This window comes from Echeneis naucrates, chromosome 8 (genome assembly GCF_900963305.1).
Source record: "Echeneis naucrates chromosome 8, fEcheNa1.1, whole genome shotgun sequence".
Lineage (NCBI taxonomy): Eukaryota > Metazoa > Chordata > Actinopteri > Carangiformes > Echeneidae > Echeneis > Echeneis naucrates.
In genome coordinates this window covers 4634209-4776043 of record NC_042518.1, presented here as the reverse complement: position 1 = coordinate 4776043, position 141835 = coordinate 4634209, and the positions used below count along the sequence as shown (strand labels likewise).

The window sequence follows — 141835 nt, the reverse complement described above, 5'->3', positions numbered from 1 at the left end:
GATTTCACATGACAACTGGACTGTGGATCAGTTCCTAATGATCTTTTTGTTCAACTGCAGACTCTGCAACTGCACCAAAACTTTCTAAACTCCCACTTCACCCAGAGAAATATTCTCAGCCGAATAAAATAAAAGGTTTGATGCAACTAAACTGTTATAAATGAGAAACTATTAACTAACTAAACGAGCGTGCACGTGAATATTTCTGGTTTGTTTATCCCGGATTGTCAATAAATGGGAGAAATATTAAGTCATTGTTCCTAACTAATCCCCCCCCCCCTCTATATAAAATAAATAATAAAAACTTCAAAATATCAACCGGTATTAAAGGCTTCAAATTTTTTCTAAATTAAAGAGCAATTAAAATTGATTTATTGGACTGACATGAGCCATGAAAGGTCAAACTACACACACACACGCGCGCGCGCAGCGAGTTCAGGAGTAATTTTAAAATTATTACAAAATATTATGACCAAAATTCGATATTTGCTGCTGAGATTTATATAACAATATCTATCCTGCAATGAAGCACCAAACCAGCACCATCAATAAATAATAAACAAAGACATCAAGAGCCACACACAAGTGAAAACATGAAGGAATAAAATAAATATTTACCTGAACCCTTGATTCTATCAAGTCCAATCGGAGAGCCAGTGCTTCCCTCATGAACACGTCGGGATAGTGGCTCTCATTAAAAGCCTTTTCTAATTCTTCCAGCTGCCAACCAGTGAAATTTGTGCGAGTTCTTCGTCTCTTGCAACCAGGGCTATCTTTGTCTGGGTCCACAGAGTCTGACAGCAGGATGAAAATACATGTAAACAAAAAGGTACATTTTTATTTTTCCGTCCTCTGTTTTTTTTTTTAAATTATGACATTTTAACAGCAATAGAGAAAGATTTGATTGAAATGTGAGCTCAAAATTTTGGAAACTTTAGAGCTGAAAAGAAGAGAGGTAGGGGGGGTGGGGGTACATTTTTCTTGAAATCTTGCAGTCTATCACACAAATGTCGCCTTCAAGCTTCTATCAAACCTTCTCTGAATGAAGAAGAAAGCCTCGGATGTTAACACAAGCATTTCCCTGCTCTGGTGTTTATTGGCTGACAGGAACATTGCTTTTGCTCGGTTGCATCTCCAGCTCTCGGTGATCGAAATGAAGTGAGGAGGCGAAGATTGCTGTTGTGGATTGACCGTGCGTGAGGTTTGGCATGCCCTTTAAAGACAACACCGAGGGGATAACTTATACCGCAATATCCTGCCTTTGTTTCTGTCTGTTGTTGTTGTGTTGTTTTTTTTTTTTTTTTGTCTCTGTGCAACCAGCCAATCTTGATGAAGGGTTATTGTGCGGCACACAATGTGGCTTACCTGTCAGTTTGTACTGCTGATTATCTCCATTCATCCCGCAGCCCGAAGACAAGAGGGGGTTGGAATTACCCACTGAAGCCGTGCAGGAACCATTAAGTAATCCGTCTATTGAGAAAGGAACCGCGGACGCAGATTGAAGTTGATGCCCTGCTAATTCGTAAACGTGATGGTGGCTCAGATGGTACGGGAAGCCCACCATCCCGCCGAGAGAGCCTCCGAACTGGGCGTGAGGTGGATCCAGTATCCTGCTGTCCATCATCCCGCAGGCAAAAGGAAACGACGTCTGGAGGCCGGTGATGGAAATTTAAAAAGCATGCAGTGAGTGTGGCCAACGAGTAGGGGACATGATGTGAAGGGAGGGATGAGCTGTACTTTATCCACATGAACCTCCCAATAATTAGCCCAGGCTCTGGGAATATGAGACCCAATGAGAAGCGGTAATGGACTCTGACGTCAGAGACGCGCTCTGCAAACGCTCCCCGTATCGATTGCTAATTAAAGCTGACATCCGCCTCAATAAACAATATCAGAGCTGTCACAACAAGACAGGAGGGCTTTGATAAGAACTACATCGCAACTACACGGGGGACCCACCGGGAGGAAGGGCTCACTGAATCCGGCAAGGAAAGGCTGCAGGCGGATAGGTTAGGCCAGAGGCTTCCGGACTTTTTGTTCACAGGAGGACCTGGACATAATTTTAAACCAGATTAAACAGCAAAAAATTGGTAGATTTATCCAACAGGATCCCTTGGCTTTTATTATTAATGTTAACATTATTAGCCTTTTCTTATTTTTTGTATATTTGGAAATTGGCACATCTCTTGTGGAGCTGTCTTGGAAAAGTAAAATGGTATTATTGTTATTATTATTATTATTATTATTATTATATTTGAACTAATAATATATTGTTGAATTAAAATGTCTTTCCCCAGGGATGTCTATGCGACCCTCTGTGGACCAACCGACCCTTCCTTGTGCCTGAGCCCCACTTTGCAACCACAGTTCAGGTGACCCCCCCCCCCCCAGTCTCCTCCCCTTGCCATGTTAGTTATGGATCATGATTTAAATACATTAAAGCTTTACAATCAGACAGGTTCACGTGCAGGACGTAAAACAAATAGGAGGGCTGCTGAAATATGGCTGCGTTTGAGGGGGAGCTGAGGCTTCGCTGAAGGCACAAACCCGGAGTCAAACTATAATATTTTACTGTTACAAGGCGAAAGCTTCAGTTACGAGCGATGCTGGATTATGACCACAATATATGACCAAATAAAGAGAGGCTTCAGCTGATGTGGTGACTTGGACTTCACCAGAGCTGAGAATAAAATAGTAAAAAAAAATAAAAAAAATAAAAAAATACCATACTCATATGTTCATTACAGGCATTCACAGCATTTCCTGTCAGGAAACCAAATTGGAAAAGCTCTTCCACTTGTGCAACCCCATGCAGTCAATATGTGACACGCCTAAATCCTATCTGCTCATTAGGTTTTCAAATAATTAATTCCACTTTATTTATCCCAAGTCTGGCGCAGTCATAATGTTAATCAGAGTTGAAATTTCGCACCCCACTCACTCCCTGACCCTTGGCACCCGGATTGGCATGTTGTAATAACCTGAATCTCTCAACAGAAGCTGCGATAATTGTTACCCTATTAGCATGCAAATTGTTTAATTAATATTATTATGAGGAAGTATATAATCCGCTCGTCACTTGACCCTCAAGCCCAAATAACAACCCTTCTGTATTTCAATGTGTAGCCTTACATTTTAATGAACTCCTCAGAAATGATCTCGCCTATTTATCCATCTTCCTTTTTAGCAGCTCGCCTTTGAAGCTCACCACCCCATCCTCTCTGCATTTTGATTTTAATTCTAACGCACACGGACATTATCTTATAAAGCATTCCTCCCCATTCATTTTCTTTTTGAACGTTTAAAATGAAATAGTTGCTTTTCGTCAACACACACACACACACATATATATATATATCCTGTGATCTCTCTCTACATACACACACACACATATATATATATATATATATATATATATATGTGTGTGTGTGTGTGTGTGGGTGGGTGGGTGTGTGCAGGCTGTCCCCAGCTCGGGTGCGCATTCAGTGAAAAGCAGCCCTTGACACAGTCTCCAGAGACATTGCATTTAAATCCGTTTTTCTACAAGCGGGTGACATTGTCAGATTCTAGCTTTAATTAACCCGATAATAAGGCGAACAAGGCCAGCATTCAGTCGTGCTGTTGGCCTGCCTTGTTACCTTTTTTTTTTTTAAATAAATATCTAGCCCCTTTGGCAGCTGTTCAAAGGGGGAAAGTAATAATAAATATATACATTTATCTCTCACTGAGACTTCTGTGTCTAGTCTTTTGTTACAACAGGACACATCGTCTTTATTGCATTTATGTATTGTTGGTGTGAATCAATAAGAGCACAGGGTCTATAGACTTAATTGATTAACTTACCAACTGAAGAGGAAAATTCCAGGACAAATAAATGGCTGACAGATACACCTCAGTATATTTTATACTTTCAAACAATAAGTATGTTTTATAGCCATCACTTATATAAAAAAAAAAAAATAACACAGGGGAAGCAAAAGACCCTTTGAATATAAAGTACAATTCAGCATTAAAACAACTTGTCTTCTATTAAGCAAAATATTTATAGTTTATAGGCTGTTTCAAGGCTTTGTCAGATGTGACCTGTCACCTCAAGCACAGTCCAGGAGATAAAACAGCCTGTTCTCCTTTGACAGACACATACGTTTATCTAAGAGTGACAGAGATAGTAATATTATGATCAGCAGGACAGTGGGAAGCCTGGAGAGTGTATTATTTCAGCGATAGTATGACGTTTATATGTTAGAGCCACATGTGCTGTTGTTGTTTTCTCATGTTAAATGCTTCTTCTGTTCAACTAATCTTTATACCATGAAGTTGGAGGTCTTAAGTCCAGTAAATTGACCACAGTGATAAATGAAGCGGTGGCACTGAGAGCACAGGGGGAAGTCCCCAACCCCTACAACACAAACTCTACACTCTCACACCAATTTTCTTACTTCATTCACTGATTCTGAGTCAAGAAGTCCAAACATGCAACAGCCTGTTACCACAAAAACACTTTCCCTCACTTTTGCATGCATCCAAGTTACTTTTTGCAGCTAAGCAAGTAGAAATCAAACACTTAACACTTGCACTTTATCCTCTCCCTATCCCTAATGCCAACTTTTTGTGTAATTTGTCTGTTTGGCTGAGCATCATAAGAGGATTTTGCAGCTGCACACTCACCTGACTCCAGATAACCAGATAAGTGAAATTCATATTATGAGTGCCAACATAATATGGGTGTTGGAAGTGATACACCCCATCCCTAAAAAAAGACACAGACCTTATCAACATGCCCATCCAACACCGATGCCCACTTTAGCAGCACAGAATCAAATTCATTTTTAATTAGGCAGGCAAATTAATAGGCAGCAGTTTAGGAGTTTAATTACTCAATTAACTTCACGCACGTTAATTTTTAACTATCTAAATTAGGTTGCACATTATTCGATTTGATGATAATTAAAGAATTAAATCTAAATTAATTGTTTTGGATGATTTGGATGAACTAGATGCAATTCCAATTAAACAGTAGGGAAAAAAAAGAAGCTGGATGCCATTTTAAGCTCGCAAATCCTTTGATTCGATTTTAAGCAAGAAAACTCTGCCTGGAAATTTTCTTCTGATCCTACAAATTCTCTCTCCTTCTAATCCCACAATTAAAAGTTTCCTCCCATCTAATTATCTGTAATTGTGCCGCTGTCAAAGTAGAATGGAGAAGTGAAAGCGATTGATTTGGACTTTTAATTCAGTTCATTTCTGATAGAAGAGAAAGTAATTCCCTTCAAATTACCTCATTCAATCCTGACACCCTAATGCCCTTCAAAATCTTTTTTTTCCCACTCGCCAGCATTTATATATTAAAAATGAAGCTAGAATGACTAGTGCCTCCTAATAATAATAACCAAACTTCCATTAGAATAATAATTTCATTTCAATTAAAACTGACTTATCACCTTTGCTAAAACGTGCTTAATATGCCGAAAATTATCAATGCTTGAAGGAGCCCAAACTGGGGAGTCTAATTGTAATCAGCAAATCAGAGGTGCTTGTCGCTGCCGTGCCTTTGCAGAGAGGCAGTCTCGGAAATAGAACTAATTTACTCAACTCCCCCGGGAAATCCGCTCAACAGATTAACATTTTCAAAATATAGTAATGATATAATTTGAGAAATGGTGACGCCAATTTGTGAGGAGCCTTTGTGCAGAATAATTTGCATTTTTTTTTCCTCCCTTCGCCACCGCCTGCATTTTGCCCCCGTTAATTACAGCTCCGCAGATGAAGGGTGTGCTGTTGGACTCAGTGCTTATTATTCAACTTCAATCTAATAATTCAACTCTACAGGAATATATGGAGGAGGGGGAAAAAAAGTGTTAGCCTATCCAAATTTTAAGCCATCCTCCATATAATCCCAAATGGGTTTGGATGGGTAAGAATGTGAATAGGTGCATATATTATATAAATATAAATATATATATGTGACTGTCACCCTGGGTGTCTTGTTATTGTAGCTCATGTAGCTTCTACATGAGTGTGTCTTTGCATGTGTTTATGTGAAATAATGGGCTTGTTCGGTTTTAAGCACCAGGACTACATTAAACTCCCTCAACAACATCACAGCTTCCTTAGAGATAATAAACTCCCCTGCCCTCCCGGTCACCTTCTACCTAAGCAGGTAGAAAAGGTGCATCAAAACTGTGATGAATGCAGGCTACAATAAAGAGTTTCATATGATGCATAAACTTAGGAGGCTCCCAGCACATAAAGTTGACACATGGCCTTAGCTATTTATTATGAGCACGTTCTAACTAGTTGCTAGGCTTGTGTGGTTTATTTTGGCTGCAGCCAAATTGGAAGTGATGGCAGGATAACCAGCAAGTCCCTCGCTGTTTCTTCACATTGCAAGGAGCTGGTAGAGAGCGGTGACTGCGCTCTGCAGCCCGGCCATCTGCTGCTGTACCAAAAAAAAAAAAAAAAAAAAAGCCAAAAGAAAAAGAAAAACCCCAGAGATATTTCTGATACAACTGAACTGCAACACAACATGTTCAGACACAAAAAGACACAATGAAGCTTGCTGTCAACTTAAAATGCATGTTTTACTTGTATTGGTGCTTTTGTTCCTGTTTTGTCTTGAATGCATGGTCCACCTCCTGAATATCAAGTTCAGCTTACTTTAACTACAGTTAAAAAAAACAACAACAACAAAAAGCGCAAACACTCTGCATCTTACACATAAATACATATGTGAAAGGGCAAACAGACCTTCAGGCCTCCTTGACCCTGTACCAGGACCTCATCAAACCAAAATCTCTGAAGACCTTCTTCAGTATCAATAAAAAGACCTGTTGTGCCCTCTAGTGGCCATTTGCCTTCTTTGTGTATTCTATTTGGTCACAGTGTTGACAGACAAATGAACACAATAAACAGATGTGTACCAGGACCACTATCATGTGTCAGGGTGGTCAAATCTTTGGAATGGGCAAACAACATAAGTTTATGCTTTCTGTCTCTGAAACGTCAGATTTGCCATTTTTCTTGCCGTGACCTCTGACCTGTTTTACTGAACTTCCAATCTACTGATTCCTCCGCAATGACCAATTAAGTGCCACTATCATTACTGTAGTAATGATACTACATCATAGCATTACTATCATATAAATATTATGGTAAACACACTCATGCGCAGCACAGCGGCGTAGTGGTTAGCGCTGCCCCACACTAAAAAGGTTGTGGGTTCAGTTCCTGGCCTGGGGCCTTTCTGTGCAGAGTTTGCATGTTCTCTCTGTCCCTGCATGGGTTTTCCTCCATTTTTAGGTTAGTTCTGAGTGTGAGTGGTTGTTTGTGTCTGTGTGTCAGCCCTGTCCGTGACCTGTCCAGGGTTAGCCCTGCCCTCGCCCAGTGTGAACTAAGACTGGCTCCAGCAGCCCCCGTGACCTGGAAATGGATAAGTGGTTGAAAATGAATGATCATTGCCATTTTCCAATATTATAATACATGTTGAGTTTCCCTGTGGGAAGTAAGCCTTACATCTTTGGTATATAGGCTGCATTTCAAACACACCCTTCAGTGTTTTCAAGTGAAAATGACTGTGCATCTTATAGCTCAGCTGAAAAAAAAATAAATAAATGTATATTTAAAAAGTTAAAGGGATTTCCTTCTTTTTTTTCCCCCCTTTTAAATTACTACTCACCACTCAACCACACCACTGAGAGATTTCCTAATCATCTACTAAGACTTGATTATCTGAAATTGCTTCCTTAACAACAATTAAAGAAGAGGTCTGGATCTATAGCACATGAGGAGGGGGCCAGGTGTTCTCAGAGTGGTGCCATCTGGCTGCAGCGTTAGCAGCTTACGAGGCAGGTGTTGCAGAACAGGAGAGAAATTTATGCTCTCTGTAACAGCCTCTGTCAGCTCCTGATGATGCACCCTGCCATTACATTTAACATCTCAGAGGAAAAGTATGTTGTAGTTGTGCGATTTAAATCAGTTAGTTTATTGATCCCTTCTTAACGATTTGGTTCCTTAAGAGCAGAACAAGGACAGCAGTGACACATAGGAAATGTTACTATCCTTCAGAGATATCCGGTTTGATTCATTTAAGTTTATGAATACTTTTGTTATAATTATATCGCTAAACTCTGATGCTACAAGATATTATTTTAACTATGTCAGGTAAGTATTTTAACTGTGAACTAGTAGTGTTGCTTTTGTGTTTGAAAATGAATCTTTGTATATTTCTAAATTGAACCTATGACAGAAATTCATGCTTTATTTGTACTGTGTTTACTATTGCCACTACTTCTTTTGTGATCCTGGTGTATCCACTGTTTGTTTCTCAGCTCACTGAGCACTTTGTAGAAGATTCCTGCTGCCATCAACTGGTAAAAGCAGCAAAGACACCACTCAGCCTTTTGACATTAAACCACACGTTTCTCTGTTCTGAGAAATTACCATTTAAAGCCACTGGTTTGAAAAAGATTAGCTTGTGTGCCATCTAAAACAATGTTGAGGTCGTTTTCACCCCGTTACACTCACTCATCTGAGGGTCCAACTTAAATTCAAGAACATAATCTAAGACCTACTCTCAGTAAATTGTCAAAAGATTGGATGATTGGTCTTGAGTTTAAATAATTCATGTCAGACTGTGATGTTGGAATTATGTGGCTCTATCTCACTTTTTAATAAAATTGAGTTATGAACATTTTCATGAAAGCTGATTATTACTTTCAAAGACTCTTGGAGACATAAATATTTCAAAAGATGGAAAATATGTAACTATTTTTCTGGATGGTATGTCAAATCTTCAACGATCAGTTTATCAGAGCTGCTGTCGACCCACAAGAGAACCTTATATTTCCAGGCTTACAAGACTGAATTTATTATGACTGCTATTAAGACTAAATCAGACCTCAACTTAGTTTAAAATACTAGTGGGCATATCTGAACTAAACCTTGAGGCAAGATAAGATTATAAGATAAGATCTTATTAAAGGTTTTATTGATGGGAAATTCACATAAAGACGAGAATAAGACCAATTCAAAAGGAATAAATACGGAACTTCGGAAGTACTTTTAAAATTACGTAAATTAGTTCAAAAGCTGACAAAAGCTGTACATTTCACAATTCTCAAACCATATACATGACTTTGTTTAAGGAAATAAAATGTATAATGTGCAGATTCTACTATTGAAAAACTGTAGCTCTCACTGAGGGTGAACTGGGACTTATTAAGTAGCTGTGTGTAAGGTTTTTCCACAGCTGAACATCGATCAAGTGCCAATAGTGACTTGAAAAGCCATTGTCTTTATATTACAAGAGTTTGTGATTATTTTAAGCTGTGGTGTGATACTGTGGTGCCATAGAGATACGGAACAAATTCTGAGTGAAAGTCTTTTTTCAGAGACTGTGAGAAACGAAAATAACTATATAAAAATATCTGTTAAGATGGTCACAGTGTAATTCCTTCTCTAAATTAAAATGGTTACGGACTGCATCAAGTTTTATTATGATCACAACCTCGGTTTGCTTTGAGAGGTTGGTGCGATGAAACATTGAAATTAATTAAGATAATACTGAACCAAAGGGTTCCATGACAACTATGCCAGTTAAGTTCTGTTCTGCCTCAGCTAATCATTGGTATGACTCCCGACAACCCTGGCAGTGACAGAAACTGAAACCGTTCAAACTAAATATTTACTATTTTGTGAGTGTAAAGACTCACAGACTGACAAAAACTCAGTGGAAGTAGCAATGCCAAGGCCAGCGCATCCCACAGCTGGGACAGTATATTTCAGAAGTTTCAAATACATATAAAGCAACAGCAAAAAGAGCAAACTTCATAGTGGTAGCTGGCTATCTAATGTTAACAGCTCCAGACATCCAGAGTCAGAGGCATTTTTAACTCAACCATCGAAAAGCTGACATAAAGCACAAAGCAACATTTAGAAGGACATTTCTTCACCCTCTCATTGCATTATTCCAGCGATATTGTTGATACAAGATGGTGGAAAGAAGTATCTCCCACAGGACAACACCCACATGCTGCCGACCAAACAATTGAAAGAAATTTACCTCCACAAACAAACCAGCAGGAGCTCAGAAGCAGATATCAGTTTGGATTTTTACAAAGCAATAAACTCATGTCTTATCTCCATGGGGAAACTCAGGTAAACGTCTTCACACATGCCATGTCTCTAACTCCATATCATCATCCCCTAACATGTGGGAACACTGTTAAGTCACTGGCATCATGCCAAGATCAATCAAGAGAAATCAAGAGAAGTCTTGTGGAAATGCAAATGGTGCCTCACTATTTATATAGACCTGCAGAGCCACGAGTAAGAAATGCATATCAATACTATAAATGACCTGTGCACTTAAACTGGCAAAATTCCAAAACCACATTGATAGAAATTTGATTTTATGCTTACTTTAAGATAACGCGAAAGCAAGAGCAAAAACAGCTGAACAAATCAATGCTCACTTATATATTGCTTACAAATAAGTATTATTGAGCTTGTAAGATAAGTTAATTTCCATGAGAACTAAACATACTCAGTCCATTGATGAAGATGAAGTGAAGTGTCATTTTGGTGCCTTGCACTCAAGAGAAGTGCAGATGGGAGTCATTTGTTGGACACAAATGTCATTCAGTGATGAGATGACTGCAGTTTAAGGTTAGTACTCACCAGAAGGGCAGTATGTCTGGTTTGGTTTAGGTCAGCGATGGACTTCCACTGTAAACACGAGAGGGAAGAAAAAACTATTTTATCTGTGTCTGTGTGTGTGTGTGTATACAGTGTGCAAAGATTGAAACGTGATAAAGAGCATGTGTTGTTTAAATAGCCAACGAACACTTACTGTTGTTCTATTTCCAGAAACGCCAAAGACTCCTCTCGGATACATGGGGGAAAAAAAAACTGTCACTGAGAACTCGTTGTCCAATTTGTGTTTCCTGTCCAGGTGAGCCCTTGGCCGCCATCTTTGTTTTGACGCGAACACGACCGTTAAATTGGTCGACAAACTTAAAAAAAATAAAATAAATAAAACTGCCTTTGATAAAATTGACACTGACAAGAAGCACACGAATAAAAAGTGTGAAAAGTAATCGATATTGAAAACGTTGTGCTAATTTTAAACTTCGGGGTTATCTGAGGATTTTATAAGTTATTTCTCCTGACCACTGCGTGGCAGTGACGACTTCCCCAGGTCCTTTTTTTTTTTTTCTTCTTCTTCTTCTTCTTCTTCTTCTTCTTCTTCTTCTTCCTCTTCTTCTTCTGCAGTCTGTTTCCATCTTATTCTCGCATTACTGCTTCTCTGTGCTTCGGAGTGAGAATCAGAAAATAAACCTGTGGGTTTCCCCATAAAAGAGACTCACTCTTCACCGTTTACTCACATCCCGAAGCGAACTTATACATACTTATACTAAAATAAACAGCTAACATTATTTTAACCTATTTTTATTATTTATATCAAACCTCCAACACCTCAATAATATAAAATCCACGGATGATTTCGTGTAGCACACAGTACCTTGACCTGATCCTCTCCTGGATAATCCAACATTCAAATTCATTCTTTTGAATGTAAATTTGCTTACTGCTCACTGTCACTCATGATAACATTTTCAAAATAAGGCAATATCAGTGCTAAAAATTTAATATCCAGCAATAAGAATATAAAAAAACAGATGGAGGAGAAGTGACATATATGAGTCAGCGGTTTCGACCAACCTGGGGCCATTTTTTCAGCTTTGTTTACTGGATGTCGTAATTGTTGTTATTGCATGTGGATTTCCTTCATTTATGTATGACTCATAGATCTTCTCTCATCTCATGCTTCTTATCCGTCAGGGACAAAAAGCCATTCTGTCTCGAACACAGTACCTTCTTGCTGTGAAGTAATGAAAAGTGTTTTCATTTTCACCTTCAGGGGATAAATTAAGTGTGGGGGTGGCAAAGACATTTCACAGAAAACATTTTTAAAACTTAACTTTATTAAAGTTTTCCAACACATAAAGAAGAATACCAAAGAGTGAGGTGTTTGTTTGACAGGTGAAGATCTGGATCTTTCCAGACTTCACTTGTCCTTTCCACTTTTTTTAATTATTACTTTTTTATACTTGAACCACGCCTGCGGTGACGCGGCTCTTCCGGGTGTCGGCCTTACGTCACCGACGTGGGAGGGGCGTGCGTGACACATCAAAACTTGACGAGCAGCAGCTCATCCTGGCAGACAAACAGCCCGCAGTTGCTCAGGAAAAAAGCTAAAAAAAAAAGACACCGACAACAAAGTCCTAGATCGGTCTGGATGTTTCACGATAACGTCGTTGCGTCCGAATTTGATTTAAAAGAAAAAACGACTGAAAGGAAATCGGGATTTGGTGAGTAAACCAAACGAAACGTCGGATTCATCTTGCTAGCTTGAGTCAGCTAACAGCACATTTTGGCTAAACACACGCTTCAAAATAAAACCAGAATGTTGACTGTAGTTACTTTGGTTATTGTAGATGGGTCGGGTAAAGAAACACACGTTTATCTTCCTGTAACGAAGTCATGCTTCACACACAACGTAGTCATGGGCCTGTTGTTTAGCAACACACAAGCTGCCCGCTAGCGTTTGTGTAGTTGATAAACAATTTATGGCGATTTGAAAACAGCTTGTAATAACGATGTGACAAGAGAAATCATTTCTGTCATTTGTTGGGCAAGTTGTGTGGCCATCCATAAGGTCGTAACCATCCTGAACTGAAGTTATGTAACCAGACTAATTGTATAAATTAGCCTGGGCTAGCCTGACTAGCTGCAGCATCTATGTTTTCAGCGACTGAGACAAGAAACCCAAGAACAAGACATCTTCTTTCAGAATGAGCTTGTTTTGACATGACATGAGCGAAACAAACACAAGAATGACTTGGCTGATTCCGAAGCTAATATTAGCTAGGCTAGCTAGTGAACCCGCCCCTCCTCAGTGTTGACAGTCAGCACTTTGTGAGCTACATCTGTGAAATACTGAACACTTTCCTCCTCCTCTAGGTTGCTGAGGTTTTAAAACTGTCAGCTGCGGAGCTACTTCTGTGATGGAGTTCCCAGATTTAGGTGAACACTGCTCTGAGAAGAGCTGCAAACGTTTAGGTGAGTGCAGGTTGAAATAGATGACCACCCCACTGCTTTTTTTATCCGAAACCTAAAATCTTCTCTGATGTGACAGATTTTCTTCCTATGAAATGTGACGCCTGTCAGGAGATTTTCTGCAAGGACCACATCACATATGCAAATCACAAATGTACATCATCATACAAAAAGGTAAAAGTGTTTAATTTTATAAAGATATAAAATAAGTAAATGTGTCAAGATGCATGACGCCTTACTTATATATTTTCATACCTCATTGGATTTTGCTTATTATCAATCACATGATTGTTGTGCTTTGGCAAAATTCTGTGTAATTTAGGAACAGAATCTAACGACCATCTCTTGGTTTCAGTCTTAAAGTTAAGCATTATGGAAATGTGTTCAACCTTTCAAATCTTTAATGTCGTGCTTAAAACTAATGCTCAACACCGAATTTTAAAGGATGTCCAGGTTCCAGTGTGTCCTTTGTGCAACACTCCAATTCCCATCAAGAGAGGAGAAATGCCTGATATTAAAGTCGGTGAACACATTGATCGGGATTGCAAATCAGATCCGGCACAAAGAAAGAGAAAAGTATGACTTTAATATAAAATGAGTGGATTTACCTTTCTAAATAAAAAAAATTATAATTTTATTTATATATATATATAATTGAACCTTTTATTTTTCAGATTTTCACAAATAAATGTTCTAAAGGCGGCTGTAAGCAGAAGGAAATGATGCGAGTTACATGTGATCAGTGCCATTTAAATTACTGTCTCAAACACCGGCACCCACTAGACCACGATTGTAAGACTGATGGGAAACCTCTGTCCAAATCTGGGTGGGTACATTTACACTACACCTTTAAAATGTTGCTGTAATTTCAACTGGAATGTAATTGACTCACAAATATCTAATTAATTTTTATCTCAGACATGCTGCTGTGATCAGGAGCCAAGGTTCGTCTTCCACTTCTAGCTCCAGTTCATCTGCTTCAGGAAACTCTAGGCCTGTGTCTAACGGTGTAAGCAGAAGCCACAACAGTGGGTGAGCATTTCTATTCTGGAGATTTGTGGCTATTCTACGAACTTTAAAACAACAGTCCTTTCCTCCCCACTCATCCTATTTTCACCTCTCTTTCTCAGCACTACCCAGCGGATCCCTACTTCTTTATCAGCACAGAATGTAATACCACCCTCAGCATCATTTCAGGCAGGCTTGGTACGACTACGGCAAACACAACGCCCAATTTCTTTCTTTTTGTTTTTTTAATCATCTGCAGTGCAAGTTAAATGTAAACAAGAGTGTGCTGCTCATTACAGACGGAGGAGCAGGCTTTACAAAGGGCTCTGGAGATGTCTTTGGCCGAGTCAAGGCCGACAGTTCAGCCAGCTCTCAGGTGTGTAAAGTTCTCAACCTATATTGAGAAAAATATCCTATTATCAGCTTCACATTAGTCCTAAGCTGCTTGTCTGTGTGGGAGTGGGAGAATGTTTTTCCTCATTGACCTCTAGCTTAAAACTGTTGAAGATTAGCGTGTGACCAAAAGGGAAAAATATACACAGAAGGCCTTTTGTGTTTTCACAGCTATTGTCACATCATAAATAAAACAGGATTCACAGGTTTGGTTTTGCTTTTGAGTTTCCTCACTGAGGTACTTCTCTCTGTGTCTCAGCCCTCAGGAGCAGGAGGATCTGGCTCTCGCTCAGGCTCTTGCTGCCAGTGAAGAAGAATACAGACGCCAGCAGCAGAGACAACAGGTACCCGGAAAGCTTAGCCGTCAGTAGCATGCTAACAGGAGCACATGTAGGTACACTGTTGTCATGGAAACTCATCCTCATTGAACTTTCTTTACTGGCAGAAGATGAATTTGCCTTTTCATACAATTTTAATGACTATATGGAGTATGTGGAGGGAAATTAGGCTTTTTTTCTGACTTTGTTTTCTTCTTTGTTTAGGGGAGAGAGTCTAAACAGTCCAACTGCAGCCTTTCGTAATCACAGATCACCATTTAAACTTCAAGCTGTGCTAATTATCTAGTAGAAACTGCACATCTGGGATATCGATAACCAGGATCAATGATTGTCACATGAAGAAATCCTCTTGGAAGTTGCTGTGAAAGTCCTGCCTTTTACAATACAAAGCACATACTTTCCCAGCAGGGTCTGTCATTTTTACTAATGATTTGCTCTATACATATTTTTTATGCTGATTATGATGAATCCATTATATTACCATGTATGAAAATTGAATAAATTATTTCAAACACACCCTAAATTTTGTAAGTCTGCTCACTTGATTTATACGTGATCACACACAGAGACTTTCAAAGGAGAATTACATGGAGAAAAATGAGGAAGTCCATAATAATTTATCCTGCCTATACAGGAGGCTTTTGGTTTGTTTACAGGTAACTGCTCAGATTTCACAGATAATTTTAGGCAGATTTGGGCCTTTATTCAGTGAACTGCAGTATATGCGGGTGATGCCTGTGCAGCAGAATCTTTCTCACAAACACTTACCACAGAAAAAAATTGCTTGGCTTTATCTGGTTTATATCATCATGAACTGAGTATGTTTGACTATTTGATTCACTGGTTAAACAAATGTTAAAAATGATTCATAGATGAGTTGAGTGTGAAAGCCTTCTGCCCATCACGTCATTTTTACCGTTCTCTGTTCAATTCAGTGATTGCACAGCAGAGGGCAATAAAGCTTCATAGATATTTATACAGGATACACAATTACTTGACAGCAGTTGGTGAGGAAACAACTCAGCAATTAATTTATCATGTAAAAGCCGGCAAAATGCTTTTGCAGTACTGGTATTTTTACCATTCATGAGATGAACAGACATTGTCAAAGTCCACTGAACTGTCTGACAGGACCAGCGATGCCAGCACTTGGAGGGGAATGTGTTGTGGCATTAGCTGACTGGAGACATTTCCATAATATTTAATGATAAGTGGATGCTGCTGCTGGACGATCTCTTCCACCAGCTGCAAATGGCACATCTGCCTAATTACCTTTATCGGATGATTAGATGTGATCCGTCATGTCACACTCGTCAGAATATATCTAAATATTCATGCCTCATCACCTCATTGTTGAACAAAATGATGCACCAGATCTCAACAGTTGTAGCATCGTGCTGCATAAATTTACATGTTGATGAGGAAACAAATTAGTTCAATCCTCAGTGTTTGCATTGTCTGGTAATATATGAATGACTCAATAAATACAAATGTTGATGGATTTTACTACTGGGGGTTCATGATTTCGGAAAGTTTCTAATACATAAAAACAAAATATTGTTCACTGTGACCAAAACTAATATCAGTTTTTTTTTCTGCTTCACTAACATGGGAGTTTTCACCAGACCTGATGATACCTCATTATATTCTGCTGAAATACAGATATTTTAAACTATTATTATTGGTTTCATGGTTTCTGACTGCACTCTCTAAGGAGAACAGAAATTAAAATTAAATGGATAAAATGGATGCCAAGTATCTTTGTTTCCCTGATGAGGTTCTGTTATTCCTTTTGAATATGAAATTCACACTTATCAACAAGAAGATATCTGTTAAAACCCACTGAAAGATTCTGCTCATATTTAAACATATTTGTTCTTCTTTTGTTTCACATCAGTCCCAATTCAAATAGCATATTTTTTGCACCTCTCACATGCCTCCTGTTTCAAAGAGAAGCTGAATGTATCTGTGTTAAAAGGGTTGACAGAAACTGAGAAAGAAAAAAGTGACTGGGGGTAAAAGTCATTTCTTTCTGGCTATGTGTGGATGTTTAGAGCTAGAAGCTTCTCACTTCTGATGTCACTGTCTTGTCACTGAAGATTTTGATCCAGATCGTGATGAGATTAGTTGAGGCATGAGCTTGATGCACCTGGTCCCCTGTCGCACAGCACTCCTCCACTCCACAAGCCAAACCATGATGTTGTGGAGGGGGGGGGGGGGGCTTTGCGTCATTTGAATTTGTATCATGTTTCAGCCTTTCTGACTCTTTACTGTTGTGTGAATTGAGGTGAAATTGAGTATCTGGTTCTGAATAAAGCACAGTGATTCTCAGTGTGGGGAGAAATGATTCAGCTCTGCTGGCCATGAATCCATTGAAAGTCTTCACACTTTATAGTGAACGTAATACTGTATCACCCTGCGCTTGCAGTGTTTTGTTAGTACTGTCCTTCCCAAAATCTATCAATAATAAAAAAATGTTCTTCCTATAAATGGAAATCAAACTTGGCCTTTTGTGTATACCATACAACTTAATTTAAGAAAATTAATTTGGCACATTGAAACACTCACATGCATAAGCACACAACACAACAGGTGTGAAACAGCAAACAAGGAGCTCGAACATGTCTTCAATTTCTCAAGATCAAAAATGCCATTTCACAGCACAGCGAGAAAACTGGAGAGGAGGCTGCAGTGTTCTTTGACCGGAGATGTTTTTTGTCACAGCAAATGGCAAAGTTGTGAGGAGCAGAGTAACAGTAGCAGAAAGATGGTTCAGAGAACACTTTGGTCATTTTTACCTCCACAAGTACCCTTTTGAGGGATTTCTACAATCTTTATTGCTATGGTTACACAGAATATTTTGTGCGTCATTAATGTTGTGCCATTAATGCAAAGTGCTTTCAAGGAGAACTAGGTGATGAGTAAATGAGGAACGCCTCATCTCAGATTTGAATGCTTGAGTAACCTGACTGGTTCACCCGCAGTGCCTCAGCAGCTGCTTTGGTACTGATGGACCATATTTATTGCAAGCTTGCTTGAAATATTTGGTTAAATGTTACTTTTCCATTAGTCTGCAGGCAGCAAGCAGAGAAAAAAAATATTGGACAGTGTTTGACTAAAGAAATTTGAATGTTTTCTGCTCTTATTCTAAGAACCACAATTCCATTTGCATCTTTTGATATTATTATGTATGAAAGCTAAAGAGAAAAGTACGGTGGCCGACAAGGGCCAAACGCACTGCACCGGCCAAATGCATCTCAGTTAGAGAAAAGTGAAACTCAAAAACAAGTCTAAAAGAGGTACAAAAAGAGGAGCGTGCTGCAAACAAAGACAAATGCATCGTCACCAAACGCATTGCAAACAGAGAAACGACGCAAAACCAAGAAACCACCTGCAAACGGAAAACTCTGCAAACGGAAGTGCTTGGAACCTTGGTTTTTAGGATTACATCGTCTCTGTTTCTTTTTTGTACCTTGTTTAGACTTGTGTTTGAGTTCGCATGGTTTCTGTACTTGAAGATGTTTTTTCTAACTGAGACACATTCGGCCATTGCAGTGCATTTGGCCCTTGTCGGCCACCGTAGGAAAGCCTTTAATTAAAGTCATTATAACATGTGAATCGCTGAGCGTGCAAGAACTCAGTTGATTTTATTCTACGTAGTAAAAACATGAAAAAATGGGAGCTGAAATAAACCGTCCTTGAGACCAGTGAGAATTAATTTTTTTTATCGTTGATTGGATTGGTTTGGTTACAAATGGGTTAAAAGAGCGGCGGTTGACATCTGCAGTCATTCCTACACAATGCAGACTGAATTACACAAAAGTACAACCCACATAATTACAGTTTCGATTCATGCTGCAGTGAAGATAAAAGTAATTTGCATCCTACAATGCCACTGCTGGAAATAAATATGCAAGTGTCAGGCAGACCAGTCAAGCAACCATTTGAAAAACGGATAAGGGAGGGACAAAATTCTGGATATTATACAGCCAGTTTTCATTCACTGTAATCAGCACAACAATTCATTAAACCTGTTTCACTCTGACAGCACAAACAAACAAAACCAGGCTTCACATCTGTGGCCAAACACCAGAGCCAAGTGTTGGTGGCATTTTTATGAGCTCATGCTGACTTGTTAATTATGCTCATGTGAGCCCTGTGGGTTTGGCATAAATGTCAACTTCATCTGACTTTATGCTTCTGTCTGCCAAGGTGCCCTTGAGCAAGGCACCCACTCCGAGTTGCTCCAAGGTGCGGGGAGCAATAGCGGCGCCTTCACTCTGAAAAGAGGGTCGCCTCTTCGCATGTGGGGCCCTGTGTGTGTGTGTGTGTGGTTGTCTGGAGGCCTATACATATCTTTCTCAGAGTGTAAATGTAATTTCGATGTGTGTGCATTGATCTCAGTGTGTGTACAATGACAATGAAAAGCTTCTTGTTCTTCGTTCTGGAAGTTTTAGTATCTCCATGTCAGCGCAAACACAAACAGCACATTGACTTCAAAAGCAAAAACTGCTTATTATAAGCAACATTTCATCACCAAAAAGAAAAATTAATTCACTTTTATAGGTATAATGATGAACTTTTTTATTTTTGTGAAATATAGCAATGCTCAGCTATGTGTGTTTGGAAATTCATAAGAAATTGAGATTGTTCAGAGATAACATTTTAAGGATGTTTTTATAATGCTATTTTAAACTTGAGCCAACTTATCCATGGTGATTTAGTGATTTTTTTTTTTTTTCCTGCTTCAGGTTTGATCAATGAAGCTGTCGCTCTTTAGTACGTGACTCTTTGTTTCTGCTTGTAATTGTCTCTGCTTCTTATTTTCCCAGCACTAGATTCTTGAACAAGCCCGATGATGCAGGGGCGTCTGCTTTGACAGCGTGCCATAATCAATAAGAAGCCAGTCAAGGTCAGTTTGGCTCCGTCAGGAAGTGAGTTGCACATCAATTTACCATAATAGGAAAGCAAATTGATATATTTATTTTAATATGATTTAATACAATCTAATTTAAATCAATTTAAAATCTTTTATATACAAAAAGAAGTAGAAGAATGTTTGTTTGTTTGTTTGTTTTTTTTGTGAAAACAGGTTTACTTTTGCAGGAACATTAAGTACAGGATTCTTGCTGCATGCTTATAAACACCCACCTCTTTCCAATGACTGCACCGAGAACATTACTTGGAGCAAAAATACAAGAAGCTTTTCTTTCATGCAGGAATGAAGAGATCCTGTTTTCAGGAGAACAGCTGAGGCTGTGGCACATTGGGACAAACATTTCCTATATGTGTAAAGAATGTCACAAGAAGGTTTGCTAGATTTGTCTTTCACTCCTTAACTCATTCTTCTTTCTGATTCCAAGGGGAGACTCCAGAGTTGACAGTGGCAGCGTGATTTCTAAATAAAAAATGTAGTCGTGTGTTTCAGTAATATTTGCAATGTAAGAGCGAAGGTCAGTGTAAAGCCACGCTCCCTCAAATCAACTTTCCTCAGTTTGATCTCCTGTTTTCTGGCTGATCACACGCAAGCAGTAACTCGAAGATGGCACCCAGAGAGCCATCCATCTGTTGTTTTGACTGAGTTTTGTTTGAATTGGTGTTTCAGAGGAAAATGAATGTTTCCCTTTCCTGCCGATCAATTATATCGGTCAGCTGTTTGCTGAAGGGTTTCCCACGGAGCATCAGTATGACATTATGGATTGGAGTCTAAACAGACTCACTCCTACCTTTATTGACTACTGACTTGACCAACCACTTTTCTTAATAAAGGTCTTTTTGAAACAACACTGCCATGAAATCGTTGCTTTGGCGTCGTTGCGTCAAACTTTGTCGAGGTTGCACTTCAATATGAAGCTATATGGTCAAACAGTAGTTGTGTTTACAGAGGAAACAATGCCAAAATACTTTACTGTCTATCCACGTTGGCCATTGTTGCTCTGAGATTAGGCTTATTGTGGCATTTTTCCTGATTTCAAAGCCCAGTCAAACCTCCTTGGTCTAACATCACCAGGCAGCACCAAACAACCAGTTTTCACAGAGCGGAACAAGTCAAATTCTGATAAATTTAAATACTGCCAAATTCAGGCACTTTCAAAAGCTGCTTATTTCATTATTATTGTGATTATTACTGTGATTTGGTATTGTTGTCATTATTGCTATGCAGGCAAACTGGAGAAACAAGCCCAGTGGGTGCAAACCCCAAGACGAATTTGCTGTATTCTCGCCACGACCTCATCTGCATTGGTTTCTATGACGACCAGGGGATAATGATTCCCACTACATCGCCGGGACTCGGACTGACCCATGCAGGCAATTTGGAGTGGCATACTGACATATTTCCTGTCTGCAATCAAACCTTGCCGTCAAATCGTCTCATCACATGCCGCCCTGATTCACAGTCCCAGAGCACTGATGAGAGATTTGCTTCCATTCAAAGCTTATTTAAAAGTGCACAGAAAACAATTCTCTCAGAGGCAGATTTCCCAGAAAACATTAGTTCCACCATTTGTCATCATAACAAGACTCATAAAAAACAGAACAGGTTACTGCCTCTGTGTTGCTTCGAGCTAAATGGTAATATCAAAATGACAATAAAAAGGTAAGCCTATTAGACTAAATGATATTTTGACTTGAAGGTGGTGCTCGGATTCATACATAAATTAACCTTATTTAACCGTTCATCATTCTGTTCTAAGCTCAAACTCCACCGAAAAAACCTGTTGACTCAGTACAACAGGAGAGCTGCTGGCTATCCACTGCTTCCATTTGTTTGCTATATTGTGTTCTTGGGTGATACTTTTTTCTTTTTTTTTTAAATCAAATAAAGGATCCATAATAATCTTTCATCACTGAAGGTCATCGAATAGCACGCTAACCAAAGGATAATGAGATGGTTCCACAATTTAGGCTTTGTAACTTCTCCTTGCTAAAAAACAAAGAAACAGAAAAGCTACTTCACATGGATTGAATTAAATAAAGATATGTGAATACAATAAATTATGTGGTTAGATTTCATTGTTCTCTGCAGAGAGACATACATGAGGAGATTAATTGTCATCATTGGCTCAGTCTAATTCATAGGTGCTATTAAATATTATACCAAGGGTAAACCACTCAGATGTATGCTGGCATTGTTGAGGATAAATTAACAGTCAATGTGTCTCTTCTCTGGTGACTGGCTCCCTCACTCCCACGTGTGCTGGGCGTAATTGCTTGCCCTGCCATATGTGCATTACAATAATTGCTGTTTTCGCCCAACTGGTTGCTAAAAGTGAGACGGTTTAATTGAAAGATGCATAAAATGACGCTGTGACATATTATATAACTTTGCCAGTGATGTTTGTACATTTCCTCAGATCACTATAAGAAGGCATTTTATATTATATTTGTAGTAAATTGAACTTACGGGGACATTTACTGTGCGTTTGGCTTCACAACATTCACACAGTAACATGAAATGAGCTACATTATAAAACATCAAAAATTCTTCTGAATTATTTGGGCCGCTTGACAATTTCTAAAAAATCCCCTCTCCCCAAAGATTACACTTATGGCCGAAGAAATCTATACAAATTAGTTCAGCAGAACAACAGCAGAACCTCCCACGTTAATTATCGCACAGCTCTGCTAATCTATCTTGAGGCCCTTTTAAGGGGTCTTAATCTCCAGGTTGGAAACAGCTCCTTAATTGTTCATCAAATAGTTGAAGGGAAGCTGTGACAAACCTCTCACAACAGAATGTGCTCTGTTACTTTCGTGAGTTGCGGGGGCCAAAGTTGAGTATGTGATGCTGAACACGCCACCTCAGAGAGACCTTCAAGGTTTTTCACCCTGATTAGTCCTGTCCGTTAAAAACAGCATCGCACGCAGCATACAAATGAGTCACTCGCAACCTCAATGATTTTGACTGTTAAACGTCAACATTGGTTGCGTGTTCTTGCGCATCGGGAGAGGACCCATTGAGGTTTGTTCGACGTAATTTAGCTGGGAACATTACATTTTTCGAGAGGCCTTGCAATTTGAGATTAATGAGCCAATCAGTATTTTTGGCATACTTTCATCATGCGCAAGCAGCATCCTTCCATGCCACTGGGACAATGCATAATAACCCTAACCCCATAATAAATGGTAAAAAAAAATTTAAATTATTAAAACAGAAGCAGGGAGGGATGCTGCCTTGCCACAGGCTTTTAATTTTTTTGGTCTTAAAATTAAAAGCCGAAAAGTGCCTGTATATGATGAGAGTCTGGATTGATTTGTTTTATTATGGTATATCACTGGTGGCAAACAGTATCATTACCGCCGAGGCCTGAGTTGGCAGCAGAAGTAGATCTCATAGATACTGTTGCCCTCAAGCTACCTTTTAATAATGTACTAATTCACGGGATTTCTTTGAGGACTGTTAACGTCAACTCCCGGTGCTCTGGGTGCTAAAACAATCCCATGTTTTCACCGTGTTTTCAAAGTGATCCACCTCTGGTTGCCATGGAAATGTTCATGTGGAACAGCACACAGAGGAATTCCTGGATGTTAATTTGTGGCCAGAATCCATCATTGTCCAAACGACTCCGTTTCCTTTGTCGTCTGTTTTCTACAACCAGCCTCTCAGAATAAAAGGCTGTCCTGCGACGTGAGCAGCCAGTGAAGAACCAAGACCACGATAAATATCTAGAGATTTTGTTTTGGGGTTTGTGAATTTTAAAGTTACTCTCTCACTGTTGAAAAAGAAAGACAGCAGTTTAAGTCAGCTAATGTAAAGCGATGGATGTCGAAGCATGTTTGCCACAGATGGGTGCCCTGCTTTCTTTTTTTTTTTTGCCGTTGTCTGGTTTGTTGATGGATGAGGGGTAACAGCGGCGCAGACAACATGTCAGCGCTTGTGTTTGGGTACAAGCGAAGATAGAAACCTGTCAGAAAGAGGGGTCGCGATGTTGCATTCAGGTTTCAGGGCTGAAGCCGGCTCAGCCTCAGCAGGGAAAGCAGAGATGCCTGTTGACTTTTTTAACTCACTTCACTGGGAAAGGCAATGATGCCCGGGAGCTTGGGTGACTCACTCTAGTTCACAATTGGTGTTTTGAGTAAATCAGTGATATGTAACTCAGTCCTTTACCCGGCAGCTGGACATCATAGCAGAAGGGTATGGATCCCAGTCTGATGGATGGCGGTGGTAGGCTGGAGGCACTGGGAGCTACACAGCTACAGCCTCTGTATCGTTTTCAAAATATAAATGCAGTCATGGTTTCATTCAGTTGGGTCACGGACCTTAATAATTTTCCATGAAGAGGCTTTTTATTTAGCAGATGTGTTTGTCATGATTATGTGAATCATAGCCCTGAATGAGCAATCAGTGATAGTGGTTCTATCGGCCTGCGCTTTCTAGCATTAGTCATTCACGTCCCTTGTTTGTCCCCCACCACCTCAATTATTTGAATAACAAAAAGTCAGCTTGACCCTTTACTGATTTTCCATCATTTTAAATTACCCTCCAGTATGACATGACTCTGATTCTGTGGTTTATAGAGATGAAAAATCCAAGAGGACAACAAACGGAAAACAACGGACGGGACAATATCACAAATGCTGAAGATGTTGCTTCACTAACAAAACTACAGTCATTCATTATTTGATCTAAGTCTGTATTTTGGATTAAATGAGCCAAACTTCGGCAGTATGAGCTGCCTGTTGCTGTTTCTGACAGGAAACGAGCTTTGGATTTAAATCTACTTCAAACATTAAGCAGGGAAAGACTCTCATATGTGCATTTCACATCAAAACAGCTCAGTTGTTATATAACTCTAAAGCTCTGTGAATCAGCAGTCTGTGTCTGATGGCAAATAAAGACGCGCCTTGAACACAAGTTGTAATCCCCAAAGCAGTCACACTGCTGATGAAATTTATTCAGGGGAACATGAACGCATTAACTCTAAGTGAAAATGTGTAGGAATATGATTGAATTAGATTTGTCAGTTATCTGTAATGATATAGTCATTTGCCTTTTTTAGTTTTAAAAATCTCACACTGACTTCACCCACTAATTAACGCTCTAACAATTTAGCAATATTATTTTTCCTGTGACTCCCCCACCTGTTATTCAAGATGCCTTGCTCAAAATTCATGCAGATGGCCGTTGCCTGATCTGGGCTCTTTATTTGGAAATTCCATGTTTGGTCTGAGGTTATTTGACGGCATGCACTGATGGTGAATAGATTGTCAGGCTCCGCAGCCTCCCTCCATACCTCCGCTCTGCAATCCGTTTCTGCAGCGAGGTGTGAAAATTAAAGTGAATATGGAGGAGGAGGAGACCTCACTAGAAGGGGGAAAGAGGTGGGGGTTTAGGAGGAGGAGGAAAGAGTTAGATAGCAGCAACACGAGCAGATAGCGCAGCTCACTCCGGAGGAGCAGGGGCTTCAGCGGAAAAAAGAAGAGCATGAGTCTGCTGGGAGTGTCATTCCTCATCTGAGCATCTACCCGTCATCAGCCTGGTAGGTTTATCTCACTGCATCTGCCTGCTCTGCATGCTGATTCTGCAGCTTATGCAAGATTAGAAGTTACCTGAAAGGATTCTCACACAATGAGGGATTTCCCCCGTCATCGTTTGATTTCAGGATGCAGAAATGTTGCTGCAGCTTGGCTGATCTCTGAAGTTTGACTGTTAATCTCTATCCCGTCAGACATTTGACATTTTGTGTGTCACTCCAGCTGATTATTGATTAAAGATGCAGCGTGTTGCCTCATCTGTGTCAGTTTTAAGAACGACCTGCCAGACCTCCTTTAAAAATATTTTCCCAAAGACTCTTTGCATCATCTCCATCCCTCCCTCCTCCCTCCCTGTTTTCATTGCCCATTGTTTCGTCAATAAATAAAAACCGATAATGCCATCACATGTGTCACGTGTTCGAGCTCAGCTAAAGTCTGGAAATTCCACAACCTGTCAGCTCCTTTAGGTGAATCCCTGTTTTCTCTGATCGCCCCAGAGGACCCCTGCACATGCTCAGCACAGGCAGGGATCTTAGCCCTGATGCCCCCACTGCAGTCAGAGATTTAATATCAGCCCAGATTTGTCTTACTTGGTGGGAAGGAAAAAGGTGGGTGGGAGGAGGAGGAGGGAGGGAGGGGGGGGGTTCAGCCACATCATGAAAGAGTCAGGCATGAGAGCGAAGCAACAAGGACAAATCCTCTGCAGCAGCCAGCAGCCAATACTACAGTCCTGCCTTTTCATAAGAGCAGAATACATTCCCACGTCTATTATCTCCACTTTAGAGGGTCGCTTATTTGCCACTGAGCGTGATGAGGGCATCCTCTTCATTTTGCTCTTGACCACGATTCTGATTATGCAGCTGAATCTAAATAGCAGCTCTCTATTTTATACTCAAAGGATGTTGGAAGTGTAATACTCTTGAATTATTAATTTTAGAATGGTTAGTGCTGAGATTTGCGCAATAGAAACGTAAAAGATGGAGGATGACTTCAGATAATGCCACGGTGTGTCAGTATTTGTTATTTATAGCATTTTCCTTTTTTTTTTTAAAGGGAATTTCTGGGATTTCTTTATCTTTATTTTCTGGGGAGACAGCTGCCAGAAGAAAATCTAATCCTGTCAATCTACAAGTAGCTTTGTTGCTACCTGAGCTGCTCGGAGCTGCAATGCCATTTCAGATCATGAATTACAAGCACAGTCACAATTATCCTGCCATAGATATGATGTACTCATTAATCATGCCTTCTATGTAAAGCATTGCGCCAATCAGAAACCTTGATTCTAACCTTCAGGGGGAGTCCATGAAAAAAATGTGCATAAAATTGGAATGGTTGTAACTTCAGCTTGAATTGAGTGGTGCTATCAAATGCAGGCTGAATCTTTATGTGACTGGAATTTCCCACTGCAACACAAATTCTGTGCTGGAAATGATGACAACAGTGGATGATGATGACAAAGCCCCCAGATGGCAGTTCACCTGTGATCTGACCTCACTCTGATGTCAGGTGTGGAAAAAAAAGGAAGCTACAGAAGTTATTCAGGAGGATGGAGCGAAAATTGTTCTAAAATTAAAGAATGAATGAGTTTTTGGATTCCTCATTCTTCATTCTTCATCTTCTGAAGTGGAACATTTCTATGAATCTAAATGATCTTTAAAAGGGTGCTGCGGCTCCTTCAACGCGAGATCCCAGATCTGAACAAATTATGCAAATGGAATTCGAATTGAATGTTTGGAGACGTTGCCTTGCGTGGGTGTGTGTGTGTCCTCACGATGACTCATCAACGTCCCCCATCCAACCAATTTTTAATCTTACAGAACTCATTCATACATCAGGGCTTTGACGTCATTGGTGTGTTCACCAGCAAACACCGCTGGAGCGCGAAACTGCATCACGCCAGAAACCCTAATATCACACCGGCCATGCCCGGAAACTGTCACAAATGAAGCTCCTTCTCACTTTGAATGGATGTGTTATTTTGTTCTCAAAGAAAAGCTCCCCCCCTTGTCCCCAACTCTGAGATAGATTTTTCATTTTCACCCTGTGAGTCTGACAACATGACCCCCCCCCCCCCCCCCCAGACAGCTCTGAAATTTGGGCACATTGTTTTGGATTGTAGTTGAGAGAAGCCAAATCAGCTGCTGTGAGCATCTCGGTCCTCTTACCTAAAAACCTTCTGGTTCATATTTGGAGCCAATAAATAGTTGTAATATATTATATTGTGATGCCTTCACATTAAAAGTGATCCACTTTTCCTTTTGTGTAATAGAAAGCAGGACTTGTAAGAAGGGACGGCCACACAAAAATCTTCTGCTTAAACAACTGATTTATGAAATGAACCTCAACTCAGACAAACTGTGCTGTGATCAGCAGTCAGAGGTGAAATGGGGGTGTTGGATGTGATGTGAATGTAAACAACAGAAGTCAGAAAAAGGCCCAGGGCTGTCACATAATGGTAATCTTTCATTACAAACCAACTGCAGTGCAGCCTTTGTTGTGACAAAATACATAATATAATTATCAACACGTCTGCCAAAAACGGCTTCTCCCACTTCATTCTTGTTTCATTAGTATGCATGGCATGATTGGACGGGGATTAATTAGATGAGGAAATCTCTCAGTGCATGAAGCTCTATCAACATCTTTTCGCATGATTACAAAAAATCTTGTGAATAAACTTTCTTCTGCGTGAGCTCCTTTTGTCATCCAGTCAAAGCAGGACACCAGTGCCTGAGCAGTGTGTGTGGCGTTTGCGTCACACACAAGCTACGTTGAAACAGTCTGATGCTCAGGAGGCAGACTATAGTTTGCTGCATATATGTGTCTCTCTTCTCCATTTGCAGACTTGCAACATGTCTGATTTTGAGGATTTTAGCAGGCTTGACGCGGGGCAGGTAAACGTGTCTGAAAGCTACCAGCTGAACCCCACCAGCGTCATCGTGTCGGTGGTCTTCTCCCTCATCTTCCTGTTGGGCACCATTGGCAACAGCCTGGTGCTCGCCGTGCTGCTGCGGAGCGGGCAGGTCGGATACAACACGACCAACCTGTTCATACTCAACCTGAGCGTGGCCGACTTCTTCTTCATCATCTTCTGCGTCCCTTTCCAAGCCACCATCTACTCTCTGGAGGGATGGGTGTTCGGCTCCTTCATGTGCAAAGTGGTGCACTTCCTCATCAACCTCACCATGTACGCCAGCAGCTTCACACTCGCCACCGTCTCTGTAGACAGGTACGTATATTAGCATCTCCAGCTGCCTCATCTGGGACATTTAAAGCTGATTTAGAGTGACCAATAAATATTAGCTTTGCAAATTCTTTTCAAAATGAAGGGCACATTTTCCAAAAGCCCAAGGTTGCTACTGTTGGCTCTAAATATCATTTCAATAGGACATTTCTATTAGCAGCTCAGCTATTAAGTTGTTGTTGTGGGGTTTTTTTTATGTGGCAGCTTTACATGTCCTCACAGCTGAACTTGACATCTTCAAATTGCTTGTTTATTTTATTCAAGCAGTTCTAACAATCATAAATTAATGAGGTGAGTTCACTGTCAACAAAATCTTCAGATTTCTTCCACCAGCCAGATGGTCTTGATTCTTGTCCGCTTGTCAAAAACGTCCTTGGACAAGACACTAAATTGCTCCCTTTGCAACACTGCTGCGTAAGATGCGAACGTGAAGCACTGAACACGGCCAGTGATGTAAAGTGCTTTAAGTCGTGAATAAGAGGGAACAGAAGCTTGGAAATGCAGATCAGTCATTACTCACAGAAATGTCTAATTCACGCTCCTTGTTTTGTTTTGATTAATCTATTCCTCTACTCAAAAGAAACCCCTGAAATTAATATTCATGAAAATTCAGATTAATAACTGCCGTAATCATCTTTACTCTTTTGGTCTTCTTTATTTGCTCTTAATGTCTCTGCCATTTTTTTTTCCAGCTGTTGATCAATTGATATATTTTGCACACAATATTTTATGAGAATATATTTATATTGTGAAACAAAGCCTGATGCATGTGTCATCTGAGTTCAGCCCACAGATTATCGATCTAAAGGCATTAATTAAAACAATCATCACTAAAGAGAGAGAGGGAATAAAGAAGGTGTGTAATGAGTGAAGCGCCTGGCTCTCCTGCTGTTTTGTGCCATTAAAGATGTAATGTTATGCACACGCTGGTAGAAATATTATGGGGAACGAACATTAAGCTAAACAGCGCTGAACGAACGCACAGCTCACAGTGATGATCGACCATCGAGCAGCGCAGCAGGTTTCCTCACAGAAACTATTTTCGTATCAAAATGGCCGTCAAAGGCTTCAACAGCTTCACGCTTCATTTCCAAAGTATGGCGTCCATCTTCTCCAAAATGAAAAAAAAAAATAAAAAAAAAATCATCTACTATTGACAAATGTGAATATTAAAAAATAGAAGTGCAACCCTTTCACTTGAAAAGGTGATGCACAGACCTTTTTCAATATGGACTCCCCCTCCGTCATGCACTAGTTATGCGACCACATATCTTTAGTTTAAGCGCCCACACTGCAGTGACTCTATTTGCTGATGGGAATTATATTCACATCTTAACCAGCATGTATGCACACTAGTACTGAAGAGACGAGCAAATAAGTTTGATGATAACATGGTGTAGTCTTTCAGTCTGTTATGCCCCAGCCTTGGGCGACCTTGCGGGAGATGCACGGCACTCGACCAACGAGCCAAATATAAAGCAGACACTTCTAAAATCACACAGTTTGGATGTTAAGACGAAAAGCACAGGCAAGAGAAACACATGGGGCCTTAAAAATACTGAATCACAGACTTTCTTTTTTTTTTATGACCACCCCAAAACTGCGCATTATTGAATCAGAGACTTGTGTGACCTCACAGAGATCTGTAATTGAATATTTTATGAGACATTCACGCCCTCTCCCTGGTAGGAAAGTAAATCCATCACATGGGAGGCTTTAAGCCGTCATTATGGTGTTGGACGACACAGTCAGCTCAGTCAATATGGACAGAGTCAGGGTGCAGATGCCATCTGTGGCAGGCCCCACCTGTGTTTACACTTCAGAGGATTCAATAACGTCGCCAGACGTTTCCTCCTCAAAGTGGAAAAGAGCAGGAACATCTAAGTAAGAGGTAAAAGGATTTCTGCTGTTCACTTTGTGTGTGACAAGAACAGAAAAGCAACATCCTACGGTGACACATTCATCCAGGAATCCCCCACAGGACTGACATCTCTGTTTGGACTTTCAGAACACCACACACACACACACACACACACACACTATCCATTTTCGCTGTGACTCACAGTGTGTCCGCTGTGACTTCATGCCTAAGAAGTCTCCACTGTGAACATGGTCTTATATATATATATATATATATATAAAGGCAATTCTATATTGAGGAATTTAATTGAACTCGCAGTTTGAGAGTGCTTGAGATCTGGTGAGTAGAAGATAATGTATATGCATCATTATTACATAACGTTGTTTAACGTTATGTAATGAAGGAATGTATCTAAAAACTTTTTGAACCTGTGCTGCAAAAACTTAATATGTATAATAACACTGCAGTCAAGCAATCCAACATCAGCTTTGACAATGTAAATGGTTTCCTTTTTTATTTATTTTATTTTTAAAGCAAAACATCTTCTCGTACATGAAAAGTATCTATTTTGAGAGCCACCAAGCGTGGAGTACTTTTTTCATTTATCTGTTATTCCCCGAGCCACTGAACCTCCAGACGTGACAAGGAGCTTCAAGATATTTTCTTTTTTCTTTCCATTTCCTTTGAGTGCTAAATGTCTCTGGCCTCTTTTTCGTTTTTTTAAAAAAAAGGACCAATTTTCTCTGTTTCAAGAGAGCAGGCTGAAGTGTCAGGGAGGACATGGATTTGAAGCTTTACCCACAATCCCTGCCTTCGGCGAGAGAAGCAGAAACACTTTAAATACTCCCCATCCATCAGAGAAGACGCAGCAGATTGTAAAGTGGAAAATCCAGAGTGGAGTCATTTCTCCGTAAGGCGCTGTAAAAACATCAGGTTCTTCCTGCATCACAGCACGCCGTGCATGCTGGGAATTGTGCCTGTTCAGCACCATCAAAAGCAAAGCACAAGGAGCAGTCCGCTGCCCTCATGTAATCAAACTCGCTGAATCAAATGTCAGCATGTAGAGAAAGTGTAGTACGGAAATGTATCATGGACGTTAAACGGGTCTAATAATTTACAGAAAATGCAAGATGACGTGGATTTAGAAGAAAAAACAAAAAAACAGATTGAATAGATTGAAGGTTTTAGTTTAAAACGTGAAGGTGAAGCTGAAATATTGTTTTAATGATGACCTGGTGGAATATTTACATCCACTCGGCATGTCCGTCGTTGGTGAATAATATCTAAGGCCTATTTTATTTTATTTTATTTTATTTTTTGCCTTTCTAGGTACCTGGCTATTCGCTACCCGTTGCGCTCCAGAGAGCTGCGAACTCCTTGTAATGCCGTGGTAGCCATGGTGATCATCTGGGGCCTCTCCCTGGTCTTCGCAGGTCCGTATCTCAGCTACTACGACTTGATCGAGTACAACAGCACCGTGTGCATCCCCGGCTGGGAGGAGCAGAACCGGAAGGTGCTGGACACGTGCACCTTCCTGTTCGGCTACGTCATCCCCGTGCTGATCGTGAGCCTCTCCTACACCCGAACCATCAAGTACCTCTGGACCGCCGTCGACCCTCTGGACGGCATGTCAGAGTCCAAGAGGGCCAAGCGCAAAGTCACCAAAATGATCATCATCGTCACGGTGCTTTTCTGCATATGCTGGCTGCCATACCACGTGGTGATTCTGTGCTACCTGTACGGTCACTTCCCTTTCAATCAGACAACGTACGCCTTCAGGCTTCTCTCTCACTGCATGGCCTACGCCAACTCCTGCGTCAACCCCATCGTGTACGCTCTGGTGTCCAAGCACTTCCGCAAAGGCTTCAAGAAAGTGTTCAGCTGCATCCTCAGCAAAAAACGGAGAAATAAGGTGCATGTAGTTCACGTGGCCAACACCGTGCCCGGGTTTGAAGCTGGATCCACGGAGGTGTCACAGATGAACGAGGAGAACGTAAGACAGAATGAGTGCGAAATGATCAACAGGCCCGCCGTCGAGCCACGAGAAGCGACGGTGACACTGAATTTGCCCTTTCAGCAGCAGACTTGACGAATGATTCCACTTAGTACAGAAAACCTTTCGCAAGAGATGCTGCAGCACCTAATATGGAAACCTCTAATCACAATACTCACACTTTTGGTTTGCAAATTACTCGAGCACAGAAGATCAGACAGAATAGTTTCACCAGAGAGTGAGAATTCTTCAGTATTTCCTGTTCCCACCATTTGCCTTAACCGCTGCTTCGTTGAAGTTTTTGCGGCGACTGAGAGTCCACGCCCTTCAAGCACTTTCTCAGAGCAGCACAGAATGTGTCTCTTCGTGTTACAGTATATTTTTCCTTCCAAATAGTCCCAAAGATATAGAAAGTTTGGCAACCGTGCAGGGAACTAAACGTGTTCAACATTTGCTGTTTATTTGACCCCAGACAGGGTTTGATGCAGGTCGAAGGTGGCGCTTCAGTTTGTACCGAGGTCAGGAGCTCAGCCATTGAACGGGAACGCCGTGCACTGTGTTCAACAGAGGATTTAAAGATCTGTAGCTTCAGCCTCTCAACGTTACCTAGCTCTTTTTAAACGGGCTGCTTTTCTTTCAGGTGGTTTCTCTCAGTTCCTCTTTGTTTCTGTTTGTTCGCGATTTTGCATGCAGATGCTTCTCTGTCCTGTCAAGATATTACTGGTCCATTTGAAAAATATATATTTTAGCTCACAAACACTTTTAGCTAACATGAATTTAGTTTAAAAAAAAAGGTGCTTTTGTTCTTGTTAAAATAGTTATTAGGGGAAAAGCTTTTGGATCCCACTTAAAATTGAACATGTTTTCTTGCTTTACTTGTATTTTGCACTGATCGTGATGGCATGAGGATTCTCTTTGGTGTAAATTCTTATATATTGAATCTGTTTATCAATAAGCACTTGGAACATTTAGGAGTTATGTGTTATATCTAGGAAAATGTGTATTTTGTGAGAAAGCTGTGAAACGATTATGTTAATTCGCCGGGTAAATCGGTTCTCTCCCCCAACTGACAGTAGATCTCCAGTATCCTGCTCTCTCTCTGTTTTGCCGTAAGCTTGTGTCCTACCTCAGAGTTGAAAAAAAAAAGAAGAAGCATCTTCTTGCCTTTTAGTTGTACTCTCTTCTAACTGTATAAAATAGGTTTTCCTTCCTGAGACTCATTTCCAATCAGAGCATTTCCCATTTGCACGGACCGATCCCCTGGTGTTTGCCCTACTCTGTGCATCCTCGTATTTACTGAAGTGTTTTCCTGTTTGTTTTGTTTCATACGTAGATTTTAAAACTATTTATACATTTAGCTTTAAAATCTCTCTGTGTACAGTACACATATATATATATGTATAAATATAAATGTTCATCAAATGTTTTAGAACTGCATTACAAATGTAATACACACTTTCATGACCAAATAAAAATATTTTCTGCTCTAATGTTTTACTGGAGGTCAATCTGTCAGTCTTTCTGTGAAAAACTGATGACAAGAAAAAATATTATTCTGCATCCATGTTCTGCATCCATCTTTGTGTGTTTCTACACACCACTGTGCTCTGGCGTTGGTAAATGACACCTTAAGTGTCGACCGACTGAGGCTGACGGTTCTTTTTTATGATCACACATTCAGGAGTATGCTCCATATCCGGGCAGAATAGATTAGAGATCTTGGTTCATTAGACAGAGATGGCATTAATGATAACAACAGAGACGGATCACCGTGGGAGGTGAGTGCAGACCTGGCAGCATTACAGTTCACGCGGGGCTCAAAAGAAAGGCACTAAAGAATAAATTAAACTCGTTGGAGAAGGACAACTGAACTGGTTCATCGTTGTGTTTCTTGTTTCAACTGGATTTTTGTCGGGGGACAGAAATCGATGACCTCTCACACATATTTGCACCAATGTGGAGACTGGATTGCCCGACTAGAATAGATCAACACAGTTGTTGGTGGCTAGTTTCAGATTTTTTGAAAACACTGTTTCACTGCTGCAACCATCTTTTTATTTATTTATTTATTTTTTAGTCATACTTTCACATTATCCCCCCAGTATGAGCAGCCGGACGCCATGCACTGATATTTCGTTGTGATTTTTACTCAGCAGTTGATTTGGAATTCCACATGTAAAAAAAAAAACAACAACAACAACAAAAAACTCATTTATAGTCATGGTTCTTAAATTTTTTTGGATCTCAGATCTGTGAGCTGACACATTTGAGTGAGAAAAATATTCTACGTCTACACAGGAACACAGCTTTTACTAAAGCACACGTTACACTTATAAATGACTTCATTATATCCACAAAAGGGTGGTCAGAGCAGGCAATCCGTTTTGGAGAAGGTTAACGGCCTGCAGGCTGTAGCCACAGAAATAAGTCCTGTTGTGGTGGAAATGTGTCGTTATGTCATTTATAACCTCGGCCTGTGTTGGTTGCTCTGGAAACCACGCTGATATTTATCTTGGAGGTAACAAAGCCGTGAGTTAGTTCTTAATATCCATCCATTATCTGTACTGATTATCCACGCAGGGTTGGCCTGGATAACCTGGACAGGCCGCCATTCACGCTCACATCTACAGGTAGATAACAATTAGTCCTAATGTGCATTTCTTTGGACTGTTGGGGGGAGAAGCGCCAAGGCCTGGGATTCGAATCCAGAACTTTTATTGCTGTGAGGTAAGAGAACAGGCCACTGCTCCATCGCACCACTCCCTTTCCCTCATGTCCTACAGAAGCAAAGATTGTCTCGACCTCTGAAGTGAGCTTTAAGGATCATATTGTGCGGAGTGACTCAAAGACTGAAAGTCTGAGTAGCAGCAAGATCTTATCGAGCTCTTCAGGACCGGCTGATAATCTAACAAACTTCAGGAGGTGGAATGAGATTTCTTTGTAGTTCCATTCTAGCAATTTTGAGAGGTTTTGTGAGAAACTGAGCTGACCCCTCGAGCTAATAATCTGAGCTCATAAGTGTGAGAAACCTCCGCAGAAAGGAACTCAAAGACCTCTCAAAGAGTTACGAGCGACAAGTTTGTATTTTTGGAAATTCAGAAACATTTTTTTCTTTGTTTTTTATTTACGTAATGTTGAGGGAAATTTAAATGTTTGTTTAGTGTCACAAGGAACACAAGTGTTTGATGAATGTGTCCTTCTTCCTCACACCAGTCTTAAAATTAAAAGACATCTTAAATCAAAGGCAAATGGAGATGGATTTATAAAAATCTTTGAGTTAGTACGGTTTCTTCAGATGGTTCGTCTGAACGACATTTCATCATTTCAACACGTTAAAAATGAATAATGGCGGAAAATGCGTGAACGAATTTATTCACCTTCAACCTGCCTCAGGGTTTATGCGTTTGTTTATGAAATCTGATGATGTTGTTGGAGGAATTAAAACGGAAAACTGGCCCCACCATCGTCATCATCACCATCATCACCTTACCTTATTATTAACACAGCCCTTTGTGTGACAATTTCAACACATGGTACAACAGGGAAGTGAATAACACATGAGAATGTCTCTTACAGCTCAGTGGATCATCTTCTAAGCCTTTATTGTGGTTATGCTGTACACCAGCTTATCCACTGCAGGGCAAATGGCACACATTTCCTTTCTACCAAGCTGCTGGCTCAGGGATGAAGGTTAGAATCTCTGACTCTTATGATTCAAAGGAAGGAGTGTGTCAAACAAATGGGTGTTTACTGACAGGTCAGCAAACCGGAGAGATCTTATCGACAGCGACACAAAGAAACAGCAGGGAGCTGGAGACAATCGCACTCTGTTGCTGAGGAGTGCAAAAGAAGTGCGTCAGAAAAAAAAAAAAAAGGCAGTGGTGCTTTGCAGCTTCTTGGCACTCAGATGATGAATGAAAGCTTTTTAATTTAGCTTCAAGAAGCTGCAAAGGGGGAAAATATAAACAGGGGGTTGAAATTTTTCTGAGATGAGCCCAAACGTGAGTGAGCTATTAGGCGAAGAGCAGCAGTGTGACCTTATCTGCTCCAAACAGCCCGTTCTCAGTATGAAGTGTTGATTAGCTGGTGTGAGAGTCGAGGTAGAAGCAGCACAACTCCCGGCAGTCACCGCAGGAAGCTCACCTATCAGTACTTATTCCAAATCAATACGTTCACAGGCAGCGATGCAGAGCTGTGTCCGCAGATTTGTTCTCCCCACGTTTGATTCCAATTTGTAAGCAAGTTGAGCCACAGTTTTTTTTTTTTTTTTAATTTCATATGATCCTGACCTCTGTGGTGGGAAAATATTGTGTGTTAGTGTATCTATTGATAGAGCACCATCTTCAGTCTGCAGTGATACACTGCAGCTGTGATCAACTTCAAAAGAGATTTAACTTTTTTTTTTATGAATAAATACAGAAATGCCTTGACATATTGTCCCATGAGGACTTGCGCGCGCGCACACACACACACAACGCAAGCGCTGATTTATTGCATGTATTTATTGTCCAGGTACCTTTAAACGGTAACCATGCTAAGTTAGTGAACAGAAACAGGCTCAGGCTGCTGAATGTGCTGCTGGTTGGCAACAATTTCTATTGTACATATTTACATAGAAAAAGGTGACAATCATTGAAGAACAACAATAATAAAAGAAGCCTAAACGAAGGGGAAAAAAAAAACAAACACACATATATATATATGTATATAAAGCTAGTCCCTGACATTTATGTCCCCACATCTGTCAAACGGCAGACATCATTAGCATAGTAATAAAGGCACTCTGATGTTTATATACATTTCAATGATTTTAAATAAAGGAAAAGTTCACTTTTGGGGCTTTCACAGTAAAAATCATAACAGATTTTATACTATATTTCAATAAAAGTAAACAAGGAATATAATATAGAAGTTTTTAACTTGATCATGTGCTCAAAAATAAAGTCAATCCAACAACAGAACATCAAGCAAATGCTCTTAATTTAGTAAACCGTTTACAGTTAAAAGGAATCTCAACAAATAACATCTCAAAATAAAAATTAAAAAATAATAAAGAATTACAGACAAATCTTTAAAAAAAGAAAATATTTCACTGGTTACTACGCAACAGCACATACAACACAGCACTCCGGACTGAAGGGCCATTCATTTCTGCCTATTATCCCGTAACAAAAACAGGCTTTTACTGGAGAACATGATGAGCTACTGTCACCTACAATAAAGGGTGGCCTTGATTTTTAATATCATGCTGCACCAGTGCTTTTAGTTTCATTTTACGTGCACCTCCAATATTAAAGTGACTTTTGAATATGAAATTTAGGAGCTAGGAAATTTAAATTGGCTGTGACATGTTTATTCATATAACAATAAAATGTGAGCTTCATTAAGTGACCCCGAATTATCCAAAAAAAAAAAAAACAAAAAAAAAACTACAGACATACACATCTTATACGTGCCACAAAAAGGAGTGTGAAAGGGCCATTCAAATCTGTACCTACCATCTTTCTTGTTCTTTTTCTTTGGTGTAACGTGATCTATCAAAAGCAGATCATTTGCACGAAACAATTCATTGCAGCCAGGCACGATGTGAAGCTGTGATAAGCTGCTGAAGGCTACAGATGCCTCTCTGAACTGATCCATCAACTGAACGGGGATTAAAGTGTGGTGTTAAGTTTTGGGGGAAATAGACGAAACAAAAGCTGACACACACCCACACGCACTTACTTTCAAAATTAGCATTGGCACCGTCCGTTTTAAAGGTTAAATTAATCATCTTCCTTTATAGAAGATGATGGACGGATGAACAGACGTGTTCGTGTAGCAGATGTTTCTTTAAATAGGATGCTTTTGTTGAAGTTGTATGCAAATGTATAGGCAGATGAAAGATTGTGTTGATTTTTCAAGCTTAACACAGTAAATACATCCCATGCAAAAAATAGACATTCAAAAATCATCAGGATATATTAATGGTTACTTTTTTTTTTTTTTTTTTTTTTGCTTAGAAACTGAAGAAATAAAAACAGCAGAGAGCGCAGCTCTATCCTCATCTGTGTAAAGCTCATCACTGCTGATATGACCCTTTCACTTGCACTGCGGGATGTTTGCCATTGGCAACTACACAACCCCAGAGAAGCCCATTTATATTTAATGTTGCCACCGAGGTTTGAGGAGTGCGAGTGTCATGAAGCAAAAGTTAATGAAGCGTATTGACCTTCGATTGTCTTTTTCACTTCAAATCAACACAAATATCTGCATCCAACTGCATCTGTAGCTTCAAATTCTTTTGAATACGGTAACTAATTATATAACATTCATTTCAAATCTAGATTGTGGATATGCAAAACAACTGAAATTGCGTGGTTTCCAGTTATTTGTTATTTTTGTTTCTTTGTGCTACAATATCATCACAAAAGACAATATGAGGTCTACTTGGGTATTCACCGGGTGTTATTCCAAGGCCGTTAACTTTCAGCTTCAGCTGGGCTGCATAAAAACAGTGCACATAAACACAGTCATCTGCTACATTTATAATGCAGTTCACACCAAATAACCCAAAAAACGTAATTAAATAAAATACGTTGTGCAACATGCAGAAATGCAAATTGGTAAAAACAGCCTTGTAATAAAGGTTGTGGTTACGTTTCAGATTGCATTATACTTTAAAAGGTTGTATTTTTGAATGTCTGTGTTAGAAGGTATTCCAAAATACCCCCCCCCAAAAAAAATAATCTCAAGACGCTGTGCTGTTGTGCTGGACTGCGACAGTCTGAACAGGGGTTTCTATTTTTCTGGTCACTTAGTGTTTGGTGCTTCAGCTGAAGGTCAGCTGAAGGTCAGACGTGGTCAGTGATACAGAACACAAAGTGCAGCCTGACTCAATGCCACAAAATGAAGGAATTAAGTGTTCGACAAGCGTCAATGACAGAGTCTAGACAACTCATACAACATAATGAAAAACAAACAAACACAAAAACTAAATCAGCCCTATAGAGGATTTTCGTTGTCGTCAATTGGGGCGACACTCGACGAGCATTTTAAATACTTAAATAGATATAAAATTCTGTAATCTTTTAACACAAACTGTACACATCTGGTACCAATACATATAAAAATTACAAGTGCGATTACTTTAGAAAGGACAGCCTCTGATACAGCATATCAAAAATATGTAGCTTTAGTAGCACTTTATCTAATAAACTTTACATTTCTACATTTCACTCCAAAGGTGTGATTTAGGTCTTTTTATTTAGTTCCTTTTCGTTGCAGTGGTGTTACCCCCCCAAAAAATAAAATAAAATAAAATAAAATAAAAGCCAGAAATCAGCTGCTGTGATCTCAGCTTCACACTGGAGTCTCTTTTATTTGTATCACTCTCTTCTCGTCGTCGTCTTCATCCTAAATCACTTTCTCATTACCACCCGAAAGCTCCCCGGCCCGTCACCTGCTCTCCAATCGCTTCCTCCTCCACGTCCACTTCAATCAATTTTTTCAACTTTTCCAATAATCTTTTCCTCAAAGATGGGCAAGACGGCGTCATCTTCACGTACCTCCTCGAACACCACCCCGCAGTCGAACTCGTCGCTTACCTTCTTGAAATAATACCTGAAAAGGTCGAAGAACAAAGTGATCTTCACCTTCGCTTGGTTCCAGCTGGGAGGTTTGAAGATTTCACATTCATGTTGCATTTTGTAATCAGCATATAAAGCTATAATTCATCATTTCTTCAGAGTGCATCTACTCAAATCTGTTCACATTGTGACTTTGTTTTTAGGTTCTGGTTCAATGAACACCGAGATATTTAGAAAATATTTTATATTAATGATTGTCCATCCAAAAGAACAATGCCATCAGAGACTGAATAACCAGTGGCTAGCTGTCTAATAGTATGCCGAATGTGCTGCTGAATAGGCACATTGTCACATATTTGCTTTTTGACAACTGATCGTCTGCCATAGTTTGTTTGTGCGTTGCGAGCACCTGCAGTTATCATTCTGCTGTGGTTAAAAAAAAAAACAAAAACAATTTACCATCCCTGTCTGTGACTGTCTGTGAGCCTCCATCAGTTTATTAAGCGTGAAGCAGCTCTTGAAATATAAACCTCAACAGAAATCAATTCATGCCATAAAGTCTTACCTATAATTTCCTTTCTTCGTGAGCAGCTCTTTGAACTGGCCCAATGTGACGACCCTCCCTTTGACCGACGTCCTGTACGGTATCTGCTCTTCACAGAAATAATACGCCACCACAGTGTTGTCACACGGTTGCTTTTTACTGGCTTTGTACCTGGATTTGGTAAAAAAAAAAAAGACACAAAACTATTTATCAAATCTGAAACTTTTACATTATTAATATCCAAAGTTTGGCCAAATATGTTTTACATATATATTGAATATAGAGATTTTATAAGACAGACTTATACAGGCAAGTTCTCTAAAGGGAACTGCAGTTACATGCAGCTCACATTTAGTAACTTAATGACAGGGATGCAGTGAAAAAGGGAATGGGTGGACGAAGGGTCAAAATGCATGGAATGAGGAGAAATGTTATTAAGAACAAGGATTAATGTCACCAAGAGTTTATGGTAACATTTGAACCGAGTAGATAACTTGTAAATTTTATGTTTGACAAAACAAAACAGAACAGACATCTTACTTTCTGAATGATGTCTACGTAACCTTGCAGTCAATGCGGAGATCAAACCGTTGGCGGTCAAATCATTAAAACCAGCAGAAATAATCAATTTAGGTCCTTCTGCCCACAGTTCCCTTATAAATAGCGCATCACTGTATTTGTTGTGTTTTGTCTGATGCTGAGCTCTCAGGCCACCGTACCAATCAGACCTGGAATGGTTGGGGCTTGTCTGAGTATTAAAAGACAGCTGAGTGATGTCAGCGGATGTCTGTCAGTCAACATATCACACAGCGTTACATCCATCTGTCCTCCAAGTTAAAGATGGAAACATGGAGGAGGCCAAAGGGAGTATACCGTTTTTACAGCAGGGTTCGAGTTATTCCGGGAGCTTTAGACTAATGTAGCACTTGAAATAAAATGGCTTTGTTCCTTCTTACTCAAGTTTCTAATGTTGTTGTAGATGAAAGGTGTTTTAAACTCTGCAGCGGCTGTGGCACACTTCTCGCTGAGGCAATTAGGTTACTTAAAAACTCTCCCTAAGCGCCCAATTATGGCAATTTGCTAAAAAAAAAATACTATTACTCAGCAGAGGCAAAACTGAAGACGCTCACATCCCACCCATCAGCAGTAAGCGTCCATAATCTCACAGTGATATTATCCATAAAACAGTCTTCTTTAAATTTGTGTGCTTTTAAGTTTTCTGCAGGATCAAAGTGACAGTTGTTTGTATGTACTCAGGTAAACCACAACACATCTCTCTCTATTGACCACTTGAAGTATTTTTCACTACAAACCACATTCACATTCATCCAGCGTCCTTTCTACTGTGCGTACACACAGAGATCAATGTTATATAAACCATATTCACACAGCAAACATTTCTTTCTGACTTCAAGCAGAGCCTTCAGTCTGGAGCGTATCTGAATAAAGAAATCGATAAAATATTCACAATATTGAAAGCAAGAAAGTCCCAAAGAAAGAAACATTAACGTTTTATAGCTTCATGATCAATCTTCCTGAGTGACTCACTAACATGACAGGGGAACAGGTACATCACTGAGGATCACTGTATCCCTTGTTGTGAAGTAAATGAGGATTATTCTATTAATTTCTGATAGTGGACACTGTCAGGGCACAGGTATAAAACCAAGCCTTCCTAAAGGATCAGAGGTAAGTGGCCAAGTTCAGGTCCTGAAGGGGCTCCTGGCTTGTTGTGCAGATTCGTCAGTTTCTAATGTTTCTTCAGTTTGCACAGGAAAATGGTGGACATTGCAGGCACCTCTGATGTTTAGCATCTAGCCCATGGACATGTTGAAGCGCTGTGTTGAACCACTCTCCTTCTGATTAATTAACTCACCTATCCTTCAATCTTCTCTGAAGGGCTATTCCTCGACACTACAAAAAACCTGATGTGGATCTGCATTTCTAGGTTGCTTTGCTTTAGCAATATTTGTGCAAAACCTTTCCATGTTACACTACTAAACAAATCCATGTCCCTTCATCTTATCCAAATTCCAGTACAGCCATTTCTCCTTTGAGTCTGGACACTGGAAATACTAAAAGCTTCAGACAATCTTCATGATTTGAGCACTGAAGGACTCGAAGTCCAGTGCTGACAGACTTTTGACGAGAGGCTTTGGCCAGTGGCAGAGCCGTGCGAGCAGCCTTTCATCTGTCTCGTACGCTGTTCCACTCCATTTGTTGAGTACCCATCTGAAATGGCAGCCAAACATCACAGAGAACTGAGTTTCTGACAAAAAAATAAAACCTCAGCTCGCACAAGGGGACAGAAAATAAAAATGTACACTTCTAACTGCCTCTGTGATTCTCACTCTGGGAAATAACAAGCGAGAGATATAGTACGTTTTCTACCATCAAGTTGGATGCTTGTTATTTATACTGTTTATACCATGGTCATTCAAAATTGCCTTTCCTCAGTTGCCGTGTGTGTTGGAACCATAGAAGAGTTTCTTTCATGAAGTAACTATAATGCAGGTGTGATAGTGATGATGGAACCAAACAAAGTAACACAACTTTGGTTGTTTTCCTTTTTTTTTCCCTGAAATCTAAGTTATTGACAGCTCAATGCTCTCTACTGGCACAACATACAACAGCTGCCATCTTCAGCTGATGTGTTGTTGCTGGTTGAGTCGCATTTTTGTTTAAAAGATCTCTGGAAAGAGTAGGCAAGATGCTACATCCGAACTTCTTAGTTATTTCTGCACATCTATTTTAGCAGTTCTACAGGCAGACGTAGTTCTGGGGGACTAAACTACAGATGATGAGGGTGGAGGGTGGGTGGGTGGTGGTGAGGTCTGACCTATGGGGGCATTTGGAGATAGTGGGAGATTACTGGTAAGATACAATGGACATACTCGGGCTCGGAGAGCTCGCTGTCAGAAACGGCGGGCACCACGCTGAGTGGAGGGAACAGTGCTGGCCTGACTGCGGTGCGACCCCTCTGGATCACCTCCATCACATACCTGAAGGACCGAACAACCCCAGCAGTTAGACACAGACCAGCACTAAGGAGCAAAGGCTAGAGGGAAAAAAAGGGGGAGGTGGGGGGGCTTCTTCTGTTGTTTAAAAACTGTATAGATGGCTGGACAGATAAATGGAGACCATGAGACTGTCTACATACCTTTGCTTGGGGTGCAAAGATCCAGACTTGATCTTCTCCTCTTCAAGTCGCCGACAAACCTCCTCCAGCTGGATGAGGGGGCTGGGAGCTGGGTTGGGGGGCATGGTGGGATCCTGGATGAACGGGTGCGATGGCTGCACGTTGTTCCGCAGGTGGGAACCGACGCAGGGGAACACTGGGCCTGATCGCTCCACAGAGCTAAGACGGGAGCCCTCGTGGCCTGTGGTCCTCTTGGACCCTGAGGTACTCCTAAAATATAGAGTTTTTAATTGAAGCTTTTGATGTACAAACTAACTAAAGTGCTGAAATTGAAGAGGAATGTGCAAGGAAACCATTAACTGCTATCACTGACCCATACGGGCTCTTCTTATGTTGAATCATTTCTTTCTGTCCCTCCATCAGCCACAAAAGAATCTTCTGTTTTTTCTCCATCTCGTCTGCAGGCCCCGGCATGTCATAAGGCCGCAGATCCTCACCTTTCTTGTACAGCCTTTTACACTGTGCGCCACCTTTGCTGCTGTGCAACAGAAGAAAGCTGTTTAGAAGAAAAGGGCATTTTGGGTGTATTAATGCCATAACACTGTTTTCTTACCTATACCCTGCGTGCTCCATGGGGTTGGATCCCATGCCATCAGTGTAGCTGCGACACTTTGACCCATAGTGGCCCGTCTCCACGCCCCACGGAAAGCTGCCGTGCACACGCATGGCTGCCTCTGCCTCCACCTGCTCTTTGGGCTTCCCGATGTTTGTGTGGTGAATGTGATGTACGTGCTTGTGGTGGTACAGGTGGCCGGTCTCTCCCTTGGGACCGTGTCTGGATGTGTGTTTGCCCGGGCCTGATGACAGCGGCATTCCAAGTCCGATCCCTTTGCCTGCTGGGAAACTGTCTGGCGAGCGCAATTTGGGAGAATGGCGCCCTGTCCGTGGTGACTGACAGCCAGGAGTCTTCATAACCCTTTGGACGTGGTCGTCCAGGATGCTCTCTGGGTTCTCCTCATGTGCATCTCTAAGGAAAGGACCACTGTAGGTGATGTCAGCATAGCGGGGGTTGTAATTCTGTGGATAGGCACCAGGGGGGAACCTGTGACCGCCTACTGACGCGGCTGTGGGCATGATGACATCCTCGCCATCCTCTTCCTTTAATAAAGAAAACACACACCATGAAACCACCCTGAAAAATAAACCAACTTAGAGACATACACAAACACAGTTGCAATTTATTACCAAAGAAAGGTGACAAAAAATTTTTTGTTTTGTTTTGTGTAGTGCTCAATTCAGCCGGCAGATGGCAGATTTTCACCAAACACCAACATGTGTCCTCTCATCCTTACTGCAGAGGTTTGGAGACAAACCAACAATACATCAATCTGTTCCATTCAGGGCAGCATGCAAGCACACATCCTGTTTTTTTTTTTTTTTTAAACATTATTTTACATTGGCCAATAAAATGTCAGCTCAGAGAGAATCTGCCTGAGGGGAGGGCAGCGGCTGCTGTGGGCATTCACAGTACGTTTGATAAGCAGGCCTGGGAGATATCACAGGACAGGCAGTGATGAAATAAAGCAGTGGATGGAGAAATTCTGCTTTGTTATGTTGGCCAGGGTAGGATTTACCTGAAAAATTGTGATGAAATGAAATTGGATAGCAAATATTTTAGCCTAAGATGAATAATTTAAGTTTTACAGCTGGAGAAGTGAGCGCCATACGGCCGAGCTTTTTATCTGTTGTGTAAAGTTAGAAACATTTTGGCTCAGGGAGACAGAAGAAGGGAGAACAAAGAGGTGTAGTGGAGAGACAACAGTAGGTAGAGGTATCACTTTTTGTCTGGCCAGCTTATGCCCAAACTTTTCATGTCAGTGACGTTAATAATTTAATAAACCTTCACTTGTGAACTGTGCCAAAGAAGCAGAGTTTGTTATTGCCCCGTGCTCTCCATCCATTTGCTATAACCAGATCAAATGCAGCAGAGAGGGATTCTCAGCCTGTTCCTACGTACTCTGAGCTTGCCTCTTCCTGCTGCTTTCTTAAAACTCAAGCAAAGCTCTAAAAGACGCCGCACACAGCCCAAAAAACATTTTTTTTGGCATGTTTTCAATAATGATGTGCCATTGTGTCTCTGCACCAGATCCAGATATCAGCATTAGCTTGGCCCACTGGAAGTTATTCACAGAACTGTGACATCTTTATTTGAGCACAGTTTTTCCCAGTGGCTCCCTCTTTTTCTTTTCTGAAAACAACAACCCAAAAATAAATAAATAAATAAATAAATAAAAAAAAACGACTAAACATTTGCAGATATTTGAAGCGTTATAATTTAGCTTCAGTGCATCCGGAGGATTCACTGATGATATACAAGCTCTTAAAAAATGGAAATCCTGCTCCCATGATTTTTCATTCATTAATTTATGTGAGTAGCAATCTGCTGCTCTTGTATGAACTATCCATTTTGGAGCTGAACTACAGGGCCCCTCGTTCCAAAGAATTACGTTTGGTGAAGCTATCATTGGTGTCAGAAACAGTTACTCATTTATTTATCATCTTTTGCTCACACCAATAAAAAGATAACACCAATCTTTACCCAGATGGTGGATTTTTATGCTGAAGAAGTTGCCCCTGGATTTTAATCCATTAATTTTAATAGCACAGGTATTATTATTAAAAAGCTGAGCCTTTCATCAGTGTCCGTTTCCCAGATGCACAGTTATCACTTGACGAAGGCTGTCACTTCAAGTGTGCCTCCAGGTTTAGCAAAGCAAAGCTCTAACTGTGTGATGGCAACTTCTCTCCTTTCAGGGGCCAAACTGCATAAATTGTCTGCCTTGAGACTCAATACTTGGCTTCATGTACTGAAGGAAATTTCATTTGTTGTTGCAGCAACCATTTCATCACCGTTCAAGTGACATCAAACAGGCGCCGCATTGTTCCAGGCTTACAAGTAAGCGAGTGTGCAGGTGCTCCGTCCGACTGATCGACAACGCCAGATCGCTGACAGGCCAAGGACGGCGTCTTCCAAATGATTGATGTGTTTTTACTCCCCACTCAAATGGCTGGCCTCATTAATTTCATTAAGGCCAGACGGATTTAAGTCTCTTTTGTTGCTCAAATCTTTAAACTCAGCGGCCAGGCACACATCATGCTTTCTGGCTGGCTTTCTCCGATTCAACTACCTACAGTTAGAATTCAGCGATTTGTTTTGAGAAAAGAAAAAAAAAAAAGTTAAAATGTGAATAATTCAAGAATGATGTTTGAAAATCAGATGATCGCAGTTCGTGATAACTCGTCAGCAACAGTTTTAATGATCCCTTCATTGTTTTGGTTGTTTTCCAGGCAAAATGCTTCACATTGAATATGATGAATGTGACGCTGCCACCATGGGCTTTGGGAAATTAGAGCATTTTTACAACCTTCCACTGTTTTATTGACAGTATAATTGATTGCCTAGAAATAAAACTGCTTCTAATTTACGAATTCACATTTTAATTTTCTTGGAACGCCGGGACACTAATATTACTCAGTTGGTGCCACCAAACCGAACTGAATTGATAACTTTAGGCAGTAAAATATTTGCCTCCTTGTTCCCTACAGCCAGTGCCAGTCCTGTATCCACACGCTAACCCAAATGAACAAAACAAGAGCCCTGGTTGTGCTTCAAGCAGTTCGACACCGGTGTAGAAAACACAGCCAACATACCAGTCGGACTCTCTTCAGCCGCTCCTCTAGCTGCTCCTGAGTCTCTCTCTCCTTCAGTACGCCCTCCAGTCTACTGATCAGCTCTGCAGCAAACCTCTCTGGCTCCACATGAATGTCCTTTGGAATCCGGTTTGTGCGCTGGGGGAAGAAATGTCATACTGTCATACAGTGTGTTTTCACTCCCCGGCTCTATTAGAGTCGATGCCATATCTGCAGTTTTACCACCCTGACTCTTTGTAGCCTGTCATTTGTGTACTTTCTGTGGATTTTAAAAATGAGTTTGGAGCTTAACCTCCCATGACAGGCACAAGATAACTACTACAGAAACCACTTACAGATTATTATGACAACAAGTTTTTCTTTTTGATTACCATCAAACGTTTGTATATTTCTAACAATGGGAAAAAGCTCTGAAACAGACATAATAAGATGAAACAAAATTAAAAATTATATGGCCGGCCCCTACTCCTAGCTTAGTCGGACTGGATCAGGGAAAGTGCAACGCCCCACTCACATAACACACCTGCTACTGGGAGAGAGCAGGGATAATAATTACACACTGTAAAGTCCAGAAGAAGCAGCAGAGCATGAACAGGAGGGACAACTAAGCTGCCGTGCCATGGCCGTGAAGATATCAAATGGCAAAGCATGCACAACAAGCGTGTGCGCACACACACACACACACACACACAGGGAGCTTGAAGTAACCCAGAATGAACCTGGGAATGACTACAAAACCTTTTTTCTATAAAGCTTTTGTACAGGAATCATTCTGTTCCAAGCTTTTTGTTTCCATTTAGGCAGCTGATCAATGTGAGTCATGATGATTAATAAATTGTTTCCACAGTACATTCATCAGATGTGGGTGTCTACAGCAAAAAGAATTCAATCTAGATTTGACACTGGCACCTTTTGTTCTGAAGATGGGAGGATAATAAATGAAGTGCCATTTTAAATAACACACATAATCTCATTACTAAGAGCATGAGTGACATTTATTTCCTCTCCTGGTAGCACGAGTTGCTGCGCTGCAATTGTGACAATTCAAAGCCTCGATTTGGAGCCCATTTATGATTTTTAAAAAGGGTTGAAAACAAAATGGCATTTTAAAAAACATCAGTCTCCTCATTGCAACTGAAGTTCGGTCATGATTAATTTGTTGGGGCAGGCAAACATGAAAGTTATGCTTTGGGGATTTGTATTCCACTATACAGCCAATTCATGCATCCTAATAGGATGCTACGTGTGGAGTTTTAATTTGACTCTTTACTCGGCGGCCTAATTAGGGCCGGGGTTTTCCTACCAGGAGACAGCCTAAGCTGCAAAGGGAGGCATCAAGCTGTCACAGGGGAGGATTCATGTCTGGTAGGCTTCAGCACACAGAGCTTATGAGAGCATCAAGCTGCATTTAGACAGCCTTCTCTTTCACCATCAGCTATTCTTATACTCCATCACAGACCCAGCGACAGAGCAGAGCTTAAATATGCACATCTCCAATGGTGGAAGCAGAGAAAAATAAGGCAGAGACAGACAGTTGAAGAGCGAGAGGTGTAGAGGCAGAAAGTGCGAGGAGAAGGGAAATAACCCATGAATAACTCACTGGAATAAGAGGTAGAGGCACTCGCCCATTTGCTTTGGCACTTTCGTGCATCTCCCGCCGGTGCTGTCTGCGGTGTCTGTGGGTTGGTACCCCATCTCTAGAGTTAACAACAAAGGCATTTTCATAAAACATCCTCATGAATAAACAACATAGACAGCTTTGAAATTGAAAGCTTTTCACAGCTTTTTTTTTTCTAAAACTGAACACCTAACAAGTTTTGATTGCTCAGAAAAGGACAGGTATTCCCACGGGCTTATTGTGTCCCTCCTACACCACAAGTGGTCTGGCATATGCATGTTAACATGTCCACAAATCTGTAATTCCATGTAGTATTGGCCATGCTGGGTTTTTCACTCTCCTGTGCTGGAAGCTTTGGACCAAATTAGTTGACAGACTCTAATCCATTCAGCTTCCAACACATTGTTCTGTCCAGTTGTGCAAAGAATTCTACAGTAGCATCCCCTGCACCATTAAAACAGCCCCCGCCCCCACCTCCTGCAACCATCAAATCTTTTTTTGCCAGAACAAGCCCGGTTTCATGCCTGGTTTCAACTGGAAAACAAGTCCTGCTTCCAGTGATCCCAAATGGCATGATATGTTGCCTTTTCTTTCATGCTTATGGACCAACAAAGTTGTCTTTGAAATAGAAAAACATGTGCTTTGTTCACCACAAATTAAGCCCTGGGACGATAAAGAATCATTATGAAAACATCTCAAATGTGTTCTTCTTTCATTTTTTTCAGAAGAGGGCAGCAGGTTAGGATTTCCATATGAATGCAATCTACAAGGCATGGATTAATGTCTGCTACAAGGTCTTCAGGATCCCTAATTAGCAGTAGAGATCAATTCCAACAGATTTTACTGGTATGGCTAATGAGCAGATGGGACTTTAGATACAGCTCCTGTTGTTAAATTTGAGCACAGGGTAAATGGGCAAGAAGGGCAATTTTGAAGCAAATTAAACTTTCATTTCTGGAAAAGCAAACGTAAATGCCGTGCCTTCCTTTGAATAACTGGCAACAGTTTGTGAAAAAACAAACTCTTCCTGCTTTTCATTTTTGATGATAGAGTCCAGCCAAAGTTGCAGCCTAATAAAAAAACCCCTTTATAATCTTATGTTATAATTTAATGCATGCAAGGGGGTTATTTATCTTAGGGAAGATTCTATGATTGATGGTGAAGTAAGAGTGATGGCGTCCATTATGTCTCCATTTCTGAAGCAGCAGCCTCGAGGGATGATGTTATGAACATAGAGAGATAATTAAAGATATCTCAAACTCCATAAGTCATCAGTTACCCCAAGAAGAAGAAGAATAGGTAGGAGAGTGATGTGTGAATCCATTATTGGTTCAATAATCATAAACAAGGCAACATGACTATATCTGAGGAAGTTCTGAGTCTCTGACCACCCAGTTACATGTTTGTGACCACCCAAGCTCTGATCTTATCAGCCCCGTCATCCGAAGGATCAGCTACTGGAAGAGCCGCCTGAGTGTCAAGGCCAGTAAGATGTAGTGCAGAAGCTGCGGTGTCGAGACCTTGGGTCTGGCACTGACCCTGAGAGCAAGAGCAAATTCCCTGACAGCATATGTGTGAATGTGCGTGCAGGGGGGTGGGAATACGTACACGCTGCTGTCGGTGATAGAAACTGTGTCTGCGTCACTTGACATGCTCTGCTGCTCGCTGTCGTTGGCACTGGTGGCAGGAGCGATGGCATAGCCGGTGTTGACATAGTAGGGGTTGATGAGCTCCCGACATGGTGCATGTCTGGAAAAAAAAAAAAGAGAGGATATACAGGAAATGATATAATTTGAAATTAAAACCCATTAACTTTGTCTATTAAACTAGCTTGAACATGTTTGTTAAACAAATTTACTGTGAGTATTGTACTTAAGTACAGTTTTTGTGGGTCTTTTGTTCATTATTCATGTGGTTACAGCAGTAACATGACCAATGCTAATATTTTGACGAAGCTACTTTCACTTGTAAAAGTACAAGTACAATCTGTACTTTTACTCAAGTAGTGAAGTTGTGTACTCTGTCCACCTCTTGTTAAGACACAACAAAGCTCTGAAATATGAACATTAAGCGTTGGCTCATCTGTGCAGAAGTAAAATGCTTGTAAAGAAACTTTAAGGCTCATCACTGTAATAGAAGACAAACTATTTTGTTCCCCATTTAACAGGCAAAGGTCTGATTGTCATTTTTTCCACGTGACAATACATAGTGTAAAAAAATCTTTTTTTTTTTTTTTTAAATCGTATCCCAAAGTGCTGTCTTCAAATGTATTCTCATTTATGACCAACAACAGAATAAAATCTTCCCATTGTCTTCCATCATCATCAGTCGCTTGAATGCTGTGTGAATTACACTTACGCATGCTTCGTCGTAAGCATGCCTTCGAAATCAACAATATTTTTGGCTGATAAGAGTGTGCAGATCTTGGCTGCCAATATATTGGAGCAATTTAGATAAGTATGTAATGAATTTCCCCTGAAATTCCTGCAGCTGGTCACCCTCTCTGACTACAAGAACGTTTGTTCAGTGAAGTGAAGCAGAACTACCAGGCTCATCCTGATGCATATCCTCCAGAGAACAGGCACAGAGTTATGGGCAAACTTCATTTGACACCATTTATAATTCAGTCACTGACTTTGCTGAACACATTTCTTATAGGGCTTTCCACACATGAATTATAGATGTTAGGCATCATCATCTTTTTTTTTTTTTTCTCCTTGATTCAAATTGGAATTCCCTGAAGCATTTATCCCGAGCGTTCTCCCTGTTAGGAATGCAGAAGCACACAGTTCAAAATGAAACCTTTGTGACCGACTGATTTTCATGAGCATTAGCATGCAACAACAAGGAATAATTTCTGTGGAAGGTCAGCGAAGAGTCGGGCTGAATAGAACGAACAACAACAACAACAAAAAAAAAAAGTCTGAGGGAAAACGGTTTTTGACATTTTGGTTGTCTGGCGGAAATTCTGGTAATGAGAAAAGGAAGTGACAAGGGAACCAATGAAAACTTGGTGATAACCAGAAATGAATGACAACAGCAGCTCAGTAGTCGTACAATTATTGGACCTCAATGGAAAACATTTTTTCAGATCATCTTTCTATAGTAACACTGACTGATTAAGGGAGTTAAGCTTAAGAAATCCCAGGCTCTACAGATATTCTCCATTCATTGCTTTTTGTAAAGTAATTAGGGCAGAATAGCAGTTTGAATCTGTTTGCATGGCACATGCTTCAGTGGAAGGTTGAAACGAAATGAAAACAACAGAGAGGATTTACTTTCTCTGTGTTGTTAGTAAAGATATTTAATAAAGCAGGACACTGTCTTAGCAGGTTTTCTCTTCAGATGACTAACTCAGACAATTCAGAAAAGGCTTTAATTTCTTCACTTGATTTGACCTCAGACTGCTAAAGCCTCGTATTTTAATGGACTAAATCCATAAAGTGGGTTTTGCCCCCGATCACTTCTAATGGAAACAAAAGGAACCAATAACCGATTTCACATTCACATGGACACCAGATTTTAGTATTAAGACACAATCAACCTACATTAAACGGAAGCTTATTCTTTCAGGGTGCATCTAATGTATACAACATGTTGGATGCGTTTCAGCTGCTCAGCTTACAATATAAAGGGTCTTGTGTACAAAATGTCACTGGGTTTTTATAAAGCATACATTTCATCATCAGTGTTGTCCTCAGCTGCCTGCCATGTAGTCACATCTTCCTTCATGATATTATCTTCTCCCCTCTCCCTCCACACCACCTGTCTCTCTTCAAGAGAATCTCTGTTGTTTATTTTTCTCAAACTAAAGCCTCAACTCCAGGCGCAACACAATCAATGAACATGGTGTGCCTCACCAAACTGAGGCAAGCCATTATATTTATATATAATTAATACTTTCAGTTGCAACACAATTGTTCATCTATACCATTTATCCACGTTGGTTACAGCTTCAGTCTAACATGCAGACCTAGAGCAACAACAAACCTCATTACAAGGAGTTGAAGTCGTGCCTTTGAAGTATGCATTGCACTTGAATGAGAACAAAACAGACACGTCCACAAATCCTCCTAAACATTGATGAATGATAGGTCATTCTCTTTCAAGTCATTTGATCTTTTACTTTATTTTATTTCTTTATTTTTGATGATCAGAAAGACTGGTTTATGTCTTTTGTTGCCTTTCTCCATAGAGATCAGAATCAACGAATGTAAAATTTTGCTTCATAAAAACCCAAAGGCTGAGACTCGGGAGCTGTTTAAAAATGAAGGATTTCTATCTATAATTCCAGCAAAATGTCTGATTGCTGAAATAACCGGGAGAAAATAAACTCAAAACAGTTGAAACACCTGTGGTGATTATTGGTCACAACTTTTTTTTTTTTTTTCCTCTTTTCCTCATATGCTTTTCTGAAGATTTCAAGCAAATATCAAATGAAAACAAAACTGGCTTTCGTTCAGTCATCCATGTCTGTACTAAGACGTGTTTGACCCTGGAGAGCATAATGAAAGACAAGACCTAAGAGAAAGCCAGGCAGGTTCCTGGTCCCACTGCAGGTCTTCTTCTGTGGTAGTACTTGAACACATTTCTCTGTTTCTCTATTTGTGTGAATGCATGTTTGTCCTCCTGTCCTACAGTTCCAGAGGTCAAATAATGGACCAACAATTTTTCCTTACATAGACATTAATGGTCAAAAATTACCATTAACGTCTAAAAAAAAACGTGACGGCTAAAATGTTATTTTTGAATGTTTTTCAGTACTGGCACCTTGAAATCCACAAGTGTCCATGTAGCCTCATTCATATAGAGCCAGCTCTGTAAGTTTAAGTTTAAAGTGCTCTAACTTAAGCGGCACTGAGCAGTTCATTTTGACTGCATGTGATCTTTCCTTCCCGTAAGCCACTTTTCATTAACATTAATTATTGCTATCCAGTAACATCATTACAGTCCCTTATGTCGGGGAGTCACGAGAAAGTATGAGTAGTCCTAATTGCATTTGTTCTTCCTGTCATTCTAACAGCTGCTGTGTAGCAGAAAAAAAAATGCAAATGCACCATAACATCAGCAATAGCTAACTAGAAAATTCAGCGGCACATTACCCCCCTCCAGCAGGTCTCAGCTCAATATTGCTGGCAAAAACTATTATTATATTTGGATCTGCCATGACATTAAGGAAAAATAGCGAGTCTTGCACGCTAAAAGAAAGATGATGTGTTTCTACAAACCTCCCTCGCTCACGCGGGTGTTACTAATCACATTAATTAGATACGAAGGGCAGTGTGACATGGAGGCAGCAGGTTCAGGAGCAGCACTACAAACTCAAGCTCTTTTGAGGTTTTCTCGGCGGCCCAATACGGTTCGCCCCCCAGGAGCTGCTGGTGGCGACCGAAAAAATGTCGTTGACCCTTTAAGTTTCTTTCTTATGTTGCTATCATCTATGAATGTGTTTTTGTCACCAGATTATTCTTGGTGACAAACCCTGTGTTGATACTCAATCACACATTTCAAAAACACATGGGCAGTGCTGTTAAACATCACTTTATATGAGATAAAATTACTTTAGGAAAAACCATAAAGGGCAGATTAAAGCCAGGTTTGCTCAACTGATTCACTAATTATTAACATCAACATGACCAAGACTTTCTATTTGAGTTGCAGCTTCATGACCTTTAATATACATTTAACAAGATTACATAAAATATATTAAATACTGAACTTAAGTAGGTGTTAATTCTTCTCAACATGCCTCACTGAGATATTCAAAGCTATTAAAAGGTCCCTGATAGCATTGCTGAATCAGCTGAGAACGAATGAATACAGGCGGTAAGAGTGATGTTGATATTCTGGACGATTCCAAGACATGAACGCACTATACTTCTGACAACGTCAGACTAAATTATTTTCAAATCCTGCCTCAGAGTGAACAACAGGAGCACGTTTGACCCAAATGACTTCCCGTTTCAATTAATCTGCAGAGTCGAGTGAGCGAAGGGGGTATATTGTAAATTATGCAAAGCACCAACATTACGTTAAAACCAGCTGTGGTACCTGTCAACGTGTTGACATTCCAACATCAGTGCTCACCACGTCATTATGAGATTATTACCACATTATTATACAAGCACCAAGACGTTTGGCCACGCCAACAGGTTTGAAAGAAGCAAACCTCCATTCAGACCTGTAAAGTCTCACCACTGGATGCAGGGCTGATCCAGTCACAGTGAGAAAAATCCAACTACAGACAATCAAAGATTTGCCACTATTGGAGTTCCTGCTACACCACACACACATTTTGCCACACTGACGCACAGACTGGATAACCACGATGGTAGATCAACTGGATCTGTGAGAATCCCAAAGAGCAGACGATTCAGAGGAAGAAGAGTCGAGGAGGAGGAGAGATGCTGGTCATTCAGCTTAGTAGCTGCAATTAACAAAGCTAACCTCGATATTCAGTCGAGGACAACTGGCACTGGATCAGACGCCACGGCTAAACATTGAATTTAAATCTGGACACAGCCGTCTAATTATGCCTTCACAGGCACATTAAAAATGACAAAACATTCATGTTCGTCAGCCTCAGTGAGCAGGGAACAGCAGATTTGCCGTTGAACAGATTATCACAGCATCTGGTTGATGCTAAAAATGAAAAGCGTTTCAAAGCAAAGATGTGACAGATTGAATGTAGCTCTTGTTACAAACGTTGCAGGCCAAGGCAGTCATCCACTGCACTGCAGCAAAAGCAAGACAAAGTAATCTGAAACTATAAACTACCAGAGTTTCAGCCTGTATTTGTCAGTTTAGTGTCTCAAATGGAAAACAAAAGCAAAAACAAAAAACCTTTCTAATCATTTTGGGCATAAAAACGGTGTTTCCAACAGTAAATTGTGCCCAAATGTGCAAACTAATGTAAATACATTAAAGTTGTGATATGGCTTAAAAATCCTGAACTAGAGAATACACACAGTTGCTATTAGGAGGAAGACGACGAAAGGAAAGATTACAGCAAGTTTGGAAAGTTCTTTCTTAAAACCAAAACCAATGTCCAAAGTTTCTTACAGCAGGTTTTAAAGAACCTTTTCAGGACTTCGTTCCTCTAGAGAAGGACATATTGCTTTCCTCTTCCCTCTTCTTCGTCAACCCTGATGATGCCTCGTGTTAGCTGCGACGGGAGCTCACTGAGCACATCTGAGACCAGCAGCTTTCTCTCGTGAACATTTCAGCAGCTGGATGAAGGCCATTTTAAACAAATGCGAACAGTTGCAAAGAAAATCCTGTCCTGTCGTCGTTCGGCTCCACATAGTTGTGTAATGAGACATTTTTAGTAATGAACTTCAATAAGAACTACTTCAGGTCAAAACTCAGTGACTTTCCACCTGTGTGATATTTTATATGTTATGATTTGATGATGAGGGGCCATTGTGCCTCATGCATTTTCATATCATTAAATCTGGCCCGCTTTGAAAAAAGCCTGGACGCCACCTGTCTTCAAACATCATGCTGTTGAGCGCTTTCACTACTAAACTCTATCCAAAAGGAAAACAAAGAACATCTCTTCAGCCTTCTAACAGCAAATCAACTTAGATTCACCTCACGCACCATCTTCCTCTTATCCCAGCTGTCTCTTGTGCTGCAATGTTTTCTTTTCAAACTTGAGGCAGTGCTCATGGTGGTGTGGGATTTCAGGTTTATTTCTAGTTCAGCAGTTTGAAGGAAAAAAGCTGTGTAGTTAGAACTGAAGTGAAGCTTTCTAGATTACTGGGAGGATTTACCTGTACTCGTGACTGTCCTGGAATCTCGCACTGTTGGCAGCTCGCTGTGGGGCTGTCTCCATGAGCAGCTTCTGGGTAAGCCGGTTGCTCGCTGTGGGGTCACATGCTGGCTGCTCCTCCGACTCGTGGTCACATCTCCATTCCTCGTCTTCGTTTAAAGTTGGTAAATAACCCGGCAGTCCCTTTCCATTCCCGGACAGAGAGCTCTGGTCACTGAACTGTTTAGGGCTCTCGCCTCCTGTCCGAGTGTATTCCAAATAAATGTCAGACTTAAGGAATAAAGGGTAGGTGTTTTCCTCCATCATAGCCTGTATCTCAGTCTGAGCCTGGTCGAACATTGCAGGATCAATGTGTAGCTTCATCACACAGTCTTTGATGAAGGACTTGGTAGCCGGTTTGATCTGTCTGGAAACAATCCCGTTGTTGTCCAAGATGTATTTCTTATAGATAGCTTTTGCAAGTTTAACCTTCTTCTCCTCGTTTCCCTCGTTGGCTTCAAGTTTGCGGAAGCCGCTGCATGCAAACCAGAAGTCCAGCATGTCTGCACACTCCTCCTGCTTGAGGAACGTCCTGAACAAATGGATGCCATCCTGGTCGTCCAGGAGCGAGTGAAGCGACTCTGCCCACTTTAGGTAGGGTGGTGTCGGAGAGGCGCTGCCCTCCGGCTCGTAACCCAGGTCGAGGTCAGGTCGCCTGGGAGTAGCCACAGACGCCTCACATTTGAGGCTCTCGCTCTTTGAAGAGAGGCCTGGATTGCTGCATTGGCGTCCATCACTGTACACCAGCTCGCCTTCTTCTCCCGGGACTGGTGGTCTGGGAGCATCCTCAGTGAAGCTGCCTCCCAGGTCTGCTAAGTATCCCCTTTTGTCGCTTATGCTCATCCCAGAATCCATAAACCGCGTCCCCGTAGAGCCCACACGGCACAACTATCAGATCCGGACCTCCACTTATGCCACAGCAAAGAAACTCCTGCAATGAGGAAAAACAGAATGAGGCACATCTTCATCACATCACTGAAAAGCAGACAGATAGTCTTGACAGGGAACTCGTTGATGAGGTATTTTGATACCAATTCTGAAATTGAATGGCAAACAAGTCTATGTGGTAATTTACTGATCCTTAGTGCGTGTGAAATCCAAAGAACATCTAGTGCCGACAAGAAGTTGATGGATTATGTGCCATATGCCCTGTTAGCAGAACACTGGTTCCTTGTGGGGAATTTTACGAGTTCTGCCGAGTTTGCATTTTTAGCAGGTTTTCGTGAAAAACTCATCATTTCTAGCTCACCATTAAAATTAATGGAAATTCTGCAGAAATCCACAGGATTTGGAAATGTGAGACGGGCTGTGAGACAGAACATAGATGGCTGAGTTTTAGTAGCTCGCTCCACATGGAGTTTTTGTAAAAATCAGCTGAGTTGTCACATTTTCATAATAATACAACACTAACGTGGAAGTTTAAAACCAACGCCATTAGGCTTTTTGTTCGGGTTGAGAGTCTAGTATTCCCCAGCTTTCTACTTGGCAAATATGGTGCCGTGCTAATGTCGTATCCAGTAACAGTCTACTGATTTATATGCATAAGCATATCATTACTTTATGCAGCTACTCCAGTTACATCCAGATTAGCACTGGTGTACTATAATCATGCATTATGAATTCATCTGAGGTTTATAGGCCCAATAAGGACACAAGACTCCTTGTCTGCAATTTAATGACATGAGCTGTACTGCAAATGACACTTTATTGATCCTTGCAACATATCCTCTCCTTTCTTTCCATCCTGTCCTGTCAAAGTGAAAGGTCAGCTGCAGAAGGTCACATGCAATGATTTTAAAAGGACTGAATTTCAAGGATACGTCCCCGTCTTCATCTATTATCCCTGAGCATTTTCACGAAGCGAAACACACAAGTCCACCTCCACAGCCTGTCCATGCTGCTTGTATTTTAGCTTCCTAGGAGAGTTTATAACCATTTTTTGTGCCAAATTCCTTCTGGACAGCTGGGAACAGGACAAAAATCACTGTGACTCTGACCAAGTGTCAAAATAAACAGCGAATCGAAAGCAATCCAACAAGAATTGCACTGACTTAAAATCTAAATTACATTTCTGTTCATAGCTCTGTGCACAGCTGACTCGGTTTAAGGATTAGAAATTAATCTTGGAAAAAAAAAAAAAAGTAGGTTAATGATTTAAAAAAAAGACCAGCTTCACTCAATCTGTGATTTCACTAGTCATATCTTTTTAATGGTTGCCATCACATCACTCCCTTTAGGGCACACCCACTCTCTGTCTTGTCCAATCCACATACAAATGATTTTTACTGATTACACAAAGACAGTGCACACAAGACCGCCAACAGTGTTATTTTCTACACAACCCCAAAGTGTGAGCAGCACGTGTACTGCTCATCAGGCCCGGGAATGATGGGACTGAAAAAAGGACAATGACAGACATGTTCATGCGTCCACAGCTCCTGCTCAGGTGGAGGTAAAGGGCTGAGGCAATTATTATCATCATCATCATCATCATCGTTGGAGCAGGTGATGAGGATGATGACGCATCGGCTCTGGAGATGATCGCATCTACGGTCACAGGTGGATGCTTTTGACAGGAACATCCACAAAAAAAGGTTCAGGCGTCCGTTCAGAGCATGTCCATGTATTATTATTATTATCATCATCATTATTATTATTATTATCATCATCATCATCATAATCATCAGGGAAGTGTAGCAGCTCGTCCCTTTTGAAGTGAACCTCTCATCACATTCATGTCTTGGCCTCTCCAGAATGAGCAGAACAGCAGCGGCGGGTGGGGGAGGGGAGGCAGAAACAAACTCCGTACAAACACACACACACACACAGGGAGAGAGGGAGAGAGAGGGGCCTTTCTGTAGCTGACCGACAAGTGCACAACTTTGTCACACTATTCACCTTTCCCTGTAATGCGCGCTGTGTCCGCCTGCAGCTCTGAACTGCAGGAATAACCCGCAGACCTCCTTCCGACCGTCAGAGGACGCGGAGGAAATCCCACATCCATTTCTACCACCGGACACACTTAGAAGCAGCAAAACCATGGCTCATATCTCCAGACTACCGCAATCCCAATCTGATTTGATCTGATCTGGGAGGAGGAGGAGGAGGGGGAGGAAGGAAGGAAGGAAGGAAGGAAGGAAGCAGAGGGGAAAAATAAAAAAAAAAAGTGACAAATACTCAACCGGTGAAAATCTTCTTGCAGCTTTCGGATGCATCGGGCATTTGGACCGGCACAAGTCCCCGGGAACAGTGTCATAGTGTCGAAGTGCAGGACTTTAGAAATAACAAAGAGGAGAGTCCGCTCCCTGCCGCTCCATGGCTCTGTCTGTCCGTCTGAGCAGCTCCGGCTGCAGGCAGAGCAGCACACAGCGCCCCTCCCGGCCACCACACGAACTGCCTCTGTTCGGCTTTGGCTCATGTGCTACACTGATTTTTATTTCTCTCCCTCTCTCTCTCTCTCTCTCTCTCTCTTTCCAAAAAATAAAACCACATCTTGGAGAAAATAATAAAAAGAGATTGTCATCCAAAATGCTGCCAAAATGTGAAAGAAATATTCAGTATTAAACACATCACAGCTAAAAGACATGCCAATGAAATAACCTAATTCAAGCCAATAACCTGAATGAGCTATGGATTTAAAGCACAGGCGTCTGCAGACATCTACATATACTGGATGTAAATAATAAAGATGATTGTGCTGATGCAAATGAGATGATTGACCACCACGTCTCTTGTAAGATTATGATCTATTTAGTATTATTCTTCCATTAACTTGGTGAACCTGCAGGACAAAATTGCTGCAGCAAAGACCGAGCCTTGTTTTATTTTTTGTCTTGTTCTTTTAAAGCCATACAATTGATCAGACTGAATCCTACATTTTACATAATACAACCTATTGACATACTTCATTACAGGCCAATTTTGACCTTTCCATTATAAACTAAGTAGTACACATCAGAATAGTTAGTCTGAACTTCATGTGTAGAATCGGTGGAGTGCCTCTTTAAAAGTCCTGTAAATCAATTATCACATCTTAAATGACATGTGTAATGGTTTACACTGTAGTAGAAAGTAACCGAAGATATTTTATGCTCTGTATTTAAGCACAGTTTTGAGGCCTTTGTTGTGTTATACAATTTATGTGAGTGTTGCTTGCAAGCACCTTTTCAAGGTGAGAAGTGTCTAAGGAGCAGGTCAGACAACAATGTGCTTCGGCGTCTGAATGTCTCCACAATGCATTCCAACCAAAGACTGGACTAGATGGTTACGCTGATTACTTTGCCGAAGGTGCTTTGATCAGTTTAATCGGCTTACCATGAAGCAAGCTGTATTTCCTTTAGTGATGAGGCACTCAGGCCGCCTTTGTCATAAATTTTACCACCAGGAAGCTCCAGCAGAACAGCTGACAAGCAGTAGATACCTGCAATAAACTTAGGGAAACCCCATGATGCCTCACTTATGATACACCAGTTATGGACAACTGGCCAACAGTACACTGAGTACAGACTTTATATCCAGCTTCAGATATTTACATCTTACACTGTATTTTCATTGGTCTTACTCATATCATATTTACATTATTCAAACAAATATTTATGATACTGTCGGTATTTACTTACTTTTACCCGATTGCAACATTCATGTTGTTGAATCTATTTCCTTTTGTTTTGGAAACACGTTTTTGATTCATTCATTTTATGAACAAAACCAAAACATCTGTTTATGAAACCCAAGCTAAGCCGTGACATACTTCTATTGAATAAACAACCATATTAGCATGTCATCTTGCAAGATGAGAAAAAATCTTATTTGTATTTGATGGCTCTGGCTGAGAATAAGGGAAAGTGGTTTCCCAGAAATACACTCATTTTCATTTTTGTGTCTTCACAACTAAGACTGACGGGTTTAAAGAAGGAGTCTCGTGTGGCAGTATATCAATTCAATTGAACATTTTACAACAGCTTACCGGCAGTATGACACACGTCCGACAGCATCATCACTTTATAACTTCACAGTACAAAGACTACGGGACAGACCGAATGCAGCAATAAAGGGTGTTATCAGTTTCTGTGCTTTCATACCAGGCAATCACCGAGCAGTCACACGAGTTTACTGAGTGGAAGATGAAAGGCCGGCAAAGCATCATAAACACAAGAACACATTTGATAAACTAATTAAACCAAAGCATTTAGAGAAAGCAGAATGAACAGGCGCATAGATTACACACTCTGTTTCATCACATCACCTGAATAGCTCTGAGATATAAACAGCGTTTACAATATTCAGGACAGCATGATTAAAGGTGGAAAACACCCAATGCACTTGGGTTTCTTCAGGGCAAAATTGATTTTGGGCAGCAACAGTTTAAGCATCCTGACACTGAAACACTCAGTTTGTCTTCAGAGCATCAATTACTTTTCTCTGTCCAGTGACAGCATTTCTATTGTCATTTCTGTTGTTATTTTCAACAGCAAATCAGTCTTCTCACAACACAGAAGTCAAATGTCAGGATTTCTTCCACAATAAAATCCTGACAGAGCAGCAGAACCTCATGCTGAAGACGTGTCAGGCCTCTCAAACATATCACAGCATCACCCAAGGTACTGATTTCTTTACAAGCCTCTACTGGGTTCCACAAATCTTACAACATATGAGTAACTAGAACGTCAACAAATGGGCAGTGAATTAAAATGTCAATCAAAAGAAGTTGTTTCATTCTGTTGTTTCACGATAGAAACACAATCTTATACCCATCCCTGTATTCTGAAGAAGCACAATGTGAATGTGAAAATTGTCCCTGGGCAAAAAAACATTTCACTGAATCCCAACATTTATACATATTAATTTGTTCCTGAAAGTTTAACTGGATTATTTATAAAGAGGCCACTGGCAGGAGATTCATGAATATTAATTTTGGGAGTCAAATTGGGTATCACTGTGACGCCATTAAAAGACCAGTTGCATTATTGTTCTCAGATATATACCTCTTAGCACCTCTTGTGCTTTGGTGAATGGTCTTTACGACGATTATGACGAAGAGCATGTTAATTTCATGCAAGGTAAACCATTTTACCTCGAGTTGGATTGTCTTCCTGACACATCCTCCGGCAGCACATCCATTCATTGGGGATTCCATTATGCACTTATTAAAGCCACTCGTCTGCAGTAATGGTGCCGTCCGTGGCCTCTCAAGGAAATGGAAACACCTGGCCAAAGCAGAATGTCGCCATAACAGTTCTTCTTTGCCATCCATTTGTTCCTGAAAAAAACAAACAAACATTTGTTAACTTTGCTTTTGACACAGTTGAGGAAAAGCGACTGTTTCTGCATGATTGTAATTGTCTGCGTTTAAAGAGCCTAATTTGGTTCAGATGATGTCAATCAAAAGAGGCAACCCATGAAAACTAAAACACAACTTGAAAACAGATGTTGGTTTAACAGAACTGACGACAACATAACAAAAGTGACCTAGGTTTGCCTGACCAGGCAAAAGCAGCAAACATTGTATACTCACCGTAGTTTCATTTTTTGTGCGTGCCTACCAAACATCTACTAAAATCGAGTGACTCAGCATCTTCAGCTTCTGTTCATGAGCTTTTTTGTTTAACCACTGAACACTGAAGTGACTGGCATCACTCTGTTTTTATGACTGCTTTGGGAGATTTTGGATTTTTTGGTTCATTGATTGTACAGTATTCAACTTTTCCCTAAATGAAAGAGCCATGACTTCAACAGACTTGACTAGCAAGTAAAACTCTTCCAATCTGAATGTAAATGTAACACATAGGACTATAAGGATCATTATAATAGCAATAATCCAAAAATTGGTGGTAATTTTCCTAAGTATATAATTCCATATTAATTTTAATCAATATTACAATATCAAGTGATAATGGTATCTTTCCCAAATATTCAATATTCAGATTTCAGTGGGCTAAGGTTACAGTAATGCAGGAACAAGAACTCCTGCGGCCAGAAGGATTGTAATTTGAACCTTTTGAACAGCTAGAAAATGTCTGAGGGTGGAAGGCAGATTAAAAAAAAATGTCTTCCCATCCTTAAAAAACTACAAATGAGAAGCCCTTTAGCCACTGGCCCAGTGAAGCAGCTCAGTATACAGAGGAACAAAAAAAGGACATTTCTCTGTTCAGCTCTGAGGTCCAACTGTACAAAGCAGAAATGGTCTTTTGTCAAATTAGCTAAGCAGTTAATCAAAAAGCTCCTTTTTTTTGATGGACAATTTTTAAAAAGCCTTCATTGAGAAATGTGTCTTTTTTTTTTTTAATCAATTCCTGTGTGTTTGACTCGTCGCGACTAATTTCTGATAATAGAAAATGCAAAGTCACCTTCTAGCAGCTTTCTAAAAGACTCTAATCAAGGCTGTGAATGTGTGGATGATTTCAAAGGTAGCTTTTTAACACTCTCAAGTTTTAAAACATCCCACTGCAGTTAAGTGTTACCAGAGGACAACTTCATGTTTCCCAACTCAGCCCTTTCAGTTGCCTTTTGTTCCACCTGTCAGTATGGATTTAGATTCCCTTGTAGGCCTTGGTTGAAATAGGCTTATCTCTACTGAAGACTCTCTAATGAACAAAAGCCCATTAAGACGTTTAAATGAATGCTCCTATTCTGACCCCACACAATAGAGATTTCTCCTTTTTTATGCTATTTTAGAAGAATTCACTAAAGCTAAGAAAAAAAAAAGGCAACAACAAATAAGATAAGACATTTCTCAAAGCTCTCGAAACTATAAATGAAACACATATATAAGGTTAAATCAGAACCATTGATATGATTGGCATGATGAGTAATTTATATGTCGGGTTTTTAATAAAAGTGTGACAGGAATTGGAGATATTGTTTGTTTTAAATTCTAAAAATGATCTGTAGACTGATATCAAAAGATTGTCACAGAATGTATTCTGGAGTCCTGCTGATGTCCTTTGTCCTGCTGAATATATCATGACTAACAAGCCTTAGACTGGATTAGGCACAGGAGATTGAGCAATTTGCAGATTTGAGTTTATTTTGCTAGATATTCCAGCTCACAGAGTGCGATAATTCCACAAGAAGGGGAAAAATCTTATTAAAAAGGCCCATATTTCCTACGGTGACATAATACCAAAGACATACATCCATAACCACGAACCAAATGGCGAAAGTACATTGTGAGACATCTGCCGGCTTGAAGACATTCAAATTAATTTAAGCTTCCAGTCTATCGGAGTCTTCAGTACTCAGGTCATGGGATGCACATTCACCGGTCAAATCGAATGATGTGCTTTGGTTTTGATGAGAGGGAGGACACAAAACCAGTATGACACTGACATGAAAAACGAATAGACACAGAACGATAAACAATACAAAGGGAAGTATTAGTAACCGTAGTTTCATCCTCAGAGATTCAAAAGCAGACATACCTGCTGATGTACCTTAATGTGTGCTTCTTGGTTTTGTTGTGCTGAATCGCAGACAACTCCCACCGCTTTTCTATGGATCGAGTGTAGTCCTTCGTAGTCTGCAGTAGAGACTGCCGCCATCTTTAATCACAACCATCTGTCGATGGTTCTTCCCTTTCTACCCTCTCTTTCTCTGTTCCAGTCTCTCTGTTCCAGCCCTCTCTGTTTGTTGTGGGGGGTTCTTATTTTCCATCCAACATCAAAACCACCATATCGACAGGCTCATGGGCCGCCCAGTAGGGGGGCAGCTTGAACATGCTGCATTGGCTGTTGTCCTTTTCCAAGCCGGAGATTAACTGACCACATTTATTTTTCTCAGAGTGATATGGATAGCCCGCAAAAAAAAAAAAAAAAAAAGAAAGAAAGAAAAAAAAAAAATCAGCTTTCAGGCCTTTGATTTCAACAAGCCTGGCCTCAAAGCTCCTCCATGATTGTCCCTGAACGCATGTTTTCCTCAGATGGTCTGACTGATAGGATTTGGAGATTTCTTTGATTGAGGCCACATCTGCATAACTATTTTTAAATGTCATGAATGAATTTTTGTTTCAAGATTTTGATTATTGGAAACAACAAAAACGACGACAAAAAAAAAAAAAAAAAAAAAAAAAAAGAATCTGCCATTTTTTCCCCATTTCCAGTTGTCATATGTATTGCGAGAAAAACATTTACCTTTTAAGAAACCCTGAGCTGGAATTTTTTGACCTCACCATTTGAAACTAAATGTGACCCGAGCAGCCTGGGTGGACATAAGTATAAGCAGACTTCGTCTGTCTGCTTTCATCCAACTAATGCATTTCATTTAACATGACACTTCCTTTTTGTTCCTCCTGCTCCCTTTTGGCATTCAAAGCAGGAATCCAAAGGCGTATCTTGTTTACTGTCATTGTTTTGTTCTGCCAAACTCTTTCAACGAACAATAGGAGTTGAATTTCAAAATGGTAGATGCTCTCACCTTCCGCTCCTGCTGTGTGGCTTGTCGTATCTTGTTTCTGTGGTCCGCCATGGCTGGGCGCAGTCCCCTGTCTGCCACTCTGCAATACTTTTTCATACTCATGAAGCTGTTTCTGATTCTTACTAGTCTGTTGCTGAAAGATGAGCATCTTTACTCTATATTGCAGCTTCAGTCGTGCGACCCTATTGGAGGAAACAAGAACCAGATGATGGTCTGCACAATTGTATTGTAGCTATGGTAACGTACCCAACAGGCATGAGTGATGCGCACCTAATTGCTCCATGCACATTAGGCAACAGGAAAAAAAAATGTAAACATAAATTAAGCAGTGTTGTGCCAAATCAAATTAAAATCTTAGACATTATACATTTCTGTCCCTGAGGCATTTCAGCAAACTGCATTAATGATATTTTATTAATAAACTTACATCGGCTGTATGAAGTTGTGAAAACAGCCCAGAAAATGGGGAGATGACTGCGAAGAACAGAGGAGAAAAGATGCAGGAAAAGAATTTTTGGAGAAAGGGGGAGAGATGATATTGCCTTTGTTATCTAGCTGTATCAGCTGCTTACCTTTCAACTGAATTTCACACTTGCGTGTCTCGTTGTGGCCAGGGTCAGATGCAGCATACCCCTTCTCACAATGACCAATTTTCTCCTTACACTGCACCAGCAAAAGACCCAGAGTGTTGGCTGACACTTGCATTTACCTAGATTGGTACGCATTTAGGGACATTTTATCTGTAGAATTTAACTTGTCAGTGATCTGCACAAAAATGCAAGTGAATTAAAAAAAAAAAAAAAAACCCATCCTGACAGAAAAAGTTGTACAAGACAAGTGAGAGTGATACACAGCAAGTGGGGATGAGCGAAAAGTATCCTGAATAGGATGAAAAACTCAAGATAATACTACAGATGCTAATGACACTATTCTGACAACAGGGCTGTTTTATGTTGAATATTACAGAGCCAACATTTCTCAATGATGCTTTGTATACGGAAATATTTTTATAGGGTTTAGGTTTTTAGATTCAATTGAGGTACTGTAGTCATAAAAGGAGTTTCCAACATTTTCTGCGGTGAGTTAGCCGCACTTTTCATGAAGTGTGTAAGTGTTTTTAAACAATGCTGTTTTAGCTGTAAGTCTAAGATGACATGCTGTTCTTGACTATAGTCTAAGTTCTTTGCTATAATATAACTTCTGCAGAAACAGAGACTTGACCTAGTTCTGCTCAAAGGTGAGATGGCCTCTATGCTACCTTATACAGTAAGCTATTAATATCAGTGAGCTATTTTCTCACAAGGTACAAATGATATGAAAATTAGTGCGACAAATTTAACTTATGGCACAGAATCCCACAATAAAGTTACTTCAGTCGGACTGAAGTACAGACCTACTCAGTGGGCTAGTGCGAATGTAGCTGATATTTTTCTGTAATTTAAACCATTAAGCATTTTTTGGCAAGTTTTGATTCTTTAATATCAAATGAGTAACTTTCACAAATAGCATAAAGTTCAGTCAGCAAACAGAAATCTAAAGCAGCCAGATGAGGCAATAATCAGATTTGTGCAATGCATCATTTTGCCGGTCAGATGTCAGAATTCAGATAGAAACTCTACTTGAGTCTTACTCATGTTTGCATAACAAAAGACCGAGCTCTGGACAGAAAGTCTGTTCAACAGAAAAAGAAATATTCTGGAAGCTTCAGGGGAGGCAGGAGTGAGAACAGCAAAATAAGATGATTTTTCAAAGCGATGCACCAATAAATAATTAAATAGATTGCTACAGTAATACCTCTTATTCTCTGAGGGAGTGAGCTGCTTGGTGTACCCCACATGAACAAAAATGCCCCAGATCCATGTGACTGGAACATGGTGTATCTCTCAGGTAATAATGTTGCCGGGGTTTGACACACACACACACACACACACACACACACAAAACAACAAAAAATGCTGTTAAAAAAAAAAAGCCGTAAGCAACTCCAGCCATTTGAAGTCTGTTAGATTTACTCAAGGATACTTATTCTGTTTTATCATCGGTGGTAACTTGCTGTAAAGACATTAAATTAGTTACATCGTGCTTGACAAAGCTAGATTTTAGATGCATGGAGAGAATATATACATCCTATCAATATAAATAATGGAAGCACCTATTGGGAGCACATATTATTATTATTCCCTAAAGGAAAGCAGTCAAAATATTGTTTTCAGTGCTTTGGTAGATAGCTCACATGATGATGACAAGCTCGAAGAAACATGCTGCATGACATGCAAATTACCTTGATTTGTCTGATTCCCTCAGCAGCAGCGCATGTCCAAAGCAGATTGCAGCTGTGATAGTTTGTCTTTGCCATCCATTTGTATCTTCAGAGGAAAGAAGATGTTAACTTTAATTCTAAATTCTTCAATAAAAACACAGTTTCAAAAGCTGACTTTATAATCCACAGTTTCCTTATAATAACAGTGGTAGCACAGGTCAAGCTCCCAAAATCTTAATGCCTTACAGTGATAAAGCAGCATGGTGCCCTCTGCTGAAACCAAGTTCTCCTGAAAACACCTATCTAATGCACGAAACCCTTCGATCTGCATTTCAGATGCTGCCAAACCTAGAACGGCAGCCAAGATGACTGACTTCCAAGAGAAAACATTTCCATTTTCTGTTTTATAACCAACACAAAAGATATACTAGTGGAGACAAATACTTCTGAGCACCAATTACTTTATATCTGACACGACATAACAAATTAGATCATGTTGTTTGCATTTTACAGCCTTGAGAGACAAAAATAATGAATTAATTACTTGTACATATCTGGGCCCATAGTTAATCATAAGCAGCCAAACTGAGTATGATGAGACTAAGGAGTGCTGAAACTTTTTTTTTTTTTTTTTTTTAACATCCAAGTGTTGAATGAAAAGTCATAAAACAGAAAAATGTGTGTATATAAGCTTCATTATCACCCCCAAATAATAAATGAGCAATTAACTTTTCCTCACCTGATCACTTAAAATCATGGTTTTATAAAATAATGTCAAATTTCAAGGAGCTCTAAATTAAACCCATCTATGTGCTTTATTCAAGAGAAGCTCCTTTTTCTGGTCCATGTGCTGACAATGTACTCTAAGCAGGTCAAGGTGAATACTCCACATGTGTGATTTTCACTGCTAACTCATTCCCAATGGAAATGAGTCTTATTCATTTTTCAAACAGCCTCTAGGATATCTGATCCCCCCCCCACCACCACCACCCCTTAAAAAAGAAGAAGACGAAGCAGAAGAAAAAATAAAGCCCCTCAGGCAAATATTCACCTTTGATGTTTTGAAAAGAAAGACAGTGAAAAGCTGCAGTCTGGCTTCATGCATATTGTATTGCTGGGAAAAGAATTACAAGCAGCCTACTGGTTCTCATTGTGATTAGCTATGCGGGTTCACTCTCAGTCTGTTCAATTCTGATTTTAGAACAAAATATCTTGAGGGTACTGCACAGATTGGCATCAAATTCAACTTGGGCATTCGTATTCCCCAGAAGATTTCCTCATGGATGCAGTAATCATCCTGGCAGCTTTGTTTAGGCGCAAATTTCCCCTTCGTCGTGCTTGTTTTGTGCTGGGTGTCTATCATCTATAATACATTACAGAGACATCTCAGAAACTCCGGGTTATATTATTTCCTCCATTACACCCCCCGCCCTGCGGACAAGACATATTGAATTGCAAAAAATGGGAGTTCATTATGACACCGTGGGCACTCTTTGTAATTCCAACTGTGTGAATGTCTGAAACGAACATTTCCTACAGCATTATGTGGGCCTCCCCACATAACACACGTTTCAACAACAAAATTATAATGATATTAATAAATAAATACAAATTACAACCCACATGAGCTTCATTATGTTGGTGCGCCGTCACTTCCGGGTGTAGGTGGCGCCAACCCGGCGGCTTGACAGGAAACTTGTCGAACTTGTTCGGAAAACTCAAGACGGAGACAGCTCTGAGTGTGTCGCCGGGTTTGTGTTCGTGTTTGTGTTTGTGTTTGTTTGTCGCCAGCAGAAGCAGCACCGACACCTCGACACCTCCAAACCTCCGCAGGCAGCTGCCGCTTCTCCCGCCGGGCGCCATTGTTTGCTCTCCCACGTGGCGGGCGGCAGCGCCGCCGCGCGGCCGGAGCTCGACGTCACTTTCCCCCCCCGCCGACAGTTTATAACCGAGCTGCCCCGGCGGAACCGGACGGAGGAGAAAGCGGAGCCATGAGGATTTCTGGTGAGTGTTCATGGTTAAAAAGACACCGGGGAGGGGTGTCGGCGCAGGCGCGGTGGCCAAGTGGTAAGGCGTCGGTCTCGTAAACCGAAGATCGCGGGTTCGAACCCCGTCCGTGCCTTTTTTTTTTTTTTTTTTTTTTTGGTCGATGGTTTCTGTTCCAAATGTGCTAAAACAAAAACATTTAGTCCATCTGATCAACGATGTGCAACTTTTGTTTTAATAGAAGCAGTCCATATATTTCAATCCATTCCTGTTATATTCTGGCAGGAAGGACAGCTGAGCTGCAGCAGGGGTTCCACAAGATGTCAATGTTTCACAGAAAAGAAAAACAAAAACATTTTCTATGAATCAGGTATTCAACACCAAACATAAGACACAGGCCACCTTTGGGCCAACCTGAGCTGACTTTTCAGGCTGATGAAAATGCTGATGATGATAAATATAGAGGTAACAAGACAAACAAATGAATGGCCTATAAGGCAAAACTGCTCCCACAGTATTTTCTTTCTAAACACAATTTCTTGATATATTAAAAAACTCAATCTAACCATTTGTAACATATTACTTAGTACCTAAGTATTTCCTTCCAAGCATTAAATAGAGACCAAATTTCAAATATATTTTCTTTAAATCGGAGTATCAGTGGCAAGAAAGGAAATACATAGGAAATAAAATCATAGAAATATGTTGCTCAAACCTGAGATTAATACTCATTATGTGTAAAAATGAATTATTGTGAATTTTTAAGGAAATTTGCTGCAGAGGGTTTTTTTTAAAATTATTATTCTAAAACAAATCTGAAGAGTGGCTATGTCTTAAAAAGAAAACAACAGATAGCAGGTGAACCCACGTGGATATTTCAACAGTTCAATATTTGATTTTCACGTCACACCGTCGCTATGCACACTGACACACTGAGCGAGCAGACTAATGCAGTTTCCTGGGTAACACGCCACGTCACAGCATCAGTGATTCATTTATCTGGTTCATGCTGCAGCACAATCATCGCACTCCATCCGACCCTTTGTAAACTGACAGGTCAATCTGTTCATGGCAAAACTGCAGCCCAGTACATTTGTCATGATGGATCACCTCGTGGTTTTATGTCCTTTCTCACAGAAAAAGCTGGTCTGACAGCGTAAACAAACCTAACAAATGTGCGATGGATGAACAGAGCCATCTTCAGGTTAATGATAATTATTTCTGGGCAGTCCTCTTATGGGGAACTTGTAGTCGAACACACCATTTTATTCCACGTTATTCACATGCATCATGACGCTGTGATAATTCTATAATGACTTTAGTGCCAACATCTTATTTCCAAAGTAGCCAGTACTTCGTTTTAGTTAGTATAAGGCACAAATGTGTGTTGTTCATGAAAGGATTTGTCAGATTGTGAGATGTGTGTCATCCCGAAAGAACCGATGCCACTGAGATATACCGTAAATGTTCTGCACCTTCAGGAGCACAATGATGCTCCATCTCACTTTAGTGCAAGTGAGTGTCACGCACAACACTTCCCCTAACAACCATAGCAAAACAATTTTCAGTCAGCCTTGACTTTCACACCTGCAAGTTAAATTCCACATATAGTACCTGAGTAAGTGCTTTAATGATGCTGCTTTTACTGCTCTTCTTTTCTGTATTTAAGTAGCGCAGCGGCCATGTGATAAAGGCCTGGAGGGAAGCAGATTATATAAGTCTCCCAGCTAGTTTAAAAAAATAAAATAAAAATCTCTTTCAATTATGAAACAACCCACACTGGGGAGAATTCTGCAATCTTCAGTAAAACCGTGTATACTTAGAAAATTGGACCTAATTGCCCAGAAAATTAAGATTCTTCATCTTTCGTTTTTATTCCTCAAAGCTGTTGGACTTCATTCCCCACATTTCTTATCCTATGTCCAAGTACCTGAGGGCGTCCTCCGGCTGCTACCTTTTCTTCAACAGCTGATAAATTACTGTAAATTCAGCCCTCCGGTGGATTCCTCGGGTAATGACAGATGATGCCCACGTCGTACTGTATGAAGTACCTTTGTATATCAGTCTGTAGCACTGGCCCAAAGCTTTAGACTGCTACTGCTGAGGTGAGCATACTGTAGAGTCTGCACAGCATTTATTGTTCTTTCTCACCTAAAGGAAATAATTTGAATACTTGCTATACTAATTACGTTGCTTACTAATTAAAAATATTGATTACACATATTAATATGCCTTTACGTCATTAATCACAGATGTTTTTATCTTTATGATTTGTTATTCCTATAATTCACTTCCACCTGAGACGAGCCTTCAAAAGCTAGGAAAAAAAAATTATAAAATAAAGGGTGCTGAGTAAAATATGAGGAAGAAGACAAAAGAGCCATGCCGTATATTAGCAGCCATGGCTGCCGGCTACATCCATATTGATTTCCTTCTTTGTGTGGGCAGCGGTATTCTGAACTCAAAGGAGATGTTTATACAGTAAATCTGGATTCTGATTTCCATTCATTGCATGTTAATTAAGAACTACAGAAAGCACAAACCATACATGATATATCTGGACTTAGCATGCCGAAAATGGCATATAAATGAAATGATAGCAATATGCAATACTTTGTCTGTCACATGATTGTTATTGTTTATTATTTACTCAGTTTCAGCCAAGATTTCATTGTGTGCCATCTGGCCCTCGGCTGGGGAGCAAAACAGTTGATTAAAGAATGCAATTAGCATGGAACCGGTTCTGTCGGCTCACCGGGCAGGGATTAAAGAGTGTGCTTATTCACTGTGACAACCCCGCTGTCATGCATATGTTAATACCAGGTCTGAATAGGCGAAATAGTACTTCCTCAAACACTTCTTCAGGAGCCACACGTTAATATGAGTTCAGACAGGTCATTTTAACATCAGCTTTAGAACTGAGTCTCCACAAATGGAGTACTTTATGGCAAACTCTCTGGAGGCAAAATGCCATAACGACTTGCAAATGAAGTGTTTTCCAATCAAGGAAAGCCCTGAGGTCACGAAGACACAAATACTGCCCCCCCCCCCCCCCCCCCCCCCCCCCCCCCGAAAAAAAAACTGACATGGGAAATCCCATTGATGAACAGAGTTCATTTCTACAAGGAGCCATATAGAAACTTCTTTGCATATTAACAAAAAGCTGCAAATTAAAACTTCCAGTTGCCTACAGCCATGGACAGATTATGAAACAATCAGTCCTCACCATCTCTTGGTCGGGGAGACAACCAGAAAGAAAGAGATGGCGGTGTCGTTTGTCATCCGTGTTACATTTGCATCTTATTGTGTGTCTTGTGATTGCTTTGTGTCTCTTCACAGTGATTTTACTTGTGCTTGTAGAGGATTTGCGTCTCTTTTAAGCATCACACCTCACCTTTCAGTGTGCATTTTTGACTTTCTGATGTCAATTTGGACTTACTTCATTGGCTTTCCTTGAATGACTCCAAACTGATGATCTGGATCAGACCTCTGCAACCACTGGCCACCGCCCTGACCACTCCCCTGGGCATAGACTCAGCGAATTTTCCCAACCTTCAAGCCAGCAGTCACAGACGGTGACTTCTGTCCAATGACGGAGCAGATTCTTAGGGTAACACCAAAGACTAACATAGAAACAAACTATGATGAAGCCAATTTGGGTTGGTGCCAAGGACGAGTGAGAGAACATCAACGAAGTCAAGAGGTGGAACCACTGAAATGAGACTTCAGGGTAGGAGGAATACAGAGGAGGCGAGCGCTCTCAGAAAACCACTCTGAGGAAAAGTCTCATCAACTTTTACAGGCAGCAGGGAAAATAAAAGATCGGGAAATAGACCGCTTTCACACAGAGTTTCAGCAGTTGTGAGACAGATGCCTGAGATAGAAACTGAACTGAAACTCTGAGACCCCTGTTCAAATCAGAGATTTAACCATCCAACACACAATATTTATGAGCCTGCTTCACATTTTTACACCAGTGAGATAGGTCAAAGTTCACATTGATGTCACTTTTATGACATTAAATTCTCTCTCTGTGAGTGCGAGAGAGAGAGAGAGAAGTTAGCACTGACTCCTTCTGCTCCACAGTCAAGAAAAATGAAAAAAATATTTTCAGGTTTAGCAGTATGAAAGCAAGGCGTAGTCTATTTCCTGATTAAAGAGAATAAATATATACCACCAGATATTTATATGTAAACACTTGAATTCAAAAAAAGTTTTCTTTGTCTGAGAAGTGGAGGATGGAGTGTTTGACTTTCATAACGTCAGAGCTCATACCGTGTGAAGGCTGGGCACAATTGGGCAAGTGTTTGTGGGCCATGACCCAGATACTTATTTCCAGTCCTGGGCCTTGGACACTGTAGCACAATATCATCTCCCCATTTTGGTCCGCACTCATGAGCGGTGCAGTCATTCAACAAAGAAACTGTGTTTCATGCTGTGACCTCACTGACGGAACTCAGGCATGTAAAAGCTCGCTAGAGCAGTAACATCTGGGGTTTTGTTTACTCTGATTACAACCATGATGGTTACGATGTTTACCATCATAACCGGAACCAAGAAAATAGATTAATTTACTGAAGACCAGACATTTTACAAAAAACAACAAATAAACAAAAAGAGTCCATTTCAAAATGAAATCTTCTTCATTACTCAAAACAGCATGCCAGCAGTGACTTTTAAATACAAACTCAATAATTCCACTGACACAGACGTGTCAGTGTAAATATGGCACCACCTAAAGGCAATATAGCAACACCACATATAACAATGGGTAGTACCCTGCTGTGTAATCAGTCTATGAGTATATGAGGTCACGCAATACCTATTCAGTGACTTTAACTAAAGTCTGTAGCCTCCATGGGAAAGTTCTTTTTCACTATAATTATATCTAACCATGCTGAAGTGCTTAAAAAAAAAATATATATATATATATATATATATATATATATACAGAAGTGAGTGAGTCAGTTAGTCAGGACTATAAGAACATCTGTATTTCCATTGCACAAAAGGCTACATATAAAAAAGTAGAAAACCTCTGGTTGGTTACCAGCCCAATCAATTTCCGAATGCATTTCTTTTAAATAAAACCCAGTGAATAAAGTCAGGTCAATGAACCAGAGTACAAAGACTTAGCTTTAGAGGTTTCAGACAGGGGCTCCTCTGCGTAGTATTTCAACAGATAAAAGTACTGTTGTGAGCAGCAGCGCGCTGATCTTTCTGTCTCCGATGTGAACATTTGACCCTCTGCTGAGCCTGAACTGCCAAACCACTGCAGCTGTATTCCTCATGACCCTCCAGACAGTCATGTGGTATTTATCAAGGATCAGGTGTTTACCTGCTGTGAACCTTTTATGTCTAAAATATCATTTTTTTCTGCAACTAAAACGTGAAACTGCCACATGGTTTTTATTCTTCACAATTTAAAGAAAAGAGGCTTAGTCTTATAATGATATTCATAAAAACAGTTCTAATACCTTTCACTATTTTCGCTGTAATAATTTGTATAGAAAAAAGGCACACATGGATGTGCAGAGGTTTTTCTTGTCAGTAAATATTGCACAAAGGGTATTTGTTGCCGCACAGAAAATCTGGCCATAGGGCGTATCTTCGTTTGAAAGGTGCATTTCTTAAACACCTGGCTGCGTCTCTGTCACACTTGCACAGAAGCTTTTCACATTTGTCCTCCAAGTTATCTGCAATGAAGAACATTCATGTTATTTGTTCTGCAGTAACAAGGTACAGGGAGGCTCTCCATGAAACATGCACAGCTTGACCTTTCATGCTATATTTTAGGTATATTATAAGTTTTGCTTCCGAGCAGTTAGACTTCCTATAAACAAAACAAAACAACAACCAACAAAAAAAACAAAACAAAACAAAACAAAAAAAAAACAACTCCTGAGCAGAAAACAACAGGGAACACACAGCAATTGTCAGTATTATGATTTGCTTTTTTATATTTTACTCCCAGAAAATAACAACCCACTATTTTTGGTACTTAAATGTGAACACCTCAATAAGGTGGCTGCCTACAATAATGAAAATAAAATGACTGCATGTTAAAATACCATGAAATGTACGGTGCAGTCTAGATGACAGGTTTACCCTTGTGTGCTGCTACTGAGAGACGACAGCAGCAGCTATAAAAAGAAAAAAGAAGATGCAAATATTTGTGTGATGGTGCCAAAGCATTAATGATGCCGTACCGCACTCAGCTGTCTTGTCCTCACATGTCCAGTGATAACGGTCTGTTTTGGTTCGACATCCAAGACGTTCTGCATCTCCGTAACAGCAATCGTGCCTGTGGCAACACCTATGTATTGGAGAATTCACAACACAATAAATGTTTCATTTTGAAGGCTTCAGCAGTGAAAACTCAGCCCGGAGCACACAAGGTCATGGAGGAAGTTGGTGGGTAGTCACGGCACCGTGGTTTAAATCACACCACTGCTATTTTAAAGGCAGGGCAGGATCACCACATACGTTCTCTCCACAGATTGTTAGCAGTTAACTGGTTTGTGGGGGTGCAATGTCTTGTGGTAAAAAAGGAACAGAAGGAGAGGGCAATTAGGATTTGGGTGTGGAGTATTTGGACCTATTTTGAAGTAACCATTGGACCATGAGAGTATGCTGAATATGGGAATCACTCCCTTCCTTACCCATTGCACAACATTTGTGGCTCAGGCAGGTCATTAACAAATGGAAATTGTGTGTGCACATCAGGCTGTAGGAACCAAAGGCATCCAGGAGGAGGAAATCACGAGTACACACCATCCCTGAATTACATCTTTGGCACCATGTAATGTATAGGTGGGCCTCATATAGAGTGACACCTCAGTGTTTTACTACACATTACTATCAAGTGTGCCGTAATTTCTCCTGTCAGGTTGGAGAAGAGTGCGATTAAAGCTGCTGCCTCACCAGTCCGTTTTGTCTCTGGGCCAGCCCTGACCACCCAGTCCACAGTAGCATCCGTACATCGTGTAAGCCAAAGCACTTCTCCCCGTGCTGCATTGGATGGCACCGGCCAGCTCGAGCAACCCTCTCTTCGTCCGCTGGGACCCGCGTGGTGCCACAGAGGCCTCAGCCACTGCAAAGAACAATAAACAACAAAAAGCGCAGGAACAAACTCTTATCTTGTTCATCTGGGTTTGGCTTTGGCATCTCTGGCCTCTCGTCATGTTACAGTATGATACGCAGCGATTCAACATACTAACAACAACAGCGCTTGCATAGTTTTTATTCATAATTCTTCATAATATTAAGCCCCATTTTTATTTGCCACAGGATCAAAGAAATCCATAAAGGAGTATGTATCACACACCTGAAAGCTACATGCTACCTGAGCACCTGAACAAACTTGAGACTGAGAGGAAAGGTGATAAAGTTGAAAACAAACTTTTGTGTATTTGCACTTGGCGCCTTAAAGAACACTGTCCCCGGATCACCAGCCTTAAGTAAACACAAGTAGTTTCACCTTGTTACTGACACCTGCAGTGCTTCCCTCTATTCCCTCAAAATAACTTTTCAAGCCTTTTGCATATCATCAAGAGTTGGAGGTCCACTTTAGAAGAAAAAAAAAACCAAAACTCACCAGATAGTAGAAGCAGTATCCTGTAAAACGTGGCCATGGCATGCAACAGGCTGCTCAGCTCTACACCAAGTGTTGCTCACTTCCACCGTGAGAGTGGGGCAATGAGTGGAGAGCTTATTTTAGGTGCCGTATGAATAATCTCCTGAGCATCACTATTGGTCAGAGGCTAATCCAATGTCTGTAAAACTGTACGCCTCCTTGAGGAAGTAGTCAAGGGTTGTTGGCTTGGGTTTTGTTTTTTTTTTTTAACTGGTTCTTCCCGTTGTCTGTTTGTACGGTAGATGGAAGAGGATGTTTTTGTTTTTCTATCAATAAAAGGTACTTTCTCAATGAAAACCCATTTGTTTTCCAATAAAAACTTACTACATTTATATATTAATTTTAATATTTCTTTTTGACTTTGTTGTATCTAGTCCTCCATAAATCCCAAAAAATATTTGCTATAGCACCACAGGATTTAAAAAGAAAAGTATATCATTTGCTCATTGAAGTGTGTGTTATGTAACCAATAGGACAAACAATCAAACTCTTAAAGTTTGCAGACTGGAGTCGCTGCGGATGGTAATTTTAACCCTAAATTATTGGTTAAAAGACAAATCATGAAGTAAACATAAATATATAAACTTAAATAGAGACTGTATGTTGAAAATAACAATACAAATTGATGAGATTTGAAACAACAACCGTCTCAGAGTAAAGAAAGGGATGTAAGTTTATAGACAATGTCAATAAACGTCAGGTTTAATTGGTGCTCACTTGACACATTCCCAGTTACTTTAAGACAACATGTAGCTACAGCTCTTCAAACCAAACACAACCAGACTTTATAATTATGGTAATCACACTCTAATAATAGTTTTCCTCCATAATAATGAAGCGAGCTACTCTTGTTGCCCATCCTTCTTCTTCTCTTATAAATAAACATGTCGGAGGGGTAAACAGAAACAGAACCTCTCCCCGTAGAACAAAGGACACAGTACAGCTATCATTATTGTCAGTATGATTTACTGAGCAGCACTCCAAGTGTCTAAGTTTAACAGCTTAAGTTGTTTCTTTGACAAATTGCAGACCTGAACTTGGAATGGCATGAACTGTGTCATATCTTTAACTTTCATCTTTTTATTGTGGTTTCTCCGGGTATATTTTCAGCTCTGTCACAAAGGACTCCATTGTCATCCATAATGTAGTAATCTCAGGGCAGCTAAATCATAAAAAGACACACGCTGTGGGTTTTGATAACAGGGGACAGATTCAGTCCTTTTTCTTTATTTCTTTTATTTTTTTTTTTTCAGTCCCTCAGTGATGCTGCTGCTCATTGTGAGATAAGCGCCTCCTCCTGGTAGTTATTTTAGCTGCCAGGACTGTACTGCATGAGGACACACATCCCTCACAATCCCTGGATATCAGATTCTTCTCAGCACCGTTGCCAAAAAACATCAGGCCAATGCAGATCAGATCAAGATCATATCAAGCCAAACACGCCCAGTCTGAAGAAAAAAAAATCATATGAAGACTGAGTGATGTGTAATGTGCAATGAAGTGGACAAAAAACAAAATCTTCAAATGTTTCTTTCTTCTTTTTTTTCCTTTTTTTTTTTGTGAATTCCCCCCGCTACATTAGACTCCCAAAAGGCTGAGGATGAAAAGATCCAAAAATACGATTGTCACGTTAAAGGAGAAAAACAAAATACAAAACAAGTTTCAGTCTGACAAACAACCAAATAGTAAATGATTTTTTCAGTTTTAATTTTTGTAGTTTTGATTTAAAAACAACCTGAACAGAGTAGGGGGAGAATTAATTAAGACAAAACAAACTACAAAAAAAAGTTGCTCCTCCAGTGTTGTTCAAATGCAAACAGACTAAACTTCATTGCTTGCACATTTGAATAATGCATTTAAGATTTTTAAAAATAGGGAAGGCATTTTTGTTCTGTTTTACTTTGTATGCCTCCAGTATTTGTAATCAGCATGATGGAAATCTTAAGAGCTGGATGAAAGAGGAGTTTTCAGGAGAACAAGTGTGTCTGCGGCAGAAGCATTAAGGAAATAAGGACAATGAGCAATGACAGACCTTATATGAACTCTGAGGTGTTTAAAAACACTCACACAGCCTGACCTCACCTCTGGCCAACTATATATCTGAACATAAATAAATAAATCTGATCTCATGTATTGCCATCTTGCCTTGAGGCGCTTCCTTGATTTCTAATTCTTGTTTAAGTTTATACACAGAATATTTATCTACCAGAATCAGAAATACCTTTAAACCCTGATGGAAAATGCGTATGCGACTCTATAAGGCAGCTTGTGTTATATATTCAGTGTTCACATCTTCTTTAACTCACTACCAGCCCTGCCACAGCCTTGGTTACTACGGCAACTGCAGATGGGAGTGTATCTGCTGCATGCTCTCAAGGCCGTAGATGAACAAACTGGTGACCGACCTTGTGTCTAGACATGCATCTAATGAAAAGAGAGACTGAAGGGAAGGTGTTCGCTCCACCTGTAAATCTGTGGGTGAACTACAGCTGAATTAGAATCAGACGCTGGCTCCGAATGATTCGGGGAAAGGCAAGAGAAATCAGCAAGTGATGAAAAGGAAGGAAGAAGAGGCGTGGTAGCTCGCAGATGTACGTCTGCTCCTCAAACATGTTTATGCTTGCTTTGAAAACTCTCATCAAACCATGTACCTAATTTGTAGACGAATAAAAGGAAACAGGATCAAATAAATTATGGATTAGGTTCTTGAAGATATTACTGCATTTTGTTGGTGTTTTGTCCTTGTTTTTATATAGCATGGTTATGTAAAATATGTTGTCCTTGTTTATCAAAAGTACAAACAACTCCTCTTCCTTTAAAAAAAACTTAGTTGCGTTCTTCAAGTAAGCATATTTACTATTGTTGCTTTATATGCCTTACATTGCCTGGAATGTTGTTTGGCCAGTTACTCCCATCAAAGACATTTTATTTTTAAGTCACGCATCTTTTAGCGAAGGTGTGATCAGCTCATCCAAGTTTAAAACAGGGAAGTGTTTTTCAGATAAATGGTAATTACTTCAAAGCGGAACGAAACAAAAAAATCAATCATTCAATCATTTACTGGAAAGAGAGGTGATGGCAAGAAGTGAAAATTTACTTTGGATTAAAGAGGTACAGTTATTTTGTCGACATAATTTGTAGATTCAGTTGAAGGAATTGATTCATTGTTTGTATCACTAATGGACCTAAAAGACAGTCAAGCTTAAGAATAAACAAATACAAGCAGTGGTAAATATACTTAAAATCTGATGATGAGAAGGGAACCAAGGAGATCCCTTCAAACAAAACAAGAAAACCAGTTCTGCTTCTATGAATATCGCATGCCATTTAGTGAGGACATAACTTCCTGTTTGAGTTTTCTAAGCTGGTAGTTTGCTGTTATTGTTTACTGTGGAGTGAAACGAAACCTGAAATTCAAATTAGTAGAAATTGTTTTGTTTTATTGCCCATTGTTAACAGCAAGAAGGTCACGGGTTCACTTCCCCGGCATTTCTGTGCGGAGTTTTCATGTTCTCTCCGTGCTTGCATGGGCTTCCTCCCACCATCGAAAGACATCAAATTTAGGTGGATTGTGATTCAAAATTGTCCGTAGGTCTGAGTGTGAGTGGTTGTTGGTCTCTGTCTGTCTCTGTGTGTTGGCCCTGTGATGGACTGGTGACCTGTCCAGGGTGTACCTCACCCTCACCCAAAGTGAGCTGGGATTGGGTCCAGCACCCCCCCACAATCCGGAAACAGACAATCCGTAGAAGGTGAATGAATGAATGAATACTCAATATTATGTTGACAGAAGATTAACTAAAACTACCTAGATATAGATAGGTTTGCTTTACTGATCTGAAATTTGTATTGTAGCAACAAGCTATCAAACATAAATGACACTGTGCAAAAAAAGGTAGAAGGTATGAAAATAAAAATAAATATAATTATATGCATAATAAATACATATAAATAAAAATACAAATTAAATATGTAACAGACGTAAACCTGTGCCTCAGGAAATGTTTTATTAATAAATAAAATGTGGAATTTTGGGGATTTTTTATGTTTGTTGAATTTATTTTATTTCTACCGCCTCTGTTTTTATCTGCTTTTATTGATGAATTTGGAGAAAATAAAAACTCAAACAAACCTGATTCCGTTGATGAAACACCAGTCGCTGTGGTGTCCCTGCTCTGCCTGCAGGGGGCGGCGGCGCGGTGGAGTCCGCTGTTCGCGCTGCCCTCAATCACAGCAGAAGAAGAAACAAAGGGCGGCCTTCGGCGTTACAGCACATCTAGCTAAGTTATTTTGGCTAAAACGAAACACAAAAACAAACAAATCACCATCCCTCCTTTTTCTGGAACCGACGTGAGGTTCGTTTGGACTAAAGATCCATTCATGTAAGTATTAATATCGCCAACTTTTGCGGCGTTTTAGCGGGACTCAGTCAGGAAGCTAAACATGTACAGCTCGCTATTGTTTGCGTAGGGGGGAACTAGTTTAACTTGGTCGTGTCTTTAGCTTTGTCGGCTTCAGGCTAGTTTCTACAAACTAAGTCCGGAAGCTGCCGGTGTCCGTGCGTGTTTCCAGAAAAACTGTTAAGCCCATTAATGTGCTGGCAAGGGGCAGGACAGATGGCTAATCTTTGCTAGCGGGTGATGATTGCTAACGAGAAGTCTCTCTCTCTCTCTCCCTCTCTCCCCGCGGCCGCGCGTAACACACGTGCGCTAAAGCGGGTGCGCCCATTATCGGACGCCCGTTTCTGTCAAATGAAAAGCGACATAAATGACTTATTATCTCCCCAAATCTGCGCTGCGCCTTGAAGTGATCGTGTTTGTTAGCGTTTGTGACACAATAATGTGGCTGGAAGAAAGTAAGTTTTGAGCTCTGCTGGTGGGAAGAAGGACAGACACACCCGCCTAAAGCTAACATGAAGTCACACCATCATTTTGTCTTTTTTGCTTCATCAGTTTGTCACTGTATGTTTCTGTAACACGGATAATAACCTGATCAGCTCTAAGGTTAGCTCTAAAGCTAAGCATCCAGGCTTATTTTGGTTTATTTAACGTGACCTGGGACCAAACGGAGTTGACAGTCGTAACTTGGCGGGATTTTAATGCGCAACGATGGAAATATTTCACCTTAAAACACGATTTATCAGCCGACCAGCAACGACACAAACTTTATGGAAACCAAACTGTGTTTTTTCTTTTTTTATTCATTGAAAGAAAGTAGTCTTCGATGAACTGATGAATAGTCAGTCATTTAAAATCTTGTCCGATAACGGACTCTGCTTTCGGTGCGAAGATGAAACTCTTCCAACAGCTCTGTAAACGCTCTGGATCTCACCCACAGTTTCGGATGTTTTAGTTTTCTAACAGTACATTCAGACACAGATTTTATGTTGACAGCATTAGCTCTCAGGCTGCCATAAATGTTAGTATCCGGAACTACAGCGTCGGTCAGTGTCGTCATTATCAAATGCGGAAGCGATTAAAAAGGGAGGATTAACCTCATGAAGACTTTATGATATCCTGACTAGTAAGGTTTAACAACTCAGTCGCCAGTCAACCAGTTGGACGACCTGTGGTTGGTAATAAGGAAGAAGTGCATTCTTTTTTTTTTTTTTTTCAATTGATTTGTTGTTGACACTGTTGGGGATTTTGGCTTCTACTGGTCAAATACAACAAAAAAAAAAAAAACTAAAATGTGTGTTGTACTTTCAGGTGCTGAACTGAGGAGTTGATAGTAAAACAGGCAAACATGTCTGAAGCGTGTCAAGACAGAAGGAGCCGCTGGCAGGAGATCCAGAAAGGCTTACAGTTCATCCAGTGAGTATCATGGTTTGTCATGGGTCAGATCCCATTTTTGATGCATCATCATTTACACGTATTGGCTAACATTTTCTTTAAACAGTCATCTGGGTTTCTCCCACATTACTGTTTGATTGATATTTCTTGAGAAACAGATGGTCACCAGTGTTTAGCTAGCTAGACTTAGATCAACGGTTGGTCAGACTATCCCAGATTAGCTGAATTTGACCAAAGTGATATTGCAACCCTCAAAGGATCTGATTTATTTTTTGTTCTCTTATTGTGCTTTATTGGGTAGAAGATAACAAAAAATATCAGCTGGTGTTTGAGGGTTTTTTCAACCACAATTAAAGTCTACTGCTGCCTGAAGTTGTAAGCCCCATTAATGGAAAAAGCTCAGTCACCCTCTACAGACTGCTCAGCGCAAGAATGATTTGTCATCCTTGCATCATCTATTGTTGCTCAGATCAGCTGTGCGGCAGTGGTACCGCTGATTCCTGGCTTTCCTTTAGTTTTGTTTTGTTTTAAATGTGTGTCATTGCATCAGGGGGAGTTTTGTTGTCCATGTCGTTTTAGAACAGCGCCAAGAAGTGCAGAGTTGCTTTTCATCTAACCTAACAAGGCATTTTTATTCTGTAACCAAAAGTGATACTTAAAATACCACAGTGAATGACTATGCAATCAATATGAAACTTCTGGCAGGATGTTAATTTTCTGAGATGAATGCTGCTTTAATGAGTCACATTAAACTAGGAAATATGTAAATGTCATCTAAAATATAATATATCAAACTGAACTGTGAAGGCTAATAACTAATGCAGGAAAAGTATTTAACAAGACAATTAAAACATTAATCAAGTTTAGACACAATAAGCTGTCTGATAGATAGTATAATGTTTTGAGCTTGTATACATTCCTGCATGTTGCGGCTATTATTTGCAAGTTGAGGCTCCTATATCCAGTCAGCATTTGTGCTGCAGCTCTTCTCTCCATTAGCTGTAATAAGAGCTTGGTATGCCTCAATGAAGGTCCAATGGTTTAAACTAAAACTAAGTTATCCACACAGTCCAGTGCCCAAAAGAGGAAAAGTGACTTAAAATGCAAGACTGGAGCGGAATGGGGAACCTTCATAATAAAGCAATTTCACTGTGACCATGACCATGTATCAAAAATGTTTCCATCATGACACTGCCTGAGATTTTGTGCCATGCAGATTTTAAAATTTTTAGGACTCACCTGGAGCAGTGATATAACTGTATGATTTGGTCTTTTAAAAAACTAATAATAACAACAATTAGATTCATGTTAGGACTTTTACTTGCGGGCTTTTGTCATTCAATATTACAATAACACAAATAATATCAGACATCTTTACAGCTTTAAAACATCAAATAACACATTTCTTCGAACAATTGCAAATATTCTCACTGCTGAATTGAATCTGGTTGTTGTAAGGTGATAGCTTTTACCGACTTGTTTGCAGTAAACAATGAAATCTATGACGCACACACAACACCTAAACCCACACACACTCCTACACATCTGCTTGCTGTGATGACTGTGTCTTGGGTTCAGATGTAGTTTAGTAGTCAAAGACGATCAATAAATTGTGAACCAGAGCAACAGAGCTGTGCAGGATATTCTTCTTTTTTAATAATGAGTTAAAACAAAAAGCTGTGTAGCTACTGAAGCACTACATGCAGCATAGAAACTTATAAATCTTCACAATTCCCCTAAAGCACTAAATACCAACACTGTTACTAATATAATGAAATGTATTGTTAAATATTTAGAAAACAGATATGATGAATGACTGAATTATTGTTATTCAGTCTTTGTAGATAATTAAACTCTTTCATCACGTCACAGCTTTCTTGTCACTTAACCCTTTTTGTTTTTGCTTTCAGATCTACGCTTCCATTTCCAGGAAGTCAAGAGCAGTATGAAGTAAGTTGTGTACCTGATTCCCACCCTCCATGTAGCATCAACACTTGTACTTTAATGACCTAAACTTATTCAGCCGCACTTTGTTTATGTACTTTTTGTTGATTTGCTTCTTGCTCATTTCCAGGTGTTCATTAAGGACCTTGTGTGGAATCTTTTTGGAGAAGGGAATGATGTGTTCAAAGAGGGAGAGTGGACAAAGGCCATCGAGATGTACACCGAAGCCTTGAGCATAGCAGACTATGCCGACTCTGAAGAAATCTGTGTTCCAACAGGTTTACTGGAGAAGCTGTATGCAAATCGAGCTGCAGCGTATCTAAATGTTGTTCCAGTAAGTAGGTGGTGAACATCCCACTCCAGTCTGTTACAGTTTCTGGCAGAACTTCTTTAAATTCCCCACTCCTGGGGGGTCTTCCACTTTACACATGCGCAGTGAAATAGAAAAGACAACTTAAGGGAACAAGGAAAGTCCAAAATACAAGAAGCAGCCAATAAAGATTTAGTTTGTGAGTTGTGGCACAGTTGAGGGCAGAGTTTACGTTAGGTCACATCTGCTGTGTTGAACAACTCGCCGATACCAAAATAAAGCAGTAAGTGGTCCTCAGCTGCAATTAAGATCACATTCTACTGACCTGATGGTCACTGTGAATGACTTCAGAAGACGTCATAGGTGGAGTGTAGTTCACGTTCAGTACACCTGTGTCACATGAACTTGATTACACAACTCATTGTGGAAATACTGCAGAGCTGTTCTTTCTTCTTTCAAGCCACAGGTTGTGAATGTTGCTTTAATGCGTGAGACTGTACAGTAGATTGTCTGAAAATGTTTTCTAGCGTAGTGGTAGTAATATGTTTTGGACTGGAAGGTCACACAAAAAACCTTTAAGAGTACCTCAAGGTATTTTATTGGTTTAATAAGAATCATGTTTAAAAATACAGATGTAAGGACAAAAAGACTCAAAACACTTGTTTTGAGTAATTTCTTTGTCATTTTAGTTTGTTTTTTAAGAGGGAGAATATTGATTAACCCTAAATAGATTTTGGTGTGAAAAAATCTTAAGATGCAATTTTGAAGCCGTATCATCGAGCCTTCCTATGAGAATCTTTTTCCAAACACTAGCTCCTGCACAACGGTTGTTACGGCTTGTTGATGGAGATGAAAAATATAGTGTAGATGTGATTGTATCTCCTTTGGACAGAGAGAACCATAGAAGGGGCTCTAACGTTCTTGGAAATAAAATTTATAATGCCATCCGCATCAGTGGAGCCGTCAGCCAATTGGGACAAAGCGCTGTCATCACATAGGTGGTTTAACTGCAGCTGCCTAACTCAAGTCAGCAAAACATTGCATAAAACTAAATGCACCCTTCAGACTGTTTGGCAGTTTGCATGAATAGATAAATGAGAGACATTTTGTTTTTGTTGGGGATGCGCTATCCTGATGTGCTCTCTGAATCGTCCATCATGCTGCATCGCTATGCTGTGTTCTTGCTTTTATCTGAGTCTGCTTAGTGTAATAAAAAAACATTCAATTTGCTTCTTAGACTGCCAGTGCTGGTATGAAAAACACCAGCTGTTTGTCTATCCTATAAAATCTTTAACATCTCTATATTTAGAGAGTAATATTGGAACACTTATCAAGTCAAGAGTTAATGTCCAATTTTAAGTCTGCATTCTGTTTGTGTCTTCCTTTGTGGACTTAGTAATTAGACCATTAAAAACAATGGCACACCTGGATACTGTTTTTAAAACAGATTTGTCTGTAAACAACAGAAGATATTTTAAATGGCATCTTAAGGTGTTTTACTGCCCCCACGCTTTGACAGTAACTGATGTCAAATGTCAGACCCACACACTTTTCAGCTTGCATTGTTATTCTTCACTTTCCATACTTGGCATAATGCAAAGATCAAAAACGGGATCTGTATGAGTGTGATTTTTAGGCATATTTCAGCAGCTGGTATATTTGCATCCAAAACTCACTGCAGGGAGGGGCGGGCCACCTTACTGCTGCCCTTCTTATATATTGCAGAATATTACTGCGTCAAACGGTGTAGTTAGTCTTAATTACTCTTTTATTTAAGCCATGCCTCCAGTAATCTACATGATGAAAAGCATTTAGATTCAGTACATGTCCAGTAATTTGACTGGGAAAAACTGATCCACAACTAATGCATTAATTAGGTAGTTGATAGTTTTAATTAGAGAAGAAAAATCTGATGATCTAGCTATTAGATCACAAAATCAACGATGAACATTGATTTTTACACTTTTAATATAAACTATATGGCCTTGACAAGCTTTAATGTGCTTTTGAATATCCCAGACTTCAAAATAATGCTCATATTGGGTAATTATGGGCATATTTCATGTCTAAATGTCATTTTAAATTAAATTATTTGGTCACAGACTCATCAGCAGTTAGTTATGTCCTCTGTCCTAGTAGTTAGTTCTTACAGAGACGCTGTCAGTGGATATCTTGTGTCAAATAATGAGAATCAGTAAAGACTCAAGCACTAAAGAAAACCTCAGTCTGATAAAAGCTGGTGCTTTAAGACAAGCATCCAATCTCTTTATGTCCGTCTGCATCAAGTCTGTGCAGAAAAAAAGAAATCCCTTCATGGAGGCTGCACACCACACCTGACGCAACTCACTGATCACGCAGAGCCATTTTATGATCAAGGAGCAGCGGCTTTATCTGCGTTCGCTACAGCCCTGGGGGTCAACTGCAGCTTTTCTAATTCTGACATCTTTTTCCCATTCCTCAGGGACTGTATGACCAAGCATTAGAAGACTGTGAAAAGGCTCTCCGTTTGAACGAGGGGAACTACAAAGCACTGTACAGAAAAGCAAAAGCCTTGAAAGAGATGGGGAGACATCAAGAGGCCTACGAGACGGTTGCCAAATGCTCTCTAGCTGTGCCTCAGGTAAGCTGTGGCATCACTCTTGTGTTTCATATATCCAGAAGAAGCACTTTTAAGAAAACGAAACAAAGTAAAAAGTCACACAGGCCAAGGAGTTCAAAGATCAGATGTTACGAGAAACTTTAAGTAACACTGATGTTGGACTGTCAGTGGTGTACTTATGTTTCTGTGTACAAGTTGGACACCTGATTATGTTTCAGTACTTTTTTTTTTTTTTCTTTCTCAGATGTATTAAAGTTAAGGAGGAACTCTTCCTCAACTGTCCCATAGTGTTGATATCGTATGGTAGTTTGGTTTGATAAAGCATATTAAATTTAAATAGGTTAAAAAGTATAATTGTACTGTATAAATAGCTTAACATGGATAATTCCTTTAATTTTTCCTATCCCCAGGATCCCAGTGTCATACAGCTGACTCAGGACCTTGCCAAAATATTGGGATTGAAAATCCGTAAAGCTTATGTGAGAAGTAAGGTATGTGTGTTTTAGGAGTGAGCTGGTTTTAAAAAATGTTGACAACCATTTAAAGTGAAGTGAAGTCAGACGCCATCAAAAGTTTTCTCTCCATAAGAATCAGTTCTACGTGTTAAAATCACTGGCTTTGTTCTGTGTTTCTGTTCTGCTATATAATGAATTTAAAGTTGAAATAGATCTGGCTTTTATCTTTTAACAGCCTGCCTTGAATGTTTTGCGTGGATCAAATTACCAAGATTCATCATGTGAAAAGGTAAGAAGCACAACCTTTACTATGCACGTGTACTCTTCAGAAATACACTATTCAACGGGCTTCTTTTATTTCCAGTTTTCCCATGGCTCGTCTTCAGTTGAAGATATAGAAATTGGTAAGTTTTGAACTTGATGTGGCTTTAATTTGATAAGCAGAGTAGAACAGAAGTCACTCATCCCGCTCACCCCTCTGTGTTTTAGAAGTGCCTCAGTTGACCCAGGATAGCAATGTTTTGGCTTCGGTCCGGGCTCCCATCCAAGCTCCAGCGGCAGGACACTCGCCTCTGAGCGAGGCAGTAGTGGATGAATTCCCCTCCAACAACAGTATCTCCGAGCCTCCGGGCTTCGAGTCTGTCGCTCTTCCCATCTCTGTACCCACGACAGCTTCTGCTCCTGCGCTCACATTTGTTAACGGGTGCAGAACTGCCAAGGCTTGTCCGATCCTTGAAACCAGTCAAGATTTTGACGCAGACATCATAGGGGACGACCTCGATGCTCTCCTGGACCAAGCCGGCCCTGAATCAGGCATGGTTAGTGAAAGGATGTGGCTGCAGGGTTTTATTGATCCAATGAAATGTGTCATGGTGTTGATGCCTGAACAGAAGTGATTTATTTTCTGTCTCCTTGTTCAGGTTATACCCACAGTGAAGGGACCTCTTCCTCTACCTACAAGTATTGCCTCAGGCAGTTCCATGTCAAGTCCATTCCTGATGCCATCGCCCATCAATGCATTTCTCCACGGCGGTGCTCAGCAGTGTACTGTTAATCTGCCCGCACTGTATCATAAGTCTGGGTCAAGCACATATTTTGGTATGGACACTTTTGATGCCCTGCCCCCACCACTGGACTCTTTGGACAGTCTCTCCATAACAGGTAGTGCACCTTTCCTCCTTAGTTATGTTGGTTTCACTTAAGTTCAGTTATTTATTTTAATAAATTATCAGTGTTAAATGGAACAGTCAAGTTTCTTTTCTTTTTTTCTGTTTGTCAAATGTTCAGATTATTCTCCAAGTCCCTTCATGTCACAGGTAATTATTGTATATATCTCATTAATTCATTCATTATAATTCCAGCTATCATTGGAGTCATACACTGTCCTCCTTTTTTTTTTTTTTTTTTTTTAAATATACAGCTAAACAATAAGGAAACCCCAATGGGGATGGCTGTGGGGATGCCTGAAGTGAAGGGTCTTCCTGCTGCTGTGGATTTAGCCAAGAACCCCTTAGCTGAAACGCATGAATTCAAACAAGCCTGCTCGATGTGCTACGTCAAAACAGGTGAGGCGTCATGGCTTTCCCTTCTCTGCAAAGAGAAGGGAAGTGGTGTTTGGTGTTCTTAAGATTAATCCTCCCCAAATTTCATATCCACAGGGCCTGGTGTGTTAGATTACACACTTCATACTGAAGAGCATAAATGCAAAAAGGACGCTTTACTTGGAAGAATCAAACATTCGCCAGACAAAATGTGGAAGCTCATTCGGCCCAGACCAACAAAAACCCAATATGTTGGCCCGTATTACATTTGCAAAGGTACCGTCTATAAATGTGCTTTGCTCTGAAATTGCTGCATTAGCCTTCGTATAAAATTCTTAACATTACTGTTCACTGCCAGTAACCAGTTCCCTCAGCATGTTTTGTCATTTATTCATCACTTCCTCTCATATTTCTGCTAAGCATGATTTCTTTCTGAGAAGTTTAACATTTAAGTGTTGCTTCACTCACAGACACGAGCTAAAACAACATGTGTCATTTCAGAGGTGGCTGTGGGGAAAGAGTGCCTGTATCCTGGCCACTGCACATTTGCATACTGCCAGGAAGAGATTGATGTTTGGACTCTGGAGCGAAAAGGTTTCATCTCCAGGGAACTGCTCTTTGATCCATTTGGACCCAGCTCCAACATCAGGTTGACCGTTCCCAAGATCTTACAGGAGCATCATGGGATTTTCATGTTCCTCTGTGGGGTGCGTATTTATTCAGCCTCTTGTTTAAAGATCAAGCTGGTCTGTGAGATAATTAGAGTGGTTTAGTGATGTTAGAACCTGATGTGGTGTAGATTGTTTTTCATTTCACTGGGGGGGGGGCACATTGGTTTGATTGTAAATTATTCATTTACACATCATTTTTCAGAAACTTAATAACAAATTCAACAAAATAAGGCAATTACATGTAGAAAGTGATGGGGGAATGTGGGAAATGGCTTGGACTTTTTTCTCAGAGGCTTTTCTTTCCTACTTCTGTGCAAACATCCCCTAACCCTTTTCTGTCAATAGACACCGGCAGACTTTGAACGTCTAGAGTTTCCGCCGCATTCATTTTAGAGCAGTGGTCCTTAATTTTTATGTATTTAGAGTTTTTGTTGTTGTTGCAAGAGATTCAGACTGTCATCCTGAAGAGTAGGGCAGCGAGTCGTCTTTAGAAAAAGGTAGCTTTTATTAACTTTTCTACCAACAGCAGGTTTGCCATCTAGTTGTTAAAGGGCTACTTTCATTTATTTTTATTTATGCACATTTTTTATTTTTCGCTTTATCCACTCAGCCTTTATTTATCAACATTTATCTCCATTTTCTTGTTTCTGCAAACCTAAGATATTAATTTTATTATCTAGAAGACTCAATAAATGAGAAAATATTAGCCCATTTGAATTAATTTGTATAAAACTATTTGTTTTGCCGATGAATAGCTTCAGTTTTAAAGCTCAATTGGCAGTCAGGCGTCATTTCATACAAGCCCAGCTGGCCCCTGCCGAGGGAAATAAATCCTGGAGGAAGCATTGATCTGTAATGAAGTTTTAAATGGACACAAGAATAGAAACATAAAAGAACCTGAACGCTCGCTCCTCTGCTCTTTATAAAACAAAATGTACTACTCACCCTTCAGCCTTTTGTTGTTACCATAACAAATCTGATTTAATTGCAATGTAATTTGCAGGTATGCTTTGACCACAAACCCAGAATAATCAGCAAAACCAACAAAGATGACCCTTCACTTTGCTCTCATCCAGTGACAAAGCATGACTTTGAGGATCATAAGTGAGTCCTTTTACATTTCAAGACTCTAAAGCCTTAATTTTATTGATTAAAGTATTTAGTTTAATGGAGTTTTAGAAAATTGAACTTGAATTTATAGTTCAAGTAATATAATAATACTTAAAGCAAAAAGGAATAAGATGAGGACACAAGAACAAGATTGTGAGCATTAACGCCCTGTTTGTCTTTTAGGTGCCTGGTCCACATTTTGAAGGAAAACACAGTCCGCTATTCCAAAATCAGATCGTTGAGGAACCAGTGCCAGCTGGATCTTTGTCGCCATGAGGTCCGTTACGGCTGCGTGAGAGAGGACGACTGCTTCTACGCCCACAGTCTCATCGAGCTAAAGGTCTGGATGATGCAGCACGAGCTCGGTAAGATGTCCTTTTCTTTCCCACAAGCCAATATGAAAACCTTTTGTGGTATTTTTTTATTTATTTTATTTTTTTTTTAATGCTAAAACAAACACCTACTTGTCTCTTTGTTTTGCATGATATAGGTATCACTCATGAAAGTATTGTCCAAGAGGCGAAGAAATTTTGGAATGCAACGGCTTCATCACAGGGAGTCCAGGTAAAAGCACCAGCTTGGTGATTTTAGGCATTTCCTAATTTCTGTGAATACAAGACACTAATTGTGTTATTTTTCAAGTAACAATTTATCAGAAGTAAATGCAGGTTTCAGCATATATAAATGTCTTTAAACATCATTTGTTATGGTTCAATTCTTTACACGTGTCATTAGTGTGACAGTTCATTTTGTAGCATAAATTACTGGTTAAAGTTTCTAATCTTTCTGCAACTTCGTCGGTTGTTTGTTGGCTGGGCCTCCCTGAACTTGCACCAGATTTGTTCAACAGTAAATGTCACCGTCTCCACACGCAGCTGCTGAAAATATTTTTTCATGTCTGGTGTAAATCAGATTTAGGCATACAGACCATATTAGGAAGTATAACTAATGCTGTTGGTATGATAGCGGAATTACTTGTGCAGTTCAGTATTCCTTTTCTCTTTATTTTTGCCGATGCAAATAAAAATAAATAAATAAATGGTGAAACACAGAATCACTGGATCATGTGATTATAGCTACAGTCCTGAAGTGAAAATCCCAACTCTCCAGTGTTGGTTGCACTGCTGCCACTGTGGCAAAATACTGGTAACACAGATTTTAACTGATCTTTCCGACCTCATCAGCAGCTTTCCAATGTCCAGAGGAGGTTTGGACCTCCAAACCTGAAGATGATGTTTGTCTGTGGTCAGTGCTGGAGAAATGGCCAAATTAGCGAAGCAGATAAAAACAAGAAGTATTGCTCAGCCAAGGCCAGACACACGTGAGTATTTAGATCTTTCTACGTCTAAACAATGAGCAGGGCCACGTGGCGCATATTAACTGAGGCTGCCTCTTCTTGCTTCAGGTGGGCAAAAGACAGGAGGGTGGTGCTTGTACGTTCTCATGAAAGGAAAAAGTGGACAACAGTTAGACCGCTTCCAACCAAAAAGCCAATCCCGTCTCAATTTGAGGTGAGTGCCAAATGTCTTCCCCCCCTCCCATTCAGTTTATTTAAAAAAAAAAAAAAAAAACTATTCTCAAAGATCACCAAATGTTGTCATGGTTCTTTCTCAGATTTGCATGCATGTGACAGCTGGAAAGAAATGTCAGTACATTGGGAATTGCACGTTTGCGCATAGTGTAGAAGAACGGGACCTTTGGACCTACATGAAGGAAAACAACAGTGAGTTCTGTCAAAGAGCTGGTCCGTCTTTCTCGGTCGAATTTTTAATTAGCATGCGGCGCAGACCTCATCTTATCCCCTCATTTAGTTCCAGATATGGATCAGCTTTACGAGCAGTGGCTGCTGTCTCAGAAGCCTGGCTGGGGCGAGGAGACATCCAGTAACTCTGTCAGGGAGAACGGCAAGCAGATCCACATGCCAACAGACTATGCTGAAGAAGTGGTGAGTGTAGAGGATTCAGCACACAGCACTTTGTCTTTGTCTGGTAATGTATTCAGCGTGTGAGTTTGACCCGCTCAGTGGGATTTCAAGCCTCCTGTGTTGTTTGGTTGCACATGAGAGAATACTGCAGTCTTTAGTTTTATCTGATGACAATCTTCATCTTTTACCATCCACAGCAGTGTTGTATTGCTTCTGTGCCCGACGATTGATGCACTAAAATAAATTAGTGCCTAATGGTTAAATAGTTTGATGGCACACGTTTTAATTGAATATTGTTTTAATCTATTTATTTTAAAGCGGTTAAAGTAAATAGTGATAAATTTGAGCGATTTAAGAGCCAGATGGTACTTAGTTTGTGTAAATGAGAGAGCTCTTTTTTCTTTTTTTCTCCCCATAGGCTGGCAATCATTGTTGGCTGTGTGGTAAAAACTGCAACAGTGAGAAGCAGTGGCAGCAGCATATCACCTCAGAAAAACACAAAGACAGAGTTTTCAACTCTGAGGATGATCAGAACTGCTGGCAGTATCGATTTCCCACAGGCACTTTCAAAGTTTGTGAGAGGTGAGATTATCCATCACAGCACACGGGGCATCGCTGGTTCCCAGTATGAATCCACGTAGTATTTGATGGCTGACATTTGATCTGGTGTTTTTTTTGACAGGTTCCTCAAAGGCACGTGCACAGAGGATGAGTTGTGTAAGCTGGCACACGGGGAGCTGGAGCTAAAAGAATGGAAGGAGCGTAGGGAATTCCTTTTGATGAAACTTGCCAAAGCCAGAAAAGATCATCTTATAGCACCAAATGACAATGACTTTGGAAAATACAGTTTTCTGCTTAAAGACATTAAATAATATGGCGACAATAATCATGCTAACTTGCAAATAATGCAGTATTGAAACAGTCTTGTGTCAGGTGATCCTCGCGAGCCTCCGCGGTGCACAGGAAGTAGCCTGATCACAGCATGATTTTAAAGGCGTTCAGGACCAGCCCTCTGATTGGCGGCTGGTTTACTCTGATCAGACGTACACTAGTGTTATCGTTAACAAATACTGAGTGTAAGACACCTGAAGCTTTGCTACACACCTTTCAGTAGAGGATCTGAAACCGGTGATGAAAATAGCATGTGTAAAGCCTGATCAGAGACATGTTCAGATAAGTTGCCCTCAAAAAATCCAACTACTTTCTTTTCAGAAAAAGTTTGTATATGTTAATTACCTTTTACTTTCCAATAAGTTTTAGGTATAAAACTTTTAAAAGTGGAATTGACATTTTATTTTAATCTGTCAAGCTAGGTCATTTTGCATTTATTTATCCATTTATCAGTGCTACCAATGTAATGGGGCACTACACCAAATAAAGAATCTTTTTCTAAAGTCTTTCTGCTTTTGATTTGGATTTGTTGGAGTGAAGTTTTTTTTTTTTTTTTTTGATTGAGCTGTTTAGTCTATAAGATAAATTTAAGGTTGTACTTTTAATTTAAAATTGTAATTTGGACATTTACTTGTAACAAAAGCTGTCAAATCATCTTATTGGAGGAAAGTTCTAATTATTTACCGCTAAAATATGAAAATCAAACACTCAAGTGTATGTAGCTGCAGTCCAGCGCTTACTAACATGTCACAGTCAGAAATGAATTTGAACATTTATCTTCATGTGAAACATTTTAATCCTTCCCTGGAAATGAGACTTCTTTTAAAATACACTTACTCAATTTACAAATATTTGAACTAGAATTTTGGAGCATAAACATCTGCTTAAAAAAAAAAAAAAAAAAAAAAGATAATAGATCTGTATCTTAATCTCATATCTGCTGTACATAAACACAATCATTACAAAAGTGATGCTTTTCCAGAAGATGCCCCAGTTTCCTCTCTGACAGCAACCTCCTCAAAGCAGGAGCCACTTGAGGAGGAAAAGAAAGTGCCTTCTCTGTAAAGTTGCTCTTGAATCCTACCTCCCAGCTGAGCTCGACATCTCGGGCCATCTCTCAGTCCAAGTGAGATGCAGTTTCCGTTTGTCAATAATGACCTGTAATACCGCGCGGTGGCTGCTGGTCAGCGGGCCAGCACCTGCTGCAGGTCATCCACCTCCAGCCTCCACATCTGCCTGTGCAGCGCAGCGAGCTCCGAGAGGTCTGCCATCTTCACCGCACGGATGAGCGGCTCCGGGGAGATGGCCTGGATGACACCCATCACCATCACATACTTGCCTGTAACGACAGCAGGTGGTCGATTGTTCAGTGACAATAGATACAAAAGAACAAGGATGGCTGTAGAGATAAATACAGGGAGATGTGGGAGCTTTTCATTCATGGGCACTCGATATTTTCTGGCTTAATGTGCCTGCTTCAGGGAGACAATTTGCAATTCTCAGGACTGGCTGCTGCACATTTTCATGCAAATGGATTAAAGAAGTGAGCGAGGGACCATATACTGCACTTAAATCTGGTCTCTGGACTCAACATGAATATATACAAACAATACAGAGTTGGAGGTTTGTCATGAGGGGAGAAGATGCAGTCAATAGGAAAATCCAGCATGTATTTGTCAAAGAGCAGCTTCGCCGTCCACTCGAGTGGCAGCGATGTCTCAGCAGCCAAACACATCTCCCAGCAGACAACCCTGCCTGTCAGAAAACAGGTGGACGCAGGAGCGCACAATGGTTTCATTCCAGTCGCTTCCTGTCTGTTACTGAGACCTGCAACTGAAACTCACTGAAAGACAAGTGACACTAAATATCTGAGTGTTTGTACATTACTTTTGAAACTCACAAACTATTGCGTTGTTTTGTTTTTTTGTGCCTTTAGGATTCACCACAAGAACATGTGGGGAAATTTGCGGGAAAGAAATACTGCAAAAGCAGATTTGTTCATTTCAAAGCGAAACCTGTGCCCAAATTTCACCTGATGACTGCTGGGACATGCACATTATTAACAAGGAAACTAAAATTTAACATTAGATGGAGGTTTTTAATCCACTGTAGTTTTAGCCGTGGTGATCTATCACTGTCCATAACTTAACACACTTGTGACCACATCAATAATAGACAGCTTCCTCACACAACCATAACAACACATGAATCACCACGGATCCTTGCACTCCCATGAGGCTTTGCTCTTTATATCATCAGTACTCAAAGTGTCAACGTGTTCTAGACACTGCAATATAAAACCAAACCTCTGACAGAGAACGAAAAGGTAAGAAGCCATTTTCAACACAGTCTGTGTTTCACAGATAAATCAGCCAAAGCTCTTTACTTCCATGTGTAACTGGTCAGACCAGCTTCTGATCGGGGTCTAGATTTGTCTGGTGTCACAAGCAAATGCGAAGTTTCACTGATAGAACTGTTTTAGAACTGATGTTAAATAAAATAATCTGTTTTTTTTCAACAATGGGTGGATTAATGGCTAGATGAATGACTGCCTGTCCATCATGGCCGAAACTCATGAATTCATTTCCTGTTTCCAACTTCTCAGCTACAACGACTTCCTTCCGCTTTACCTCGATTAACGGAAATTGGCATTTTAAGAAAATAAGAGCACCCCCCCCCCCCCCTCCCCCCCTCTCCCTTTTTACTCCAGTTTCATTAGTCAAATCATCACAAAGTAAAAGTTCACCTTGGGACAAGCATGGCTTCCCTTTGGGGATGCTGTTGACGCCCTGAACTGCAAACGTCCCCGTTTCGTCCATCAGCAGGACGGTGTCTCGGTCCAGCTGCGCCTCCAGGACGGTCCCCTGCATCCACACCAGGGACACCGGCAGAGAGCGGCCCCTGCCCGGCCTGAGGACAAACGAGTCCCCGCTGCCGGCCTCCGCCGTCCTCAGCTGGCCGGACAGCACCTTCACGGGAGGGGGCCGTTTTCTGTCTACTTTATCCATCGTCGGTTCACCAGAGGAAGTGTTTGCATTACCCGCGTCCGTGGAAAGTTTCGCCGGAAGTCGCCGCGGCACTTCCGGTAGCAACAACTCCCGAGTTCCGGTCGGAACTCCTTCAAAGTAAAAGCGTCACTCAGATACACTCAAACTGTGCTCACATGATTATTGATTAGAAACTCAAATCATTTTTAGGGAAAACAACACAAGAAGAAAAATGTACTGCTTCCTTAAAGTTATCTGGGAAACATTACCAAATCAGTCAGATTTGATTTGTTCACCACGTCTCATAAAGTGTAACACAAAGTGCCTCACAGTTTATGAGCAATGACAGTTTTCTGTGACAGTAGACTCATGCTCTGAGTTTCCATCAAGGCAATTTGAATAACTGGCTTTTGCTTGAGGGAATAATGGAGCATATTTTTCAATAGTTCCTGACAGCTTCTACATTATAAAAAAAGTATTATGCATTGTGAAATAACAGGTGTAGTGAAAGTCAATTGAATGTCGAATTCATTTTGGAGTCTGACTGCGGTGCATTCGATTTAGAAAATCTATCTTTCCAGTTTAAGGTTTGGACACATGTCCGTGCCTAAGCCCTTGACTGCTGCTGTAAGCGAGACCAAATGACACCTTAATCTCCAAGACCGACGTGTCAAGAGAAATAGTACCGGATTTATCTCGGTGGTGTCATGAACAGCAAATTAAAAGATATGACTAATGATGAAATATTCAGAGGAAGAGCAAATACCAATTCACTTTGATGGGTTCTCTCAGGTAAAATACGGCTATATAAAAATGATAGAATGCAGCGGAGCTGTTGTGAAGCTGTTCTCCCGGTTCAAAAAAATAAATAAATAAAAAAAGAGGGCTGTCAATCATTCATGGGGCACTGAAGTAATAAAGTATCCTGTAGCCTGTAAAGAATTCTGGGAGATTTATTTCCTTCAGCAAGACACCAACCCAAAACATAAAGTCGAAACTACACAGCAATTGCTTTATACGTTCAGTGTTAAGGTCCTGAGGTGACCAAGTTCAGACTTCAATCAAATCCACAATTTGTGGATCGACCAGGAAATTGCTGTTCACTCAGTCGCTTTGCAACTAACATCTCTGCAAATAGGAACAGTACTGCATTGTTGAGATGTGCAACACTTTGGTTCCACATATACTGTATGAAAAATAAATGTCAAAGTTGGTGGATTCAACACCAAACACATTTCATTTCATTAAATAAGTTTTATTTCTTTAAGAATAACTGAAGAAAAGTGTTAGCAATTTCTGTACAATTGTTTCATTTTTCCCTTGGATTTGCTGCAAACCTTGAATGATCAACAGGGCTGAGAAATGTTATGTTGCCACATAGTGCACTTTTAACCTAAAAAGAATATGATTAGTCCACAGGCATCCGTCCGTTTCCTTCAAATATATTCCAAGAAGTTCCTCAAGCTTCACTATTGACTCCAGTTTCATTTGCCATTGGCTCCTCCTCTCAATCCCAGTTCATCATTGTCAAAAAAATAGGCACATTAGAAATACTGCCATTTTCCAAGGACTGTGTCTTTGATTGCATCAACAAACTGTGCAGGCACCCAGTAGACCCAATATTGAGACGCTTCCGTTGGACCCAGCTGAAAAGCCTAAGAAAGAGAAAAACAAATGTTCAAAAACATCACAATTTGTCAATTCTAAAAACAAAGTCTACAAACTCTCATGAAACTGGCCGTTACGTATACTGTATGTGGTTATATTGCCTCTCACATGTCGCTCCATGACAAACATGTATGTCTTTACACTGTTAAACACTACTAGAGCCATTCAACAGTGCAAAACCAACTGAATTTCACATCCACTCATGCTGCCGTTCACTAAAAGCCTCCTGCCCATTGACATTTTAAACCATTCTCATCTCCTCCTCATACATTTTTAACTCCACAGCAATGCAGGAATAGTGTTTGAGTGAGTCACTGACATCATATTTATTTCTTATGCCAAAATTAAAGATTTAAAACGTTGGGTCAGATAACTGCACCACGCATTCCTCTACATCAGTATTATTACATTTTTGGCTTCACAGTTCGGTTTTACTACCACGTTCAATTGGTGGTAAAGCTCAACAACAATCAGGAGCATTTGAACATTTTTGCTTAAATGTACATGTGGCAAGCTGCAGTGAAATTCGCTGACAGGACTTTGTATCAGAATGACGATAACAAGAGTAAACTTTCTAATCTCTATTATAAATGGTGCTATGTCAGACAACTGTTCTTGTATTGAGAAAGAAATCTGAATTATTCTTGATATAACCTGATTAACTGAAGTTTCTTCGATCTAGACTTCTATTCTTCTGACAATGAAGTAGACAAGTAGCTTCAGACATAAAGGTTAATCTAGAGAAGGCACTGACATTTACAGATCCAATGCACAACCCAAAGCACCAAATGATAACCTCATCACTCTTAAGTACTCAGACACGGCAGTAAGTTCAGGGAAGAGCCCAGCCGGCCCTGTGTACTCACACAAAAGTCCCTCTCGAGATAAACTAAATAGATTGAGTGCATTGTAATTCCTTTAAAATTTCTATTTACCTTCTTAGCGTTGTTCATTGACAGCCCTATTTCGGTCTCTGAGCTTTTGGCATTTTGATTCTGGCTGACGCTGTTTGCACCCAGGTGTTCGTGCCTGACAATGCTACTCACACTCAGGGTTTACAGCCCATTGGGAGACATGTGAGAAATACTGTCTGTCAGACTTTCTAACACCTGGTTCAATGTTAGGAATGGGTTTATTTTTTAGTCAAAAACTAACCAAAACATGACTGAAAACTGAATATAGTAAAAAATGAATAAGTCATAAATAAGTATCAACTTCTGATTCCACAAACTGAATCCCCTGTCACTTAACGAGAGGTCCTTATCTTAACACATTCATTTAACAAAAGACTTCATCGCTCATGCTATTTTTAAACTTGATACGTAAATCCTCTCTGCTTCAGTGGCAAATGCTAACAGGTCGCAGGCAGCATATGGTGCTTATTACATGGTGCATTGCAACAATTTGCACCATCTCTTACAGCACTTTACCGAACAAAAAACAAAGTGCGTACAGGGTCACTGGGGAGTCCAAGTTAGTAGATGTGCTGTTTGGTTTTTTATAAAATATACGAGTATGACATGCAGGTAGGAGAAAGAACTTACCATCATGTGATAGTCCTCGTGGCCTTCAATGGGTTCAGACACTACGTTTTTAATGGAGCCCATTGGGACTTTCTCCGTTCTCTCTGTGGAGGAAAGTACAAAAAAGTTCACAAAATTTCTTTTTTTTTTTTTGTTCCGCAGAGAATTTAGCAGAATGACAGCAGCTGGGATCTCACCCTTTGTTCCGATCCACAACTGATCCTGCTCCAGTTTGAATGTAAGTCTAACTTTTCCTCCGGACTTGTTAAACATTCCAGATAAAGGCACTGTTGGTAATCGTTCCTGTTAACGGGACAGCGCAGTTACTAACCATGTTTGTGTGGCACCATGTTTAAAATTTAAGGGTGACCATCCCTTTGACCTGCTACAGCGATCAATAGAGGACAAATAAAACCAAGGACTGATCTCCCTTCGTCTTGTCTCACCTTTGCTCCTTTAATTGCTGGCATTATATCATCTGGTTTACCTTTGTCCAAAACTTTCCTGTGTTGCTGAAATAACAGTGCAGGTTTAGAATAACAAAACCTTCATGAATATTTTACTCCATTCTGCTGAAATGTTATTATGCTTACCTTTTGCCTGCATAGAGGCTCCTTCTTGTTTTCTTCAGCTTTAACTTCCTGCTGAATGACCTCTTTGGGTGTATTTACAGCTAATACATCATTTATTGTAGATCCTACCACCATTATTTTCGCACCATTTGTAACCTTTATTTCACGTAACGTCTTGTCCTCTGGAAGCAATCCTTTGTACATCACTTTCTGCATTGCTGGGGGAAGACCTAAAATGATGCAGGAGAAAAAGCATTAATCTCCAAGACTTTATTTCTTATTCACACTGACTTTATCATTTAGTCTAAGGAACATTGCTATGAGCTCTTACCAGTGAGTGAATGGATCCTCTCTTTTAGTTTGGCTCCAGTGCTATCAACAGGAATTTTCAGATCATATTTATTCTTGTTCCAGATAATCTTCAAGTCCACCGTCTCCTGCTTATCATCTGCATCATCCCCATTGCTAATACTAGAGTCCTGAGTTGTGGCGTTTCCTGCATCTGTGTGAGACGTAGTGTCTGCCTCACTCTTTTCAGCATCCTCACCAAGTGGTTCGGCTTCTTTTAGCTTTTCCTCAGTCTCCATTATGACTTCTTCACTTCCTGGCAGAACATGACAAATCTGATTTAGATACATGAAATTCAATTCTATGGAGCCAGTAAGCATAGTTGTTCTCACATTTCGCACAGATGCCATACTCAGAAATGCACATCTAATTTATCAGAGTCTGGGGATCTACAATTACAATTACATGAAAATAGTAACTAATACATACCATCAATGGTATAAAAAAGTATTTACTCTTCTATGTGTGCAGTAAAACACAATAGCACATACTCCAAAGATAGCCTAAACAATGAAGGCTGAAACTACACCTCACTACACCATTTTATTTAAAGTGGCATCAAACGTAACAACAGGAAAAAAAAATCTATATTCCTATCAAAGCAAACGTGCCATTTCAGTGGTACATCCTATTTGTTGTTTAGATGAGTCAGAAAGTTGCAATACATTATCAGGGCCTCCCAACAGCTACCACTAATACTTCCATTTTTACATACTGTAAAATACTAAAATACATTAATTGAGTGCCAATTGTGAGTGTGTGTATCCTGAAATATCTGATCATAAGTAAAGCTCGGGCCACTGAATGGTACAATTTATTATTATCATTCTTTACTTTCTACAGTAATGAATAGATTGTGGAGCCTTTGCTTTAGTTAAGAGTGATTTAGTAGGTCCGTTGCTGTTTACAACAATCGTGGCTCAACAATCTGAATTAATTTCACATGCATTTCTTTCTCTACACTATCACACAATGATGGTGTAGAAATATAACCACAGACAGCACCATGGCGTCTGTGCTTGAGTCTGGTTTCTCTTTCCAGCTGACCTCCCTCTCTCTTTCTCTTTCGTCGTCTTTCTAGCTCTTTCCATCGCACTTTTTCTCCCTCATCTCGGCATCAAATGTTAACCAGATCCAACCCTGCCTGACCAACAACAACAACAACAAAAAGAAACAATAAATAAACTAAAAACACACACTTGCAAACCACCGGCTCAGGTACTACGGATGGCCTTTGGTGGTTCCCAAACTGGTAACGTTAACGCAGCATATCATATGTTGGTACTTCGTCGTTACCATTCATAACTTAACTAGCTTTATCCAGCCATTTAACAGCTAAACTTAACCAGTTCGCGCCCTCCACTAGTTCTAGTTCATCATTAAACACAGTCCTCCGGAGATCTAGTCACATTTCACTGATGTTAGCAATCGTTAACGTTAGCTAGCGACAACACTGCTGAACATTTTCAAGAATAAACGTTGCGGGTGGACAAACGGGGGAAAAAATAAAAGAGATAAAACTACACAACAGCGTGCTAACAGCGCCGTGTGTTAACACCTCGGTCAGAAAGCGTGTGTTGTTTCACACACAGAGTTCACGCTCAGTGGAAAAATGTGAAGGAAAAACTGCTGTGTTTTGTGAATACCCACCATCCTGGGCCGCCATGATGATTGTGTACAATCCACTGTAGGTGGTGGCAAAGAAGATGACACGGAGCGGGATGGGAACGGACACCCGGGAAGCAAAAGCCCAGCTCAAAAGTGTACAATAACACACAAATAAAACTAAACTTTACTTTTATTTATTTATTTACTCTTTTTACAGCCAAACAACCGGAACAGCTCCACTTACCGTTACAACGTTAAAACGTTTCCAGTTTCAGTTAGCCGGTTGGCAGGAAGACAGAAAAGTAACGCGCATGCGTCTAAAAGAAACTGCATATAAAGTTTTTGTAAGATCTTCTAAATTTTGGGGAAATTAAATACAAAGAAGTAAAAAAAAGTCTACTGCCAACTAAAGATTATCACACACACAGACAAAAGAAAAAGAAGCAGAAGTAACGAAGGTAAAGAGGCGAATCTACAACCAACACGGAAGTGAGAGGCGGTGAATTCTCTCGCTTTGCTACGATTCTTTGACAGACACCAAGAAATGACATGAAATTATATTTTGGATTTAATCTGACGGATTAAACTATCGGATTATGTGGAGCATCTCCAACTGCCTCATATTTAAAAAAATAAACCCATCGTCAGTAACGAGAAGACAGAGTGAATTAGTATTTGGATATATTAGTATATGCTGTATAAGATTGCTGTTGCTTCCTGGTATTGCAGTAGTTTGGGAATAGTTTTTGCTTCACGTCAGCAAATTTTGTAGGCAACATTTATTGTGAACTGTCAAGTTCACAAAGAAAACAGCCCGAAAACTGACATTAATATGCAAATTTTCTACATGATTTTGTTTTCCCCTTCTTCTGTGGAAACTGTGGTTATTTAAGATTGATTATAAATCAGAAAGTAATATAAAAACAGTAGTGGAAACAAAAAAAAAAAAAAAGGATAGAACAATGATAGAACTGCGCTTTTAGTTGTTTTATGTACTACTTTGTCACATCAATTTGACATTTCATCCAACTATTTAAATAACTAAACAATTTGCCAGTTATTTGCATTAATTACTTGATTATTCTCATTAAAATCACAAGTCACAAAATAATTATTGAACTTCTATTGTTACATACTATTAGGTATTTCAATTAATTGCAACAAAGCATTTTTATACTCGTGCTTTGTGTGCAAAAAAATCCAAATAAATTAAATACTTCAAATAATTGGTTAAAAAAATGAGATGGCACATGAAATGAAAAAAAAAAAATCAAATAAAGTAAATAAAGATCTGCTCAGTTAGATTGTGGAACTTTTAATTTGGAGGTTTTCATGACAGTTTCCTCTTTCCGCCGCTGGGAGGCAGCAAACGGCGACAAACGTGCACAATAAAAAGACGAAAAAGAAGAAGAATGAAAGGATGACGTCAGCAACGACGGAGGAAGAACAGTGGGGGGAAAAAAGTGCCTATAATTAAAGTCACAAGTTATCAAAAGTACTTGGTATGAAAACAGGGAAGTGTCCTCGCATCACTTTTTCCCGTGTGCGTCCGCTCCACTTCTCGCTCTTTCCTGTTGTTTACTTTCTTTTTCTTTGTTTTTTTTTTTTACTGAAAAATAAAGAAATAAAAATGCCTTGATCCGCATGGGAGGCTCTCCTGGATTTGTGGTTCATATGAGCGGACGTTGTTACCATGTTTTGTTTGGACTAAAGGAGAAAAGAGCATGGCAGACAGGAGGACCTTCAACGTTGTGATTCTGGGTTTGGGGTTTCTCTTCATTTTCACCGCTTTCACCACATGCGGGAACGTTGAAGTAAGTCGAAAAGCGAAGAGGAAAAATCCAAACTTTATGACAGAAGTTTCACTCATTCAGACCTCCGTAACATCTGGTATCATCTCGGACTGTTTCCGCTAAAGCTTATTTCTGAAAATGGGTTTGTTTTTAAATGGAGGGAACAGATTTCCTGAATCACACTAAAACACTCTAAAACACATGTGTGACTGTGTAACTATACACTGCAGCCTTTCCCTCATGGTCCATAGTCCTCTGATTTAAATGTTATAGCTGCGTGAAATAGAACAGTTGTGCATTTTTTTTTTCTAAATGTAATTTTACTTTTTATTACCCTTTTATTGCTTCAACCTTTTTGGCTGGAAACTGTTATTATAGTCCAGCAGCAGCAAATGTCTCATGGGCAGCAGGAAATAGAGCAGAGCTGTGTGTCATGTGCATCTCGTGTCTCTAATTTTCTTTAATGGCTAGAAATGATCAAACCAGATGAATGACACGAGGATTTAATTGTGACTCCCTTTGTCCAGTGTAACCACGCTCTATGTTTCCTTATTATTATTCTTTTTTTTTTGTTTTTAGCAAACTGTGGTGAAAAGCCTGCAGAATGACACTTTTGCTGGAAGTGGGTACCACAGGTAGGCGAAGCATCCTCAAGCTCAGTGTGGAGTAAAAAGAACATTTTGGTGCTCATTATTATCAGCCAAGTACTTAAATTAGGATGCTATGTTAATTATTCATTATTTCTTCTTCCTTTCCAGTCTTGGAATCATCTATGGCGTCTTTTCCTTCTCAAATTTACTTGCGCCAACAGTCGTTACAATAATTGGACCAAAACTTACCATGTTTTTAAGTGGCCTGGTGTACAGGTAAACGCTGTCATTATGGTAGAGAGATTAAGACGTTAAAAGGTGAATCATGCCTCTAATGGTGGCTCCTTATGTCTTGTTTGTAGTGGGTACATTGCTGTGTTCATCATCCCTTCAACATGGCCCTTTTACCTGACCTCTGTTCTCATCGGCGTCGGAGCAGCCAGTAAGTACCTCCCTCATGGACTGCCCTGCAACATCAGGTCAGATGTGAACTTGTTTCTTGTATTCAATTGCAGCAACGTTGGCACATTAAAGTTAAGGTGAACAAGAGAAATGGCATTTTGAAGTATGTGTGCTCAAAGGGAGAGGAGGAGTTACAACAACAAACAACAAAAGAGAAAATATTAAACATAGGTCAATAAATATATTTAATGTTTATTTTAATGTTTATTCATATTTGTTACATCTACTTATCCAGATAGCTGGACTTTTATCCTATTTATCTTCTTTTGCAGATGTGAATTCACTAATATATTATTATTATGATTAGTTATAACAATCTGTTATCATTACTAATGTTTGTCTATCGCATAAACTGCTGGTTAATTTCTCAATTAATCGCTTTGTCAATTATGAAAAATCCTCACTATCCCAAACAGAGGCCCCAAATACTTATGTGACAAAGACAAGCATTCAATCTTCACAGTTGAGAAGCTGCAAACAGGAAATGTTTGGATTTTTTTTTTACTTAAAAAATGACACAAACCATGAATGATCAGGATAGTTGTTCGCTCATTGTCCCCTGATGGAGTTGTTGAGGAACAGACTAATTGTTTCTTGCAGATTATTTTCTACTTTATGTCAGATTCTACTTGCTCCTTACATTTAATTCTGCATATCAACATTTGAACAGGACACATTGTACAATAGCCCCAAAGACTGTGGCACAAGAGCACTTTCACTTGGTTTCTGTTTTGTGTTTTTTTTTTTTTTTTTTTCCAGCCTAAGCAAGCACAGTGTCTGTTCTAAAAATCCAAATTGTGTTTAATCAGGCATGCAGGGATTATCATGGCTGGGATGTGATGCTGCATATAAACATTACATCCCAAATTAGACCTTAAATGTGCAAGGAGCTGTTTCTCTAAATACTGTGCTGCCCCTTGAGCTCGCTGAAAGATGTTAGTGTGAACGTAGAGAAAGCAGCACCTCTTTGCTTCGTGTTTACTGAAAGGAAAAAAAAAAAATTATGAGAAATGATTTTTGGCAGATTTTAATGCAGCCTGAAATCGCCGCAGTGCGATGAATCTTTATCATGTCCCTGGGTACTGTGTGGATGAATGCATTACATACCAACATGGAAAGATAATTTCTCACTTCATGTGGCCAATTAACTGACTGGTTAATTTTCTTTTCTCAAAATGACCCCCTTTCCTCACTTTCCCACAGTGTTGTGGACAGCTCAAGGACACTTTCTGGTGGAAAACTCAGAGGCCTCCACCATTAACAGGAACACTGGGGTGTTCTGGGCTCTCTTACAATGCAGGTATGCAGCTACTGGCACAAATGTTAGACTCCAGCTTTTCAGTCTGTTCAGTGCTGATAGTTGCAGCCCCAGCACTTCATACATTACTTCACTGAAAATCTCTTTTTACCCCACATTGTATTTCAGACTTGGGCTCCACTGAAAGTGTACTGATGGAATGGTGTGAGGAAGTCTTTTATTAGCTGCTAATAAATCTGCATTATTTAACCCTCCTATATTTACATTCACCGCATCAAACACAATTCATCACCATTTTTTTTATGTCCCCCTCCTGATTTTGTTTGATGCAACTATTCCTGTTGATCAAAGCTATGACAACGCTACAGCAGCCAAAATCGGGTCTCATTTGTATTCTTATCCTGACAGGATTTATCGTATCCTTTATTTCCTACTATATTTAATAAATTGTGCTACAGCTAATCCTATCTGTCAGCAATTCTGTAACATATGAAAGGACGCAAGCGTATTGAACCGGGTTTTTCTCCAGGTGGGAGTTTTAGCGTTTTCATCTCTTTTATTCTGGCCCACTGTTTCTCCACACTGGCTTGGACAACTAATTTGTATTTGCTAAAATATGCAAATTGAATTAGTATAATAATTACATTGGCTGTCACCTGTGCCAAAGCTCACAACAGGGGCAATGCTAATCTGACTCCACAGTGGTTATCCCTGCCACGGTAAACTTATGCATCTTCGGCGCCTGCAGATGTGGACCCACCCACACACACACACACACACACACACACACAAACAGAGAGAATGCAGTCACTGTTATGCTTCATAAATAAGGCTCTGTTATCCCTCACTGACGCTTTGGGACAGAATAATTGCACATCTAAATTTTCTTTAGTTGATATGTAATTGAAAACAAATAGATTGTTGCGCTGTTAAGCACAAAAGGCAAATCAACATCTTCAGGAAATGAAACAACCCTTCCCAGAGGCACAAATGCAGATTATTGTGTTTATAAAGTCAGCGTTTGATCCAACAACAGCAACGACAACAACAACAACACAAACAAAAGTCTGCCATGCTTCCACAGTGGTTATTCAGTCTATCAAAGATATTTCCTCTGCAGACATCTCCAATAATCGCTGTGTTCCCAGTGGCTTTTAATTACCCCAATTGTGCTTATGGAAGAAGAGCAATTTAATTAAAGGTCAGAATTTTAACATCTGAAAGGCCCTGAGAGGTCTGATACACATAATACTTGCTTTCCACAACAAATTAAACTGCAGTTGTTGTAATTAAATGTTACAATCAAATGCTGAAATTAAAAAAAAAAAAAAAAAAAAAAAAATCACAGAGTTTTGGTCCAAGTCGTGACTGCATAAAAAATGTATTTTGTAGTAGGGTTGATAAAGCGTTTTGGGGTGATGGATGAGAACCTTTTTAAGGTACCAAGATCTACAGATTTGTGTCTTGACTTGGACGAGTTCATTCTCGATCCTGGAAACAGCAGTTGTGGGAAAAAAACAACAACAACAAAAAAAAAAACAAACCCAGCCTTAACTCAAGGTCCATTTAGTAACAGTTCTGGGCAATGAGAGGGAACATCATGAACATCATGAGCGACACCTGAATAGGGAATTGGAGCAGCTACTTCATTGCTCTTAAACTTGCAAGATATTGCGAGGAGTTACCATTCACTGTTTCTGTCACCGACAAATCCAAGTCTAATAACCACCCTCTGGCTCTGAAGCTACTAAATGCTGCACTATGTTCACCAGCTAGTTGTTTATTGTGTCCATCTGCTTGGAGCGGAGCAGGTAGGGCATGTGACGGTTTGGAGCCGCTTCTAGCCCAGAGCCAGGAAATGAGAGTTAGAATTTGCTGGACCCAGCAACATCCATTTGTGTCCCGTGACACTGAGCAAACTCTGTCTGCTGATGAAGATCATGTGATGTGACTGAGGTGGTCAAATTTCCCCAACAGTTTAGTTTATTGAGAGAAAGATATTGCATCATAAAAAAAAAAAGCAAAAAAAACTAACAAAAATATTTTGCAATATTGAAAATACAAAGTTTTCCTCTGGCAGCCGTAAAATGTGATGTTTTCAATATGTATCCATGTCATGTTTGTTATTTACACATTTGATTTACCAGTATCGCCTCATTTACAGCATGTTCTTTGGCAATCTCTACATTTACCTCGACTGGAATGGAAAAACAGAGATAACAGGTAGGGTTAACTTTGAGTGACTATCCTCACGAGTCTAATTTGAAAATGTACCATGATGGATGATGAAAGCAAAATATCAAGGGGATTCTAAGAGTGGTGGGCTATTCTGAATATTCTCTAGCTCGGTGTTGTTGATATAATTTACGTGTTTTAATTAAAGCGCTTTATTTTAATCTCTGTCTCTCAGAAAGCAGCAGGAAAACCATCTTTCTCTCCCTGTTGGTCATCTCTATACTCGGCACACTCAGTTTCCTGGTGTTGAGAAAGAGCCATCAAGAGGAGGATATTCTCTCAGAAGAGGAAGGGCAGTCACTGCTCTCAACCCGCACGATGTAAAATCCTCCAGATAATTACACCCTTTTTCACAAAATTACTCAGAATACATCAAATGTCCACAACATGACTGAAAGGACACTGAGGGCATGAACCTGAAGTCATAAAATAAAGCAAAATGGACTGTGATTAATGCAACATTTAAAAAACGCGTTATAGAGAACACAAGAAGAATTATTTTAATTTCTTTTCCATCTCACGATTACATGTGAAGCTACATCCAAACCAGCCAAAAAAATGATTTTCTAAATGACCTAAGAGCTTAGACGGCATTTGTTGATGATTTACCACCACGGTCCTGCAGGTTTTAGACGACTCTTTGTCCTTCACAGAAATTACGAAGAACATTTTTCCCAGATCACTATAATTCTGACAGTCAAGCTTAATAATAGCACTTCAGACAAGTAGGGTGCAATCAAGCAGATCTGGGGTGGCTTGGATAGAGACTTTCTCTGTGAGAGTGGCGGTGTTTAGAGACCCCGACCACTCCAGGCCCGGCCCCGGACAGCGTTCCAGAGATAGCTAAATTCCTACAACTTGAACCTGAAATCTGCTGCAAATTATGAGATAAAAATAAAAGTGTATTTGGCACAAAAGAGCAAATGGCCACGAGAAAGTAACAAAACGTGACAAAATTCAATGTTGTTAACTATGTAATTTTGGGCTAGATGTATTCTCTCAGCCTTTTTCTTTCTGTCTTTATGGTGACGAATTGTATTCAGACACTGTTTCGTATCTGCTACGTGCAGGTATATGATCCTTGCTTTCCGGCTCAGTCTGAGCGCGTGTATGATTCTAGCAGCATAAAAGGCGTTCCTATAGAGAGCAAAACGTTTTCTGTGAAAGTGCTGTTTTTCACTCTGTTAGGATTTGGCTGTGGAAGTCTCTTTGCTGCTAAAGTTTTTTTTAGATTTCTAAATTACTTCACGCGAAGGGAGCTATGTCATTGTTTATCCTGACTGATAAAATTTCTGCTTTTTTTTTTTTTTTTTGTTGTTGTTGTTCAGGTATAAGCACAGAGCCAGCACCGCCATTCAAGATGCCAAGTCAGAATTCAGTAAGTGGGTTGTTTTTTGGGAAAAACACATTAAAATTTGACCTGCTCTGTTACAATAACTCTTGCTTTTTTGCCCATTTCCATTCTACACACCTTATCTCAGCGGCAGGTAAACACCAACCATACAATATTCTCAACTGTCTTGTTGATTGACACGGTGTGCAAATGGCTTTGAAGATATGCTCACAACTTGACACTCCTTTGACAAACAAAAGAAACAGACAAAAAAAAAGGGGAATAATCTGAGAATGAAGGAAAAAAAAACATTTGACCAGACGCAACAGAGCTGCGGTTTGACTGACATGGAGCGTTTGTCGTGCAATGCTTACCATGTTCATCGCCCTAATTAGGCATGTCAGCATGCTAAGATTGGCTAATTGGGACAAAATGCTTTGTATCCAATGGTGACGGGAATGACGAATGCTGTGGAAATATTCAGGCATGAATCAAAAGTAATGGTCAAAGTGAGATTTTGACCAGAGGATGGCACCAAAACTCAGGGGGGGAATGGGGGACGTGTGTACGTGGAAAAACTTCCCTGCAATCCAATTCGATTGGTAGAAGCGAACATGGACCCATTTACATGGGGAGAAAAAGAAAAATCACTATTTCACCTAACTGCATCATGTGGCGATCACAGATATCCGTGCAGAATGTCAAGGTAATCCATTAGTAGTTGTTGAGATAAGTGGCGGTGCTGAGTACCGACCGGCCGCCATTATCATCCACTGAGCTGTGCCACTAGCATGGATAGAAATGCACAATGAGTAGAAAGGGATACCGCGTGTGTTAATCATCTGAGGTACAGATTTTTCACAGTTGCTACAACAACTGCCGTAAAGGGTACGAGAGACCTTTTTGGGGTGTTGTTTTGCTTTTCTTTGGCATACTGCAGGTAACCTTTAGGTCTCCACATTTCACAGCTGTTAGTCTGAAACTAGCAGGCGGTCACAGGCGGTTTTGTTTTTCCTCAAGTGAAAATTGCTTTCATGTGGATAAAAATCTTGTAGAGATTCAACGGAGTACACAGAAACTGCCAGTGCGGGAATTTATTTCAGATCACATCTCTGTTTGTCAACTGGAAACTCTGCTGCACTTGCACCTGCCGTCAGCACAGCCAAGATGCATGCTGATTTATGTCAAGGTGCTGAGGGCCACTCAGTATATATTGAAAAAAAAAAAAAAAAAAAAAACTAAAAACCCCCACTGTGATTTCTTCTCCTAAAATCTGCATCTCCCTTGGGTATTTTGTTCCAGCTGCCTATAAATGGGTCTTTTTGGCTTTTTCAGGCAGGATATTTTCCTCATATTGTACCTGCATTGAACTTTAATTGTCAGAGGAAACAGTTTTGTCCCAGCTCACTATGGAGGTAAAGGGAGTAAAGTATCGGTGTGGGAAATATATTCTTGATTAGCAATTCAAATTGGCATTTCATGTCCCCTCCTGCTTAGAAACTATCCTCCAACATCTGAAGACAAAGACTATACTGCTCCTGAGTCCCTGTATGGCATACAGCGGTGAGTGCGATGGCAGAATGAATTTCTGTACTGAGCATTGCTTCCCTCCTGTAAAGGCTTGCGGCAACAGAATACACTCCTTGCCTTCCAGGCCTCGAGCTATCTTTCTACAGTGGCGTGTATGGGACTTGCATTGGAGCAACTGCGCAGTTTGGAGAAGCAGCTAAAGGCTTGATTGGGATCTCTGGGATCATGGTAGGCGTTGGAGAAATAGTGGGTAAGTTAACGTTTCCTTTCGATTGATTAACACTCAGCGAACGCCCCTCGGCTTACGTAGACGATGTTCTCTCTCGTCAGGCGGAGGCTCGTTTGGATTGTTGTGTAGGAACAACCGCTTCAGACGGACCTCTGTGGTGTTTCTGGGGATGGTTGTGCACTTCATCGCGTTCTATTTGATCTTCCTCACCATCCCAGACGATGCTCCTGTTGTGTTAAAAACTCCTGCTCAAAAGAAACCATATATACCTCCCAGGTAGTAATTTATCTTCTGATTTAATAAAAAAAAAAGATTCTGTTTATATATGTTTATATAATGTCTTCTCCGTCAGTGTGTCTATCGCACTGCTGTGCAGCTTCTTGCTCGGACTGGGGGACAGTTGTTTCAACACGCAGCTCTACAGCATATTAGGCCGTGTTTATTCGGAACACAGCACGCCTGCATTTGCCATCTTCAAATTCATCCAGGTAATCCCGAGTTGCCAATTCTCAGACATTGTTAGCAGAGCCGAGAAAAGCTGGGTTAAAATGTTGCCCTGTCAAGTGTGAAATAAATTCACCTGAAGCCCCATTAAAAAGAAAAAGAACGAAACCCACACATGCCTCCTAATCTCGCTCTCTTCTTTTCTTTGTTGCAAAATTGTTCTTTAACTAGAAATACACCCAAGAAATGTTGCCGTTTTATATATATATATATATATATATATATTTATTCAGGCATCTGTGTGGTTCGGATGCAAATGTTGACTGAAAACATTTTCTGCTTTTAAGTTTGTTTGTTTTTTTATCTTTTCCTCAAGAAAATAATAAGAGGATGAAGAATTCCCAATGAGCTTTGTAAATTTAATGCAAATGGCTGAAGTATACACTTTTACAAACCAAACAGCAGAACAAAGCATCTGTTGTTATTTAACGGGGATACATCGGCGTCTGACTGACCCCTCAACGCAATGCAGTTGGTCAGTTTTTCCAAAGTTAACAGCTACATAACTTGACATGCTGACATTTGCAGAGCAGAAACACAGCTTAAATCATTCCTTAGACATTTGCTCTAATTTTTTTTTGTCTTGTAGAGACTATTGGAAAGACACTATCTTAACACCCCTTTATATACTCAGTATTTCTCTTTCTAGAGCTTCATAAACAAAGCTCGACAGACCTGCCATACCTAGTAAGAATTACTAACCTACGATTAGATGCTCACAACTGGCTTAGGTGAATGTCCAGCTGACAGAAACTGTTCCGTGGGGATCTGTTGAAGCGCGAGTGTTACTTTCTGCAGTTCAGGGGTTGTTGGTTGCTGCAGGTCATCTCTGCTGTCCAGTCTTGTGAGTTTTACTCTGGCTTTTCCAAAAGCTGGAGTAAAATCTGTTATCTCTTGTCAGTCTGTTTTTGCAGCGGTGGCGTTCTTCTACAGCGGCTACGTCCTGTTGATGTGGCAGCTCCTGCTGATGATCATCCTGGGCTTCACTGGAACGCTCTGCTTCTTCGTCGTAGAGAGGCTGCAGAATTTCTCTGTCGATTTTCAGTAATATTAGAAAGAGGACACAAATATATGAGCATTGATTGTTTGGTGGGAGGAACTAAGTTCATAAAAACAAAACAAAAAAAAAATAAATACATCTTTTGTTTCATAGGAAGAGAATTTGGAAAATCATTGTTTAAATTATAATGCGCTGAGGGTCACACATCCATTTTGATAAAAACTTAAAATAGTTTGAATTGATACCACAGCTGAAACCAAGCCCCCTTTCAATAGCACTGCATGGCAATCAGTCAATATGGATTGTGCTTTAGACCTTTTCTGTTTTCATTCCCTTCATCTTAGCGGAGGATTGTAAAAAACAAACAAACAAACAAACAAACAAAAAAAAACTTTCTTGTCTTATACTTATTCTACATTGCTTTCAGCTCAAAGATGTTTATAGTTTGTCATGATATTGATGAAAATTGATGGAATTAATGTGATATTCTTACTGGAGTCATTTCTCAGAAAGATTTTAACTAATTAATGCCCGACAATCATCATTTGTAACTTTTTTTTTTTTAACTAAATTTTGCATAAATATGTTTTTTTCCACTGTATTGTGTGTATGTTTGATGAATAAAGCTCTGTGCCTTTTCCTTTTCCAGTAATTTAACTGAACCTAACAAACAAAACTGTCGACTGGATTAGTAAGTGTGCAGCTCATCAGCAGGTGATGGGCCCACTGAAAACAGCCGACATACATAAGGTTCTTTCTCCATTATTCAAGCTGCATATGGCCTATAAATCAGACAAATTGAGGGTAACTGGGAGAATCGGCCCATGATCTTCGCCTATATTCTGAATTCTGTGTTCCTGGACTGAACTAAGCTACAGAATGGCTCAAATGTTCCCCTCAGCCTGCGGCTCTGGCACCTGAACACTCACATTTTAGTCCAAATACTTGGAAAAGATTTTGGGCTTTACACACCACCATCACAGTCAACGTACATCCAGCTCTCACTGTATTGTTTTACAAGATAAGACAAATCTACTTGATATAATCCTGATTTGGCAAAATCCACAACGCCATTAATCAAAAGAGCAGCAGGAAGAAAGGGTCTAGGTGGAGCAGAAAGGTTTACAAGCCCAAAGGTCCCACATTACTTCACTGGTAATTGGCTATTGATTACATTATAATGAGAGTAAGCAGTTTTGCGTGATCTTAAGTCAATTGTGTCACTTACTTGACAGCAACAATGTACTGAAAGGGCTAAGTGAAGTGTATAACATTTACTCAGAATGAAATCCTGAAATGTTCCGTATAGTTGGATTAGAGCGATAACTCTTCAGTTACTAGATTTGGACAAGTCTATTACCTGCACACTGACACCTGTAATGTCTCAGCTGCTTTTCAAGGCTTTACAACTTCTTGTTGTGAATCAGCTGCAGCACTCTACTATTAGATATCAAGGTCAGTCTATTAACAACACATATTCAAGCTAATGGCTAAACTATTTAGGACATTTTCAAAATGTTTCTCATATTTTTATGGCACAAAGATTTTTATGTGTTGGGGTTCAATGTAAAAAAAAACTCTGAGATCTGCAGCACATGTAGAGTTGATATAACTCAAGGTCTTTTAACTGTAATTTTCTTTCTCACTCTCCACTACATCAGGAAAAAAAAAAAAAAAAAAAAAAAAACAGCACATGAGCTACACTTTCCTCGCACTGTTCAACACAACATTTCCACAAAGCTCTGCGGCTGCTCCTCGGAAATACTGACAACACTGTACACTTGATTTCCCCAAACAGTCTTGTAGCTGACGGGGAACTTGGTTGAAAAAGAAGATCGGATGTGTACATTTACTTTTACTTTGTCACATCCCGCACACTTCACAGATGTAATTAGCAGGCTTGATTGAAGTGGACCTACGGGATACACGACTGGGGCTTGTCAGAGGTCTGGAATTGGAAATGAAGTGTTGCTGTCTTAGTAGTCAGGCGTTGTGTTTTTTGGCACTCGACAAGAGTTGTACTGTCAGGGTACTTAACCAATGAGATCATTTTAATTTCAAAGTCTGTCTGTGCCCAGGGGATTAATTCATTTCATATATTAAATTTCATCTGTGACCCGCTTGATTGCGTCAACCAGAGAGCCATGTTTATTACCACATTTTTGTACCTGTAGCTCACCCGGTTATTAAATTTGAGGACTTGCCTCATTTCCATGAATTATGGAAATCACACGTCTGAGGATATTTATGGGAATAAGGTTGAGAACACAATTAAATAAGCCAATTTGAAAAGAGAAACATATCCTATCAAATTAGATGACAACCCTGTGTAAATTATATGCAGGATGAAATGAGCACAAACAGTTTTAACTGCTCGTTTGTTTTTTCCTTTTTCCCTGTCGGTAGTTTTCCACACAATAGAAGTTGTTGCAGTCATCAGCAGCACAATTAAACTAATCATTCAGCAGTGTGTGTTCATTGTTCATGGATCAAAGGTTTGTGCGATCAGCAGTTGTCCTAACATTTATGAGAATTAGCCTGGATTAATCAAGAACTGCCGATTGATTTTGATCAACAGCAGCAGAAAACAAGCCAAATGCAAATTCTACCTTTTTTACATGACATTCATGACCACCAGAAGCTGACGGAAAAGCTGAGCTCCAAGGATCGGACGTAATGCCAGTGGCGGACGGGGATGAACAGCACGTCTCCAGGCTGCAGCACGCATTCATGATATGGAGCCTTGGTAAACTCCGGGAACCGCTCTGTGTCTGGATTCTCCACTTCCACCTGCATGGAGGGAGTCAGAGATTGGGGAAAGAAGAAGAAAAGAGAGGAAAAAAAAAAAACCGCATATATTTGCAAAACTCAACATGTACTATCGCTACGGACTGTCAATCCAACCTGACTCGTATTGTGAAGCAGCTGTGATTGATGAGGGTAGAGCTTGACTGTGTCCTCTGGGGAATATAGGCGAATATATTTGCTTCCCACAACCTGATGTAGACAGAAGGAAAAATACGCACATAGTTTAAAAAAAAAAAAACTGCAATCACGTGGTTTATCTTTGAGATTAACCAGATTCTTTAAGACGGGACATTAGTGTCACCTGAGCCAAGAAGTTCTGTTGAGGGTCCTGGTGGAGCGGAGACACTGTACCTCCGGGCCCGAACCATGCGTTTATTGTAATTTCATCTTCGTCTCCTTTGCCAAGACAGCAGTAATCCGGGAGGCGGATGTCTTCCTTCAGCTCTGGTATCTAAGAAGCATTATACAAAGAAGTAAAATGGCACCAGGGACACTCGCTTGATAACATGTCAATACTTTTTTTTTTTTTTTTTCCCCCAACCAGAGCATTCATAAACATTTCCCAGCAAGTATTATTAAATAATGTTATTTTCTTTTTACTCTACATTTGCTCGTACCAATTTAAGGTCTTTTTAGAGATGCCGGCTGTGTGGCTTTAAGGATGCCACTGCTGGTCTGTGAAGCTCAGCACAACTTTGGTCTTGAGTGAAATATTTCAACAATGGTTTGAAGGGTTATACTGAAATTTGGGACAAACTGTGCATCCCCTACAAGATGTACTGCAACAATTTTTCATTTTAATAGATATAATAATGGTAATTATTTTTAGCATAATTTCAAAGTAAAAACTGTGCACAAACAACTACTTTTACTGTATAATAATTGATAACTAATAATAACATTTAAATTTCCTAACCCTAACACAAGCAGCATTTTAAGAATTTAACTCTTCCAGGTAATAAACTCAAATTGTAAACACAGTTCCAGCATACATATGAATGAACAGCTTATTAAGGCTGAAAGATGAGGATAGAGTGTGAAAAATGTGGACACACAGCGTTTTGGCTTGACAAGGTGCCCTTTCAGTAAAGTTCACTCCAGACAACATATTGACTTCTCCAGAAAAATTTGAACAAAAACGTCAAAACTGTTCAAAAGAACGTGGATCGAAAACGACAGGATGAAATAAAATGGGAATTCTTTGCTAATTTTCATAAAGCTGACATATCTGCTAAATAATTAGTCAATAAACTGACAAAACAAATATTTTATTTAGTTCATAAAAGTAAAATATTCATGCATACCTGATCAAAAAGTTGGTGCTGAGCCAGATAACCCAAACCCTTCACGTCATCCTGGAAGATTTTAATCCACAGACAAAAATTGATGAAAACATTTAAATTCAAAAGGAAATACTCTTTTTGGTGCTTTAGCCGTGCAACAGGGAGCTCTCGTAAACATGCACTTACTTTGTTTAAAATATACCGATCGATGAATTCACTGACTGTCAGCAGTGTTTGTGACCACTCCTCGTCCGTGTACCTGGATCCCACCTCAACTGGAACGGTTCGGCAACCAGCTACAGACTTCAAATAGTCTATGCTTTACAGGAGGGAGAAAATGAATGAATTAACCATTAATTTAATACCACAGCATAGTTCACACACACACACACACACACACACACACACACACACACAAAAAAAAAAAAAAAAAAAAAAAAAAAAAATATATATATATATATATATATATATATATTTTTTTTTATATATATATATATATATATATATATATATAAGGGCTCGATATATATATATATATATATATATATATATATATATATATATATATATCGAGCCCTTTTCAATTCAAGAGCTGCCATCTGTCCTCCTCCACCGTCAGAGATGCGAGTCAGATGCCGGGAGTCATGTGTCAGATGTCAGAGAATAGTCAGTGGTAAGGAGCTGGCAGTGAGAGGGAGGACAGTGAAGGATATTCATAAATGGAGAGGCAGTTACACCAGACATTAGAGGGAGGGAGCAGCCAGAAAAATAATCTTAACTCAGTACACGCTGCTCTAACTTAACCACGTTTCGAGGCAGTGCCTTAGATTGAAACTTACACTATACATCTGAGTACTTTGTCTCACACTGATGTAAATTTCTTTTTACATGCTGGCGGTCCTTCAGCACCAGGCTCCAGCAGGTTTTTCCTCTCAGATGGATTAGTGCTCTCATCTGCCGTCACAAGTGTAAATCAGTCTGATTACACAGCCAGACTGAACACAAGTAGGATTGAGGACTACTGGCACGTATGCTAATGCTAGCAGTGCAAACCAGCGCTTATAGAAAGAATGTGCAATTTTTTAAAAGTGGCTCTCTGAGTCAAATTTGATGTTGGGGGGGGGGGGGGGGGGGGGGGGGGGGGCATCTGATAAACAACAGAGATGGTGACGTAATCTGGAGAAACACATACAAACCCATATTGACGACTGGGGTGATCTTGATAATACAAATCATAAAAGGCAAAGAAATCAAACCTCCAGGGGTGTTCGTTGAGGGCGGGCCAGTGGTCAATGATCCCCTCTAAAATCACCGGTTTCTGGGGCAGCAGGTAGTTGGTGTTGAAGCTCTCCAGTGACGGACACTTTATCCTGGGAACCGCCATCTCTTCTTTGATCACAGGAGCACGTGGGCTCTCCATCTTTACTCTCTGCCAATGTCAAAGCAACAAAGGTTTCCCAGCGTGGAGAGGAAAATAATAAACAAGAGACATAAATCATCATGTTGTTTCTATTTCTATAAGATTGCCTCATTGACAAAAAATGTGACCACTTTGACACTAAAATCTTTATTAAACCATTTAGCTGTTTTGCAAGCTGCTATTAATTGCCAAGCTCTTAGTTGTCAAATGTAAGAAGGTGCTTATTATCTTTATATTAAGTGAGAGCAAATTCAATATATTACTTCTAACATGTACTATAACTGACCAGGCAACTCATTAATTTTAATTTAATTATACTTAATATCAGTTGGCGTATCAAAAGATAACGAAAGTAGGAGCAGCACTCCTTTTTTTTTTTTTTTTTTTGGAAGACAAAGACCATCCTGTAAAATCCTGCTCAGAACTCTCCATCTCCACTTTGATGACATCAAAACAAAGTGATCTGACATTTGAGTTTTGGTTGGAGTTCATTTTTAGTAAAAATGATGGAAAAACATCTCCAAAACCTGAAATTGTTTTCAAATGTCTTCATCAGTCAATGTTTGCTGCATACTTTGAATAATTGAGAATCTCGTGGAAGAAGAACAGTTTCACGGCTTTCCGTGGACAAACGAAAGCAACTTTGATGTCAGTTGTTCACCTGAATCACAAAATGAGTCCAAGTTTCTAGTTTGTGCCATGATTTTAGATTTTTCTAACTTGAATGAATAAAATTCTCTTTGGTCTCTTTGGTACTTGTGATTAACCAACTTGCAGAATAATCGTTTAAACAAAGAGACCACTCACCTTGATCACAGTATGTTCAGCGTCACGTTCTTCTTTGGAGGATTTCTGGACTTCACCCTGCAGGATCCCAACAACAACCTGGAGGATGTCATCCATGATGGCTGCACCCATGAGTAAACCCATGTCACAAGTCCTGATGGCCTGCCGGATCTCATCTTCTGAGGGGCCTTCGCGACACAGAGCGGCCACTTTGAACAGGCAGCCGTAGGAATAAACACGCCTCCACTCTTTGTCCACATGGCGCCACGTACCCGTGTTGAGCTTCTCCCATGAAAAATCCAAAACGATCTGAGCATTAAGAGTGCGGCTGGCACTCGCAGCGTCTGTATAAAGCTGCTGCCTGGAGCGTTTCAGCACATCCACCACACTTGGCTCAACTGTGTCGCTGAACTGCAGCAGGAACTCTTCTTCATTTGGAGGCAGAACAGCAGAGATTTGAGACCACAGCGTAGCCATTGACGACAAGGTCTTTATTTGCACTGAGGGCCAGAGAGAGGTAGAGAGGCCATGAAATGTATTTTATAATGAATCAAAGGTTATAATTTACTCAGCTGGTCATGGATCCACTGCTGATACAACTATTTAAAGCATCCCACCATTGTTGTTTCAGCACACTGGACACTTCTTTTGTCCCTCACTGAGCAACATCTTTGCTGCAGTGAAGCAGATGTATACACATAATTTCCAATTTGGCAACGCAGACGAGATCGCCCTGAGCCAGAACTGAGACTGCGACACGTGCACAACGATGACACTCTGTAACATGATGAAACTGAAAGTGCCAACTCGGCCTCCATGTGACTCCATGCGTGTTTGGACACTCTGCCGAGCTGGAGCCGATGCCAAAGTGCGAGGCGGCCAACTGTACAGGCCTGATGTTTTTATCCGAGCGACATAAACACAGCCTGGTGAACTATCAGACAGACTGAACTGACAGCGTGAAAGTGTTGGAGCAGCTGAATCCCAGAAGTATCGCAGTCTACACAGTCACAGAAGTTAAAAAACGTTTTACAAAAATCGGCGAAACCGGCAGAATTAGTCAGGATGTGGGGAATTCACATTGTGCTGTCAGAGGAACTCACTAAAGACACTGAGCAGAGCGGAGCTTGACTGAAAGCGGATCTCCCTCATTTCTAAAGAAAACTGTGGGAGGAACATCAAATCAAATCAAAACATTTTTATGTTGCACCAAAACATAACAAGGCACTTTACACAGAGAGCAGGTCGAGACCAAACTCTTTGTGGAGCTGTTACAGATTGTGATATTGATCATGAAAAAGAAAACCCTAAAATGGCCTAATTCACAAAACAATCATCTTTTTATTAATTAAAAAGACTAAAACACTGTATATATTTGAAATCTAAATGAAAAACGACACACAAACCTGTAATGGTGAAAAAAAAAAAAATAGTGACTACTGATGGTTTCCAGAGCTGGATGTTTATTTTATTAACGCTGAGTTCAGGTTTAATGTTATAATGTCTACTGTTAACTTTATAGTTATGTGACATTTATAGTTATAGTTATTTCTTCCACCTGCAATATATTAACTGGGAAACTGTTGTGTTTTCAGAGCAATCTAAAAAATGTCAAATGTCAAATTTGATATGAAATTTTCACAAACCAGGAACTGCATCTCCAACCTTTAATGGTGACACGTCCCCAAAAGTCACCAGTAAATAAGATGTCATTCATTAAACGAAGATGTTGTATTTATTTATTTATTTTTTTTTTTTTAGACATTATGAACAAAACGTGAAACCCAACAAACAAAACACGTGTGTGAAAATGTTCAGGTGAATAAAGTCACACATCGGTGAGCTGATACTCACCGAGTCCGGGAAAACCGTTCAAAGGCTGCGAGCTAAACGCTGCAATCCGACATTTATCCGTTTATCTTGAGACATGAAGCATTGTTGCTGCTGAAATATTCAATTTGACATGAAGCACTTCGGCGAAGCTGCTGGTGCCACGACAAAAACAAACCGTGGGGGAACTCGGACGTCCGAAAATATTAGTTCCGCTCAAGATATTCAAGGTAAAAAAACAAAAACAAAACAAAACCAAGGAGGTTTTTTTTTAGAAGGTTGAAAATATATATCAAAATGTGATATTGCTGAAAGGAAGTTTACCTCTTTTATCTTATTTTATAGCTTTTATATATATATAAAAGCTATAAAAGAACCTTTAATTTGTGTTGACTGGCTGGACCAGTAGATGGTGATAATCTGCTCCAGCCCGTCAGTTTGTCTGACATCTTATCAAGTGGTTGTGCACAAACACACACACACACACACACACTCACCTGTTTGTCATGTGTGCACTCACCCTCCCACACTTTGCTCCTACACATCCACATCTACAACCCTGCATCCCTGAAGCTGCACACAAACCTCGCTCGCCCGCTCTTTCACATCTCATTTTCCCTTCACATTATCAACCAGCTGTAGTAAAAAGCCCAGTCAGTTAAAATAAAACAGCGCTCCTGTGACAGAACACTGATTGGAGACACATTACATAAATTACAAACCTGTCTCAACAGGTGAGCGCAGTCATTATGTGATATTGAGACAACAATTCTTCCATAAATAACATGATTACACAAACATTTGCTTCTCCTTCCCCTCCGCTGCTCCTGCTGCTCAGGAACTTTTATGCAAATACAAACACTCAGAGAGGACTGATTGATATGTATCTGCTCATGTGAAGGCAAAATAGTAATTGAGTTTGTCGTTTTGCATGTCATTCTTGGATTTTGGGGGGATTTTTCGTTTTCAAATGCTTTCTTTTTTTGAGGGCGGTGTAAGTGGGTCCTGAACAAACATGATAGGAAAGCTCTGGCAAGGAAAGTCTGGAATCTATAAATGCGCAGCATTTTTATCAAATGTCAAACACTCTATGAAATTCAAATAATTTTGGCGCAAACTGCAAAGCTGTTCCTGTATGTAAAGCATATGGAAACAAGGGAGAGACATCCTGCCTTTCCAGGAATCACACGGGATTTTCAAATGTTTCATGCATTTCTGTTCACTCTCACTGTGTAAATAATTAAATTCTCTTGGCTCAGTCTATTGTTCACTTACTTGCATGGAGGTACGAAAATTTTTGTTGAGCACAAAACTGCAGTATGTCGTTTTCCCGCTTTGTTCTCTTTTGCGACAGCTTTTGAAATTAAGGGAGTTCAAGAAAATGGGATTTAGAAATTTCAAGTCACAGTGTGGAGAGCAGCGAACAGAATGGCTTGGCCTCAGCGGGTCAGAAACAGTGTCTTCATCATGGTGGGAGGTCAGCTGAGGGAGAAATCCTCACACCATGATGTGAATGGCTTTGTGCACCTCTGCACATGTGAAGGGTGATGGGGGGGATCCCAGCAGGAGATGAGGAGATGTATTATTCAGACGTGCCCAACTCTGTGGTTGTGAGACAGTTCGGGGCTACAACAAAGGTCAAAGGCCTCCCCGTGTTATTGCTCTCTGTGCTGTCAGTGCTGTCTTCATGCAGAGGCGGTCTTCCCACATTTTCATTGGCAGGGGTCATTGACCTCACCGTGGTTTACACGGAAAAGGAGGAGGAGGAGGAGGAGAAGGAGTGTGATTGCTCCGTCGGTCCCTCCCACAGCCGTGCCGGTTGGTGTGAGAAAAAATATCGAAAGAATTTAATTTTAAAAAGGTGTGAGATGTTTTAGGACTTTTACAAGAGAACTGACGAAACCTTTGTTTCATTTCATTTCAGTTCCAGTCTCAGAGCTTGGTCACACGATCCCTCTCATTAAGAGATGCTGAAAATCATGTGATGAAAGCTGAAAAACTGCTTTTGGCCCAGACTGAGATTCACTGTCACTATTCAGTTCACCCTAAACAAATAAGACATGTATTCTTACGCAGAAACGAATATTTTAAATGTTAATGTTGCCTGTAATCGCAGTTCCAGTGTGCAACGTTTATTTTTGATCAAAGGTGAATTGTTTCAGAAATATTCTCTCTGTGAGTTCTTCCACTTTGAAGTTCACAACTTTAATTTTATGCCTCTACATCATGTTGATTCGTTGGTGAAGATTTCAACTGAGCCTGAATTTGTGCAGTAAACAATTCATTTGGTTTGTATTATTATAATTCCCTTTGAACTTGGGCTTGTCTCAGCAGCGCCACACCAAACAGCCTCGGCAGAAGCAGCAGCAGCTGCAGCAGTTGCTGGGGGTTTGCCCACAGCTGACAATGGGACAGCAGGGCAGCGTGGACCGTGACTGTCTGCGACGTATTCCCAGAGGCCTGCAAGTGGCTGAACCATCAGGACACCACAGGAAGGATGTAATCACCGCCATTACGCTCCAGGTGCAGCTGAAATAAAAAGGGGGAACAAGCCTCCGGTGGTGTTGCCGTGGATCAGAATCCAATTAAACACTGTTTAGCTCGACACAAACTGCCAGTCATAGCCTGTTGACTCATGAAATTAATGTATTGTCATGGCACAAAGAGACTGTTGCAACAGAGACTGTGGCATGGCCCAAGGCAGGACCCATTCAAGCCACTGCAGCTTCATTCTTGGGGTATGTAAATTTCGTTAGGGAATTGAAGTGTCAGAGAGATGACACAATGTTGCATCAATAATTCCAGCAGTTCGATTCTGGGCATTTTACTGTCTCACTGCTCACTTTTGAAGGTCATCTGCGTGCTTGCACAAACATGCATCATGTAACTACTCCCAAATGCAGTGTCACATTTATCCCCTGAGGTAATTTATGCATACATAAAAGCTAGTGGAGGTTAAAGGTTGCTACATTGCTGGGAAACCTGGTAATGGATATTTGGAAATACCCCGAAGAGGTAACAAATGAGAGGTGTAAAGTTAAATGTCCTGTGAAATCATCAGGAGACCAGAAACAAGCTGCCTTTACAGCCTCGGGGAGGTTTCCACAGACAATTATCTGGGGCACAACCACAGCCCTCAGCTCAGTGTGACTACAGGTCAGCGTGGCAGCGCCGCTCGCCGACTGATGCTGCTGGAAAGTCGGAGCAGCCCCCGGTGGATCACCGTGAAGGAGAGACGAGGGCTCACCCAGCTTGGTGTACCGCCACGGAGCGGGGTCCACGCCTGCTCGCTCCAAGCAGGTGCTCAGTTCCAGCGGCTTAATGCGGGACGCCACAGTGCAGGCAGTCCATCAAAACCACTTTGGATCAAATTAATGCAACCAGGTGTGCCCCTGCAGTTGGGGCTCAGGTGACACCTGCTACTTCTCTTTAATTAGAGCTCAAACAGCTGTTCCAGCGTAGACAGAGACGGAGACGGTACACAGGTTAGTCTGCTCCCTCACTCGCCGCTTGATACTGGTCACATTTGATTATTGCTGCATGATTTGAGTGATGCTGATTCAGGAATCAATAACTGGATATTTGGTTTCAGCCTTTAGAAACCGCAGGAAAAAAAAGATGCATTCAATAAATTGTATGTGTTTGCCTGTTTGAGTAATCCCCCGTTTTCAACTCTCCTTCGGTGCATTTATTCAAGGAGTATGGCACTTCTGGCCAAAACGACTCACTTCTGACAAATATGACTCACTTGCTAAGCAAGGCAAAGATAAAAGTGAAGGCAGTCTTCACCTCGTTATTCTAGTACTGTGAAGAATCTTTAGGGGCTGCGAGCTCTTAGGGTAGTTTAGGTAGCTTTGATCTTTCTTGGTTGCAGTAATAAGCATAGTACAGATGAAGAGAGAGGGGATCCATCTTGAAATATGATTTCCCTCTGGTTCTTTAACAAGGCTAAAAAGAGGTGGGTGGTCAGCTCCAGGGGCTCTGCAGGAAAATGCCTAGCTCCTGAGATGGTGTGAATGTGGAGCTCATGCATATGGACGAAAAGGACTTGAAAAAAAATGATGCTACTCCAAACGTTTGTGAGCATTCTCCGTCAGCGCCCCTTCAAATGATCTGGAAGTCTGCAAGTTGGAGGATGTGCATTGTAACGCAGACAGAACATTACTAACCCTTACTCTGCAGAGAATGCACTGCAGGAAAAGAAAAAAAAAATAAAAATTAACAACACCGGGCAGATGATTAATGTCTACATACATATGCAAATATACAGCATATCACATTTCGATGCTGAGAGTGCACTGTCATACAGGGCCTTGGATTCAACATTTTTTCATTTATTTATTTATTTTTAAATTGGATCTCCTGCTTGCTTTTATGGCATTTATTCTTTCCTTTGACAAATGCAAACCCAAGCGCTCCTCCCCGCCACTTCTGTCCTGGAACTGTGCAAAGGTCAGACCCTACAGAGGAAGTTCATTTACCAGCAGAGAGCAGTGTTGTGGCAGCAAAGTCCTCCCCCTTCAAAGCTTAATAATTTAGTATGCAAAGAGGTAACAAGAGATAGTCAGGTGTGTCATGCTTTCTTTGTTGACAGTGTTTTGACTCCAAAGGCTTTTCGGCAGGTCAGATTCACAAATGACATCCAAAGTATTGCAGAGCAAGGCTGTAAAACAGAGATTAAGGCTTCAAAACTTCTGTCAAGACGCACAGGAGGGTTGACTGTATGAACAGCACTAAAAGAAATGTAGTTTCTATACTTCAATAAACAGAACAAACGAAAAATGAAAAAGGTGGGCTAGCTGCAAACATATCAGCCAAATCTCCTCAGTGAAAGAGTTCAAATTCAGCGTCACAAATCAGTGAAATGCATAAAGAGGTTGCTTTCAGCGTCCTGATGTGTGTCCGATTTCAAATTGGCGAATACAAAAAGAGACTAAAATTGATGTATCTGAGCTTTTTACACGTGCAAAAATGTGATTTTGGCTTACAAACACAACAGGAGTTCAGGAGGATACCCAGAGTTAAAAATGAGCAAGAGGAAAAAAACTAAAACAAAACACAAAACACACACCTGAGTTGAGAATGCCTTTTGGCAGTTTGTGAACAACAACAACAACAACAAAAAAAAAAAAGAAATAAATCTCTTGCCATCTGATGTTGGCACACGTTACCAGCTTCGAACTGAGTCTGCAGTCACCTCTACTTGTGAAAAGCAGTCCGTTCTTCATTTGAGGGCGAGTTGGAAATCTAATCCTCTGGGTGAATGCTTCCGTGGAGCATGTCAGTATGCGGGAGGGTAAATGTAGGCACTTGTTTGCGGTGGAAGGAAGAAGGTGGTTAATTTTCGTGGCACCTGTGACCTGCCGCTGCTTCTGTCCCAAACAACTGCCTCTTTGAATAAGGAGAGGGAGAGGTAGATGTATCATGGCAGATCGGATTCAGAGGCAGAGTCTCTCTGTTTTTTTTCTCTCTCAACGGTATTGGACAGTCACATGCAGAGTGATGTCAAAGTGTCATCACATGGTATTGATCGAGCAAAACGAAGGAGTTGATTGATGATTTCCACTGTACCCCCGACAAAGGGGCTTTATTTGCACTCAGCTCCATGCATGTGGGACAGAGATGCTCCAATATGGATGGAAATTCTTGACATTTTCAATCCCGTTTTATAATAAAATAACATAAAAATATACACTTTTTTTTGTATCAGGTTATCTGAAACATATTAAGCGTGTTTCAAGGAGGCCAAAACACAAATATAGCTGGGTAAAATAATTCAATTCTCGAACCAGCTGCCTCTTGGCTGAACAAACATGCCCAAGGGCTCTTATCACATCCAGCCATCAAATGGGTGATGATCCATCATCCAAGTTCTGTGTTCACATTGTGAAACGTCAACCCCTCGGAATAAATCTTTAATATGTTAAAATGGGTTTCATATCCATGAATTTGGGCTGGAAGGTACAGTAAAGATTCTCCACGTTAGAAAAATATATAGGACAATAAAAAAAAAAAAAATTGCCCATTTTAATTTTCACTTTACTGAACGGCCTTTCAACAAGGAGCAGACGAATTGTGGGCCACATTGCCAAATTTCCTTTAACGTTCTATTTTTTTTTACATTTTATTTTCTTCCCTCATCAAAAACAAATTATAACATATTACTAAACCCTGCTATCAAAAAAAAAAGAAGAAACAAAAAAAAAAAACAAATCTGGTAACCTTGGAAACTGCAGTCTTGTTTGAAATGGCTGCAGCCCCTGGTCCTTTTCGGTTTCAGATTATGCAGACATGCTTAACTTTAATTTACTTTGATTATGCTAGTCATACACTTTGAATTAAATCTTTATGACAAAGTTTAATTCTCCACACTCTCTCAGAAATACGTTGAAAGCAAAATTCATAAACTGTCTAAACGTAGCTTAAGACACGCAGCTGAGCTGAAGGAGTGCTGCACCCCCTAAGCTTCTCATGTTTACTTTGAAATCAAACCCAACCAGTCCATCAGCCCCCTCTGTGTGGCTCAGAGAAGATTTGCCCCGGGGCGGGGCACGGGGTGGGGTTTGTCCTGCCTTGCCTGTGGGCCTTAAAGTTTGTCTTATATTAACTTGATAGCATTTTTGACATTGACATTTTGAGCTAACAATATGAACGGGTAAAACGCTCACCCTCTCTGTCTCTCCTCTGAGGAATAACTTCTCAGAAGCGTGATTCACAACTCACCTTCATTTGCTGCAAAGCAAAGGATTTAGCAGCTCTGCGGTAATCAATAACGTACTTTGTGGACCTAATCCATGCAAACAGTTAAAATGTGAGTGGGAAGACCCTTTGATTCTCTGTCTGGCCACAGAAAACATTTCCAGTTGCCACATTTCCTGCTGATGAAACACTGTGATGAATCCTTTGCTTGTAGGATGTGAGATTTGGCAGTTCACTGACTCCAGGCAAACTTGGCAAGACCGACTAGTTTGTATTTTAGCACGGTTAGACTGAGGGAGTCTCAAACCGAATCCTCTCCCTGATATGGCCCCGTAATCTCGGTGCTAATGCTAAGTAAAACATAGACATACTGGGATTCAGCATTGTAGCCCGTGTGAAGTCATGAAAACAATCCAAGCTGTTACAGTTTTTTGTTTTTTTGTTTTTCATTTCAATGCAGTTGCTGACAGCAACTGATTTGAGCAGTAAGGGAATGTATCCGAGTTGTACGACAATTTGACACCATCAAATATCATTTTGTAATTATTCAAGCAGAAAACATTTGCATGTGTGGCCTTTACAATCAACAACATCATCATCTGTGTCCCTGGCATTATCTCAGGCTATTAAACACAACAGTATAATCAAAATGGGAATGTATCAGACAGACATACAAACCACAAAAATCCACAAAAACAACCCAACAACTAACTGAACAAATAAGCAAACACCCACTTGCGTCGTCGCACGTATACAGAAATGCTCACATCTACACTTACAGATGCAGTAACCTGAAAGTGTTCAGACACGTGTCAATACTAGACACATGTCAAAGATAATTAAAGCAAACAGGAAGCACCTCAGGGCAGCACAGTGGTGCGATGGTTGGCACCGTTGCCTCACAGCGAAAAAAGATAATGGTTGGATAGATAGAGGATGAACTTCAGCCCGAAGGGTCTTCATACTTTTTGTGAGCGAGAGATTTCAGTGTTGGATTCAAGATTTTCACTTTTCTGAGAGTGGATTGATGGACAGAGATGGGAATTTTAACACAATCAAGGGCCTTTATGCTTTCTGAAGCCACAGCAAAATAAACACACGTCCAAAAATTCACCTATTAAAACTTTTAGGGGTTTTTTTTTTTTTTTTTGTGCCAAGCACAAAGAAACTCTTTCAACTAATTATTTATGAGTGTAAAGTTTTTTGTTTTTTTTTTTTGTAATTTCATCGAAACGCCTGGGAATTAGATTTTTTTTGCAAACGTAATCTTCCCATGGGAATGTGTGGGATTGGCTCACACTATAGTTGTTGCAATGATGACATCATTCAGCGCAACGGAAAAGACTAATAATGTCCGTCAGCACTCTCCTTCAACAAAAACTGACCTGCGTGTACACCGTATGCATCTTCTGCCACCGCTGCAACATTTGCCCCACATTAGTCTACACCTGTCTCACCGTCCTGCCCATACCAATTCTACACACCCCACGCACAAGATGATAGCAACATCCCAAGACAATGCACCACCTCAGTTCACAGATCTGATGAGAGGTATTTCAGCCTCACCCTCAATTTATTAGCTTTGCATTGCTGCCACACATTTCATTTTTTTCCCCACACAGTACAGTACACGGGGGCATGATTACCTCTCTACCTGTGTGATGGAGACATTTCCTTTGTGACTCGGGTTCCCTTCATGCTTTCATTACAGCACAGCCATACATCTTCCCTGTATCCTGACGGTGTTCAGGGGCTGCAGCAGCCATCTGGGGATGTATACAGACATACAACACTGTATCATTTGTGGCAACCTATCAACACTAGCCTCACCTTTTTAATTCTGATTTGGGTGGGGGGGGGGGTCTCCTGCCAAACAAAAGAGGCCATTGAGACCAACTCTCTTGCAAGAGACACATGAATCATCACTGACAAGGCTCCTCCCCTTGCGACAGAACAGCCATGCATTATCTACCTCTGTAAAGGCCTTGATCAATTAGTCAATCTCTCAAATGCGGCCCTCAATTAACAAGGTGGTTCCCTCAGCTGCTGGCTCCTAACATGTAGCGCATCACTTGACACTGCCAACTGAAGCAGCTCTTTGCCACGGCTCTCAGGGCCGATATGGGTAAGTATACGAAGGGATTCGTCTATAGCCTTCGCCTGTGAAGTTGAAAATGGGGGAGGTAGCAAGCATCTCTCTTAGATTGGTGTGCTCAGGGATGCTGTTAAAGAATTGATTTTGTTATAAATTCAGAGAGAAGATGCCAATCACCTGTCCTGGCTGCCAAAAACACCCAGTCCGAACAGAATTTGAAACGAAAAGCAGGGCTAAAAGGAGATGTCTGCGCGTTCAAACAGAATACAGATTGGCAGTGGGATGTGTGGGCCAACACTGCTCCAGATCAACATGCCACTACCCGAAGTCCACTCCAAAAGGGGACTCTGGTGTGTGAGGGGTTGTGGTAATTTTAGCAATCTGTTCCCTTGGCTTGGAGCTACTCGGGCTGTTACATGTTTGAAGTCGTACCCCTGGCAAGATGTCCTCCATTTCCCACCAATAGTGTGCCACGCTGCCGCTCGGTCCAGAAGCTCCAACCTCTGCGTGCTCTTTGCCGCACTCGAACGCCCCGCGTCATTTGCTCTCCTGAATTTCCAGACCACTGCCCTCGATGTTTAGATGTATTTATCCAACCCAATTAGTGTGTGTGGATTAAAATAGAGGTTGATGTTTGAGCGGTGACATTGGGGAGTTTTTAGAGAGAGTAAAGGAACAAAGTTTGAACCTGCTAATGCTAATGTGAGCCATGTCTCTGCGCTGCACATTTAACTTAAAAATAAGTGCTTCAATCAAACCTGAGCATAAAGTTACACAAAACTCAGGTATCAACTATTATAAACAACTTGGTACAAAATATATCAACAAGGCGGCAACATTATACATTTCCTTTTTTCTTTATTCTGCTTTTTTACTTTTTATGACACATCAATTGCATTTGCTTCTTTTTATTGAATGCTTATGAAGCAGAAAATATCCCCACATTTTTAAAGTCAACCTGGGTGCAGTTACCATGTCTTCAAATCAGTCTCACATTCACAGGCGGGGAAAGAGCTCTGTAATTTCCCTCTTGATGACTTCATGAAATCTCTTGAGCGAAACAAATAACAAAGTGGTCTGTTGGCCATTTCCAGGCTTGCCTGCGGATACATCTCGTACGTAGGTATGTTGTAGGCGTTATTTGTTTGAATTCACTCCGCTCAGCACAGCGGTGACAATGTGGGAGAGGACACAGAAGGAAAATGTCCAGCAGGTCTCAGATGATCTCGACAGAAGTGCTAACCCATGTAATAGAACTACTGTGTTCTCTCTCAGCCAGAGAGCACGACACATGAATGGCCACACAAATCCTCGCATTAATATTGGAGTTGATGGACTCCCATCAAAGCTGCTGGCCCAGATGCATTACATTTCCTGCCTCATTGAAATCGCCTTTTTCCTCCCTTCATTGTTTTTCAAATTAAACGTGCTTTGTCGGAGGAGTGTCTCCTCTCCTCGGAGGAAAAATGAGCGCCGTGGATTTCATTTTATTTTTTCCAGGCGGCCGACCGCTAAAATAATCCTGCTTACGTTGTGCTACATCCGTCTTTTACCTTAAGTGGCTGTGATTCTTTGTAAACGTGGGGATGTAATTTGAGGTAAATGGTTAGCTCTGACGCAGTCTTATACTCCTACAAATAAACAAGCAAAGATGGAGCTCGTCTAGAGATATTTGGCTTATCTGTGTCTTACTCACAGCCCCAGTCATCCGTGGGGCGCTTTAACAAATCGGTTAAATTTCCTAAATGCATCAAAACGCTCGACTATTAAACCTTCATTTTAAGTATGCTCTTGCTCTGGTGCTGCTCGCTGTGTGGAAATAATGCCTCCTCCTACATTCTTACAGCAGTAGGACTCCAGGTGAGGGCATCTCAATCATTTTGTACATGTATCCTCATGCGGCCTGAATTCTGCCTGACAGCCTGCATAATTGCAGGACTCCCGTGGGCCTCACAGGTCCTAATGAAGGTATATACATCCATGTGTGCGTGTGTGTGTGTTTGTATATTTAAAGAGAATATTAAATGTGATATACGGTGAGAATAATTACAAGTACTTAGCCCGCTGGAGCACTGAGCTATGTGTTTTAGTTTTGCCTCAGGTTGTTCACATAAGTATGCCACTGCACAGCTAATGCTCTGCCTTTCATCTTTCCGGTCTCCAACGTGTCATGCGCTAATGTCACTTCCCCGTGTACGGACGACTGCTGCCGTTGAGTTAGATTTGGTTATAGCAGCGCTTCGATGAGATAATTCAAACACAAATATACAAATATTCCGTCCGTGTCTCCGCTTGATGCTTGGCTATGGGATGTAACGTGTTCAAAGCCGGAGCACGTTGAATCACACGGCTTTGACACTTTCGAGGAACAAATTCGATTCAATTGTGTTGTGGGAAAATAAGCAGGTGGAACAATCCAACACTTCCTCCGTTTGTGAAAATGGTTTGGAGTCAATTTTTGTTAGTTTTTTTTTTTTTTTTTTTTTTTTTCAAACTTACTCTTCCATCATTGGAGTCCGCTCCAAATCAACAGACCTGCTTTGTTTTAGGTTACTTCAGTATGCAGCACCATGAAACGGTTTCATCAATAGCTACCCACAAAGGATCTTGAACTAGAATTCCTATTTCTCTCCTTTAATATGCAAATTACCTGCAGCAGCAAGAGACCAAAACAATAATTGCAAATTGAACAGCACCATCCTGTTTATTATAGAATACTATATATATATATATATATATAATAGAAATCAATATTAGTGCAATAATGATAACACAGAGAGGCCAATCAACTTAAACAGATCCTATAATTTCACTCAAAAATTCTGGCATGAAAGGAACAACACACTTTTCTGTTCAGTTATATTTCACAAATAATAATACTGCTGAGTCTCAAAGGAACTAAAATCCATTACAGGTGCTGTGGTTTATGATACCTGATGTAGAACCATCCAATTATTTGTAACAAATATATGTTAGAGACAATAAAGTTGTCGTCAAAGTTCAGAAAACTAAAATTCTTGTGGGTTGCACTGATCTGATGTCTGTGCGAGTAATGTCTCAAACATTGCTTTCCTCTTAAGAAGGAAATGAGGCATACAAAAGAAAATGACTAATGGCATCATAATCTTCTATTCAAATCATTACGGACATAATAAGTGCGTTTTCAAATAAGCATCCTGATTTAAAAAGCAGTTTACATAAATATGAATATTTTGGACCCAGCAGGTGAGGACAAACTAACTCCACTCAACGCTGATCAGCTCCCTTAGTGAAAGGTAGTTTTATGAAATACAATTTTAACTCAAATGATAAACAAAAACGCTCGGTTAACTTCTTAAAGTGAACACTCTCTTTTAGAGCACAGACAGCTGTTTTTGTTTTTTGCCTCCATCATGCTGTCAGACTACCCCAAGTTTCTCTGAAGAGCTGCGTCCTGGTGAGAGAAAAAAAAAACAAAAAAAAAAAAACCTCTTCCACTTTACAAATGGAGATAATCCCACAGATGAATATTCAACAATCGCAGTGGGAGTTAATCAAATTTATGATTATACTCTTTTACTTGAACTATGTGGGTGGATATCTCAGACTATGTAGATGGATGGAAGGGAAAATCCAGACTCAAAAAATAAAAAAAATGGAGGCTACGTGTTGGCTTTGAGCTGACTGTGAGGTTTTTCTCCACCTTCCTCAGTCTTTCTTCTGCTTGGTTTGTATTTCTGTACAGCTGTGTGCTATTTCACGCCGTTTTCTTCTCTGTAGCTCCTACTGTAATCCAATTGGGAAACAAAAAACAATCGCTTGTTCTTCTTCCTCCTCACGGGATTTCTTTGTTTTTTCTCCAGTACAGCTCCCCCCTCTTGTCTTCCAAAAGAGCTCATGCTGAGCCAGGAACTATTGTGAGCTCACTGACTTCAGTTAATGTCACAGCACTCCGACGAAGACACACTGGTCAGTTTGACCGCACCCTCGCACTTCACCACGTGTAAATATGAGTGTGAAAGTGTGCTGATCTGTAACAGACCGCTGACCCGCCCTGCGCGTTTCCTAACCTCCTGCTCAGTGAACACTAGGATGCCGATCCGGAAGACAGCGAGTCCAGACGATATATGGATCGATGAATGGAAACGGATGGATGGATTGGGGGGTACGACACAAATTGTTAGTGTTTTGAACCTGGTAGAGATGGAAATGATCCATATTTCATGTAGCAGATGGTCAGGCATAATGAATGAAGGATGTGTGAGCTGGAACGCAAACAGATTCATTTGTGTCTCAATGAAATGACTGGACAAATGCAACACGCCAACTCCCTGGTTCTGTTCAACAGGGAGGCCTTAATGGGCTTTACAGTTCTGAATGCATTTCAGTGTCGGTTTGCCTGTCACACAGTTTACACAGGAGATTTGTCAGGGATCCATCCATCAGCCAGCTTGGGCACGCAGAGCTCCATCTTTTGTTTCAAATCATAAATCAATTCTGCTTTAAACGGAATTAGACTTTTCGGGGTAAACACGTATTTCCCGTTCTCAAGCTTCCCCAGACTCCCTATTGTCTTCTTACGTGTCATCACCATTACACACGGAATGGGGGGGGGGGGCACGAGATCAAGTTGTCATGCTGTCATCTTTGATGTTATTCGGCTCGGTTCAATAAAGCGAAAGTCTTAAAACGTCATGTTTTCCAGGTGACAGGGACCGTGCCTTGTGACACAACCGTAACAGTGTTAGTGACACGGAGCAGAAATCCAGTATAAATTTTGTGTGCTGCTGAGTTAATTAGCTCAGTTAGGAATCAAATTTATTTTCATCTGAGGATGGGAACTCAGGAACAATGCACATAGGGAAATGAATACTTAGGTAGGTTTTGGAGGTAAATCCGTTTTTTTTTTTTTTTTTTTTTAAATCTTCAGGTAGTATTTTGAATGACACACTACGAGCACCGGAAGCCTTTTTGTTCTTGTGTTACGGTGATATTGGCAGGACAAAAACATTCTGTTTCATTATACATTACATGTAAATTGTTGCACAGAGGCAAAATATAAATGTATTTGTTGCGATACTGCTTACTGTACGTGTTGATGAATGTTTCCCATATTTTTACGTTGTGTAGCACACAACCTGTTTGCTGTTTATAAATTTCAGCCTAGCTGGAGACATTTCTGTGGGTGGTGTTTATAACATAAATACTTTGGTTTATGGCCAAGTAGTTGTAAGCATGCCTGTATCTGAGCAAAAGAAAAACAAGAACAAAAAGTTTAATTATCAAATTAAGATTTCTCTGATAAGACATAATACCATTTTACTGATGATTTTTCCTGTTGCATTTAAATCACACGGACCAGTTTGACTCATGAAATAATGGATGGAACGATTTTTCCAACATAATTGGAGACTTGAATTGTTCCCTTTGTTAAAGCCCTTTTAAAAGTTAATGTTCACTGATAAACCCCCCTTGTGTGTTTATCCATGTATTCATATGCGCGTAGAGGTTTGCAACATCTTCATAAAAAAGAAATTCTCACTAACAGACTTTTACACTCTTGTAGATGTCTATATACCAGACTTACCAGATTTACTGACCATGTGTTATATTTTCAGTCAGGACTGTGTGCTACCATGTATTTCAGTCGTAAAGCTGAGAATTTGTGTGAAACAATGTGAACAGCCGGTAAAAGGCAGATAAAACTGTAGTTATGTGAGGCTAAAAGAGAGAGTACTGGCCTTTTCAGGAAATACTGTGGGTTCAAAGGCACTTAAAGTGGATTTATATCTTCAAATATTGTCCTTTACATGAAAGTATCTTATGAAAGGATGAATCATTGAGCCGGTAGCAGAGGCCTGCCCTGAGCACAGGATCCGTCAGAATCAGGAGCTCTCTTTCTGATTCCTGAGGTGTAAAGCCACTCTAATAGCCACCATTACCACACCTGCATACTAAAGCGAGCCCTTTTATTCATCCAAACTACTGTGCAGAGGAATCCAAAAATATCACTTAGACAACTCAAAGTTGCAGTTAATGATAAGCTAGATGTGGCACCCAAAACATAACTGATTTATCAGCCATCCATTTAACAGGCCAGACAAGATGCAAGGTGGTCGGATAGCATGACCAATGAGCCCTGATAAGGAACGAGTGCTGACTCTCAACCTTTATATCCTCTGCAGAAAAATCCAAATATAATGACTTGGTGTATTTGAAGTCGGCTGGCATTTTAATCAGGAGGGCCTCACATTCAACCCACATCCTATTTCTACTGAGCAAATAATACAAAGCCAAAGGCTGATGGCGTTAGAAGAAAGACCACTCCTTTTAATTTGTGCTGTATATTATCTGATTATAATCACGTTGCCTTACACTGCCTGATAATTTCTGTTGAAAAAAAAATAAATAAATAAATAAAAAACTATAAATGTTTGATAAGCCTCTGCAGGAACAAAATTTTAGTGCGTTTCAGTGTTAGTCGTAGCTGTTTTTATTTGCAGTTACGGGTCTTGTGCTTCCAACCAGTGTGCTCTGCAGGTTGAAAAGAAGAATTTCAAAAAAGTTTAAATCAATGTGTCCTGCCCAACATTAAGCATCAAAATGTGTGTGGCCAGAAATGATGGCACTACAAACTTTTACCGTCACCAAATTGTAATTTGACTCATTTCTCTTTGGTGCTTTTCTGGGCTGTTATTCTTTCAGTTGTATTATTAGATGCTTCCTTTATTAATGCAACGCGTTCCCTTTATCACGCTGTGTGGGTTTGTCGGTGCACTTGTGTTTATTAATGTATAAACGCACACTGTTGTTTTGTGACTGCAGATTTATGCCACTATCCAACGCGGAATCATCAAATACATTTTATGTTTTATCACCACCCTTAAAATAAGGATGTGTTTGAAATAATCAACGCAATCCCCCCCCCCGACCAAAAAAAAAAAAGAAAGACGAAAGATTAAAAAATTATTTTTTCAACTGTGGTCGTGTTTTTTTTGAAACAGTCAGCGAATGACGCTCCCATATGTACTTTCAGCTTTGAAAACAACACAGTTTAGAGTATTATTTACAGGTCATGAAGCCTGAACACTGAGCATGAATAATAACAACCAACACCATCTGGGGAACTTCAAAGTTTCCCATTAGCCAGTAATGAACATTAGTGTTATGAAGAGGGTCACTGAGCAAATCTAACTCACGCAGTGTTCGTTCATTTGATGCACTCTCTGAGAAAGCAGCAAATGCTGCAATGAACCAGTGAGTGAGTATCCACTTTATAGCATGTGGATGAGACTGCATCCATTATGAACACTGTGACTGCGCCACCTGCCCTCCACCCCCACAATCTTAAACTGCTGTGACCAGACGTCCACGCAAATGATTTGAAGCTCTGCTCGCGACAGCAGCCGCCATTTTCTGTAGGACCCGACCACAATTTGACAAGGTACACAGAGTCGTTTACCTTCATAATCATACTTTTTATAGTTATTTATTGTATTACCTGTTGTAGTCATTCTGTTCTGATAAGGCATATGTTTAGGACGCTAAATTTGATCCACACAAAGCCTCTGCAGGATACTTATTCTCCCTATAATGATGGTTTTGAATGTTATTATCAAATTAAAGCAGTCAGAAATAAAATGTATCTTTAAAGGCCAGTGATGTTATAGTCATTACAAGCAGATGGGACCAGAAACTGACTACAAATGATGTGGCTGCATCATTTTGGGTATCTTGCTAATGTTGGCGACCTTTACATTTTCCTGCCCAGAGGCCTGTTGTTTCATACCCCCCCCCCCTCAACCGGTTATGAAGAGGCTGTAGACTATAACTATCTGGGCTAAGTGGAGGCATTTCTCTACTTTCTGTGCTTTTTTGCACACTGTTATAGGCCAGCTGAGGCATGAAACAGGAAGAATCTCTGTGAAAACCGAACAGCATATTTGGACAAAATTTATCCCGCTGTATCTCGCAATGATTTTGCTCGAACTTATTTGCTCTCATAACTCACAGAAGCCTCTTGTGCAGCATCAGATGTGTGAAAATAATGCCTGTGCCGTGAGAGGCGAGCACAAAACAAGAACAAACTGCAGCCTTTCTAATATGTCGCATTTGCTTTTCACTCCTCTCTCCGATTGCTCCGCAACAACTGAAAACAATACATTATTTATGTGTGTGATTTTTTTTTTTTTCTCACTCGAAGAAAGACGACTTTATGTACAAACGCTCAAGGGTAGTGACATGTCTTTTAACACTTCTTCTTCACACATGCAAATGGTAGAAAATGTAATTGAAAGTGCAGCTGCATTTTTCACAATAATAACCAAAAAGAAAGAAAAAAAAAAAAAAAAAGCAACAAAAACTATCACATGAAGCTCAATTATGTTTCTGTCTGATATATGAAAACATGAAGAATCTGGGTGAGGGGTAAAAACCTTTTTATTGGGATTGTTGCCTCAGGAAACTGGTGATCCGGGGCCTCACATCATCTGGGAAAAGATAATCTTCAGCAAAACAAGCTCTCTCTCTCTCTCTCTCTCTCTCTCTCTCTCTCTCTCTCTCTCTCTCTCTCTCTCTCTCTCTCTCTCTGCTGTTGAAGATAAGTATTTTCCCTGATTTTATCCATCATCCAATCCGCCATTTGACTGCAACCTGAAGGACGCAGAATCTGTCATGATTTGTTTGGTTTTGGAACCATATTTAGTAGAAGTGAGGAAATTAAGGCCTTCGCGCGAGTTCAAGACCGGGATTTGTCGGCAAAATCCTGCTGTCTGCTGTCGAGGGCTCTCCAGGGAAGCTAGAACATGATGACAAGAACAAGACAAAGCTGCACTCGATGTCCACTATGTGGCTACTTTTGGGGGCATGAGCCCTCTTAACGCGCTGAATCCAGCCGCAGACATGAATCTGGACACGTTTAGCCAAACCCATTGAACTAGAACTGTGCTGCATGGACGCAAAACAACGGCTGGCAGCTGGTCCCGGTGGAAGTGCCATCAGCAGTGCAAGAGTTACACACCAATTAGCCTGGATGGGAGCAGACAATGGAGAAGGGGATCTCTTGCTCTTAGCATCGACAGGCAAGACCTTTCTGTGTTAACTTCTGTTTCAGTCAGTTTATTTTGTATTCCTCCGTCTTTCCAACTTTTTCTGCCGGGTGACTATTATGCCCCTCTGTGTCTCAGAAGAGAGACACTGTGAAACGTCTTAAGCTGTAAGCGCCGGGAGGAGAGAGTCATCACTGGCGTGACAGCCAGGTGCTGAAGGCGAGCTGCTACATCCAGCCTGGCATGGCTCCACTTTCATCAAAGCAGGAGAGAAGACACAGCCGTGAGGGTCAACTGAGCAGTTTGGGAAAAGACAGTTTTAAGTGTAGCGGTTTCACCTCTAATTCACATCACTGGGACCGTTCTTACGGTCTAAACAATGAGCCGCGGTCTAAAATATCAGCACAGGTGCTTAAAATGGGCTGACTTTGTCCCAGAAGAACCAGCCAGAGGAGACTCAATTACGAGAAGATGACAGAGTATCAGGGCTCGACGGCACAGCTAGGAGTGATGTACACAGTGTGTGCTCATCAAGGAAGGTCACACAGATGTCTTTCCACAAACCCTGGGGTTTCCTGGCAGGCCTGGATTAACTGGAGCGGGCGTGCAGGGCGTCTCACCCCGGGGAGAAGCTACACCAAGAGGCAGGTGCGTGCAGAGGGCTCAGGTAGCCCGACGATCAGGAGCAGGATCATTTATGGACGTCTCCTGGGGCGTCGCGGATGAACGTGCGCTGCAGCAGCAGTTAAAAAAAAAAAAAGGAAAAGAAAACTGGCTCTGATGACGGTTGCAGATGAACAGGAGTTATCCAAAGATTTTACATGGGCACAACCCTGATCAACTCTCTTCTTGCATATCTGAGAGCAACTCATTTAAAAAAAAAAAAAAAAAGAGCT

At 40.3% G+C, this 141835-nt stretch overlaps 10 protein-coding genes and 1 non-coding gene across 19 annotated transcripts in view; 5 read left to right on the top strand and 6 right to left on the bottom strand.

Annotated features, from left to right (window-relative positions):
* Positions 1-1624, bottom strand: part of uncx (UNC homeobox) — a 2916-nt gene extending 1292 nt beyond the window's left edge. Inside the window, exons 1-2 of the mRNA XM_029508003.1 lie at positions 1366-1624; positions 619-794 (exon numbers count right to left, since the gene is read on the bottom strand). Of these exons, the coding sequence (XP_029363863.1) occupies positions 619-794; positions 1366-1624 (435 nt within the window). The remainder of the gene's footprint in view (positions 1-618; positions 795-1365) is intronic.
* Positions 1625-12206: 10582 nt separating this feature from the next.
* On the top strand, positions 12207-15369 carry zfand2a (zinc finger, AN1-type domain 2A). 3 transcript variants are annotated; one of them, XM_029508787.1, is made up of 10 exons: positions 12207-12371; positions 13024-13122; positions 13199-13293; positions 13564-13695; positions 13794-13945; positions 14038-14151; positions 14250-14325; positions 14427-14503; positions 14780-14864; positions 15063-15369. In XM_029508787.1, exons 2-10 carry the CDS (start codon positions 13068-13070, stop codon positions 15099-15101), a joined length of 825 nt encoding a protein of 274 aa, XP_029364647.1. In that variant the 5' UTR covers positions 12207-12371; positions 13024-13067; the 3' UTR covers positions 15102-15369. The 3 variants fall into 3 exon arrangements, with proteins under 3 accessions (XP_029364647.1, XP_029364648.1, XP_029364649.1); XM_029508788.1 differs by having other exon boundaries at positions 14780-14910; XM_029508789.1 differs by having other exon boundaries at positions 14780-14914.
* Positions 15370-28186: 12817 nt separating this feature from the next.
* On the top strand, positions 28187-32528 carry galr2b (galanin receptor 2b). Its single transcript, XM_029509127.1, has 2 exons — positions 28187-28563; positions 31769-32528. Exons 1-2 carry the CDS (start codon positions 28187-28189, stop codon positions 32526-32528), a joined length of 1137 nt encoding a protein of 378 aa, XP_029364987.1.
* Positions 32529-36916: 4388 nt separating this feature from the next.
* axin1 (axin 1) lies at positions 36917-66947 on the bottom strand. Of its 4 annotated transcripts, XM_029508056.1 has the most exons (14): positions 66809-66947; positions 66664-66710; positions 66237-66418; positions 62899-63084; positions 56788-57756; positions 50621-50761; positions 48995-49091; positions 47395-47532; positions 44297-44841; positions 44057-44221; positions 43705-43953; positions 43439-43546; positions 40566-40715; positions 36917-40034 (listed from the first exon to the last, which is right to left on the bottom strand). In XM_029508056.1, exons 5-14 carry the CDS (start codon positions 57678-57680, stop codon positions 39908-39910), a joined length of 2613 nt encoding a protein of 870 aa, XP_029363916.1. In that variant the 5' UTR covers positions 57681-57756; positions 62899-63084; positions 66237-66418; positions 66664-66710; positions 66809-66947; the 3' UTR covers positions 36917-39907. The 4 variants fall into 4 exon arrangements, with proteins under 4 accessions (XP_029363916.1, XP_029363915.1, XP_029363917.1 ...); XM_029508055.1 differs by lacking the exons at positions 62899-63084; positions 66237-66418; positions 66664-66710; positions 66809-66947 and adding an exon at positions 60008-60157; XM_029508057.1 differs by lacking the exons at positions 62899-63084; positions 66237-66418; positions 66664-66710; positions 66809-66947 and adding an exon at positions 60008-60157 and having other exon boundaries at positions 44057-44218.
* Positions 66948-70546: 3599 nt separating this feature from the next.
* trnat-cgu (transfer RNA threonine (anticodon CGU)) lies at positions 70547-70618 on the top strand. Its single transcript has one exon. It is a non-coding gene; the product is annotated as a tRNA-Thr (tRNA).
* Positions 70619-75102: 4484 nt separating this feature from the next.
* Positions 75103-78216, bottom strand: pla2g10 (phospholipase A2 group X). The gene is made up of 4 exons (XM_029507693.1): positions 78080-78216; positions 77407-77575; positions 76692-76798; positions 75103-76178 (listed from the first exon to the last, which is right to left on the bottom strand). The coding sequence occupies exons 1-4, from the start codon at positions 78114-78116 to the stop codon at positions 76030-76032; spliced, it is 462 nt and encodes a 153-aa protein (XP_029363553.1). The 5' UTR covers positions 78117-78216; the 3' UTR covers positions 75103-76029.
* Positions 78217-82363: 4147 nt separating this feature from the next.
* zc3h7a (zinc finger CCCH-type containing 7A) lies at positions 82364-95858 on the top strand. Of its 2 annotated transcripts, none has more exons than XM_029507689.1 (23): positions 82364-82497; positions 83824-83928; positions 85818-85857; positions 85982-86185; positions 88623-88781; positions 89171-89251; positions 89451-89504; positions 89580-89619; positions 89705-90033; positions 90136-90376; positions 90503-90531; positions 90636-90780; positions 90874-91032; positions 91258-91463; positions 92431-92531; positions 92721-92902; positions 93028-93101; positions 93725-93858; positions 93943-94048; positions 94152-94260; positions 94349-94482; positions 94880-95043; positions 95144-95858. In XM_029507689.1, the coding sequence occupies exons 2-23, from the start codon at positions 83861-83863 to the stop codon at positions 95331-95333; spliced, it is 2949 nt and encodes a 982-aa protein (XP_029363549.1). In that variant the 5' UTR covers positions 82364-82497; positions 83824-83860; the 3' UTR covers positions 95334-95858. The 2 variants fall into 2 exon arrangements, with proteins under 2 accessions (XP_029363549.1, XP_029363548.1); XM_029507688.1 differs by having other exon boundaries at positions 93722-93858.
* A 417-nt stretch (positions 95859-96275) lies between these two features.
* Positions 96276-98401, bottom strand: rmi2 (RecQ mediated genome instability 2). Its single transcript, XM_029507694.1, has 2 exons — positions 98099-98401; positions 96276-96691 (listed from the first exon to the last, which is right to left on the bottom strand). Exons 1-2 carry the CDS (start codon positions 98358-98360, stop codon positions 96537-96539), a joined length of 417 nt encoding a protein of 138 aa, XP_029363554.1. The 5' UTR covers positions 98361-98401; the 3' UTR covers positions 96276-96536.
* An 886-nt stretch (positions 98402-99287) lies between these two features.
* Positions 99288-104321, bottom strand: ubfd1 (ubiquitin family domain containing 1). 3 transcript variants are annotated; one of them, XM_029507690.1, is made up of 8 exons: positions 104303-104320; positions 104101-104204; positions 102434-102706; positions 102124-102332; positions 101977-102042; positions 101728-101833; positions 101552-101634; positions 99288-99994 (listed from the first exon to the last, which is right to left on the bottom strand). In XM_029507690.1, exons 2-8 carry the CDS (start codon positions 104114-104116, stop codon positions 99884-99886), a joined length of 864 nt encoding a protein of 287 aa, XP_029363550.1. In that variant the 5' UTR covers positions 104117-104204; positions 104303-104320; the 3' UTR covers positions 99288-99883. The 3 variants fall into 3 exon arrangements, with proteins under 3 accessions (XP_029363550.1, XP_029363551.1, XP_029363552.1); XM_029507691.1 differs by having other exon boundaries at positions 104101-104135; positions 104303-104319; XM_029507692.1 differs by lacking the exon at positions 104101-104204 and having other exon boundaries at positions 104303-104321.
* A 1250-nt stretch (positions 104322-105571) lies between these two features.
* Positions 105572-115632, top strand: LOC115047725 (UNC93-like protein MFSD11). Its single transcript, XM_029508844.1, has 13 exons — positions 105572-105872; positions 106431-106486; positions 106610-106717; positions 106804-106883; positions 108107-108203; positions 110326-110384; positions 110572-110716; positions 111725-111774; positions 113227-113292; positions 113384-113509; positions 113590-113764; positions 113841-113976; positions 114894-115632. Exons 1-13 carry the CDS (start codon positions 105783-105785, stop codon positions 115038-115040), a joined length of 1335 nt encoding a protein of 444 aa, XP_029364704.1. The 5' UTR covers positions 105572-105782; the 3' UTR covers positions 115041-115632.
* kdm8 (lysine (K)-specific demethylase 8) lies at positions 114254-123280 on the bottom strand. Its single transcript, XM_029508845.1, has 9 exons — positions 123144-123280; positions 121311-121789; positions 120340-120512; positions 119270-119402; positions 119105-119155; positions 118102-118251; positions 117897-117989; positions 117602-117782; positions 114254-115023 (listed from the first exon to the last, which is right to left on the bottom strand). The coding sequence occupies exons 2-8, from the start codon at positions 121764-121766 to the stop codon at positions 117618-117620; spliced, it is 1221 nt and encodes a 406-aa protein (XP_029364705.1). The 5' UTR covers positions 121767-121789; positions 123144-123280; the 3' UTR covers positions 114254-115023; positions 117602-117617.
* Between the last annotated feature and the right edge of the window lie 18555 nt (positions 123281-141835).

Coding starts and splice junctions, on each gene's coding strand:
- zfand2a (XM_029508787.1), top strand. CDS start 13,068: ATGGAGTTCCCAGATTTAGGTGAACACTGCTCTGAGAAGAGCTGCAAA. Junction 13,946..14,037: donor AAACCTCTGTCCAAATCTGG/GTGGGTACATTT, acceptor TTTTTATCTCAG/ACATGCTGCTGTGATCAGGA. Junction 14,504..14,779: donor ACAGTTCAGCCAGCTCTCAG/GTGTGTAAAGTT, acceptor TCTGTGTCTCAG/CCCTCAGGAGCAGGAGGATC.
- galr2b (XM_029509127.1), top strand. CDS start 28,187: ATGTCTGATTTTGAGGATTTTAGCAGGCTTGACGCGGGGCAGGTAAAC. Junction 28,564..31,768: donor GCCACCGTCTCTGTAGACAG/GTACGTATATTA, acceptor TTGCCTTTCTAG/GTACCTGGCTATTCGCTACC.
- axin1 (XM_029508056.1), bottom strand. CDS start 57,680: ATGGATTCTGGGATGAGCATAAGCGACAAAAGGGGATACTTAGCAGAC. Junction 49,092..50,620: donor TCTATCACCGACAGCAGCGT/GTACGTATTCCC, acceptor TGTTAACTCTAG/AGATGGGGTACCAACCCACA. Junction 47,533..48,994: donor TGCCTCTACCTCTTATTCCA/GTGAGTTATTCA, acceptor TTCTTCCCCCAG/CGCACAAACCGGATTCCAAA.
- pla2g10 (XM_029507693.1), bottom strand. CDS start 78,116: ATGGCCACGTTTTACAGGATACTGCTTCTACTATCTG. Junction 77,576..78,079: donor GATACTGCTTCTACTATCTG/GTGAGTTTTGGT, acceptor TGTTCTTTGCAG/TGGCTGAGGCCTCTGTGGCA. Junction 76,179..76,691: donor GGACAAGACAGCTGAGTGCG/GTACGGCATCAT, acceptor TCTTCATTGCAG/ATAACTTGGAGGACAAATGT.
- zc3h7a (XM_029507688.1), top strand. CDS start 83,861: ATGTCTGAAGCGTGTCAAGACAGAAGGAGCCGCTGGCAGGAGATCCAG. Junction 90,034..90,135: donor CCGGCCCTGAATCAGGCATG/GTTAGTGAAAGG, acceptor CTCCTTGTTCAG/GTTATACCCACAGTGAAGGG. Junction 90,532..90,635: donor CAAGTCCCTTCATGTCACAG/GTAATTATTGTA, acceptor TTAAATATACAG/CTAAACAATAAGGAAACCCC.
- rmi2 (XM_029507694.1), bottom strand. CDS start 98,360: ATGGATAAAGTAGACAGAAAACGGCCCCCTCCCGTGAAGGTGCTGTCC. Junction 96,692..98,098: donor GAAGCCATGCTTGTCCCAAG/GTGAACTTTTAC, acceptor CTGTCGTTACAG/GCAAGTATGTGATGGTGATG.
- ubfd1 (XM_029507690.1), bottom strand. Junction 102,043..102,123: donor AGCCTCTATGCAGGCAAAAG/GTAAGCATAATA, acceptor CTGTTATTTCAG/CAACACAGGAAAGTTTTGGA. Junction 101,635..101,727: donor GTTGTGGATCGGAACAAAGG/GTGAGATCCCAG, acceptor TTTCCTCCACAG/AGAGAACGGAGAAAGTCCCA.
- LOC115047725 (XM_029508844.1), top strand. CDS start 105,783: ATGGCAGACAGGAGGACCTTCAACGTTGTGATTCTGGGTTTGGGGTTT. Junction 108,204..110,325: donor TGGGCTCTCTTACAATGCAG/GTATGCAGCTAC, acceptor CCTCATTTACAG/CATGTTCTTTGGCAATCTCT. Junction 113,510..113,589: donor AGGCGTTGGAGAAATAGTGG/GTAAGTTAACGT, acceptor CTCTCTCGTCAG/GCGGAGGCTCGTTTGGATTG.
- kdm8 (XM_029508845.1), bottom strand. CDS start 121,766: ATGGCTACGCTGTGGTCTCAAATCTCTGCTGTTCTGCCTCCAAATGAA. Junction 119,403..120,339: donor CTCAACGAACACCCCTGGAG/GTTTGATTTCTT, acceptor CCTCCTGTAAAG/CATAGACTATTTGAAGTCTG. Junction 119,156..119,269: donor ATCGGTATATTTTAAACAAA/GTAAGTGCATGT, acceptor AAAATCTTCCAG/GATGACGTGAAGGGTTTGGG.